Source organism: Ursus americanus, chromosome 5, assembly GCF_024610735.1.
Source record: "Ursus americanus isolate L20-20 chromosome 5, mUrsAme1.1.p, whole genome shotgun sequence".
Taxonomy (NCBI): Eukaryota; Metazoa; Chordata; class Mammalia; order Carnivora; family Ursidae; genus Ursus; species Ursus americanus.
In genome coordinates, this window is record NC_142131.1 from 27,081,188 (window position 1) to 27,224,910 (window position 143,723).

At 44.3% G+C, this 143,723-nt stretch overlaps 1 protein-coding gene across 2 annotated transcripts; it reads left to right on the plus strand.

Moving 5' to 3' along the window:
* Positions 1–16,192: 16,192 nt before the first annotated feature.
* Positions 16,193–117,319, plus strand: SERINC5 (serine incorporator 5). Of its 2 annotated transcripts, XM_087862036.1 has the most exons (13): positions 16,193–16,388; positions 57,600–57,725; positions 63,219–63,386; positions 87,041–87,219; positions 87,709–87,791; positions 89,470–89,563; positions 94,586–94,797; positions 97,128–97,223; positions 100,604–100,730; positions 106,527–106,593; positions 110,178–110,217; positions 110,870–111,014; positions 112,729–117,319. In XM_087862036.1, the coding sequence occupies exons 3-13, from the start codon at positions 63,303–63,305 to the stop codon at positions 112,874–112,876; spliced, it is 1,275 nt and encodes a 424-aa protein (XP_087718162.1). In that variant the 5' UTR covers positions 16,193–16,388; positions 57,600–57,725; positions 63,219–63,302; the 3' UTR covers positions 112,877–117,319. The 2 variants fall into 2 exon arrangements, with proteins under 2 accessions (XP_087718162.1, XP_045652343.2); XM_045796387.2 differs by lacking the exon at positions 57,600–57,725.
* The last annotated feature ends 26,404 nt before the right edge of the window (positions 117,320–143,723 follow it).

Below are 143,723 nucleotides of genomic sequence, written 5' to 3' on the forward strand. Positions count from 1 at the left end.
CTTAAAAATGAATTGTGTAACTTTCCTTCTTTTCTTCTTTGAAATAGTTTGTGTAAGATGAAGATTAGCTGTCCTTTGAAGTTTTATTAAACAAACCTCTAAAAATATCAGAATGAACTCCCACTTGGTCAGGATGGTGTCCAGATACCCGGGACAAACTTCCCAGTGAAACAGCTATGTGGACGTTCAGAGAAAGCAAGAAACCAGATTTCTCCCTCAGGGTATCTCCAAACCCTGGTAAATTTGAATTTCAGTTTTGACGGTTGGGTATAATACAGGAGAAGAGGGGACAAAACCCTCTCAGAATCTAATAGAAGATTTCTCTCTAAAGCTAGGTCTGCAAAATCATAAGCTCTTTATATAAGGGTGAACTAGAAATAATGCACATCACAGAAGGGCACGGTAAGGAAACTTGCTTGTCTTGACTTGTTGCTAACTGGAAGGAGGGGAAATGACTTCCTTGGGAATTTTTTTTTTTAAGATTTTATTTATTTATTTAAGAGAGAGAGAGAGCATGAGCAGGGGGAGGGGAAGGGGCAGAGGGAGAAGCAGAATCCTGGCTGAATGGGGAGCCCGATGCAGGGCCTGATCCCAGACCCCTGGGATCATGACCTGAGCCAAAGGGAGACGCTTAACTGACTGAGCCACCCAGATGCACCAATGAGACAGAATTTTAAAGTCCTTTTCTTGTGTTGGTTTTGTCTGATTTGAGAGCTCTTAGAAAGGATGAAAGTGTCGGGATAGATGACTCGAAGTCTCTGCTGCCTTGGGACAAGAAGTGAAGGAGACATGAAAAGGGGTGTCAGAGAAATAGGGTCCCATGAACAAAAGGGATTCTTATTCTTTTTTTTTTAATATTTTATTTTTAAGTACTCTTTACACCCAACGTGGGGTTTGAACTTGCAACCCCAAGATCTAGGGTCCCATGCTCCACCAACTGAGCCAGCCAGGAGCCCCAAGAGGGATTCTTATTCTTTAAAGAAGAAGATCCCAGCCCTAGGATCCTCTAAGTTTGAGCCAAGATAAGTGCCTTGAAAAATAAGCCATAATTAATGATTGAATGCAGAGGGACATGAAATGAAATATTTTTGTCTTCCTCCCAAAGTAAGCTGGAACATTCTGTGGGCTGAAAGTGGGGAGAGTTTTGGGTTGAATTACTCAGAAAGGAGGAAAAAATTGTGTGTTTGTGTGTGTGTTTATGAGAAAGGTCCAACGCAATTTGAAATATTTCTTGAATTATCTCTTTCCTGCGTGTGCTCGTCAGAGCTCTTATTTCAAATAGGCCTCAATTCAACCTCAACCCAGCCTTCTGCATTCCTCAGTTCCTCCTCTCTTTTGTCCTAAAAGGAGTCTCATGTTACCTGCAGATCAAGGCCTTGCCCTTGAGTGGGCCAGCCTCCCCTATTCACACTCACTCTGGGCTCAAGGGCACAGGGCTGGGCTGAGCCCTAGTTTTAGTGGTTTAAAGAGTTCCTTTATCTTGGAGGTAACTGCTGACTTAGGACTCTATTCCAGTTCCAGTAAAAAAGTAAAAGATAAAATATTCATGGCGCCCTTCCAACACCATGAATTCCACAGTTTCAGATATATGCCCCTTTTTCCTAGCACTGGCTTGAATCCTGTGAACATTTACATGTTTGTACGTGGCCTAGATTAGCAGTCTTCAAATCTTCTTGCTAGTATACTCCACATAGAAGTTTTTGAAAAGTATGTACTCCCTCACACATTCTTTCTTTTTTTTTAAAGATTTTATTTATTTATTTGACAGAGATAGAGACAGCCAGTGAGAGAGGGAACACAAGCAGGGGGAGTGGGAGAGGAAGAAGCAGGCTCATAGCGGAGGAGCCTGATGTGGGGCTCGATCCCATAACGCCAGGATCACGCCCTGAGCCGAAGGCAGACGCTTAACCGCTGTGCCACCCAGGCGCCCCATCCCTCACACATTCTTTGCAACAAAAATGCATATATTTTCATTTTGTTTAACTTCCTATGAACCTAAGGCTTTTAAGTCTTATAAATGACCATTATTAGTAATACAAAATTGAAATGTTATATTTATTGAAGGAGCTTGAAAAAACTTACTGACATAGTTTTTTTTTAACCTTGTAAAATAAATAGGTTAAAGTATTTTTAAACTGTCTCCATTTCAGAGTGACTCATGTGAATCACTCTTCCACTCAATGTCTTTTTTTTTTTTTCCCCATATGTTGTCTCAGGGGCATCATGAGCATTGGTGAAGCAGCATTCCTAAGAAACTGCTTCACTCTGGTCTCAGGAGGATTTTCCTCTAAGTCACCGACATCTATTCAAGTTTTGATGTTGGCGCTTTCTCGTTTTGACCAGAAGGTGCCAGGCAAAGACAACTATGGCAAGACCGCCGCTTGGTGGATATAGATGGTAACATTCATCAATTTCAGAAACAATATTACCATGTGGAGGGGGAAAAGAGCACCTTAGAAGCAATGAGGGATAGTATTGCAAATGGGAGGGTAGGGAAGGAGAGCTGTAGGAAGCTAAGACAGAGTACAGATGGGCATTAGAAATCTAGAAATAGACTCTTAAATTCTCTCTGTACCTTTTTCCTCCCTGGACAGTGCACCTACTTTGAAGACCGTGCCCTGAAGTATCAATTCTCAAACTTTTTGGTCTCAGGATCCTTACACACGCTTACGGATAATTGAGGACACCAAATAACATTTAGTTTATGTGGGTTAAACCTATTTACAGTGAAGGGGTTCAGGGCAGGGCCTCTGTGCTGCGCCAAATGTACCACTTTAGCATGTGGACTATTTTGAGCTGAAGGCACTTGAGAACTTGTGGGCTCGAGAGAAAATTTTGACTTCCCTTAACCACATAGAAGAATCTAAATTAGGGGTCTTTCCCAGAATAAGGATTATTTAGAGATAAATTTCAACTGAACGACCCATCTGTATGGTAGGACAAATATGTAATTACGAAGTATTTGCTCTTCTTACTGTTCTTTGAAGTGCATTCCTTTCCTCTGAAGTCCCAGACCCCTATTCCCTCTCCTTAGTTCTGAATGATTTATGTATTTCATTTTGCCTGACTGTCTTTGGAATTTCCGTGTCTAATAGGCATTCCCTGTATACATGCCTATTAAATTTGATTTTCTCCTATTAATCAGTCTCTTAGTCCACCAAGAAAGGTTCTTGAGGGGATAGGAATTCTTTTTTTTTTTTTTTAAAGATTTTATTTATTTATTTGTCAAAGAAAGAGAGCATGTGAGTACACAACTAGGGGTAGCGGCAGACAGAAGAAGCAGGCTCCCCGCCAAGCAAGGAGCCCGATGCGGGACTTGATCCCAGGACCCTGGGATCATGACCTGAGCCAAAGGCAGATACTTAACCCACTGAGCCACCCAGGTGCCCCAAGGGAATAGGAATTCTTGATAGGAAATAGTATCGGTAATTTAAACTAAAAAAAATTAGGGACGCCTGATTGGTTCAGTCAGTGGAGCATGTGACTCTTGATCTTGGGTTGAAAGTTTGAGCCCCATGTTGGGTGTAGAGATTACTTAAAAATAAGAAAATCTTAAAAAAAAAAAGAACATTTTAAATAGTTTTGCAATTCATTTTTAAGAATAATAAACCTATTGCGTATTAGCAAAAATAATATATTTAAAATTTTTTTATTTAGGTATAGTTGACATACAATGTTACTTCAGATATACAATGTAGTGATTCAACTTATTTGTATGTTACGCTCTGCTCACCCCAAGTGTAACTACTATTAGTCACCATACAATGCTATGATAGTACCATTGACTATTTTCCTGATGCTGTGCCTTTTGTTCCTGTGACTTCTTCATTCCGTAACTGGAAGCCTGTGTCCCTACTCAGCTTCACCCATTTTGCTCAGCTCCCTACCCCTCTCCCCTCTGGCAACCATTAATTTGTTCTCTGCATTTATAGGTCTGATTCTGCTTTTTGTTGTTTATTCATTTGCTTTATTATAATTAACATGTAAACGAAATCATATGGTATTTGTCTTTCTCAGTCTGACTTGTTTTACTTAGCGTAACATCCTCTAGGTCTATCCATGTCGTAATGACATGATCTCATCCTTTTTTATGGTTGTGTTATATACAGATACATAGTGTTATATATATATAACACATCTTCCTTATCCATTCATCTATCAATAGACACTTAGATTTCTTCCATACCTTGGCTTTTGTTTAAAAATATATATTTTCATGTATAATAACTACATTCTACAAAGCAATTACTATTTTTTTAACGATTTTATTCATTTATGTGAAAGAGAGAGAGAGAGAGCATGAGTGGAGGGGCAGAGGGAGAGGGAGCCTGTGCAAGAAGCCTGATGTGGGGCTCAATCCTAGGACCCAGAGACCACGGCCCGAGCTGGAGGCAGATGCTTAACCAACTGAGTGACCCAGGTGCCCCTATTTTATATTTTTAAAGACTTGTTTAATGTTTGCTTAATAGAAGACAGCTAGATTCTCGTATCTCCTTCTGCTTTCAATATGTTGTGAAATACTGTTTTGGTTAAAGGGTATAAAGAAAATTTGGACTCACATAAATATGTATTTGGAAAAGGGAGGATCTCCCAGAAGGACTCCCAGGGGCCCTCAGACCACATTTTAGATCCATTGACCTAGAAAAATATTTGTACATGTGCACCAGAAAATACATACATATCTAATGAACATGAATTTTTATAGCACCATTGTTTTAAACAACAGAAAGCTGGAAGCAAGACACCCAATACTGAAACCATGCCCCATAGGGTAAATGAGGTTAAAACTGTCACCAACAGGACGCCTGGGTGGCTCAGTCGGTTCAGTGTCTGCCTTCGGCTCAGGTCATGATCCCAGCGTCCTGGGATCAAGTCTTGCATTGGGCTCCTTGCTTGATGGGAAGCCTGCTTCTCCCTCTGCCTGCTGCCCCTCCCCCTTGCTTGTGGGCTCACATTCTTTCTCTGTCAAATGAATAAATAAAAATCTTAAAAAAAAAAAAAAAAACAAGCTGTCACCAGCAAGACCTCCACTGACCTCCCACCCCTTTTTCTTCACAGGAATGTTAACCTTATCTTTTAGAGGCAGACAACAGGAAGAGCTCTTGTTTGAGCTGGACCAATGACTCACACCTGCACAGATAGACCTTGAATGTTCAACAGTCACCACCACCTCATTATAGTGTTAAAATCTCTGCCCAAGGAGGAGCTCAAACTTCATTAATACAACCTAGGATACATGTATAGGCGTATTTTCTGAGTAAGCCTGCACAACCGTATGCCAGCCTTTATAAGTGATGACAAAACTCCCTTTTCTGAGTATTCATCCCTAACCCTAAGTAAAAGAAACCCACTCACCTCCATTCGGGGATTCATGGCTTTGGAAGTTGTTCCCCATGAAGTCCTAGATGCTGCAAATAAAGTTTTCTTTGTGTGACAACTCCACCTGGTGTAATCTATCTCTCTGTAACTCACCAAGGTGCAGACTTACATTAGTTCAGTTATAATGTAAGTAGAATAGATAAGCAAATTGTGGTATATTCAAATAATGTAATATACTTTGATGAAAATGAATGAAAACAGCCAGATTTATTAAAATGGATGAATCTGGAGCGCCTGGGTGGCTCAGTCGGTTAAGCGTCTACCTTCAGCTCAGGTTACGATCCTGGGGCCCTGGGATCCAGCCCTGCATCTGGCTCCCTGCTCAGCAGGGAACCTCCTTCTCCCTCTCCCTCTGCCACTCCCGCTGCCTGTGCTCTCTCTCTCTCTCTCCCTCTGTCAAATAAATAAATAAGATCTTTAGAAAGAAAAAACAAAATAAAATGGATGACTCATAAAATGGCAATGACTAGGAAAATATAATACATACAGCATGATGCCATTTGTACAAGGTTCAAAAAGAGGCAAAACAAAACTAGTTGGAGACGCATACATCGGTAGTAGAAGTATAAAGAGAGACAGGAAATGTAATTATCTTCAGGGTAGAGAAAGAAGGATGTGATACAAGTGGAACACAGGGGAGGCTTTTCTAGTATAAGCAAGGTTGTATTTATTCATCTCGATGGAGTTTACATGAGTAATGGCTTTACAATTATTCCTTAAACTGTACGTATATGTTCATGTACTCATTGTGGCTATTTTGTATTTCACAATTAAAAATAAAAATATAGGGGTGCCTGGGTGGCTCAGTCATTTAAGTGTGTGCTTTTGGCTCAGGTCATGATCTCAGGGTCCTGCTCTCTCTCCCTCAAATAAATAAATAAAATCTTTAAAAAAATAAAAATATGTTGCTTGCAATAACAGTAAAAAATAAAAGAACCCACGAATATGTTCAACAAAAACTGTGCAAAACCTATGTAGAAAAAATGATATAATTTTAATGAAAGTTAACGAGAGAGACTGAAATAAATAGAGAAATATATATGGTGTTCTTGGATAAGAAAAGTCATTCTTATAAAGATGTCAAGTCTTCACAATCTATAGATTCAATGAAATTCCAGTAAAAATTCCAACAGGCTTTTTGTGAAGCTTTACAAAGTGATTCTCAAATTTACATGGAAGAGCAAAAGTCCACAAAGAGTTAAGACACTCCTAAAGAAGGTTGTGGGACTTCATCTACCAGAGATCAAGAGTTATTCAAATCTATGCTATAAAATTTAAGAGTACATACAGTGCAGGGATAGACGATTAGATGAATGGAATGTGACAAACAGCCCAGGAAACAGATCCAGGCAGATATAGAAACTTGATTCATGACTTGGTATTGCAGATGAGTGAGGAAGAATATTCACTAACAACAAAATAACTGAAAAAGAAATAAAGGAATCAACTCCATTCACAAAAACATCAGAAACAACTATATACTTAGGAGTAAATTTAACAAAGGAGATAAAAGATTTGTACGCTGAAAGCTATAAAACTTCGATGAAAGAAAATTAAAAGAAGACACAAATAAATGGAAAGGTAATCCGTGTTCAAGGACTGGAATAATTAATATTGTTAAAATGTCCATATTAACCAAAGCCATCTATAGATTTGGTGTGAACCCTATCAAAATTCCAATGGCATTTTTTCACAAAAATAGAAAAAACAATCTTAAATTTCATACGGAACTATAGAAGACCTCGAATAGTCAAAGCAATCCTAAGAAAGAAAAACAAGACTGAAGGCACCATACTTTCTCTTTTCAAACTATATTGCAAGTCTATAGTAATCAAAACAGTATGGTACTGGCATAAAAATAGACACATAGACCAATGGAACAGAATCAAGAGCTCAAAAATAAACCTTCACATATGTAGTTGACTATTATTTGACAAGGGATTCAGAGATACTCACTGGGGGGGAGGATAGTCTCTTCAAGAAATGGTGTTGGGAAAACTGGATAATCACATGCAGAAGAATGAAACTGGACCCCTCTCCTATACTACCCACAAAAATTAACTCCAAACAGATTAAAGACTTAAACATAATACCTGAAGCTATAAGACTCCAAGAAGAAAACAGGGAATAATTCTCCTTGACATTGGTTTTGGTAATGATTTTTAGGATGTGACACCAAAAGCATAAGCAAGACAAGCAAAAATAAACAGTGGAACTACATCAAAGTACAAAGTTCTGTACAGCAAAAGAAATGATTGACATAATGAAAGGCAACCTATGGAATGGGAGAAAATATTTGCAAACCACATATCTAATAAGGGGTCAGTATCTAAAATATACGAGGAACTCATAAAACTCAAGAGGTAAAAATCAAGTAATCCAATAAAAAAAAAATGGGCAAAGGACATGAATAGACATTTTTCCAAAGAAGATGCTCAAGGGGTAGCTGGGTGGCTCAGTCAGTTAAGCATCTGCCTTCGACTCAGGACATGATCCCAGGGTCCTGGGCTCAGGAGGGAGTCTGCTTCTCCCTCTGCCCTGCTCCTTCCCTATGTGCGTGCACGCACACACACATGCGCGCGCTCTCTCTCTCAAATAAATAAATTTTAAAAAAAGAAGAAGATACTCAAATGGCAACAGGTACATGAAAAGGTACGCAACATCACTAACCATGAGGGAAATACATATCAAAACCGTAGTGAATTATCACCTCACATCTGTTAGTACGGCCATTATCAAAAAGACAAGAGATAAGTGCTGGCAAGGACGTGGAAAAGGATGCCCTTGCCCACCGTTGGTAGAAATGTAAATTGGTGCAGCCAAAATGGAAAACAATACAGAAATTCCTCAGTATGGGGAAACCACCATCTGGAAGAGATGCTTGCACTCTCATTTTCATTTTACCATTATTTACAACAGCAAGGCACAGAAACAACTTAAGTGTTTATCAGTGGGAGAATAAAGAAGATGCGGTATATATAAAAAATGGAATATTATTCAGCCATAAAAACAAGGAAACCGTGGCAATTGTGACAATGTGTTTGGACCTTGAAGTCATTTGGCTAAGTGAAATAAGACAGGCAGAGAAAGACAAAGACTGAAGGATCTCACTTATATATGAAATCAAATAAAACTGAACTCATAGAAAAAAATTTACATATTGAGAAAGAGTGGAGATTAATGCAGTCACTCGGTCTGCCATGTTGAGCCCCAAATCTTCTCCCCCTTGTTTTAAAATTATTCCACTAGAACGAAGCATAAGTCAACATTCACTACCTGAGCAGTCCCCATTCTGAGGTACTCTTACGGTCCCTTGTCCCACTTTGAGATTCAGATTGAAATAAGGCAATATATGTAAATTTGGAAATCAGTAGGACACAATGGGGTTGGCTCCCTTGCTCCAGCTTCCTGTCATACAAAAGGTAGTGGTTTTTGACTCAGGCTCTTCCCTGAAATACAGGGTCAACAATACCTATGGTTAAATTAGAGGCCACAGGGGTTCACATCCTAAAATTTTGATCTTATGTGAACTAATAGATATTCAAAGTCCTGTTTTCCTCCAAGGACTCCCTGTGTGAAAGATTGCCAGAGTTAAAGAACTCTGATTAGATGAAGGTATTGTTTCCTCTTAGGGATTCCCACAGAGCAAGGCTTGAGGGAAGACGGAGGCAAACTTTGCACAGACGATGAGGGCCCAAGGTAATCTCTACCTGCATCTGGCTGCAGTCGGCATTTAATTAGAGGCACCATTTGACATTCTTAAAACATAAAAGCTAAGAAGGCTTTACACCTATTGGTATTTCTCCTGCCCAAGCCCTAAACCTCACTTACTCCTATGGTAGAGCTAAGACATCCTACTGTCTCCTGCTTTTCCAAAAGCTTCTGTTTCTTTCTGTTCTTTCTTTCATTCTTTTTTAAGATTTTATTTATTTATTTATTTATTTGTTTGTTTGTTTGCTTATTTATTTGTTTATTTATTTATTTGACAGAGTGAGAGAGTGTACAAGCAGGGGGAGCAGCAGAGGGAGAGAGAGAGGCAGACTCTCCCCTGAGCAGTAAGCCCAATGCAGGGCTCGATCCCAGGACCCTGGGACCATGACCTGAGCTGAAGGCAGACGCTTCACTGACTGAGCCACCCAGGTGCTCCTAGCCTCTGTGTTTCAAAGGAATTTAAAAATAACGGCACCAGGAAAACATGTATTCCTAAAAGAGAAACCTCCCAAAGTAATCTCCTCGATGAAGTCATCACCATTAGCCTTTCAGGAACAAGATGGTGAATCTGCAAGTTGACAACAGCACGAGGCTTTCACAAATTGGTATCTAAGGTTTTATCTGAGGTTTCACAGAAAGAAAGACAGTTCTGTGGGATTTTTCAGTTCAGCCTTTTCTCCACTAAATGACCAATATTTTGCTTCCCTCCTACTTCCCTTGTTTCTCTCCCTCCACCAAGTCTATAACATTGCTTTAACTCTGCATTTTCTACTAATTGGTCCCATGTTCTAGCCAAAAACAAATTGTTGTCTGTGTCCCACCTCAGTTTACCGTGGCTCAGATCACACATCCTCATTTCAGAGTTCATACTTTGGCTGGTGGGTCAGAAACGAAAATGGCTAAGGTTCCATTTGCTTCTTCAGAAAATGTAGTCAGGTTACGGAACAGAACCCCACTGCTTTTTAAAAATAAAACAGGGGCGCCTGGGTGGCTCAGTTGGTTAAGCATGTGCCTTCGGCTCTGGTCATGATCCTGGGGTCTTGAGATCAAGTCCTAGGATCAAGTCCTGGGATCAAGTCCCATGCCCAGGCTCCCTGCTCGGTGGGGAGCCTTCTTCTCCCTCTGCTCCTTACCCTGCTTGTGCTCTCTCACTCTCAAATAAATAAGTGAAATCTTAAAAAATAAAATAAAACAAAAAATAAGAATGTTTAATCTTTCTTTAATCTTGTAGACATGTCATGGAAAAAACACAGAAAGAAAATATTCAAAACGATTGATGTCAGTTCAGTAAATGCATACTTTTTAAAATAAATGCTTACTTTTAAAAATCTTAAAGCAGCTGTTTCTGAACTTCTCATGAGTTTCAGAGTCACTAACTTTCTTCGTTGGATGTGTTCCTCTTTTGTGTTAAAGAGAGAAACAAAAAGATAGTAGTTTTTGAATATTTTCTTACCATTTTTTCTTAGACATTAAAAATTCTACTGTTGAATCTAAAACATTCTTCTCTAACTGAAATGTGATTACAAATAAATAAGCTGCATTGTCTTTCTGTGAAACCTCAGGAAGATCCTTCCACATCTTCACAGAACAATGTAAATATCTTTCAAGTGAAACCCTCAGTGAAAGCCTTTTATTGATTTTCAAGAAACTAGATGGTTTCACAGGAGGTTAGCTCTCTAGCTCTTTTAAAACCAATCACCTCCTAAGGGGCTAGCTTCAAAGGAAGCATCATGTAGAGGGGATTTATAAGAAACCAACAGGAGTAGTCTCTTTAAATACATATTAAAAAGATAACACAACAGGAGGTGCTTTTTTTTGTTTGTTTAGATTTTATTTTTAAGTAACCTCTACACCCAACATGGGACTCAAACTTACAACTCTGAGATCAAGTGTCAAGTATGCTCCACTGACCAAGCGCCAGGAGCCCCCAAAGTACTCTTATTTGAAGAAGTGAGCTCACCTCTTGTTCTTCCCCTCAGGAAATTAATTAGAATGGATTAACCAGGAAAACTGAAAAGGTTCCCTGTCTCTCTTTTGTCTTCCCTTCCTCCCCTCAACCTCAAGCCTCTCTGTGTTTACTTGAAATCGGGATATGGAAAGTTTTTTGGATTGAGTTTTAAAACCAAAGAAGTCAGAATAATTTTCCTTGGTATGCAAAAGCACAGAAATGAGCTGTTTGCAGAAATGTTTTTTAAAGTTCATAGTAAAGTTGAATAGTGACTATAATGTTAATTTTCCTGATTTACACAAATATTTATTTATTTATTAAAGATTTTATGCATTTATTTGATGGAGAGATAGACAGCTAATGAGAGAGGGAACACAGGCAGGGGGAGTGGGAAAGGAAGAAGCAGGCTCCCAGCAAAGCAGGGAGCCTGATGTGGGGCTCGATCCCAGGACTCTGGGATCATGTCCTGGGCCGAAGACAGACGCTTAACGACTGAGCAACCCAGGTGCCCCACAAATATTTTTTTAAGAGACTAAAAAATTTCCTCTGCCCTTCAAGGTCCTTCTAGCTGGGCTAAGAATCAAACTGACATGAGACAGATTAACAGGAAAATCAGATTTAGTGTCCTATGTACTGTATAGTTTCCTACTGGGAAACTATACACATAGACACGACATTCCCTACACGTGCAACTTGAGGCTTATCCTGAGGTAGGGAGAGGGTGAGGGGCCTAAGGATAGGAAAGGGAGGAAGACTACTAGTCAGAAGGTGAGAGGAGATGTTTGGCAATAAAGGTTGCCCTGTTAGGGAGATTTATCCTTAGATAAAGAGATCTCTGTTAGCTCTCTCCTGGTACAGGCTCTCTTTTCCAGTGTAAATTTAGGCAGTGGAAGGGGAGGTAAAGAGCTTTTCTTGAATCTGCAGGGTTTTGATTGTTTTTAAGTCAAAAAAATCTTCATGCCAAATGGTCCATCTTGGGGCAGCCTGTCCTTGGGCCCTATACACAACACAACTCAGAGATGGGTGCAGGAATATATATACATAAATAATACATATATATGTTTTCTCCCCACTGATATTAGGTCTAGGCTATTACCCTGAAGATTTAGAAAAAATTAATTTGTTCCCAGAAGTGTGAAGCAACTTTGAAAAACCTATTGAACAACCCTCTAACCTCTTCATTAATTTCGAATTTAGGTTCCCTGGGAGTATTTTCCTTTTTATAGGTATACTCAAAGGACTTATCAAGCAAATTAGTAATGTAAAATGGGTTTCTGGGAGAATCTTTAAAATACTGAGGCAAAACACTTAAGGCACCATTTGAGTGGTAATCATTAGCTTTCCATACTGACAAAATAACTGATAATTACAAAAGATTTCTTCAGTTCTCTAAAGCATCTAACAGAAAAATCTTGACCAGGCAACATACTGCTAATTTATTTACAGTCATTACTTGAATTTGGAAAAATAAAAAGTACATTTTAAAAAATATCCTCCTAGGGGTGCCTGGGTGCCTGCGTGGCTCCGTCGGTTAAGTGTCTGCCTTCGGCTCAGGTGATGGTCCTGGGATGGAGGCTAGCAGCAGGCTCTGTGCTCAGGGGGGAGTCTGATTGTCCATGCACTCCTCCCCCTTCTTGTGCTCTCTCTCTCTCACTCTCTCAAATAAATAAATAAATAAATAAATAAATAAATAAATAAATAAAATCTTTTTTAAAAATGAAAATATGGAGGTAAATAGGAGAAAACTGCTAACCTAATTGAAAGCGGTAGCCTCTGGAGAGGGGACTGAAAGGTAAGGTGTGGAGAAGGGAGATGTTATTTTTCATTCTACGTTTTGTCATATTTTTGACATTTAAAAAAACATTGTGTACATGTTAATTTAACGGAAATCATGGAGCATGCACTTCCCAGAAGCAGTGGGGTGAGGGTACTACAGGGCTCTGATTAGTTTTTGCTTGGGGTCCTGGATTTATAGTTTTTGCTTTGTTTCTAAATGAATACTTTGTTGTTCATTGTAATTGAAATTAATACAACTTCCACTACTACTTTGAGGTCCCTGGAGAGTTTATAAGTGAAGATTAGAGAAATCTCTTCTTTTATATTTACAAACTAACAGAGGGAGGCACGCCTGGGTGGCTCAGTCGGTGAAGCATCTGCCTTTGGCTCAGGTCATGTTCCCAGGGTCCTGGGATCGAGCCCCAATCAAGGAGCCTGCTTTTCCCTCTGCCCTCCTCCCCTGCTTGTGCTCTCCCTCTCTCTCTGACAAATAAATTAATAAATAAAATCTTCTAAAAAAATTTAAAAAATAAAAATAAAAACTAACAGAGGGAGACAAACCATAAGGGACTCTTAAGCATAGGAAACAAACTGAGGGTTGCTGGAAGGGAGAAGGGTAGGGGGATGGGGTAACTGGGTGATGGACATTAAGGAGGGGACGTGATGTAATGAGCACTGGGTATTATATACGACTGATGAATCACTGACCTCTACCTCTGAAACCAATAATACATTAATTGAATTTAAATAAAAATAAATAAATTTAAAAAATAAAAATAAAAAACCTAAAAACTTCCCCCCAAACTAACAGAATGTACCACTAGGGTTTTTTTTTTTTTCAAAGTTGAGAAAGTTTTAAGGGATTAGAATAATTAATTTTATTTGCTTTTAAGCCATTTTTGAACTGGACATTAAATTTATAATGAAGTTTTGTGGGTGTCTATGACTAGCTTTTTTCTTTAATAATATGTGTATACCATGGTTTTCAGTTCAGTGAGTGGTGTTTTAAAACTCAGCATTGACTTCTACTTCCTAAAAAGGAAAAACCAAAAAAACCACTTCAAATTCAGGAGGAGAAAAAAAGCAAATTATAAGCTGGTTATTTATGTCATATATACATATATAATTATATGGCATAAAAGGAGCTAATTTGGTTAATTTAAGAAAATTTTTGTGGTTGAAATATTTCACATGGTCTGCCAAGAGCTAGTCTTATTAAAGCAGGGCTATTACTGCTTGTTCCTGAAACATCCAAATCAAAAGAGATGGACTGTAAACATATCTACATGTTAGGAACACCATGGACATCTGTCTTCCTCGAAAAAGTCTTCAGAGCACTTAAAATAAAATTAAGGTGCCCCTGTTTTATGTCTGCCGACATTACCTCTATTCTTGTTAACCGAGCACAGATGCAAAGGATGATACCAACCAGACCTTAAATAGTAACCGCACGACCTCAGAGCAAGGAAGGTGGTACAGTTCCACACAAGGCCACCTTCTTGCGAGATCTTCCAGCAGGGAGGGGGGAATCAGCTTGCATAGGTTATTTCTTATCCTTTAAACTTGTTTATTAATACCAGTTGGGGCTGCTATTTAGTCAATGCTTAAGAACGCCAGGCCCTGTTCAGCATGGTCTGTAGGGGTGAATTTATTTAATCCGTGGAGAGTGTATTATTAGTCCTGTTTTGCAGATGATAACACTGAGACTAAGAGGTGGTCCAGCCAGTTCTCCGTAGAGTTAAATGTTGCAACTTCCTGACTGTGGAAGCCCATGCTTCCACTCTGCTTTTCCATACCTTGGGGCAGGGTTGACAAATCCCTGGATTATTAATTCTTGTACTAACTCTCTGGGAGGCTGGCATTGGTATAGTCACAGAACCTTCCCACAGTGGCATCGATTTGGCAAAAAGAGCACAGGATTCAGGGTCAGGAGGCCTGATCCTTCTACCACTTCTGACTCTATCCCAGTGGTTGCTGGTGAGCATTTTCTGCCTTCTTGAGCCTCAGTTTCTCTAACTGCACAAGAGGCCTGGATCCCAGACAGCTCGAACACATGTAAATGTCACACCTCCACTTTCCCAGAAGCTGCCTGGCTCTTCCCACCTGCACAGAAACTCTAGGTGTCCAACTAGTCTCCCCGGGTGAGAAATGGGGCCAAAGTGACCTCGGCTTTGGATGAGTCACAGGCCACCAGGGAGCAGGGTGCCGCGCTGGTCTGCTACTATTTATGCTGTTTAAAATTTTTTTTTGTTTTATTATTATTTCCAAATTTTAGTTAGAGCCAATTCTCATTACTTTCCATAGCTCTGAGTAGGTCCTGCTCTATTACTTTTCTTCCTCTAAGCTCCGGCATTTGAGATTCTAGGAGATCCTGCACAGCTCATAAAACTTTCCTCCCACTCTCCAGCTTGTATTCTGCCCAACAATACGCTTCTTGGCCAAAGGCTCTGTCTTGGAAGTGAGTTCATTTAAGGGCAAGACTTGCATCGAGTGCAAGGAGATCAGGCAAGTGAATTCCAGTCACAATTTTGCTTCTTCAGCTTTGCTGTGAAGCTTTGGGTCAGTTGTTTAACGCGTCTGGGCTTCAGTGCCTCATTTCTAAAATGGGTACTGTCGTGTTTTACATAAAAGGGCTCGGCGCAAAGTGCGTACTAACAAACTCTTCGTGAAGTGGCTCTGAGGAGAGCAGATGTGGGTAGGGAGAACTAGGGGGGACTTGGGGACTCTTTAAAATGAGGTCGGGGTGAAAGAAAGCAGGGATGCAAACTGAGTCCCTGGGCAGGGATGGAGACTGGATAATTTATCAGTATCCAGGGAAGCGCGGAAAGGGCTCTCACCGAATCCCCCAAAGTGCCCATGGATTCAAGGAAGCTTGGGAAGAAGGGACTTTCGCCGAAGTGTTTGGTTTTCTTGGCAGAGAAGGGAGATAAAGGGATTTCAGAAACAGGGATCCAGGGGAGATCTCTGTCGGCGCGAGGCAGAGAGCCGACCAGCACTCGGCGGTCCCCACTGCGTCGGTGGAGCAAGTCACTCAGCAATCGCTGTTAAGGATCTAAGCTTTACTGGAGTTAGCCAGCAGCTCTTTCACCGGAGCCGGGGATCACACGGCCGCTCCCCTCCTCCGCGGGGAACCGAGCGCCGGCGTGCCCGCGAAGGAGCACGAGGACGCCGGGCCCGCCCGACGGTGGGCGGACTTCGGAGCCCAGCGCCGCACAGGGAAGTGATCGCAGCCGCCCCGCCGCCTGACGCCAGCGGAAGTGCGAGCCCCGGGCGAGCCTGCTCAGCTGCGGAGCGCCTGGGAAGGGGCGGGAGCGGGGCGGGGCTGAGGGCGGCCGTGGCTCGAGGGGGCGGGCGGGGCCTGCAGCGGCGGGGCGGAGTTTGGCGGCGGTTGTTTTCACCCAGGCGGCGGTGCCTGGCTTTCGACCGGGGCTGCTCGGCGTGGAAGAGTGAGCTGCTCCTGAAAGGGGCGATCGCGGCTGGAGGTAGCCAGGAGGGCCGGAGCGGAGCGGGCAGCGGGCGAGGAAGCCCGTGGTCGTCGGCCGCCGCGATGTCAGCGCAGTGCTGTGCGGGCCAGGTGAGCGGGGGGAGGGCAAGGGGACGGTGAATCGGGCTACGGGACCCGGAGCCTAGGCACCGCCGGCTGCCCTGCGTGCGCGCCCCAGATCCTCGGCTGTAAGTGGGCCGGGTGGTGGGTCGTCCGGGGCTGACCCTGCGCAGTCTGGGTGAGTGCCTCGGGCCCGAGCGTGGCGGTCGGCCGTCGGGGAAACCCTGTGCCGTGGGCGGGCTGGGAGGGACAAGGGGGAGCCCGAGAGGAGACCCCGAGGTCTTCCCGTCAGGTCTTAGGGACTTCGCTTAGGGCGGGGCAGGCAGGGCTCGGGCGAAGGAATCCGACTGCCCCCGGAGAGTTTCGGCTTCCCCTCCCGGTGCGAGTGTGTGATGCTGAGCTCCTTAGCCCACCGGCTCTGCCTATTCGAAGAGCCCAGAAAAAGACGCGCGTTTGGGCAACGTCTCCTTTCTTATGCCGCGAACAAAACTCGGGTCATATGGCCCCGGCAGCGTGCACTTGGCATCTTGCAAGCCTAGAGCATTGGCTCTGTTTCTTCGAGAACGTCTCGAAACCTTGTTTCCAAACTATGGTGTCAGGGCCGGCGCAGGGAAGACACAACCCTTCTTCCTGAGTTTCCCGACGCAACCCTGGTTGGACGCACCCCGGCTGCCTGCTAAGAGCGCGAGCCTTCCCGTCCCTCCTTTCAACTGAACTTGCCAGTTACACTCATATAATATCTTAAAACATGTATGTCTATTGGCGACTCCTACTGGTTAGTAGCGCATCTGGGCAGAATTAGTAGGTTTTAACTCTTTAATGCTAATTTCACCCCTTCCCGCAGAGTAAGAAACAACGAAATAGGTAAAGCCTTCCGGATGTGGAGCTCCCTCCTCTCTATCCTCCCTATTCTGTACAGCGTTTCTGTACACAATTTTAATGGTGTGTTGTTTCAAATGAATCTAACTCCCGGGGCATTCAGGTACTGGGATGTTTTTGCTTTCTAATGCGTTCAGCCGTACAACAATTAAGGCTGTCCTGTAAGTGATGCAGGAGTTAAACTGTGAGTTTCTGTAACTGGCCGATTATCCGTCCCCCCTCCAGTGGCTCCGTGAAGTTATTCTGGTTTTTGAAGTCTTAATACTGTACTTGGCATGCATTCACATTGGCCTTTTCAGACAGGAGGAAATTGAGGTTTTTGTGGGATTTAAAAATTTTTATTTTTAATCTCCATACCCAACCTGGGGTTCAAACTCACAACCCCGAGACCAAGAGTGGTGTGGTCCACCGACCGAGCCGTCCAGGCACCCCTGAAAATTGAGGTTTTTAACTTGACGTGTAATGACTTGGCTTAAGTCAGGCAAGGAGAGAGAGAGGATGCTTACCACCTTGCCAGGCCTTTTGAGACCAAGGTGGACGGGAAAGGCTATTTTCTGAGTTTTCCCAATCTCAGGAAAGCTTTGCAAATCTTTCATTGTTGTTTCAAATGCTTTCCAATTTGATGCCACACTTCCCATTATTTAGTAATTACAGATATTTAGGAGCATCTGTCCTCTCCTAGTCCCATGAAAGCCCCTTGAGGCCTTCTGTGACTCCAAGCAGCTAATTTAGGGCTTTGAAAATGATTACCACTACTCAAGTGGTCTTGTAAAAGAATTATTGGTATGGTTGATATTTTGGCAGGATTTAATGACTTCTTTCTAAAATCCCCTTCTCAGGACTTTGGAAAGAACCAAATCCTGGCCATTCATCACAGGAAAGTTAACTTCTGCTTTCTCTGGGCTGGTTGAAGCAACACTGCGGGGGGTCTCAAGGCAGTGAGGGGGTGATGACACTGTGATTTCAGACGGATGGGGCTGTTAAGAAGTGTACGTTAAAAGAACCTCATAGCACCATCAGAAGCTAAGTGTTCCAATCTTTTCATTTAAATTTTTTTTTAAAAAATCATTAATTATTCTATTCTACCAATCTTTTTTGTTTAATATGAGCATCTTTCCGGTATCAAATGAGTGGAGTTCCCTCCCCACACCAACCAGTTTCCCAACTCCCCGGATACCAGCTGGACTTAAAACAGTTCAATTCAGTTATGACACCACCTGGATTTAGTATCCCACAGGTTAAGGGCTTAGTCGAATAAGATTGCCTCTCGCCCTACATTTCAGATGCCAGTCACAAGTCTCCTTGTCCTCCCACACCAGGGAGGAAAACCAAATCTCTATTTCTGGTTATATCACAATATCACAGCACCTACTATGTGCCAGGAGCTAGGGATAGGGCAGTGAGCCAGGTAGACATCATCTCTGCCCTCAGTGGTCCCTCTGTTGTTGGTGGGGGCATCCCATAAGCATGTAAGCAATGAAACGGTCAGTACTAGTACTGTAACCAGACCTGGTGGCAGAGTGGCTTTGGGTAGCTTGCTGGGGAAGCCTGTCCGAGAAGATGCTCCTGGAATTGAGACTGATCAGTAAGGAGAGGCATCCATGTCAGGGTCTGGGTGAGGGGCCTTTCAGGGTTTTCGAGGAACAGAAGGGAGTCCGGGGTGGCTGGGGTGTCATCAGGGAAGCAGATGAAGTAGAGAGGCAGGTAGGTCCAAATGTGGCCAGAGACTGTCGGCCAGGGTTGGAGTTTAGGTTTTGTTTCTGTTCCAGTGAGAGCTGTGGTTTGATTTACGCTTATAAGGTCACTTTGGGAGCTGTGAAGACTCAATGGTATTAGGGACTACAGTGGAGGCAGGGAGAGCAGTCAGAGCTGCTCATTCAGTGAATATTTTTATGCTGTCTCCTCTGTGTGCAGGCAGGCTGTAGCAGTGAGGAGAAATGCCTCCTGACGGAGCTTACATCTTGGTGATGTGCTGTTGCCGTAGTCCGAGGAGGAGAGCATGTTTTACCTTAACGTAGGCTGTAGTGTTTACAGCGCGGTTGTTGGCTCGTGGGCTAATTTTAGAGGTAGAATGGGACTTTTGTGTGGATTAGAAGTGGGGTGTGGGAAAGAGAGTGATTCTGGATTTGTCCTGGGCAACTGGATTGGTGATGGTGCCGTTTACTAGGTGAGATAGGAGGCCTGAAGGGAGGAGGACATTTGGGAAGGAAAACCCATCGTTTTCTTTTGGCTTTGTTACATTTGAGATGCCTATTATAAATTAAATGGAAATGGCAAGTCACCAGTTGGATGTTTATTTTATTTATTTTTTTTAAAGGTTTTATGTATTTATTTGAGAGAAAGTGAGTGAGAGAGAGAACACGAGCAGGGGCAGAGGGAGAGGGAGAAGCAGATTCCCCTGCTGAGCAGGGAGCTCAACGGGGGCCCATTCTACCTACCCTCTATTAACCTTGGTTTTCCTCAACTGTAGAATGGGTGTGATAATAGTTCCTGGAGTTATTGTGAGGATTATATGCGATCTAGACATACAGTCTCTAAAACATGGTTTGGCACAGAGTAAGGAACCCCAAAACTCTTAGTTTGTTACTGGCCAATTCCCACCTGCGCCTGGACAGTGTCCAGGTCATGTTAGTTTTGCACAGACTCTGATAGGCACTTAGAGTTTGCGCATGCTGTTGCTAATGGATGCTAGTGGAAGGAGAGATGGCAGGAGAGAGTGGTCACTCCACACTTTGTAGGTACCCAGCGTTGTGGCTGGTCCCTGAAGACCGGCTGATGAACAAAGCTTCCTTGCTCTCCTGGAACTTAAGGGCTAGTTGGGGGTGGAGATGTGGGGTAAGCTAGCTACAGAAAATGGCAGTACACACGATCAGAGGTGAAATGAGTTGTGTAATTGAAAAATCTAGACCGTGCTTTCAGGGCCATTTGAGAATAAAGCTTGACGGGGTTTACTCCCGGCAAGTGTAAGCCTTAGTGATAGTAGTACCAATAGCTGAAGTTTATTTCATGCCCACAACGTGCTGTTTCTGCCGACGTTATAGCGTACATTTTTCACAACAGCCTTAAGGGGCGATTCGTGTTCTGATTGGCTTCCTTTTGCAGGGGAGGCAACTGAAGCACGGAGAAATAAATGAACTTGACTGCTATTACCTGGTGGTGGAACCAGGCCTTGAACAGTGGTCCACCGGACTCAAGTTGGGGCTCTTAGCTACAAGACTGCCATCCCTCATTATTCTGATTGTGTATAAATAATAAGTACCTGGTGCTCCTTATTGTTGCGAGTCATGGCCCTCAGGCAGTTTTGAATACACAGCTACTGGACTGTTGGGATAGATACTGGGAGTTGCCAGCAGTTGTGGGTGGGTAAGGTTTGGCTTCTTCCATACGAAATTCTGCCGCACATGCAGACTTTCATCAGCAGGCAGGTAGAGAACAGTCATGCAGCCTGGTCGGAGGCTTCATTCATTAAGCTGCAGCTCTCTGCCCGTCTTCGTGCACCGACGTGGAACTTGCACGTTCACCCGAGGCAGACGCAGCCGTATTCAAGTGCGCAGGAGCCTACTGAGGCCGCCAGGCCGGCAGGACCACATGGATGGATCGCGGCTATGGTGCCATCCCGGGGTTGCACAGTCACCCTCCAGCGGGGGTCGAGTCAGTTCATGTAAGGGCAGGAATGCCCTGGCCAATGAAAGCCCGTATCTACTGTCTGTTATGTTAGTTAACGGAGTCATGGATGCCACCAGGAACTATCCGTGGTCAAAGACGCACAAAGCTAGATGGTAAAGCAGTGAAAACCTTTTATTCCGAAGCCACTGACAGTGGCTCCATTTGCCTGGAGCTTTAAAGGGGGGAGTGAGGGAGTAGGGAGGAGTGAGTGGGGCCCTAGAGTTAGGGAAGTGAAAAGTTACAGGGGTTGGTTAGTGTACTTGTGATTAGGCCAGCTGCGTCTGCTAGCTGGTAGGTTAAGAGGGTCCTTCTACTGAGACCTGTGGGTCTCAGGAATGACCTATGGGTCCTTGAGAAAGATACTCCAGAGTCATACACATTTCAAAGGGATGGGAAGGATTCACAATTCTAAGCCCTCTTTGGTAAATGCTCTAAAAAAGGGAGGCCGGGGCTTATCTCAGGTGTTGGCTAGGACAGTTAATTTCTTTTGACAGCCCTGAGCTTTTCCAGACCTGAACTGAAAGGCAAAAGGCAGCTGGGTCATCCCAGGGACACAGCCTTAGGCTGCCAGAAGCGCTGTTAAAGTTTGGTCAGGTCTGTCGTGCAGGGGTTTGTGCAGAGTTGTGTTGTGCCAAGGTTTCTTGGGAGTTCTCACCATTTCTCACCGTGACTACGCTGGTTAACAAAACCTGGGTTCATCGGACTTAGAGGTCACCAAAGCCCATGCAGGAGACTTAGAGTGTGGCCTCTGAGAAGGTGTTAGCTGGAGTGGGTGTTCCTCATCAGGGCATCTGGTCACCTCCAGACTGGAGCTTCACACACACACACACACACACACTCACACACACACACACGCACACACACACACACACGCACACGCGCGCAGGCGGTCCATGAAGACTTGTACAATAAGTAAGTAAGCTCAAGAAGCATTTCCTTAGTAATGACCTTCCCTTTGCTGTGAGAGTTCTTCCCGAACGTGTGCTTAGATCTGCCCACACCGCCCACTACTTGGTCATGGGATGGACAGGAATTGTTTCCTGGTTACTGCATGGATGGGCTTCCTCTCTCCCCCTAGACAGAGCTCCTACTGTGACCTTGCTCAACCCCCTGTCGAGTGCTTTTGGTTACAAAACTCTTTCTCCCTACGCTCTTTGTTTATAGTGGTTGGAAATGTTAGGTCCTCGGTACATCATGTGATGCTTCCACCCTTGGAATGGAGCCAGGCACAAAAGTTCATTCTCTCCATGACTGGTGTGTTTTTGAACTTTTGAGGGGTATTTGTGAAACACAGGGGGGAAAAAACATCATACTTATCACCCAGAGAACCATGTTTTGATATTTTAAAGTCCAGCCACCCATATTTAGTATATATGATTTTACTTTGCAAAATTAGGATTATGCTGTAGATGCGGTAGTTGGTCCTACTCTTTTTGTGGAATTATTGGGTGATCAAGGAAGTGTTTGTTTGTTTGAACTAATCTCTACTCCCAATGTAGGGCTCAAACTCACAACCCCAGGGTCACGAATTGAGCCAGGTGCCCCTTGGTCGGGGAAGTTTTTAACAGACACAAGCCACTCCTTTGCAGCCGTTAATGTTTTCTGGGCTGACGTTCAGGTGTAGGTATTCTTTCGCCTTCAAACATGACACATTCTCCAGAGGTGTTAAATAAAGTTGAATGAGTGAAGGTTAGTTAATAAGCATATGTGTTAATAGATTTGTGTGTTTTTCTATTTCTAAAAGACCAAAAATAATGAAGACAATCCGAATTACACCCCCTTTCGATGCCATCATTGACAATATAGTTCAGTCATTTCTAGCATTTTCTTTAGCTTTGATCTTTTTCCTTTCCTTTATTTGTATAGATACTACCTATCTAGATGGTGTTTGAGTCATTATTTTCGCGCCGTTTCAGTTACATTAAGTCTGAGTCCTTATCACTAGTATCAGCACTTTTACTTTTCTGTTCATTTTTGTACAATGCAGGCAGAAGGTACCCAAGTGCCCACAGAGTTGCTCTCCCGCACTGACAAAGGGTGGTGATGGGCTGATGTTGAACTGCTGGCTTAGATACCTCACTGGTGAGCCGATACAGAAAAAGTGTTCAGAGATGTGTAGTTAGGCAAGCTTGGGCTGTTGGGAAGTAAGTCTGTCACTTATCAGTAAAGAGCAGTGAATGAGCAGTAAAGAGAGTGAATGTGGACATGTTGGTTGGAGACTTAGCATGAGGGTTGTTCACTCGGATTTGTTTTCTTGGGCTGCTTTATAGCTGACCTGGGCGAGCTGACAAATAGCTTTGGGCTGCGTGGGATGCCTTGGCTGGGAGGGCTGAAGAGGGCCGACCTGTGGGGAGTGGAAAGCAGCCTCAGACTGTGTCTGCTAATGAGATCCTCTCTTCCCCATTGCTTGATTCTGCTTGGTTTTCTGTATAAATATCACCTATAGGTTTCCCACAGCTATTCAAGATCTGGAAGTGAGTCAAGTGTGAAACTTAGAAGCTTATCTTTCAGTGTCCCATGTGTTTCAATGTGAACACAAGGGTAGAGTGGTAAGGATGGCATTGTCTACTTACATTTCAGTTCATCTATGATAATTTGACCTAAAAAAGGAAGTCCTCGTGACACCTGGGTGGCTCTGTCGGTTAAGCGTCCAACTCTTGATCTCAGCTCATCCACATTGGGTGTGGAACCTACCAAAAAAAAAAAAAAAAAAAGGAAGTCCTCATGTAAGATGATGTGCAGAATAGCCACTGCCACTGTTCCATTTTATCTTTTGAATTGTTTTCAGTACCTGTAATTAAAACTATAACTTAACTATTGTTCAAGAAAAAAATTCAGCTGAGTAAATTCTAAAGATCTAATTGGCTTTATTAACTGATTCATGAACCCAGCAAGGAGATGGTTTTTAAAGGTAAGGAGGGACATCTGGATGGCTCAGTCAGTTAAGCATCTGTCTTCGGCTCAGGTCATGATCCCAGGGTCCTGGAATCGAGTCCTGCGTCATGCCACTCCCTCTGCCTGCCACTCCCCCTGCTTGTGCGTGCACACGTGCTCTCTCTTTTTCTGTCGAATAAATTTAAAAAATCTTTTTAAAAAATTTTAAAAATTAAAAATAAAGGTAGAGGGGGTGGAGAAGGAATGGTTTTTTAAAGGTAGAGAAGGGTGGAAAAAAGGAAATTATTAGCAAAGAATTCATTGTTTTAGGCAAGGTCACCCTCTTAAGGGGAGGGAAATGGATGTATCTGTAAATTTCCTAGTGCTGACCAGGATATTCCCATGTCAGCTGGTTAAAGGTTACATTTTTGAGGAGTTGAAACTGCAGTTAGGTTAGGCATTAGGTCTTGATTTACTAATTTGAGGTCTTAACCTAAGTGACGCCATTTTGGGTGTGTGGTTTTCTTTTTAACACTGTAAAGATCCTGTGTTCTGTGTGTTGAGTCAAGCAGCACTGTTAGTGAAGTTTCGTTACATTTTGTTGTTGCCAATTGAATTTAGGGTTGAGATTGGATCCTGAGAGCAATATTGATCAAGTTACTAATCTGTGATTATCTTTAATGATCAGATTTTCCAAGTAGTCTAAAGTGAACCTTTGCAAGACTTTTGAACATAATGTGGGAGTCAGTGTAGCGTGTATGTAAGGAAATTCAAATAGTGGATTGATTTGATTACATAAAACATCTGCTTGAATTTTAAAAGAAACAGGATTTTACTTTGGCTTTTCTTCTGTAGTTTGCCTTCTGAAATTAAAGCCGAGCTGATGTTTAAGGAAAGCAGCTGTTATGGAAAAAGTTAGAGTGGATTTTTATCACAGATTATATTTTGAAACAACTTGCAGGTTTGAAGTAAGGTTGCAGTATACAGTGATTAAACAGCATTTTTCCCCCTCATGAAAACTGTCTAGTCAAAACAAAAGTAGGAAAAATACATGCATACAACCCCTTAAATCTTATTTATGCAGAGATAACTAGGAGAGCTGGAAAATCAGACTTCTGTTTAAGTATTGTTTTTATAAACTGGCCAACTACACTTTGGAATGAAGCCCACGAGGTCTTCATAGGATTTATTTTCCAGTTTTTTGTTCCTGCATTGTATCTCAGTAATTTCAGAGGGTTGAGTCTCCTAATGCTCTGATCCTTAGTGTGTGTGGTTCACCAAACAAGGAAGAATTCAGTCTTTTGTTGTCAACTCCATGCTCCCTGAACTCCTCCAGTGGTATTCTCAGAAACAATGGCAGTATTTGTAACCATAGTAATGAAAATGTTCTCTGTAATAGGATTCTTTATCAGAATGAATTTTCTTCAGCTCTGGTAGCATTATTCCTATTAAATAACAAAAGATTCAACCAAGTAAACTTTAAAGCCTTAATTGGCTTTACTAATCGATTGATGAATCGGGCAGCATTCCATCTAGTAAGTAGAAGGGAGCTTCAAAGGTCTACAGAAAAGGAAGGGTTTTCTTTTCCTTTTTTTTTTTTTTTAATATATGTTTTAGAGAGAGCACATGCGCATAAGTGGGGGGCAGAGGGAGAGAGATCAGGAGTCTCAAGCAGACTCCATACTGAGCGCTGAGCCCAAGTGGGGCTCAATCCCACGTCCCTGAGACTAGGATCTAAGCAGAAACCAAGGCGCCCCAAAAGGGAAGGGTTTTCAAAGGTAGGAGGGAGAGGGAAAGGAAATTATTGGTCCAGAATCCATTGTTTTAGGCAAGGTTGTCTTCCTAAGGGGAGCAGAAGGGGAAGGAGTCTTTCAGTAAACTTCATAGTGCTGACCAGGAAATTCCATGTTGAGTGGTTAAAAGTTACATTTTCAGGGGTTGAAACTGCGGTTCAGTTCACCTAAGTGACACCATTTTGGGCCTGTGGTTTTCTTTGTAACACTCCTAAGGACACTGGTGACTTCTTTGTTTGGAAACAAAAAGCTTACAACCCCTAAAGCAATATGTCAATTGATAAATATTCAATGGGAACCTAGAATAATATTAGGCCAAGGCATTAATTAGGCCTGCTTTCATGCTTGGGAGCAACTAGTGAATTGATGCTGGATTTTCTTAGTGTAAGATCTCTCCTGAGCAGAACTTCTTCAAAGACCTGGATTGAGGTTGGTGTATCTCAGCTTTGGAGCTTTTATGCTGATGAAAGGGGAGGAAGCAGCGGGTTCACGGCGGGGGGGGGGGGGGGGGGGTCATTTCCTTAGGAGTAAATGAACCAACCCAGGAGAGCATGCACGAAACTGGGTCCTCAGGAATGGGCTCTCGTGGTTTCTGTGTAGCCCTGTGGTTACCCAGTGTTTCCTCGGAGAGGGTTCTTACCATTTTTCAGCTTCTCAAAGGAATCTTATGACCTCAAAAAGACCTAATGTAAAATGATAAGACCAGCAGTGGAGATATCTCCATTTAAAAGGCAGGCTTTCGGAGCGCCTTGCTGGGTCAGTCAATGGAGCCAGCGACTCTTGATCTCGGGGTTGTAAATTTGAGCCCCATGTTGGGTGTGGAGATTACTTTAAAAAAAATTCCGAAAACAAAAGAAGAAATCAAACCCAAAACTTTAAAAGGCAGACATTCCTATAGCAAAAACAGAAAAAGAATAAAGCGATGGAGGGTATACAGTCTGCCTGGAGAGGAAAGAGTGGGGGTTTGGGGTGGGAGATGTTTTGGCTTTTTGTCAGATGACACCCTACACCCTAGAAGTTCGAAAGGAAGAGTCCAAGATTCCTGGGGGTTTTGGCAGTCTTGGTTTCCAAGGAGCAGAAGCTATGGCACTGTGGGTTAGAGAATACTGGGGAGCTAAGGAACTGAAGCCAGGTAGGAGAGGTTATGATCTTTTAAGACCCGTGACGATGGAGGAGAGGTTAGTAGCTAGATGTGGGAGATATGGGATTTCAGTGGAATGTGGTTTGGGGTATTAAAAATCGAAATTCAACTGAGTAAAACTGAAGATCTAATTGGCCTTGTTAAATCATTCATGAATTGGGAGCGCCTGGCTGGCTCAGTCAGTGGAGCATGTGACTCTTGATCTCAGGGTTGTGGGTTCAGGCCCCACGTTCGGTGTAGATTTATTTGTCAGATTGAGAGAGAGCGAGCACAGCAAGGGGAGCAGCAGGCAGAGGGTGAAGCAGGCTCCCTGCTGAGCAAAGAGCCTGACGCAGGACTTGATCTCAGGACCCCGGGATCATGACCTGAGCCAAAGACAGACGCTTAACTGGCTGAGTCACCCAGGCTTCCCGAGCAGGGGGTCTTAACATGCAGGTTTCCTCATATTCCTTTGTGGGGATGGAGAGGGCGCATGTGACAGATGATCTCATTGGTGCTGACTGCGAAATTCTTGACTGGCTGGTTAAGAAGACTATATTTCTTGAGAGGGGTAGAGGGTGGGGTGAACTACCTTTCAGGGAGAGAGGGCAGAGCCACAATTAAGTTAGGTATTAAGCCCTAGTTTGGTTTCTTGGCCTGGCGTCCATGACTCCTTTGTGGGCCTGTGGTTGATTTAAGAGAGAGATCTGAACAGATTGCTCTTGTGAAGGAGGAGCAGGTTACAACCTGAGCAAACCTGGGGCTGGTCCTCGGTGTGCATAGCGAAGAGGCTTGGACTCTTCCTGTCTCCAGATTGCAGGATGCTCAAGTTCATTTACTCTTAAGCTCTGTAAGCTGCCAACATTTAAACATGCCAACATGTTTTTCTGTTTAAATTTGTTTGATCCATTAGGATTTTATTCTTTGGAAAATCCTAGAGTCTAGTTCTGGAAAGATCAGGTTTTGCTGTTGTGGTGATTTTTGGGGCAGATCATGGAAACAGAGAAACTTTTGGAAGTGATGTTAAAAGGCACCTCTTTTAATTCCCCATCTGAAGGTTCGATTTTTTTTTTAAAGATTTTATTTATTTATTTGTCTTGAGAAAGAAAGCGTATAAGCAGGGAGAGTGGCAGGCAGAGGGAGAAGCAAGCTCCCCCCTGAGCAAAGAACCCGATGCAGGGCTCGATCCCTGGACCCCTGGATCATGACCGGAACTGAAGGCAGATACTTAACCGACTGAGCCTCCCAGGTGTCCCAAAAGCTTAGACGTCCTTTTTTAAATGTCCCTCCTAAGTATACATCTGAACCCCTCTGGTGGTTGGGGCCTCACTACTGTTACTAGTTCTTAAGTTTTCTGAGCCTTGATTTCTTTGTTCATCAAATGGAGGAAATTTGTGTCTTGCTTCCCTGCTTCCCTTATATAATTGTTGAAAAGGATCATAACAAGACATCCTTTTCTCCTTGTTTTCTCTGAAGTGGTGATGCCGGGGTGTCATTAAGAAACTAAGATCATTTTAAGCAGAAGGGTAAGACTTACTGTGGGGAATTAGCCGTTTAAGAAATAAAAGAACTAGAGGAGCAAGAATCAGGGACCACCCTTTAAACTCTTGGATTTGAGAACGTACGACTATAGCTGTATTCCAGAAGTCTGGAAGCCGGAGCCGCTGTCACCACCGTGCCTGCTTCTTGACACCCATGAAGCTGGTGGCTTAAACCAGACCTCAGAGTCCAGCCGGTGCAGCTGCCTCTCCTGTCCCGGGACCTTGCTTGGCTGCGGACATCAGGGCAGGAGGGTGGCCCCCGTTTTGTTTTCCTTCCAGTTGTGAGTGTTACCAATTGTCAGGCCCCTCACAGCAAAGGAGTCTGAGAAGTGTGGTTTTACTTCCCAGATTCTTCAGTGCTAGAAGACCCATAAGAGAAGGAAGGAATGGAGGCTGAGTGAGGCAGTTCGTGTGGAGTGTGTGGTGTGAAGAGCTACTATGATAAACTCTACACCAGTGAGCACTATACCTCCCACTCATCGTGGTTTGACCAAGGGCAAACGACAACCTCTGAAGCAAGACCAGGGTGTTGAGGGGGTTGACTTAGAGGCAGGAAGGTGGAAATGTGTATAAACTGGTTTTCCTCCCTGTCGTCCCTTCATTGCATGATCATTTCTTTCACACCACCAGCAGATTGATCCTTCTACTATAGGTGTGATACTGTCATCCCCTGCTTGATTTTTCCAATCCTGATTGGGGTTAATGCAGTAAATTTTCTAAATGTGAGTCCTTTGTAGAAATCTAGGACTTAGAGTATATTAATCTTGATATAACTAACAATCGATATTGCGGACATGAGCAATTTGCATTCTTTTTAATTTTTTAATTTTTATTTTTTACTTTTTAAAAAAGATTTTAGTTATTTATTTGAGAGAGAGCAAAAGTGAGAGAGCACGGAGGGAGAGGAAGAGCGAGAAGCAGACTCCCCGCTGAGCAGGGAGCTGGATGTGGGGCTTGATCCCAGGACCCTGAGATCATGACCGAAGCCAAAGGCAGACTGCTTAACCAACTGACCATCCAGCACCCTCTTTTTTCTTTTTTTAATGACTCCAGCTAGGAGTTTGTCAATTTTATTATTAAGCTTAGGAAAGAGGTTTGCTTGGGTGGCTCGGTCAGCTAAGCATCTGACTCTTGATTTTGGCTCAGGTCATGATCTGTTGTGAGATCGACCCTGCCTTGTCTGCACTGGGTGTGGAGCCTGCTTAAGACTCTCTCTCTGTCTGTCTCCTCTCTCCTTCTCTAAAAAAAACAAAACCAAAACAAAACAGAAAACGCCTTGTGAGAGAAATAATTTTTTTCATTGTCATTTGTTTTCTATTTTATTGATTTCTGCTCTTTATTTCTGTCTTAATAATTACCTTGAGTTTAATCTGCCCTTTTATTGATTTTTTTAAAGCAGAAGCTTAGATCATTATTTTAAAGCTCTCATTTTTCTTGAAAATAAGTATTTAAAGCTATAATTTACATCCCACATATTTTGATGTTTTGTTTTTGTTATTCTGTATAAAGTATTTTCTAACTTCTCTTATGATTTATTCTTTAACCTATGGGTTATTTAGAAGTGTGTTGTTATTTTCCAAATATTTGAGGATATTTCAGGAGTATTTTTGCTATTGATTTCAAATTTACTTTTGTGGTGATCAAAGAACATATTCTGTACATGTTAATTCCTTTTAAAGCTATTGATTTATGGCCAAGAATATGATATATCTTGGTGACTACCCCATGTGCTCTTGAACATATATTCTACAGTTATTGGGTATAGTGTTCAAGCTGTTTGCTGGTGTTGGTCAAATCTCCTTTACTGATTTTTTGGTGGTGGGGGGGGATCATCCAAGTATCAATTACTGGAAGAAGGGTATTTTCTAAAATGATTGTGTTTTTGTCTCTCCCATTAGTTCTTTCATTTTTTGTTTAATATATTTTGAAGCTGTATTTAGATGTAGACACATTTAGGATTGTTATGTTTCCTTAAGGAATTGATCCTTTTTTTAAGATTTATTTAATAATTTTAGAGAGACAGTGTGCCTGCGCAAGTTGGGGAGGGACAGAGGAGAGAGAGAATCTCAAGTAGATTCCCTGCTGAGGGAGGAGTTGGATATGGGGCTCCATCCCAGGACCCTGAGATCATGACCTGATCCAAAATCAAGAGTCAGATGCTTACTGACAGCCACTCAGGCCCCCTGAATGGATCCTTTAATAAAATGATCTCTTTTATCTCTGGAAATGCTCTTTATCTTCAAGTCTTTGTATGATGGCCATACCACCCTTTTAACTTTCAACCCATTTATGTCTTTTGTCTTTTTTTTTTTTTTAAGTAAGCTCTATGCTTAATGTGGGGTTTCAGTTCACTACCCAAAGATCAAGAGTCGCATGCTCTACTGACTTGAGTCAACCAGGTGCCCCATCAACCCATTTGTGTCTTATGTTTAAAAGTGTGTCTCTTATAAACAACGTGTAGTTGGGACTTGGTTTTTGATACAGCCTGACAATCTTTGCCTTTTAATTGGATGTTTAGATCATTTACATTTAATGTAATTATTCATGTTTGAACATAAGGTTATATAAAGCCATTTTCATTTTCCCTTCTTTCTTATTTATCTTTTTTTTCAGGGGGGTATATTAGTTGAATATTTTTAAGCATTCTGTCTTCCTCTATTACCTTTTTATTTTTTATAAAGTTGTCGTAAGGATAACAGTATTGTAGCATCTTGAAGAAGGGATATGAGTCAGAATTTCACTATTGATGGAAACTCTTATCAGTGGGTTAATTTACTAGGTAAACTTCTGAATATTTATAGCAAATGATGAATTAAGTAACACTCATGGAATTTTTTTTTTTAAAGATTTTATTTATTTATGTGACAGAGAGAGAGCCAGCGAGAGAGGGAACACAGCAGGGGAGAGGGAAAGGAAAAAGCAGGCTCCCAGCCCAGGAGCCCGATGTGGGACTCGATCCCGGAATGCCAGGATCACGCCCTGAGCCGAAGGCAGACGCTTAACGACTGCGCTACCCAGGCGCCCCAACGCTCGTGGAATTTTAAAACTATTTTCTGCTTTATAAAAATAATACATAGTTATCATAGAAAATCTGCGAAATACAGAAAAGTATAAAGAAGAAAGTAAATATCATTTATAATTCCAGAGAGAACAATCCCTGTTAGTGTTTTGGGTTTTTTGGTTTCTAGTATTTAAATCAGACCATACTTTATGTACTGTTTTATATCCTAACTTATTATCACATGATACTGTGAACATTTTTACATATCACAGGGATTCTTTTTACATATTGTAGGAACTCTTAAAAGCAAACACTGTAATCACTGTATCACATTTAATTGATCATATCAACATTATTTCACTATTTTCCTTTTATTAGACATTCAGTTTCTTTCTTTCTTTCTTTTTCTTTTTCAGGTTTTATTTTTTTAAGTAATCTATATACCCAGCATGGGGCTTAAACTCACAGCCTTGAGCTCAAGAGTCACATGCTCCACCAACTGAGCCAGCCAGGTACCCCTAGTGTATTTCTTAAAACAACAACAACAACAAACCCCCCCCCCAAAAAAAAACCCTGCAGAACTATTGTAAGTAAGTCTTATGTAATTTTTTTCTATGCCCATGCCTCTTTAGGTTAGAACACTGGAAATAGTCCTACTGTAACATAACGTGAATATACATTTCTAAAAATCACACTATGCAAAATTGCACAATAAAAACCACAGGTCCAGGGCACCTGGGTGGCTCAGTCAGTTAAGCCTCTGCCTTCGGCTTAAGTCATGATCTCAGGGTCCTTCAATCAAGCCTGCATCGGTCTCCCTGCTCAGCAAGGAGTCTGCTTCTTCTTCTCCGTCTGCCTCCACCCCATGCATGCTCTGTCTCTCTCTTTCTCAAGTAAATAAATAAAAATTTTATTTATTTATTTATTTATTTATTTATTTATTTATTTATTTATTTATATTTTTAAATAAATAAAACTTTAAAATACAAACAAGCAAACAAAAAACAAAACCACAGGCCAAGGGAAAGATGAGGTTGGGGCATAGAATTCTAAATGTTGTCAGTGATACACTAAAAAAAAAAAAAAAAAAGAAAAAAACTAGTTAAAATGGTATTACAGTTTTACAAATGTTAAATGGTTAAGAGGGGCACCTGGGTGGCTCAGTCAGGCGTCTGCCTTCAGCTTGCGTCATGATCTCAGGGTCGTGGGATAGAGCCCCTCATCAGGCTCCCTGATCAGTGGGGAGCCTGCTTCTCCTGTAGCTCCCCCTGCTTGTGCTTTCTCTCTCTCTCTCTCAGATGAATAGATAAAATCTTAAAAAAAAAATGAAGAAGAAATACATAAATACTATGAAAAGTTTGACACTTGATTTTGAAAAGGTCTGAAATTTGCTTGTGGAAATGGGTGTTGGAACAGTCGCAGCTTGTGAGTTACTGTGAAGTCACGGCAGGAGGGTTATCTGAAATTGGATGGAAACGGGTAACACCACCTGTGTCTTGGAAGTTCATAAGTGCTGGCTGAACTAACTGTGTGCGTTTCCTGTATTCCTATGTAGCTCAGTATAGCTGAGTGTAGTTTTCTGCCTTCAGTGGGTATCTCTCACAGACAAAATTATATATCCTGCTATGTTCAAATTGTTCCCTAACATGGCAGGGGAGAAAAAAGTTTTCTTTGACCCTCCTGGCATCTCTGGCAGACACAAACAGATTAACAGGAGAAAACCATACACACTTATTTAATGTAAGGTTTATGTGACTTGGGAGCCCTCATAATGAAGACGTAAAGAAATGGTGAAACCTACTTGCTTTTATATTAGGTTGAACAAAGAGAGGCAGTTGTGTGGAAAAGTGATTTAACTTTATGAGGAGACTTACTGGAAAGATAATTATTTTAACGAGGTCTGTTTCTATAGGATTCTCTCCATCTCAGCTTCTGGTCTTTCATGAGAAAGTCTTCCTCCTGGTACAGGGAGGGCACCTTTCTTATGGGAATTTATCTCCTTTTTTCAGGAAAAGGAAGGCCAGAGCACCCTTCTTGCACCTGCTGTTTCTTAAGTGCCTTTAATACAAAATACTCAATATGCCAAAGTGTCATATCTTAGCGTGACATGCTGTCAACTCTCATATCAATCCTGTTGGGGGGCACCTGGGTGGCTCAGTTGGTTGAGTGTCCAACACTTGGTTTCAGCTCAGGTCATGATCTCACAGTTGTGAGATCGAGTCCCATGTCAGGCTCTGTGCTCAATACAGAATCTGCTTCAGATTCTTTCTCCCTCTCCTTCTGCCTTTCCCCACTCACTCGCATGCTCTCTCTCTCTCAAATAAATAAATAAAATCTTAAAAAAATATGTATCAATCCTGTTGGAACAAATTTGCATTTTCAAAGCAAGTATAGCAGGACTGACTATAGGACGAATAGCTCAGAAGCCCTGGATGCTGGAGACCTTCTTCACTAAACCCGATGGACTAATTCACACTACTGTTAGCTGCATGAGGGAGTTGGCTGGCCCCCCTGCCTCCCTTTGGACCAACTCCCAGAAAGTTGGTGCTGGAAGTGGCTGGAAGGGTCTTCTGCTCCGCCTACCCAATTGTTCAGATTTCTTTTACTATAATAAGCAAATAACTACAGAGACAGGAACTTCCTATCTTTGGAAGCAGCTCTCCTTCATTTTGGGGAGCTCTGGTCTAATTCTTCCTGTGGGCCTCCCAAGGCTGAAATGACCCACCAGCTAGAATCTTGGACAGGGAGGCAAGAGTTCTGTATACTAGTCAGAAGAGGCAGGCGGTGTTGAAGGTGGGCATGCGCTGTGGCTCCTGGGCCATAAGAGGACCACGGTGGGGTTGATCCTGCTGGTTATGGGAATCCCCAGCATCCACCCAAACCATAAACTGTACATTGGGACATGCTGACAAAGGGGAATTGGGCCTCTGGGTATGAGAAATCTCAGTCGGAAGCCAAAATATTTGGAACTTTTAGCACACTCAGATAGTTTTTAAGGGTAATGGTCAGGCAGTTTGAAATGAGAACCATCTTGGGAAGTCTTTGGTTGGCAGCAAGCCTCTTGAAGTCTCACTCCTGACTTTCTGGTGAAGTGATAGCTGTCAGTCCTAGTGGTGGGTTACTGTTTTTGGATAGCCTGTGGCCTGTGAGAATCTGGGAAGTCACAGATGACTTCTGGAGCTAGAAGGATCCTGAAGGGAATGACATGCCTACCCTCTCATGTTATTGAAGAGGAGAGAGGCCCCCCAGAGCTCAGGGCCTCTTCCAAGACCAACAGCAAATCGAGACATCGGGGCTGCCACCTTGCTCCCCAGGCCTTGGCCATGCTCAGTGCCCAGTACACAGTTCTTAAATGACAAGAGAGTGAATGGGTGGCTTTTTATTTCTTTATTTTTTTATCTTGAAGACGTCTAGTGTCTTTGCAGAGCAGTTCAACAAAGAGCTCATGGCTATAGATTTTAAAACATCTTATGGTTGATGTCCCATATTGGTTTTTGATACCGTGTTTTGCTATAAGAAAATCATTGTACTACACATTTGGTCTTCTCTCTTCCTTAAACTCCCAAATAATTGTTTAACTTTTTTCCCCAGAAAGTTCTGCTCTGCCGTGGATTATAAGATTTAACAGGAAGCAGTTTTTAAGAATGTGCTTTCCTACCAAGTGATGTCATTTGTGAACGTTGCAGGTTGCTGAATAAGAGGTATTAGACCATTTACAAAGAGCTGGTTAACCAGTGAGCCGCTCTATGCAAATTATTATGCCGAGCAGTAGCTTCTCGTTGCAGGCTTTGGAAAGCATGAAGCAGTAAATTATTTCCTTATGATGGGGGGAGGAGAGCGATGAGGGTTGTCACGGAATTGCCTTTTCTTGGAAGCAAGAGGTCCAGCAGAGCTGCGTCTCTGACGTCTTTTTCCTGCTGTGGTGTGGCGGAAAGAAAGCAGGGCTCGGAGTGCTGGAGAAGAAGGCTAATTAATGTTCATTCCATTTGCCCCTCATTATGGAAAGACTGAGGGTATTCCCAGATTATTTGGGAGATGCCCCTTTTCTCTTCCAGTCAGCATTATCCTTCCATTCCCTCTTCCTGATGTTTGTAAGACTTTGAGAATAATAAAAATTAGTACTATAAAGTCCAGAGCTCTTGATCACAAACGATCTATTCTATAAGGCATTATTAGAAGAGATAAAGAAAAAGTTATGGGCTTGTTAAGTGAGCTGTAGCATTTGGAAGGACTGACGGGAGCTAGTGTGTCCCAGGGCAGCGCTGTTGGTATTTGGGGTGCCACAGTTCTGTCTCTTGAGGGACTCTTCTGCAGAGCCGAGCTATAGCATGCTTGATAAACCCCAGGTGTTAGTAGCACTCGCCAGCCTTTGTGAAGACGCTGCCCCCACCTTTATGACCTATGGCCCACAGAGCCCCAGGGAGATGGGATGCTGCCCAGATAAGAGCCACCGAGTGCTCTGGGCTTGACAATTTTTTCATACAGTTTGGAGTTCTTGCCAAACAGACTGAATCCTACTTCCAGTGTGGCACAGCTGTAGAGGTGAAAAAGGACACAAGCGAAGTAGACGATTCTACCACAGCACCGCCTCGACACATATGAGATACAGTATAGAATATATACAGTATATGAGATACAGTGAAAACTTGACGTAAGGACACTGGTTGTGCTTTGGATGTGGTTACTTTAAAAGTTGCTCAGAAATATTGTATTAAGATTTAGTACTTTACGGGATACCTGAGTGGCTCAGTCAGTTAAGTGTCTGCCTTCAGCTCAGGTCATGATCCCAGGGTCCTGGGATCGAGTCCCACATCGGGCTCTCTGCTCAGCTGGGAGCCTGCCTCTCCCTCTCCCTCTGCCACTCCCCCTGCTTGTGCTCTCTCTCTCTCTGTCAGATAAATAAATAAAATCTTTAAAAAAAAAAAAAAGATTTAGTACTTTACGTAAGCAGTTACATGAACTTATATTTGATAGAAAAAGCATGCGTTCTAGTGCGAGAATTTATCTAGACCTATTTCTGATGTGCATTTTGGGCTTTTTTGTTGATCGTCCAGAGGCGGTATATTTTGGTAGTTAAGAGCCACTTCTGATGATGGGCAGCTTGAATTAGGTGTAGTCTCTGCCCGTTACCGGTGGTGGGCCTCTCCTCTGTCCTTTAGTTTGCTTACCTGTGATACGGGGTAATCACGAGAATCTTCGTAGGATTTTGCACTTGGAACAGTACCTGGCCCAAAATATGAGTTCATAAATGTTCCCTGTTCTGGGACGGACTGGCACTTTCTGTTGGGATAACAGTACCTACATTTTAAGTTGTGAGTAAGTGTCTTTTGAGGTTTGATCCATGCCCTTTACATCAGAATAAATAACGTGTAGCTCTAACACTTAACCATATTAAAATGAGTTAAAAGGGGTCCATAAAAAATGTTAAGAGGAAAGATTAGTGAACTTTTAAAATAATAATCTTGGAATGGCCAAGGTTTTTCTAGTTGTGATGGAAGATTCATAAAACAAATTGATGAATTTGACTATATAAAAATGAGGAACTTGTCCAGAGCAAAACATAAACAATGTCAAACACAAACGATGGCACAATGATTCATAGATTAAAGATCTGTTTTCCATAGTGTACCAGAAGAGTTTTTAGAAATCAATGGAAAAGACACACAAAAGAAAAATGGACAAAGGTTAGGGATAGATACTTCAGGAAAAAAAACAAAAACACAAATTGCTAGTGAATGTGTGAGAAAATGCTCAGTCTTACTCATAATTAAAAAATACAATTAAAAATGGAGATTTTTTTTTTCACTAATCAGATTGGCAGTTAAAAAGTTTATTACCCTTGATCCCTTTTTGTCGTCTGATTGCTGTTGCAAGGACTTCTAGTACTATGTTGAATAATAGTGGCGAGAGTGGGCATCCTTGTCGTGTTCCTGATCTTAAGGGAAAGGCTTCCAGCTTTTCCCCATTGAGAATAATATTTGCAGTAGGCTTTTCATAGATGGCTTTTATGAGATTGAGAAATGTACCCTCTATTCCTACACTCTGAAGGGTTTTAATCAGGAAAGGATGCTGGATTTTGTCAAATGCTTTTTCGGCATCGATTGAGAGGATCATATGGTTCCTGAGTCTTTTCTTGTTGATATGATGTATGACGCTGATTGATTTGCGAATATTGAACCACGCTTGCATCCCAGGTATGAATCCCACTTGATCGTGATGGATAATCCCTTTAATGTACTGTTGGATTCTATTAGCCAGGATCTTGTTGAGGATTTTGGCGTCCATATTCATTAGGGAAATCGGTCTGTAATTCTCCTTTTTGAGGGGGTCTTTGCCTGGTTTGGGGATCAAGGTAATATTGGCCTCATAGAATGAGTTTGGTAGCTTTCCTTCTGTTTCTATTTTTTGAAATAGCTTTAGGAGAATAGGTATTATTTCTTCTTTGACTGTTCGGTAGAATTCCCCAGGAAAACCATCCGGGCCTGGAGTTTTGTTATTTGGAAGGTTGTTTATCACTGACTCAATTTCTTCATAATTAATTGGCCTGTTTAAGAAATCAATTTCTTCCTGTTTCAATCTTGGTAGTTTATAGGTTTCCAGGAAGGATTCCATCTCTTCCAATGGCTAACAGACACATGAAAAAATGTTCAAAATCATTAGCCATCAAGGAAATTCAAATCAAAACCACACTGAGATACCACCTTACGCCAGTTAGAATGGCAAAAATAGACAAGGCAAGAAACAACAATTGTTGGAGAGGATGTGGAGAAAGGGGATCCCTCCTACATTGTTGGTGGGAATGCAAGTTGGTACAGCCACTCTGGAAAACAGTGTGGAGGTCCCTTAAAAAGTTAAAAATTGAGCTACCCTATGATCCAGCCATTGCACTACTGGGTGTTTACCCCAAAGATACAGACGTAGTAAAGAGAAGGGCCATATGCACCCCAATGTTCATACCAGCAATGTCCACAATAGCTAAATCGTGGAAGGAGCCGAGATGCCCTTCAACAGATGACTGGATTAAGAAGTTGTGGTCCATATATACAATGGAATATTACTCAGCTATCAGAAAGAATGAGTTCTCAACATTTGCTACAACATAGACGGCACTGGAGGAGATAATGCTAAGTGAAATAAGTCCAGCAGAGAAAGACAACTATCATATGGTTTCTCTCATCTATGGAACATAAGAACTAGGATGATCGGTAGGGGAAGAAAGGGATAAAGAAAGGGGGGGTAATCAGAAGGGGGAATGAAACATGAGAGACTATGGACTATGAGAAACAAACTGAGGGCCACAGAGGGGAGGGGGGTGGGGGAATGGGATAGGCCGGTGATGGGTAGTAAGGAGGGCACGTATTGCATGGTGCGCTGGGTGTTATACACAACTAATGAATCATCGAGCCTTACATCGGAAACCAGGGATGTACTGTATGGTGACTAACATAATATAATAAAAAATCATTATATAAAAAAAAAAAAAAAGTTTAATACCCGGGGGCTCCTGGGTGGCTCAGTCAGTTAAGTGTCCGCCTTCGGCTCAGGTCATGATCTCAGGGTCCTGGGATCAAGCCCTGCATGGAGCTCCCTGCTCAGCGGGGAGTCTGCTTCTCCTTCGGCCTGCCACTCCCCCTGCTTATGCTTTCTCTCTCGTTCTCTCTCTCTCTCTCTCGCACTCAAAAAAAAAAAAAAAAAGTATAATACCCAAAGTTGACAAGGTGATAGAAAAACCAGCCTTTGTGGTTTCATGTTTATTCACTTCTGAAGGAATAAATTCGACTGTTTTTTGTAAATTGGAAAGTAAATGTGGAACATCCTAATTCATCATTGGTAGTGAAAACTAATTTAAAATAAAATTTTATTAGCCTTCCATACAATGGAATATTACATTGCCATTAAAAAATGAGGTAAATTTGTGCAGAGAGGGAGACCGGTCCAAGATGTGCTGTTAAATAGGGATTAAAGAAAAGTATGTATATGACGAACCCAGTGACTATGGTTTTCAAAAGGAGTAGGCATATAGGTATATATGTATGTCAATGCTTGTGAATGCTTAAAGGTTTCTGAGCGCTTTCGAGATCTATTGTAATACATAGGAGCTGTCATGCATAGTAGACTGTAGACTGTCACATAGAAGATAGGTGTAGAAGCCGTCGTCAGTGGTTACTACATTGGAGTAGAACTAGGAGGTTGGGCGGTAGGGGATAATGCAGGGAGCATTTGTTTCTCATTTAACATCTTGCTGTGCTCTTTGAATTTATCATGAGCATGTGTTGGTTACTTTTAAAATTTTCAGTCTTAGGTTTTAGCAAACCTAAATGTGTGAATTTCAATGTGTGTAATCGCGTGTTCTGACAACTGTTTTCATTCTTGATACTACTCCCGCCCCTCAAGGAGAGGATGGTGGTGGCGCTATGTGTGTTATGTATTTAGGAAATGGGTTTAGACATAATAGATTAAACCCACTTTTGCATTAAGACAGGAAACGGAGATGATTAATTTGGCTGCACGATTCGTACTGGCATGTGGTGTATCTGCATTATTCATCATTTGCATATGCAAATATTGATTTTTCACAACTTAAGTGTATTGAGGTGAATAGAACTGGAAAAAAAAAGAACATGCCACCCATAAAGGTCAGCGCCAAGATGATAGTTAAACCGGCCGTGGATTATTAGGAGACGTTTCAAAGGGCCGCTGTGGTATAAGGCAAGTCTGGTACCAGGATTCGGCCGTCGCCAGTGTGCAGTCTCTGAAGAAAACAATGTAGAAAAATCCATGAAAAACTTGATGTAAACTTTACAAAGCATTTTATAGCTGGCCAATAAGTTAAACACATGAAATGATTTCAGCTTCTAAGTGCTAGGAATTTGTCCTTGGGGACACTTGATTCCTGTTTAAATTAACAGGTGTTCAAAAAAACCTCATAGTTTCCTTTTTGTTCTTAAAGTGGAGTTGGAGAAATGCCTAACCTTTTACTTTTCTGTTGAGGAGAAATACCCAGCTTTTAAAAATTCATGATTTGAGGTTTTTTTTTTTTTTTAACACTTCCCCATTTCTTTAAAAAGGACTTTATTGGGTTATTTTTTAATTAAAGAAATTCTTTATAAAAATTAAAAGAGTTTTATTGAGATACAGTTCACATACCATACAGCTCACGCATTTAAACTGTACGATTCAGTGGTTTTTAGGATATTCCCAGAGTTGTGCGACCATCACTACAGTCTAAGCGTAGGACATTTTGTCACCTTCCATGGCCGTTAGCAGCCATTCCCACTTTCCCCCCAGATGTCTTCAGAGCCCTGGCAACGGCTAACCTACTTGCTGACTCCATGGATTTGGCTCTTCTGCGTGTTTCGTACGAATAGAACCATAGAGTATGTGGTCTTTTGACTGGCTTCTCTCACTGGCCGCGTGTTCAGGGTTCATCCCCGTGGTAGCACGTACCAGTATTTCATTCTTCTTTATGGAATGTCCCGCATCTTACTCAGCTGTGTGTTAGTTGATGGTTGTTTGGGGTTGGTTCTACTTTGCCTTTTAGTAATTCTTTGATCACCATCTGTGTACGAGTTTTTGTGTGCACATGTTTTCATCGCTCTTCACTGTATATCTAGGAGTGGATCTGCTGGATCATATGGTAACTGTGTTTAACATTTCGAGGAGCTGCCAAATCATTTTCCAAAGAGGCTGCTGCATCTTACCGTTCCACCAACACTGTGTGAGGGCTCTTGATTTCTTCACGTCCTCACCGACTCTCGTTACTGTCTTTTTTCTTTTCTTTTAATTACAGCCATCCTAGTGGGTGTGAAGTGGCATCTCATTTTGGTTTTGATTTGCATTTTCCTAATAACTGATAATGTTGAACATCTTTTCAGATGCTTATTAACCATTTCTGTATCTTCTTTGGAGAATGCAGATCCACTGCCCATTTCTTAGATTTTATTTATTTATTTGCGAGAGAGTGTGAGCAGGGGGAGGGGCAGAAGGAGAGAGAGAATTTCAAGCAGACTGCCTGCTGAGTGCGGAGTCCAACACAGGACTCGATCTCATGGCCCTGAGATCATGATCTGAGCCGAAATCAAGAGTTGGCGCTTAACCAACTGTGCCACCCACGCACCCCTATGACTGTATTTTAAAAGTTCTTCATATAGTCTAGATAGTCTGTCACATGTTCTAGATATCCAGGTTCATAGATTCTAGATATCTAGATATTAGGATATCTATCTAGATATTCTAGATATCCTTATCAGATAGGTGATTTGCAGATATTTTCTCTTATTCTTTGAGTTGTCTCTTCACTTTCTTAATGCTATCATTTGAAGCATAAAAGCTTTTAATCTTGATGTATCTAATTTTTCTTTTATTGCTTAGGCTTTTGCCTAAGAAGTTTTTGCCTAACCCAAGGTCGTGAAGATTTAGTGCTGTGTTTTCTTCTAACAGTTTCATAGTTTGGCTCATATATTTAGGTCTTTGATCCATTTTGAGTTAATTTTTTTGTATGGTATAAGAAAGGGTTCCAACTTCATTCTTTTGCATTTGGATATCCTGTTCCAACACCATTTTTTGAAAATACTGCTCTTTCTCCCTTGGCCCACTTGTCAAAAATTCATTGGACCATAAATGTTAGGATTTATTTCTGGGTTCTCAATTCTTAATTTCTAAAAATTGACTATATAGGGGCGCCTGGGTGGCTCAGTCGGATAAGTGTCTGCCATCGGCTCAGGTCGTGATCCCAGGATCCTGGGATCGAGCCCTGCATCGGCTCCCTGCTCAGTGGGTAGTCTGTTTCTCCCTCTCCCTCTGCTCTTCCCCCTGCTTGTGCTTGCTCTCTCTTTCTCTCTCTCTCTCTCTGTCAAGTAAATAAATAAATAAATCTTAAAAAAATAAAAATTGACTATACATTGGATGAATCATTCATCTGGGATATAGACACAGGGGGACAGTCGGTCAGGGGGCTGGAAATTGCAGTTTGGTGACTGGTGACTAGGCATTCTTAGGCAGTTGACTCATCTCTGTGTGATCATGAGATTAAATATTACAGAGGTTTAATTATAAGTAACACAGGGCTGTCATAGATGTTGTTAGAGACACGAGAGATGATTTTGTTTGTACAAATCACAAAATATAAATACTGTGGCAGTAGAAACTGCAGCCACGCATAGATGACAGTGAAGCTGCTCTTTCGTGGTGGGGTTGGCAGGACTGAAGTGCACTTCCTTGCCATATGGAGTGGTATTCAGTTTTTTATTTAATATTTTCATTTATCAAGCAGTAAGTTAATTGGAAAATGAATTTTGATTTAGTTTTCCAAAATTACTTTTTTAAATGCTATTTCCTTTTTATCTTTTTATCTTTTTTCTCTATGCCCAACGTGGGACTCAGAGTCATGACTCATATCAAGAGTTGCAGGCTCCACTGACTGAGCTGGCCAGGGCCCCCCTTTTTATCTTTTCTATATTGGCTTGGTGAGGTGGTTAAGAATGCTAACTTTTTTGTAGTTGAAGCATGCTGCCTTTGAAGTCACACGCCTGGGTTTAGCCCTTATCGTCGCCCCTAATGAGCTGTGACCCTTGGGTGACTTATTTTCTTGAGCCCAAGTGTGTCATTGCTACTGTGGAGATAACAATAAAAGGAACTGCCTCACGGGTTGGCAGAAATTGTCCATATGTGCTAGAGTCCATCTGTGCTGCACAGATGGGTGTGGTTGCCTTTGTTGTTGTAAATTTTTATTAAAGATTTGTTTATTTGAGAGAGAAAGAGAGAGTGAGAGAGAGCAGGGGGGAGGGACAGAGGGAGAGGAAAGAATCCCAAGCAGATTCCACGCTGAGTGCGGAGCCCCACGCAGGGCTCGATCCCATGACCCTGAGATCATAACCTGAGCTGAAACCAAGATTCGGACACTCAACTGACTGTGCCACCCAGGCGCCCCTGTTGTGATTTTTTTTTAGATAGTTATAACTCTACGCTCCCCACCCCCTCTAAGCCCTCTTGGGAAAAAGTTGGCAAACCAGGATGCAAAGGGGAATAGCTTTTTGGTCAGATGTGAGGTTTGGGTGATGGGGCTGAGGAGGGTGTAAGCTGCGAGTTCCTGGAGCAGATGGAGCTGCCAGGATAAGGGAGCCCTCGGGAGTTTCCTTGAGCATTGGGAAGCAAGCTGGCAAGCAGGTTAAGTCTCCCTAAGCATCAGCTCTCAGGTGGAGTTTGAGGAAATGAGGTGATAGCTGCTTTGGAGTAACGAGGTTCACATCCCAGCCCCTGCGAGTCTCTGAGCTTCTTCCTCTCTGAGGGCACTAAGGATAATACTGGTCACTAGCATTGTAAGTGCTAATAATCCCACGATGTGGGAACTACTAGTATTTCTGTTTTGTAGATGAGGCTACCAAGGCGCAGAGTAGTTAAGTGACCTCGTACTGAATGGAACGAGCTTTTGATCCAAGCTGCTGTAGATTTATGTGCCAGCACGTGGGCTGATAAATTATGTGGCTGATCTCCTGTAATCCTCACAGATGTTCATCATCGTCTCTGATATGGGGGAGCTGTACTTTTGTGTTGCTTCACTGGCTGAGATTCCCACCTGCGTTAGGGAGCAAGTTCCTGTTACTCATTCGCTTTCACGCTTTTGTAGTGCGGACTTAAACTATGAATGTTTAATGTGGGGGGGGGGTCAAATTCTTGTGCTGTTGATCATTTTGCAATTATTTGATAACCTCAAAATTGGTCACAAAACTATCTTTTTAAAAGATTTTATTTATTTATTTGAGAAAGAGTGTGAGTGAGAGAGAGAGAGAGAGCACAAGCGAGGGGAGGGAGCGGGGGAAAGCAGGGACGCTGAGCAGGGAGCCTGACGCGGAGCTCAAGCCCAGGACCTCGGGATCATGACCCGAGCCGGAAGGCAGACCCTTAACCGACTGTGCCACCCAGGTGCCCCAAAACTATTTTGTTTTCTACAGCCTGAAAGGGGATGATTCCAAGATGTGAAATTAGCAAACATTCGCTTGTATGTATCTAAAGTATTCAGGTGATACATATATGTGATCTATGATCTTGGAAAGTGGTATTTTGAGGGAAAGGGAATTTTCTGAAGAACTTACCACTAAATTTGCTTTAAGCCTAAGTAAAATTTTTGTTTTCTGTCTTTTGCTTTTGTATCTTCTTGTACTAGTTAACTTTGAAGAGTTTGGAATTATCTTTTTTACGTATCTTAGAAAGAGTGGAAGGAATTCTAATGTTAGCAATGGAAAAAATGAACCATGGTACATTTTAGAAATGGGCATTTTGTGCAGAATCAAAATGAATGAACATGTAAGCAGCTTTACAAATCTCTACTGAATATAATAGTTGAAAGAAGGTAGCTGGTGGTACAAGGAGATTTGGATTCTGGGTAGGATTTTAGACGTGGTACAGGTGCCAAACTCAGTTTCACTCTGTTTTATGCTTAGTGTCTACGTTTTTAACTGGAGCTCCAAATAATTGCTCGAAACTTCCAAACATCCCCTCCCTCTCTGTAGAGATAATCTTATCACGCGTGTATGTCAGCTGCTCTTGACGGTTGCTTCATGTTAAAGGCAGTATCACAGAAGTCTGGGTCAGTTTTAGGGTCTAGCGGACTAAATTACCATCTCAGGACCTTAGGAAAGTTACTTCCCTTTTATCCACTTCAGGTTTCCCATGTGTGAAAAATGGAAACGACCTTCTTTTTCTCTGTGTCTTTTGTTAAATAATACAAATTCAACCGAGTAAATTTTGAAGATTTGGCTTCATTCATGGATTCCTGCGTCTGGGAGTTTCACATGGAGCAAGTAGAGGGGAGCTCTGTTTGGCCATAGAAAAAGAAAGGTTTTTAAGGGGGGGGCAGGAAATTACTAGCAGAGAATCCATTGTGTTAGGCACGGTTGCCTCCAAAGGGGAGTAGAAGGGGTCTGTCAGTACACTTTCCAGTGCTGACCAGGAAATTCCATGTTGACTGGTTAAAGGATACATTTCTGGAGAGTTGACACCGAGTTAGGTTAGGTAGTAAGTCTTGGTTTACTGACTTGGGGTGTTAACCTAAGTGACACCATTTTGGGCCTGTGATTTTCTTTTTAACACTTCATATTTTGTCTTTCCAGCTTTTCAGAGTCCATATAGCTTACAGTTTTTTCTGATTATAAAAGTGGTACATTTTCATGCCAAAAAATTCAGTCATACTTTCTCATTTGTGAACAAATCGCAAAAATACCAATGAAAAAGTGGTATAAATGAGTATTTACCTCATAGGGTTGTGAAGATGAAATGAATCTATGCCCAGAATTTAGGACCCTCCCTGGCACCTAGAAAATACACAACATAATTTTTTGTTATTCAAAAAAATTCGTGTTACTACCACTGCCAGAACTTAAGAGAATGAAGAATGCCCTTCAGAAAGACTCTGGCTGTGTTCTGACTGACAGCAGGCTGTTGTACTGGTGCTCCGTGGGGGCGGGGTGAGGAAGATGCAGATCCAGTGGGCTCTTCTCACTGCCCGCGGGCCTTGCGTGCCCATACCTGCTTTCCAGTGTCTCCATGTTCTGTGTCTCTGTGGGGGCAGGTGGAGGAAGCTTCCAAACAGTGTACTCCAAGTCTCCTGGAGATGAGGTGATATACCAAACAGGTTTTGGAATCCTGATGGTCTTTGCCATCAGAAAGTCAGGTTTGCTCGTGGGTAAAATGGGGATTGCAATACTTACATCGCAGGGCTCTCCTGCAGATTAAATGAAAGAATGTCACAGAAGTACCTCCGTGCAGTGCCTTGATACAGAGGAAGTGTTTAAGAAGTGGTAGGTAACTATTATTTATAATGAGTACTGAGTAGAAGGCTCGCCCTGGTTGCCTAAGACACTCTCATCTTTAATTATCGGTGTTTTGATAGCAGCCCAGCATGGAATTCTCTGCCTTCTTAAACTGTGGACCTTGCTGCAAAGTTTGACACTTGGAAGTAGTGCCAGAGCGCTGGGGCTTTGTTTGTCCTTCTTAGACTCACGTGCATGCGTGCGTGGACACACTTGTCTTTGCGACTGCCTTGTACACCTGCCCGTGGAGTAGCCATGTGCTCTCACGGCAGTATCACGGTATCAAGGGTCGCTCAACTGTCCCTTCCCGTGTGAGCAGTGTCCACTCTCTACCCTTCCCCTTGCCCGGTGCTGTGTTAGAAAGAACAAGGACGCATTCGGAAAGTGCACGTAACTTATCCAGGCTTTACATTCAATTCGGTGATGGGAATAATGCCGCCCTTCCTGCCCATCAGTGGGGTGGTTACCAGGATAGAATGCGAGGAAGTCTGCGAAGTCACGATCCAAGTGTGACACTTTGATGGAACTGTGAGACTGGAAGAGTGTAGCCTCATGAAGGGAAGTACAAGCCTCAGCGAAGAGTTCGGCCCTCGTAAGTGAATGAAGTTGGGATACACGCTCCAGAAACATTGAACTCACACCGTCCTGATCCCATAATGGGCCTACCTACCATTATAATCTTTAAAATGGAAAGAGAGGGGTGCCTGGTGGGCTTAGTCAGTCAAGCATGTGACTCTTGACCTCAGGGTTGTGAGTTCAAGCCCCAAACTGGGCATAGAACTTACTTTGAAAAAAGAAAAATGGAAAGAGAAAAGTTAGGAAACAAATGCCGCCTTTTAGATGGTAGAAGTATTTTTATATTTGACTTTGGTCTGTGCCCGACATTTGGAGCTAATAAAAAATAAACAAGCAGGCAAAATAAAACACCACCTCTGTTGTGAGTGCTCCCGATGACCTCCGCTAGAAGTAACACCCCGTCTTGGGGGCTGCGCTGTTCATATTAGCTCTCTGCCTGCCCCCATGCCACTTACTTCAGTAAGAGTGCTGTCTGTCGCTCCTCGTAGACAGTGAGCTTCCCAAATAGTCAACAGATATTTAGGGAGCACCAGCTTTGCGGCAGGCACCAGGCTAGGCACTGCAGAGAGCCTAGAACAAGATGGATAGTCTTTGCTTTGATGGAATATAGAGGCTAGTGCGGGGGACGGATTTTAAATAAATCATTCCCACGAGACCTAATTCCAGTGAGATGCGTTTTATGAAGTTAAGACAATTTAGAAAAGGAACTTAATCCAGGCAGTAGGATTAGCAGGTCAGGAGGCAGTTTGGGGAAACATTAGCACTAGGACTGCCATATTACGTTGCACAGTTTGTGTACTGCACAAAGGAAACCGGCTGAAAGGGAAAGTGAGAGCTGAGATGCAGTCCCTGCTGGCTTGCTCATGCTGTGCCTTTTTCTAATTTGCAGAAAGGCATTGTGTAGACTACCAAGGAGCAGTGTTTAGTTCCTCTTACCCTCCCCTGCCCCAAAGTGTTATACTGATAATTAAACATTATAAAACAGTGGAAAGAAATGGACTTAGGAGGTGCCCAACTGAAACAGGAAATTCCAGTTCTTTCATTTGCTAGGTGTGTCTTCATTATTTGATCAACTTTCTCAGGCGTCATAGAGATGGATAACAACATAGGGTTATGATGAACTATAATTCTGTAATGTATAAAGAATCGGGTAAAGTATATGATGCATGTAGTAGGTGCTCGATGAACTGTGTTCATAGAAACTTGTAAGTAGCTTCTGTCATTGTTTCTGTTGTCTGTTTTAGCTTATTTTCTCTGTATTTCCCCAGTTTCTTCTTTGCCTTCTTTGGGAAGGCTGGACATTGGCTAGAATATCTGTGCATTAAGCCTTCTCACCTTCTAGTTGGTGAAATGGAAGTTGTATTATCAAAGGCCAAATCTTCAGGTTTCCATTTATGCCCGACAACTGCTTTTTGTTTTGGTTTGTTTTTCTTGCTTCAGAATGCTTCGTTTCATGGCATTCTGGATGCCTGAGGGTAACCAGGAATTTAGTCTGTCAAATGAGTTTTCATTTGATCAGAACGTTGCCTCTCAAACTTGTTCTTTTAGTGGGATATTCTTTGTAAAGCATGGTGTTCCTTACTGAGTACCATGAGAAAGTTAGTGCTATGAACTCGATCAGTTTTGACAGCAGAATGTGGTTATTATCTATGTCTTCTAGAATTCCAAGTTGTTTGTTCATGAAGAAGCAAGCTAAATAATCACCTTCTGATTCCTGGTTTTCCATTAATATTCGTGATGTGTTCTTTCGGTTTGCCACCTGCCTGCATAAGTAGGGTAGGTGAAGTTTCCCCAGGCTCCTCTTCCCACCATCACCAAGTCTGGGTCCAGAGAGGTTTCTCAGTTACTTCTTACTTCATTGCCAGCCTCCCCTGCCCCCGCCAGCTTCCTCTGTGCTGTCAGATTCCTGTGTGCTGTATTCCTGGAGGGTGGGGGTGCCCACTGCAGAGGCACCATCCTTCAGCCCTGCCCCAACCCCGGCCTGTCTCTGCCCGCCTGTTGGGGCTCCCTGAACACCAAGGCCTTGGATTGCCCCAGGGACGGAAGGAGGGGTGAGGCAGATCCAGAAATCTTCAAAAGAGCCCTCTATTTGTTCCATCATCCATGTTACCTAGCAGACTTGAGAAGTTCTAGGTTTGATTCAACAAATAACAGTAATTAAGGTCCATTTCCTGAACTGTCTATCCCTGGGGCCTGTTTACCTTGCAGCTCAGGCACTGTTCGTTTGGTGTGTGTGTCAGCCTGGCTTTGTGGTCCATTGTGTTTGATTTCAATGCTGGGGTACTGTTCCTCACAGTCGAGGACTGATAGAAGAGCTCTGTCTTCACAGTTTTCAAAAAGCAGAGGGAACACCACTCCCAACATGAGTAAGTAACTTGCTTCATTAAAAGAATGCCCCAGGGGAAACCTCTTTTTTAGATTCCCCCCTGCCCCACCTCCCACTTGCTAAAAGAAACCAATGCCCCTGATGAGTAGAAAATAAGGTAAAGGTTGGGGTCCCCTATGGAAGAATATTTTCATTTCTGTTGGTCTTCTGATAGAAAAAAATATGATTCATAGGTTCCTTCGTTTGGCCCTGGTTCCTTTTGCAAATGCATTTTAAGAACATCAACAGGAAGTTTCTCAAGTTGGGGGTTGGCTGCAGGGGGGGGTTGTCTGCGATAACAGTTATCTGCCAGCTGGTACCATCAAGGCAGCCATACTTGAATAAAAGCATCCTCGTAAACGCTGCTGGAGCTTTTGTACCGGCTGGCTTTGTCATGAGGACCAGGTTCACAAGAGTGTAGGGGGTGATGATGAGGTCCACTGGGCATCTGGGCAGCCCTTCAAATGAAAAAGGCAATTATGGGGCGCCTTTGTGGCTCAGTGGGTTAAGTGTCTGTCTTCAGCTCAGGTCATGATCTCAGGGTCCTGGGATGGAGCCCCACGTCAGGCTCCCTGCTCAGCAGAGAGCCTGCTTCTCCCTCTCCCTCTGCTCCCCCTGCTTGTGTGCACTCTCTCTGTGTCAAATAAATAAAATCTTCTAAAAAATGAAATGATACTATATTTTAAAAAAAGATAAAAGAAAAAGGCAGTTAACTGTAGACACTTGCCCGGGGGAAAGGCACACCTATTCATTCCTTCCTCTTTAGACTGGAAGTGGGAGAAGGAGATAAATTTTAAAGATGTAAGGACAGCAGAGCTGATAAGGCTTCCTGAAGTTTCGACTGACTGATGGATGGTGAAATTAAGTGTGAGAACGTTGTTTCTCAGCTGTAGGAAAACAGTGCAGCTGTTACCTGAGCTCCAAGGAAAAGCTGTTAAACCAGGACCTTTCATGTGGCCGCCAGGTTTTCCTCCTGAAAGACTGAGAGGGTTGAGGGTGACCTGTGGGAGGGCATGAGTTTTCCCAAGAGAAACGAGGAGTCCAAGCCAGTGTGAGCCTTTCTTCTGCTCCCCTTCCCACCCCTGCCCCCCACCCAGTGCCAGAGCCATCCAGGTATAGCTGTGCGTCTTCCAAACCAGAGGCCCCGTGTCTGACGTTTTTGTCTCCAATTTACACGTTCATTTATGTGAAAAGAGGTTCAAGATGTCACCCTCTATGGGGCTATTTGTGAATCCTAAAGAATGGGATCCAGTGAAATCCTGACTGTTGGAAAAACTAAGGTGGGTGGTATGTGCAGGATTTTCCTTGCACAGAGCCGCTGGAGCTCGACGGACCTTCCACGAGAGGCCTCTTGCCAGGCGGGCAGAGGGGCAGAGCTGTCTCTTGAGTCATGCCTCCTTTCTGCAGCCTGGAGAGGGAAGCTGGCAGCACTTGACACTGCACACACTTTGTGTGTGGGATGGGGGTGGGAGGAGGGGCTCTCCTGCTGTCTGCCTTCTCAGAACACGGACGGTGGGGGCGGGGAGGTAGCTTGGGGGACTGGGCGGTCACCAGCCCTGCCTTGGCTGGTCAGCAGCATTCAGTTTTTGTGACCACCTCAGGGTTACCTCATCATGTGCCAGCCTTTCATTTTAACCATTGTGTCAGAAACCTTTCAAAGGTACTGGAGACTTAGACACTGCCTTCTCACCGTGGTCCGCAGTGTCCTTTAAACTTATTTACGGTGACTTCATGTAGTTGCTTGGAGTATCTGTTGGTCTGTTGCACTATAGCTATGGAAGTATGGGACCCAAAGGCTGACTCCTCCCGATTTGCTTGTTTAAAGCAGCGTGTTTTTCCTGGTCCACTGAGGTTCATCTCTAAGTCTGTCTTTGAGCCACATCACCAAACATTTCTGGGCCACATCAGGAACGTGAGAGGACTGGACTGGACCAGGGGCTTCCAAATTAAGTGCTAGGTAGAATTTGGGGGATGCTGAGTTTGATGTAAATCCACGAGAATGTTGGGGCGCCTGGGTGGCTCAGTGGCTTAAGCGTCTGGGTCCTGGGATCGAGCCCCACATCGAGCTCCCTGCTCAGTGGGGAGTCTGCTTCTCCCTCTGCCTCTGCTCCTCCCCCTGCTTGTGCTTCTCTCTCTCTCAAATAAATAAATAAATTAAAAAAAAAACCCACTAGCACGCAAGCTGCAGGAGGGCAGCAACTGTACTACCCACTCCTAGCACACTGCCTGGTCACTAGTCAGCATTTGGTAAATTTGTTGCGTGAACATGTAAGCACTGTTGGAGTATTAGAGCGCATCTGTGCGTTTTATACATTGGAGTGGCCCGTTGACTTCCCTTTGACAAGGAGGGGAGCGCCCTGTCCATCCCTCGAAACTGCAGACCCTCCTGAGCTCCGAGGTCATCGCTGCTCCAGCTGTCGCAGCCGGTGAAACAAGCTCATTTCTCTTCTCTTCCTCAGAGCATCCTTGGCTCTGGTTGGCTCCGTGGCCTCCACTGCCGGCCTGTGAAGCGCTCTGTGGCTTGGACTGGTGTGGGGCCTGGGCTGGCAGAAAGCACCCCTGGGCTTGGCAGCCTTTTCCATTGCAGTGTGACCTCCATGACACAATTAGGCGAATTTTGGGTTTTGTGTTTCATTAACTGCCTGTTGATCAGTAGAACGAGCAGGATTTCCCCCATTATTGGGCGGAGAAGATTTAAAACTTTAAAAAATGAGCACTTTTCTTCCCATCCTACCCTACGCCATTTTGAATTTCAAGGGTTCATGTTCTTACACCTTTTTTTTTTTCTCCCTCAAATCTCCTCTTTCTTAGCCCCTTTCTCCTGCAGTCATTTGTGGCTTCCGTGGTGCAAATGAATGTTCTGCTGCCCTGTTTGTTCTTCAGCGGAAACAAAGGACAAAGATCGCTTTAGCTTTGGGCAGGTGAGATGTGCTTCTGCACACACTGGGGAGCTTCTTCCCAGGTTGCTGGAATGCCCTCCTGGGTTCAGATCTCAGGAGGTTTTATTTCTAAAAGTATTTTCCTTCAACAGAGGCATTTATCAGCCCTGTTAAAGCAGGAAATGAAAACATTACTATAGATGAGAGATTAATCCGTTGGTCCCATCGCCCTCCCATCCTTACCTCTTTCCATATGACCCGAAGGACCAAAAACATTGGGCAAATAGGGAGGAGGGAGAGGACTGACAGTGTGTAGATGATAACAGCTGGCTTTTTTTTTTTTTTTCTGAGCACCCTGTGTTAAGAACTTTATCTGAATTGTTTCATTTAATCCTCATAATGGCCCTGTGAGGTCCATGTTTTTATTCCCATTTTACGGTTCTTTACCTAGAGATAAAGAATTGGTGCAAGGCTGCATAACCAGGCAGCCTTCAAGTCTGGGGGTGAACCCAGACGGCCTGACCCTCATAGCTCTTGCTCTTACCCCCCAAAGCAGTGGTTCGCAGTGAAAGGGGAGGAGGGCAGTTTTTGGAGAAATTTCTCATTGACAGGGAGGGTGCTCCTGGCATCTGGTGGGTAGAGGAGAGGCCCAGGACGCTGCTAGCATCCTACAGTGCACAGACCAGCCCCCCAGCAACGACTCCTGCACCCGAATGTCCTAGTGCCGAGTTTGACAGACTACGAGACCTGCCTCCCGGGAATGTTTGTTTCCTGTTGAACTGCCACGAAGTTAACCTTCTAACCTTAAACCTAATAGACTCTCTCCACCCACGTACTAAAATATATCAAGTGTGGTATTTTTTTAGAGGAGGTGGAAGTTGAGGATGGTGTGATGGAGTGAGTCCAACCATCCAACTGCTGCCTAAGGACAGAGAACTTGATCACCTTTTTTTTTTTTTTTTTTTTGGTGGGGTGCTGAAAGTAACCCTGACTTGGTGAGGAAGAGAGTCTCAGCAAGGAGGACGGCTTTGTTCGGGCCCCATTGTAACCCAGAGGCTGGAGCAGGCTTCGTGTGTGTTCACAGCCTGCCTGCCTCAGATCCCGTCCCAAAGTCCCTGGGTGCCCAGTGCCATTTAAGGAAGGACGTTGACCGCTGACAGTGCTTTTCATGGAAGTGCTGTTGAGGGCGGAACCTAGCATGAGGGTGTTGAAACCTGCGAGACAAACTACCTGTCAGAAACTTCTTTCTGGCAGATGCCCAGGGTCTGGTTGCCACGGTTGTGGGGACAATTGTGAAAACCTTGGAGCTCTAAGGGATTCTCTGAACTCAAAAGAGAAAACGTTAAGAATTTTAGATGAAGGAAATATAGGAGCTCATTTCTAGGTTAGGCAAACGTATAGCTTCTTGTTCAACACCTTGAACTTTTAGGTAGCTGTGTAATTTTTCTCATTTCAGTTTTAATTGCTTCAAATTCTACCAAGTGGCAGTTTATTTATATCCATTAAACACTAAAAAAATATTACAAGGGTTAAGGAATTTTCATTTTTTTTATTGCGGTAAGGAGAATAGAAAATTTACCATCTTAACCAATTTTAAAGATGCAGTCCAGTAGGGATTTTTTTATTTTATCCCTCAGTTTCAGTGATCGTTCCCTCTGGTTGTTTTCTCCCAGTCACATAGCTAAAGTAGATTTCATTTACTCATTGGTTGATTCAGTTAACAAATATTTGAAATGCTTACCACCTGGGAGATAGAACGGGCACATTGTTTTGTTTTGTTCCAAAATAGAAACTTGTTATGTTTTTTCTTTTTTTTTTTAAAGATTTTATTTATTTATTCGACAGAGATAGAGACAGCCAGCGAGAGAGGGAACACAAGCAGGGGGAGTGGGAGAGGAAGAAGCAGGCTCACAGCGTAAGAGCCTGACGCGGGGCTCGATCCCAGAACGCCGGGATCACGCCCTGAGCCGAAGGCAGACGCTCAACCGCTGTGCCACCCAGGCGCCCCTGTTATGTTTTTTCTAATTAGAAGCTAAGTGTTTGTTGCAAAGAGTTTAGAAAATACAAAAAACATAGTCACTCCTGATCCTACAAGTTTATTAATTACTGCTGCCAACTTGGTATATCCTTCCAGATTGTTTTTTGTTATTGTTATTGCTGATCTCTGTCTTACTATATTGTTACCCCAAATGCTATCATAACTCTATACTGTTGTGTTAACTATTTTCAGTTACTACACTGCATTTGTCTTTCCATGGCAATACATTTTTCTGTATCATCTGTATAATCATTGTGGTGGGTGTGTTATATTTAATGATGTGACTGTACCAGAATTTTGGTGGTTAGTGTTTCATTGAACATCCAGGTTTCCTTTCTGTCTTCTAAACAGCATGGTCATTCTTACTTGTATCTTTGTATTCGTGCTTAGGGTGGAAAAAGGTCTCTTGCTTTTATTGCTGCATTCCTGGGAATTAACACTGTGCATAGGTGTAGAGTATGATGAATATTAGTGGAGTGAATGAATGGCCTGGTTATTTCCACAGGATTAGGAATAGGGCTTTTCATGTGGGATAGGACTGCATGGTGATGCAGGGAGTTTGGCGATTGGCGTGGTTGGGCTGCTTGGGGGCAGGGCTGTATTGAATAGAGGTCATCCAGATCCACTGGGGCCCGACATTGCCTGGGAGAGAGCAAGGGGCCCAGAGGAGATGCCTTCTTCAGATCATTTTTGAGTCTTACCGTACAGCCAAGGGCAGGCAAGAAAAAGTGTTTCCTCTCCTGCCACCTCCTCCCCACGCAACCGGTTTCCCTTTTGCCGGCAACCCAAGGTTTCAGGCTGGTGTTGTCTGACCTGCTCACCCTCTCTATGCCAGCAGTAAGCAGGGCAGAATGGCAGAGAGCCAACCAGATTGAAATTCTGGCTCTACCACTCCTCAGCCTGCTGACCTGAAGTTGCCTAACGTCTCTGAGCCTCTGTCTCAGCTCTGTAACTTTGGCGTGATAAAATAGCTAATAATAATAGCTATGCCTTGCAGAGACTAAGAGATAATAAGTGTTAGCTATTGTTATCTAATATTGTGGATTAAATACGCTGTAATAAGCTGCGCTCTATTCTTTTGTATGGGAGAAATGCACTGTACGCCCCCAAGCAGTTTACTGACACGTGTCCTCTGTGTTGGGTTTCCTTCCATACGATCACTCTGTGCGCTGGGGACCACCGGCCACTGATATTTGTTGTTTGGTGAGACAGTTCCTTATCGAGCAGATGGAGGTGTGTGTCCTTTCCTCCCAGCTTTCGAGTTTCCTTGTTCCCTTGCACAGCTCCCAGGAAAGGACAGCTTGTGACACCACAGTGGCAAGAGTTGCTATTTCCCGCCACCTCTGCCTTCTTGTAGTAAAAAAAGGTCTCTACAAGCTCGAGGCTGTTTTTGGGCGCAGGGCCAGAACGAGTTGCAAAATGTTGGTTGTGGGCTCTAGAGTTTAAATAAGTATTGCTTGTCTGAGTAGAATCAGTTGTTCCGTACCTCTCCGCGGACCCCCGGTGATTTGTAAGTAACCCTAAAACTTTATTCAAAGGAGGACAAAGCAAAGCGGGCTGTGAGACGGTATTGTATGGTATGTGTGGTCTTGTATATTGCTGAAAAAATGTGGAAATCTACATAGAGTTTGAGAACACTGTTTCCTTGAAAAAAAAATTTGAAGCCAGTTTTATGCTTGAATGTTTTGCCTCTGTTTCGTTGGTGATGTAAACCCGCAGCTTGCCCAGGCCCCTGCGTTCTGCTCTGAACACTTTCAGCGACTTTAGTATTTGAGGAGCTTTGCTGCTGCTGCCGCCTCGTCTCCCCACCCTTTACCGAGGGACAGTGTTACAATTCTTGCAGTTAACAGAAGGCTTTTATGTCTTCCCTCAGCTCTGCTAGGGCTCCTATGTTTCCACGTTGGGAAAAGCACCTGAATTGAAGGGTGGTGTCAAGTTTGGAGATTTCTTCCCTTCCGCAGTTTGGGCTTAGTTTAGACACGCTAAAGCCAACTTGGCTCTCCAGAACTCTCGAGGAATAAGTCTTTCTGAATGCATGCTTTCCACATTGCTGAGGGATGTACTTGTCCCCAAACTAAAGCCCTGAAGGTAAAAATAGTGATCCTCTTTGGCATGGTTCTTGTGGCCAAAGTGTCCTTTGCCTTCCTAAGTGGAGCGAAGGGAACGTGCTGGGTGAGTTAGCACAGTGCCCTGCGTGAGCTGTACCACGAGGGCAGAGGCTGGAAGCAAGCGATGCTCACATTCCCTGGGGGGTGTTTGAAGGGCTCTCAGCTGCTCCACTTTCTAGTTCTTGCTTCTCTTTAGAACTGGTTTTTCTCTTTCTTGCTTTGGAGTTAACTCCGAGTGCTTGCCTCTTACAGTTAATTTTTCCTTTTTTTTTTTTTTAAGATTTTATTCATTTATTTGAGAGAGGGGAGAGAGCATGAGTGGGGGGGAGGAGCAGAGGGAGAAGCAGACTCCCTGCTGAGCAGGGAGCCAGATGGGGGGAGGGGCTCCATCCTAGGACCCCGGGATGACCTGAGCCAAAGGCAAACGCTTAACTGACTGAGCCACCCACGTGTCCCTGCAGTTCATTTTTCAACATCTAAGCATTTATGGATGGTGGGGACGTCTGATAACCTCTTGCAGGGATGACAAGAACATAGTGTGAGTGCCACCCTGCCTCTGGCAGGTGGTACTGATTTTTTCTGGGGAGACATTCAGCCTTGGGGTGCCCCTCAGACAGCATTCCAGGCCAGCGCCACTGTTGGGCTGCGTGATGTGAGCTGAAACCTTCTTACCTACTATCTGTTGTCTACCTAGGCTCCTTCAGTTTTCAAGGGAGGAAGACAAAGCCCCAGAGAGGAACGATGACTTACTCAAAGCCACACAGAATTAGAATCCAGGTCTTCTGGTTCTTGGGCCAGAGAATTCCCACCAGTTTTTCCCTCGGAGCTGCTGTGGGCTTAAGCAAGCCTGTGCTAACTGCGAAAATAAGACTTGAGGGAGGGAGGGAGGGAGGGAGGGAGGGTCATAAATAAAATACACGGTCTGTGTGTGTGCGCCGATTCTGTGACATCTGTTTGGCTTTCTTCCTGATTCTGTGCTATTTCTAATTGGTGTTGCTGCCAGCTGGGAATTCTAAGTAATAAAGGAACTGTGCTTTTTAATTTGACAAAGGGAAGTTAAAACCAGCCCTAGCTCATGTCCTCACATGCCTAAGGTCAGTCCTTTGGAAGAACTATCTGTGCCCAAAGCCAGGGAGGGGGAGGGGAGACTGATATTTATGTATTTGTTGTGGGTGTGTGTGTGTCCTTAGATAGGAGAAGAGTAACTCTAAGCAGGGAGGCCCAGCTCCCAGTAGCAGCAAGTAGCTGGCTTACCCTCTCATTCTGACTCTGCTCTGGCAAGGACAAAGCCCCTTCTGTTTCCAAAAGCCTTTGCTGTTCATACTATTTTTTTTTTTTTTTTTAAGATTTTATTTTTGGGATGCCTGGGTGGCTCAGTCGGTTAAGCGGTTCCCCTTTGGCTCAGTTCATGATCTCAGGGTCCTGGGATTGAGTCCCATATTGGGCTCCCTGCTCAGTGGGGAGCCTCTTTTCCTTCTGCCTGCTCCTCCCCCTGCTATGCTCTCTCTCTTTCTCTGATAAATAAAATCTTTAAAAAATATATATTATGTTTTTATTTTTATTTTAATATTTTATTTATTTATTTATTTGACAGAGAAAGACAGCGAGAGAGGGAACACAAGCGAGGGGAGTGTGAGAGGGAGAAGCAGGCTCCCCGCCGAGCAGGGAGCTGGATGCGGGGCTCAATCCCAGGACCCTGAGATCATGACCTGAGCCAAAGGTAGACGCTTAACGGCTGAGCTCCCCAGGCACCCCCAAAATAAACATTTTATTTTTAAGCAATCTCTGCACCCAACATGGGGCTCAGACTCACACCCCGAGATCTAGAGTCGCACTCTCCACCAGCTGAAGCAGCCAGGTGCCCCCATACTATTGCTATTTTGAACAGTTACATAGAGGGTATAAAGGGCTCCTTGAAGATTTTTCTCTTTTGCTATGTTTGGGGGAGGGGAAGGTTCTTCAGAAAGGAAAAAAAAATCACATAAGTCCATACCATATTTACAAATGCTTCTATATCAATATCTTCAAACTTGACTTTTCTTGGGCAGTTTTCTTTTCTTTTTTTGATTGTAAGAGTGATACGTGAACATGATAAAAACCCAAGCAGGGGAGCATAGTGAGAAGTTGACGTCACCTTTTCCTCCCATACCTAGACCCACTCTACAGATAAATCAGCGTCCATGGTCATTGTGGTCACATGTATGTTAGCGCCCCCCCCCCCAGCTGGGCATGTATATAAAATATCAGGGCATATGGGCTATGCTTGCTGGTGCTGTCATAAAAAAGTACCATGGCCAGAGTGGCTTAAACTACAGAAATTTCACTTCTCACAGCGCTGGAGGCTGGAGTTCCTAGATCAAGGAGTTGGCAGGTTGGTCTCTTTTGAGGCCTGTCTCTTTGGTTTAAGGATGGCAGTCTTCTCCCTGTGTCTTCATATGGTCTTCTTTCTGTGTGTGCCTTTGTCCTGACCTCCTCTTCTTATAAGGACCCTAGTCATGTTGGATTAGCACCCACTCCAGTGACCTTATTTAACTTTAATTACCTCTTTAGGAACCCTATTTCCAAAGATAGCTACATTCTGAGGTAGTGGGGGTTGAGACTGGAATTTTCAGGGGGTGGGGAGGGGAGAAGAGATTCAGTCTACAACACTGACTTACCCTTTTTAACTAAACCCTATTGTATAGATAGCCCGTTATTCATTTTTCCTGTCCCCATGTAGCTAGAGAAAAAGACTGTTTTCATGCTTTTAAGGAACAACCTTATACTAAATCGCTGTACCCTTCTGCAGACATATTAGCAGAATGAATTTACAGAAGAATTACGAGCATTATCTTCTGAAGAGATTTCTTGGGTCTCTCTTGAGTGTATAATAATTTCTTGTGGGAAAGCAGAGTATACAGTATCTGCAAATTAGAGCCCTTAATGCTCTTCATAATATAACGCTGGTGTGAGAGATTCAGAGGGCGTCGCATGACTCGTGAATTTGGCCCTGTGGAGTGGGGTTGCCAGCCATTTTGTTTGAGGATCTTTGCTATTATGACTTTATCATGTATTATTCATTCAACATCTATCTACTGAGTCATTGATGGGGTCCTATTTTGTTCATTTATTTTATTATTATCATTGTTTTTAACACAGACTATTATTTTAGAGCAGTTTTAGGTTCACAAGAAAACTAAGAGGAAGGTACAGAGCTGTCTCCTGCCCCCAGCAGGCATAGCCTCTGTGGTTGTCAACAGCCCCCACAGGGTGGTACACTTGTTACAGTTGATGAACCTACATTGACCAATCATTATCATCTAAAGTCCATCGTTTACACTAGGGTTCACTCTTGTCTTGTACATTCTACATTTATTTGTTTTTTATACCTTAATTTGTTCAGTAAAAGGTTTAGGCTCTCTGGAGCCAGAGGTAACAAGCCTCTGGAACTACCCTCCAGGCTTGTGACAGAGCTGGAAGTTAGGCTGGCCAGGAGTTGATTTTTTCCAGTTTGAAGGTAAAGATCAGTATGAGCGACATGCTCAAAGTAATAAACCTGTAGGTGGCAGGGGCTGGATGTGAACCCATTTTACTCCAAATTATGCTCTTTCTGAAAGAAGCGGTAAGTCAGCAGCACTGTGAGATTTTTTAGATGCTAGCATAACATTTCTTTTAAGAATGCCATTTTGAATATATGCTTGGTATATATCAATATCTAGGTTAAGATAGTGCACTTGTATCGTTGGTTATTGGCATAGTTTGATTTGATGAGTAACTCTTATGCTAGTAGAGAATGGCTATTAGATTCTAATATTAGGTATGGGTATATATGCACACCTATACACACACACACACACACACACACAGATACACACACTTACATGAGCATGTATATTTTTAAAATACCATAGCACTATAAAGAGTGAAAGTGAAAAATAAGGAAAGTTTAAAAAGTTAAATCCATACAATGATATATGGCTTTAATGATAGGAGTATTCTAAGCAGTAGTATGATTTTCTTTTCACATTTTCTATAATCACATTCCTTCTGTTACTACTTCCCTTTAAATAACAACAAATAATAATATATAAAATAATTTATATAAATATATAATATAAATAAAATACATAAAATCTGTTTATTTGTCCCCTCTGTGGAGATAGTTTAAATGTTGATTGTACTATGGAAATATTCTATCATGGGAAGAATTAACTGCTTTAAAAATATTTCTTTTCCCAAATAGAATAAATATTTTATTGCATTTGAGTTTGAAATATAGTAAGACTGGTTATTTAAAACCATAGAACCAAAAAAAGTTAGCAGCCAACAAAGGAGGCAGTTGGGAAAGAATTTGGGAGGTGAGGAGGAGGAAGGCGAGGGCCCAGAGAAAAGATTGTTATGTCAGCATTAGGAGAGAGGGGGAGAGAAGGGGTGGGGGGAGTTTGGGCCTATGGATGGAAAGAGGTCAGTAAAGTGGGGGACAGAGGATGTGAGTGAGTGAATTATAAAGGAAGGTGACCTATCAGAACCCCACACATGCAGCAGTGTTGGGCTCTCTCTTGGGGGAATCTGTTAGCCCAGCCCAAGCAGAGTGACTTATCTTACAAGGCAGTGGCCTAGCCTTATGAGGCCAGAAGAGTCTTTTGAGGAAGACAGTTTGGAAAATTGAACGTAAGATGGAAAGAGTGCATTAGCAAACATGCGAAGTGATGAAATAGTACACAGAGTTGCTCAAACAATGAATGGTGTTACTGGACAGAGAACCAGTTCTGAACTCAGGCTTGGCTGCTTCAAAAATCAATACTTGGGAGACAAGTGATGGTGGGAAATGAAAGGTTGCTTTATTCAGGAAGCTGGCAGCCTGGGAGGATGGTGGACTGACGTTGCAAAGATCGTCTTCCCTGTCCAGGTGAAGCCAGAGGGTTTTAAAGAAGAAGGTGTGGGACATTGGGGGCTGGGCGTGGGCTACCTGCAGGAGACGGTGTGGCCCGGGTGGATAGTCATAGACATGACCCTGAACAGACCTGCTGGCGGCAGCAGCAGCTGTGTTCCAGTGTGGTCAGGACTTCTGCTCTGGGGAAGTCTCGTCCTTTCCTCCTTAAGACCAGTGGTCTGCAGATCTCAAGGAAGTAAGTTTGCCTACAGACCAAGGGGAGTACATAAGCTTGAGGCAGGTTAAGGCTTGAGACCTACTGCTGTGGTGTTACAGTGGTGGTTTCCTGAAGTAAATGAGGGAAGATGTGAAAACAGTTAGGATTACAGCCTGTTACACCTGTATACCTGTGATCTCTTCTCATTGTAAGTGATGTTTACAGTGTGGTATTCGAACTGATGCTTGTTTTCAAACCACGCAGCACCACAAACTTCCTTCCAAATCATCACGAAGAGATTGAATTTTTAGGTTTTAGACTTTATATTGACTGTAGTATTTTTGTTTTGTTTTGTTTTTAAGATTTTTATTTATTTATCTGAAAGAGTGAGCATGCGAGAGAGAGCATGAGCAGGGGGAAAAGCAGACTCCCTGCTGAGTAGGGAGCCTGATGTGGGGCTTGATTCCAGGACCCTGAGATCATGACCCGAGCCAAAGGCAGACGCTCAACCAACTGAGCCACCCAGGCGCCCTGACTGCAGTATTAACATATGTAGGTATAGTTGTTATTTGCAGGTTACGGTAACCTCTTTTGTAAAATTCCCTGTTTGCTTAAGAGAAATCTATTCCTAATACCAGGTGTGTTAGATCAGGTCACCTTTGAGACCATAGCACAAGCATAAATACTGTTCCTATGCCAATTTTATAAATTAGGAAGCTGCGTCTTAAAAGGGTAAGTAACTTGCTCACGGTACACAGCTTATAGATGGCAGACCCAGGATCCAAACCCTGGCAGGCTGACTTTGAGCCTGAACCTTTTTTTTTTTTTTTTAAAGATTTATTTATTTATTAGAGAGAAAGGGGGCAGAGAGGCAGAGCAAGAGAGAATCTCAAGCAGACCCCGTGCTAAGCGGAGAGCCTGACACCGGGCTCGATCTCACAAAGGGGAGACCATGACCTAAGGGGAGACCATGACCTAAGGCGAAACTAAGAGGCAGAGGCTTAACCGACTGAGCCACCCAGGTGTCCCTTGAGCCTGAACTTTTAACAACACTGCCCACATCGCCCTATGCTTTCCTGAAGATCTAGTTTCTTTTTAGTGCAGTGAAAATACTCTGTATGGTGTTATGATGTTGGATCATTATACATTCTCCAAACTCACTGAACGTACAACACCAAGAGTGAACCCTTAGGTAACCTGTAGACTTTGGGTGATGATGATATGCAAGCGTAGGTTCATCCTTAGTAAAAAAAGTACCATTTTGGTGAGTGGTATTGCTAGTGGGGGAGGCCATGCATGTGTGGGAGTAGGGGTGTATGGCACATCTCTGTGTCGTCCTCTCAATTTTATTGTAAACCTAAGAATGGTCTAAAAGAATGGTCTTTAAAAAGAAAAATAACACCAGTCTCAAACTTGAAAACGTAATCCCTATTTTACTTAATATTCCCAAATTATGGTCTGGTTGCATTGACCAAAGAAGCCCCATCAGAGATGGGAAAAAAGCAAAACGCCGTTACCCCAATAAAAGGTGCGTGTGCTGTTCGTCATAGATAGAGAGGGATCTCTGTGCTCCTCGCTGCCCGTGCCTGCTCATTGGCCTAAAAGCTCACCATTAGGGGCACGAGCCTGGCAAATAGTGCCTGGGTGAGACGCGCCTCTTACGTCGGCGCTTCAGGCTGCAAGGAGGTTGCGTACTCGCCCACGTGGCCTTTCCCCTCCAACCCATCCCGAGGTGTTTATACAACTCATTCTGGGCCCCACGGGTTTTTGGCAAGTCCCTGTCTTGGGCCAGCTTCTCGTTCTTCACGTTCCTCCCGTTCCTCCCACCTCACTTTGTCCTTTTTCTCGTCCTTGGCTTCTTCTCTTACTCCTTAGCTGGTCTCGGGAATCTATGTTTTATCTCAGCGTCCCGATCACGGTGCTCCGGGTGAACCGTGACTTCTCCGCTCGCGCGCCTTCCTTCCCCGAAAGACACGAGCGGACCGACCGTGGCGCAGGCGTCGTTCCCGCGCTGCCGTGGCCGCGCGTGCTGGGGGCGGGGCGGGGCGGCCCGGAAGCACCACGCCCAGACGCTGGGCCTGCGGCCATCGGCGTGCGTGGGTCTGTAGCCCGAGGCTCTAAGAGGCTGTGTTGTGTCCCCCCAGCTGGCCTGCTGCTGCGGCTCTGCCGGCTGCTCGCTGTGCTGCGACTGCTGCCCCAAGATCCGACAGTCCCGGAGCACGCGCTTCATGTACGCGCTGTACTTCATCCTCGTCGTGCTGCTCTGCTGCGTCATGATGTCGAGAACCGTGGCTACCGAGATGAAAGAGCACGTAAGTCCGCCTCTTTCCAGCCCCGCCCGTTTCCGCAGGCTGAGGAGGGTGTGTGGGAAGCTTTCAGGGCAGAGGACGGGGCCCTGCCTCCGTGGTGCGGTCTGCGGTCCACTCGTGTTCTCTGAACCTTCCAGAAGCCTCTAGGGTGCTTTCCTGCCAAGCAGGGGAGCCAGTCGACGTCTTGCAGGTTAGCGGTGGTACAGATACAATCCGATGCTTTGGGTGTAGAGTGTTTTGTCCCAGCCTTGTTCATAGCTGTTCCTCCTCAGTCGTTTCTTGCAGACTTCTGTACTTTTCCCTTGTCGCGAGGTGGCTGCCGGTGTCTCAAGTAGCCGCTGTTGTAAACTCAGTTTGGCCTACATGGGAAGTACGATGAAGCTTAGAAAACCCCACAGATAATGAGGAGTGGGCCGTAGGGCGATTTGTACTTTGCTGACATGTCATTTGTAGATTGGGGGTCTCTGAGGGTGAGGGATGGATTTCTAGCCATCTTTGCAGCGGTGGGCCTGGTGATGTGCTGCTGCGGAAGACGCGGAGGTCCTTTCCGGGGACTTCCCCCACGGAAGGCCTTTTAATCAGCCAGACGACAGGCGGACATGTTGGGGTTTTTGAGAGAGCCCAAGAAGTAACATTTCCCTTCTAGGTTCTTTTTTTTTTTTTTTTTTAAAGATTTTATTTATTCATTTGACAGAGAGAGAGACAGCCAGAGAGAGAGGGAACACAAGCAGGGGGAGTGGGAGAGGAAGAAGCAGGCTCCCAGGAGAGAGCAGGGAGCCCGATGTGGGGCTTGATCCCAGGACTCTGGGATCACGCCCTGAGCTGAAGGCAGATGCTTAACGACTGAGCCATCCAGGCGCCCCTCCCTTCTAGGTTCTAAACAAATTGACAAAAAAGACTACAGCGTCAGCAGATAGATGCCAGACATCACCTTTATCCGTCATAAAGCTGATGGGAGACAGTGTGGCTTGGATCTGCAGAGAAGTGGGCTTCCTACTACTGAACCCCAAAATGAGTTAGACTTTTTCACTGGGGAACCCCACCCAGGCAGCAGTCTCACTGGGTGGGGCCAGACTTGCCCTACAGAGGTACACAGTTTACCGGAAAGAGCGGCAGGCGTGTTGCAGCTCTTATCCAAGGGAAAGGGGCAAAGGAAAGGCTGGCTGTCCAAACCCTGTTTTCCGGGGCGCCTGGGTGGTGCAGTCGTTAAGCGTCTGCCTTCAGCTCAGGGCGTGATCCCGGCGTTCTGGGATTGAGCCCCGCATCAGGCTCCTCTGCTGGGAGCCTGCTTCTTCCTCTCCCACTCCCCCTGCCTGTGTTCCCTCTCTCGCTGGCTGTCTCTCTCTGTCAAATAAATAAATAAAGTCTTAAACAAACAAACAAACAAAACAAAAAAACAAACCCTGTTTTCCTGGGGCCCAATGGAGTGAGGAGGGGGAGGAGGCCAGGGACAGCACTCTAATGGACCCCGTCCACAGTGAGGGTGACAGCACCAGGAGCAACTCCAGAGCAAGAGTCTGTTCTCCCCAACCTCATGCAGATTGTTCGGACTATCTTAAATACACTCTCAAGTGCTTCAAAACAACCATTTCCTTAAAAGCACTTGATATATTCTTATCCATTAGGCCCTTTGAAGAGTTCTGTTGGGCAATGCTTTGGTAATTGTGGATGTATGGTCTGGAATTTAGTGGAACTACTGTGAAAGCTTGTGAAATTGCAATTCTCTGCGGACTGCTTTAAACGTTGGCTCTCTTCTCAGTAAGGCACTGCAGTGGGAGCTCTGGGGCATTCAAACTTGTGAGAGATGGAGCTTCTCCAGCAGAAGACAGGGTGTGAAGTGTTCTGAGGCATGAAACAAGGTAGAAATTATTAAGTGTCATATGAGGGAATGCATGAAGTGCTTTGGAAATTTGGAGGCAGGGAGGCCCGGAGCGAAGGCTGCCTCGTTAGGCCATACCAGGCTCTACTCCATGTTGGTGGCAGTTAGCGCCCATTCTCTTCATCACACCGTGGCTTGATCTTGTATGCTGGTGGCAGGAAGTTTGAGAGGAAGAATACTGAAAGGGCATTTGATCTCCCATTTATCACCTTTGTTTTTCGGGTAGGTTCATGTTCTCTTTCTACATGCAGCAGGGGTTGCTTTGAGGATCCACTGTGGCGGTGGTAGGAACTCTGAGTGGGTATCAGGTGGCTCTGGTGCAATTCCAGCCCTGCAGAAATTTTCAGTTTCCATAGAATTAGGCTTTGGATCCAAGAAAGAAAACCCGAGACTCTACAAACATATAGTGATGAACCCATCAGAAACATTGTTACTCGGGGGGGGTTCCTTTGGGAGCCACAGGTATACATTTTAGAATATGACTTTAATAATAATAATTTTAACATTTGATGACCATCCAAGTAACCTGCCTCCATGACACAGTCCTTAACAACTTCAGCCAGTGTTTATGATTTCCAAGTCTATGTAGAACATTTAAGAAATAGAATATGTTGGGGCGCCTGGGTGGCACAGCGGTTAAGCTTCTGCCTTTGGCTCAGGGCGTGATCCCGGTGTTGTAGGATCGAGCCCCACATCAGGCTCCTCCGCTATGAGCCTGCTTCTTCCTCTCTCACTCCCCCTGCTTGTGTTCCCTCTCTCACTGGCTGTCTCTATCTCTGTCAAATAAATAAATAAAATCTTAAAAAAAAAAAAAAAGAAATAGAATATGTTGAATGGTATCACTAAGGGATTCATGGAAATGACTTGTGTAATAATAATGACTATTTTAATTGCTAATATTTATTGGGTGATACCACATGCCAGGTTTTCTTCTGAGCATTTTACCTGAATCCTCTGGGTTCCTCACTGCTGCACTCAGCTGGGCAGTCGGTGCTGTGGTTGTTCTTGCCTCACGGATGAGGACGCTGAGGCATTGGATCATTTCAGTACCTTGCCGGAGGGCTCCAGCTCTAAGTGGTACAGTTGGGATTTGAACCCAGGCAGAAAGTGTTCTTAGTGACTAGGCTGTGTAGGTGGACAGGAGGGCAAAGAACAAAGACCAGGCATGTGTAGAAGGTCAGAGATGAGACACGGGGTAGGTAAAATGGCCTTGCAGGAATTTTAGTGCCAAGGTTAGGCGTTTGACCATGGTCTGAGGGCGAATTGGAAGCCGTTATGGATTCTTGAGTAGGAGCGTGTCCTTATAGAAACAGACAGATATGTAGGGAGGTGAGCCCGGCAGTGGTGTGTGTGTACAGTGTGATTTGGGGTCAGAGCAGAGAAAGGGAGGGAGGAAGGGTGGGGGGACAACCCTGACTCCTCACATCGGCTCTCCTAAGTGTTTCTATGCCTGTGTCCTGTATGTACTTATTTAAAAATGGTTTGGCTGGGCTTTCTGCATAGGGAATGAGGTCCCTGTGGGCGAAACCAATCCTTTTCCACTTTTAGGGCCTCGTAGGGAGCAGGCCAGCTGGTCACAAAGTCAGCTTGTTTGCAGCCTATAGAATGGAGGCTGACCTCATCCTCCTGTGATGCTTGCGGGTGGGTGTTGAAAGGTCCCCTTGTGGGGACACACACGGGGCTTCTGCTTCAGTCCTCGCCCCCGCTTTGTTGGACTGTGGAAAGCTTGAGGATGTGATGGGAAGAGGAGAAAGCATGTATGCTTGTGACCGCCCGGATGGGGGTGTGTAATTGCCTCCCACCCAGCATTCTCACTTCGGTGTGCGGAGGACGGGACTCTGTCCAGAGCCACACGGGCCTTTGGTGCGCGGCTGAGGAACACGAGGGCAGCCCTCTTTTCATTTGTTGCCTTGGTTTCAAAATGTGGCCCAAGTTTAAATTTGAGCAGGAGGGAACCGCAAGGAGCTGCGGAGCCAAACTTCATCCTGCCTCTTTCACTCGGGGAAACTCCTCTTTCCTATGAGAACTTTGGCTCAGAGCAAACTCTGCCAGTGCTGGTGATGCGGGGCGTGAGTTCTGTCTTCTCCTGGGGCCCGTTTCCCCTCCTAAAATGCAGGAGCCGTATTAATGCCAGTCATTCATGTCATCAGTCAGGTAATTCAAGCAGGTATAGTCTCTCTCTCTCTCTCTCTCTCTCTCTCTCTTTTTAAAGATTTATTTATTTGAGAGAGAGAGGAGAAGGAGAGAAAAAAATCTTCCACAAACTCCCCACTGAGCTCCAAGCCTAATGCTGGGCTCGATCTCATGACCCCAGGATCATGACCTGAGCCGGTCAAGCGATGGAGGCTTAACCTGCTGAGCCACCCAGGCGCCCCAAGCGGGGTTAGTCTTGATGTGGTTTTGGAAGGTTGGTGAGGTCCGAGCGGAAGGCCAAGGAAGAATTGTTCAGATGTCTTTGGCGCAAGAAGGTGATTTTATTAAAGCACTGGGGCAGGACCCGTGGGCAGAAAGAGCTGCAGCTCCGGGGCTGTGAGGGGTAGCTGGTTACATACTTGGGAGCTGGGGGAGGTAAGGACAAAGGAAGGTCTCCAAAAGCTCTTTCATATGCTAAAGAAGACTCTGAGGATGCTGGAGGCCTGGCTGTTGTCAGGTTAAGGTTGTTTTTTGCTTCTACTAAGGTACTGAGACACTTGGAGTATCCTGAAGGAACATTATACTTTGCCTGCCTCAAGTATTTGTCAATGGGCTGCAGGTTATAAGGACATTTTTTTAATTTACATTCCCTTCTGCCTTTGTTTCCCATATCACTATGGAGGGGAGGGTGCTGTTAAAGTTCCAGGAAATTGAGTCTGCGGGTTTCTGAAAGTTAGGCTGTTGGTTAGAATGCTTTTTGCTTGTAAATCACTAAGACATTCGTAAACTGGTGGAGACTCCTGTCCTGCAGGACTGTGATCTCTAGCAGCTGTTTTTCCCTTCTCTTAGTTTCAGGGCAGCCTCGAGTGACTGAGGATTGTCACATACATCCCACCTGGGCGGGGTCTGGTTTGTGGGTGTCAGCTTGTGCTTCGTCATCAGCTTGCCTTCTGCTCCCTCATCAGTCTTGAGATATTTGATGCTAGGGGACTAAAAGTCATAAAAGTCATTTCAGAATGTAGGATGACCAGAAAACCCCACAAAACCCCAAAATGGGGGGGGGCTGTTTTGAGAGATTTAAGCCTCCTGACCTCAAGATATAACTTGTACACTTGGAAGCAAATGATGACACTTTGAAGTTTCTGTCCCCTTGGAATGTGCCCTGGCTTTTTAAGCGGGAGGAGAAAGGAAGGTTCTTGTTTCCTGTGGAGGAGGACAGGCCTCTAAAACCAAACCTGCCTTGGAGAGGGAAGGACAGGTGATTTACGTGGCCTTCAGGTCTTCCTCCCTGTGAGCTCAGGGTGCCAGGCCAGCGTAGGAAGAGCCTTAAATGTGCCTAACCTGAACCGTCTTAGATCCGTTTTCTTCACTCGGATCCCACGTTGTCCCCAGGGTGCTCTCATTCATTGAGATGGGTGCTATGTTAGTGCCTGAACTGGCTGAATCTTTGCATTTTATTTTCTTCGGAACCCAAACACACGTTTCACGTTGTGGAAGGCTGGTTTTTGTGTTGTTATATGTTTGCTTTAAACTTAAATTTTGTTTTTTCAAAGATTTTATTTATTTGACAGAAAGAGAGAGCACAAGCAGGGGGAGATGGACAGAGGCAGAGGGAGAAGCAGACTTCCCGCTCAGCAGGGAGCCCGACGGCAGGGCTCCATCCCGGGACCCTGGGGTCATGACCTGAGCTGGAGGTAGATGCTTAATCAGCTGAGCGACCCAGGCACCCCTAAACTTAAATTTTGCAGACTTATTCCTTGTATTGAGAGGAGAGGCTACTAAGGTCTTTGTTTTTGATAGCAACCTTTTTTTGTTCCTTCATTTTTTATTTGTTAATTAATTAGTTAAAGTAAACTCTGTGCCCAATGTGGGGCTCGAACTCATGACCCTGATGAGATCAAGAGCACATCCTCTTCCGACTGAGTCAGCCAGGTGTGTCCCTTCGTTTGCTTTAGAAGACATTCTGCTTCATTTGTAGTCTTATTTGGTCTCTTTTGGAAGCATGTTTTACTTTATACAGTCTTTTTTCCTCATGGATTTAGGTCTGTTTTCCTTTGAGTAAGTGCGAATGCAGACTGCCGTCCTCCTGTGATTGGTGCTTCTTGCTGCGGCTGAAATGAGCTTTGTGGTTATTCTCAGCACAGGGTGATAACGCTGCAGGGCAGAGTGGGTTTTAAGGACCCATGGGCAAGGTCTATAGGGTGTGCGCAGGAGCAGGACTCAGAGCAGGACTCACGGCTGCAGTGTCTTTTTTTTTTTTTTTTTTTTTTTTGGTTAAGATTTTATCTATTCATTTGAGATAGAGAGCCATGAGCTGGGGGCAGGGGGCAGAGGGAGAGGGAGGTTCTCTGCTGAGCAGGGAGCCTGACGTGGGGCTCCATCCCAGGACCCTGGCGTCATGACCTGAGCGAATGCAGACGCTTAACCAGCTGAGCCACCAGGCGCCCCCTCTTCAGTGTCTGAAAAGCAGCCCTTAAATTCCATTCCCTCCTGGGACTTACTGCAAGTCGGCCCGCCTGACGTTAGAATCCCGGCCCCCAGCCGGCAGCCAGTGCCACACCCAGAGATTGCCAGTGAGCCCAGGACTCGTGCATTGGCCCACAGGCTCTTTTGTTTGGCCAGTGGTTTTTATTATCATTAGTTTAAAATTTAAACTTGGCTCCTTTAGGAGGGGTGAGCATGCCGTGGCTCCTCAGAGGCCCCATTCCAGGATGTTTACTTACACCGTGTCTCACCCATTTACCTTTACTTCTTGCCCCCGAAGAAAGGCATATGGATTTGCCACTCCTGAAGCAGCTTAAACTCTTTGCATTCACACATGTCTGACAAAGCTATCAATATAAAATTGGACTTGAAACTTCCCTTACCCCACCTGTTAGAGTGAGCACTGGGGGAGTTGCTGAGTGGAATGTGCTAGAGTGCTGTGCAAATGTACGCCCATAGCCCCAGGCTGAGATCCAAGAAGCCCTTCTCTACCATAAGTAGTCTACCCTCTCGCTCAAGGGGAATCAGGCATTTTTATCCAAGTAACTATTTACAAATTGTCTTGATCACTTTGGTCCACTGGACTCAATGGACCTCTCAGTTTCAGGACTAATGTGGGGTGGAGGTGGGACACTGAATTGGATCTAAACCAGGCCTCTCCTTCCCCAAGTAACATTCATCACCCCCCCTTTGTTTGTTTATTAATTAAATATTTATTTTGAGGGGGTGGAGAGGGGCAGAGGGGGAGAGAGTTTTGAGCAGACTCCCTGCTGAGCTCTGGACAGGAAAGTTGGTGGGGGGGGGGCGCTCAGTCTCAGGACCCTGAGATCATGACCGGAGCTGAAATCAAGAGTCGGACGCTCAACTGACTGAGCCACCCAGGCTCCCCACACCCCCACTTTAAAAATCTTAAGTACAGAGTGTAATCACAATTTCTACATTTATTTGAAGTCCAAAATTTGCCAGGGAGCAGGAGAGGAGGTGGATGTTAAGGCTGCTAACTGTGGATTTAGACCCTTTGAACAAAGGGAACAAGATAGGCTTAAAGAATTTTTCTGTATTTATTCAAAAAATCCCATCTCTCACAACACATTCCCTGGAGGTGTGATATTTAAATTTTTTTGATCTGTATTTCTCAGTCATTTTCACTGTTTATTATTGTCTTCATCAGGAGGAGAAAGGAGAAGGAGATATGGTAGAGGGGAAGTTCATGTATATTACCAGCATTAGTATAAGAGTATGAGGAAGTAGATGAAAGTGAAATAGTTAAAGAATTGTTTGTAGCCAGTCTGGTGCCAAGGCCACACCTAAATCTTGTAGTATCCCCATCACCCAGAACAAAGTGGTCATCCCCGCCTTGCCTGAGCCTGAAACACACACTGCCCTCTGACCCTTCTCATTCCCTTCCCTTCTCCTTTCCCTGGGGCAGCTCATTCATATCTAGCTTTGGTTATTTCCGTATGTATATTTGCTGATCAGGGCATGCTTTGCTTTTCTTTTTTAAATATCTTTTTATCTGAGAGAGAGAGAGAGAGCTTGAGAGAGCTCGAGAGAGACAGCACGAGTAGGGGTCAGAAGCAGAAGGAGAAACAGACTCTGCCCACTGAGCAGGGACCCCGATGTGGGACTTGATCCCAGGACCCTGGGATCATGACCTGAGCCGAAGGCAGACACCCAACAGACCGACCCACCCAGGCGCCTCCCCGCATGCTTTTCTCAGGACAGTGCTTGGTACCCCAGCAGATGCCTTCCCTCTCTTTTTTCTAGATCCAGTGCCGACCACATACTTTACCCAGACAGGTCATAAAAGTATCTATTGGGTTTCCACTGTGCACTCCAGTCAGTTCTGATTTACCCCCACCAGGCTCCTTGATGTCACATTCCAGTTGTGTTATTTGGATTTGGATTGTTCCTGAACAATTAGTTCATTGACATTTAGCAACACTTTGGTGGTTCCTAGTGTTGACAGAGCTTTGATCCAGTATGTTTGAGGGTCTGAAATTTGGCAAATGAGCTACCTTTTTAGTTTTAATCTGTAGTATTAAGAGGAATATGAAGGCGGGGCGCCTGGGTGGCACAGCGGTTAAGCGTGTCTGCCTTTGGCTCAGGGCGTGATCCCGGCGTTATGGGATCGAGCCCCACATCAGGCTCCTCCGCTATGAGCCTGCTTCTTCCTCTCCCACTCCCCCTGCTTGTGTTCCCTCTCTCGCTGGCTGTCTCTATCTCTGTCGAATAAATAAAACCTTAAAAAAAAAAAAAGAGGAATATGAAGGCATTAGAAGTCAGTATTGTTTGTGGGAAAAGCCGCCTCCGTGCTAGTCACAGCGGATTAAAAAAAAAAGTAAAACAAAGTTTCTAGTTAAAGTATCTAGTTAAACAGATAAGAAATGGAAAAAAGATACAGTTTACATTTATGATGTGTTCTGCCCTGTGAAGAGACAGCAAATATCATATGGTGTTAAGGGTTATGCAGAGAAAATAATTATGTCTTTTAGGGTATGATTTAAATAGAAAGTTAGAACTTTTTTTTTCTTCAAAGATTTTGTTATTTTTTAAAGATTTTATTTATTTGTTTATTAGAGAGAGCAAGTCCAAGAGAGAGAAATCATGGGGGGAGGGAGGGAAGGAGGAGCAGAGGGAGAGGGACAAGGAGACTCCGAGCTGAGCGTAGAGCCTGACGCAGGGCTGGGTCTCACCACCCTGAGACCATCACCTGAGCCGAGATCCGCAGTCGTCAGCTTAACCAACTTAGCCACACAGGGGCCCCCAAAGATGTTATTTTTAAGTAATCTCTACGCCCTATGTGGGGCTTGAACCCACCACCCCAAGATCAAGATCAAGTTGGCTTCAAGCCCACTAGATGCCCCAAAGGTTAGAAGTTTTAAAAGTGGGACAATCTTAAGTCAGAATCCTATTGAGAGTCCTCCTTTGACAGGTGAGAGTGTGGGGCTCAGGGACGTGGCTTGTCCATGGCTGTGACCCCAGGTGGAACTGAGACTGGAACCCCAGGAGAGCTGGCCTCCTGGCTGCCTGGCCGGTGCTTTTCCTGCCCGCACCCCTAGGTTTGGTCGTCCCTCGGATATTCACAGTAGTGTAATGGGGAAGGCCTTAGCAAACTTATCTTTCCTCCTGAATGCTATCTTTCTTCTGGAGCCAGTGGTGAAGGAGAAGTATTCCTTCTGGAAGCAGCACCGCCTCGGGCCTGTAGCAGCTTTCTTAGCTTATCTTCCCTACCTGCTGCTTTCCTGTGGTGAGGACCACAGGCTGGGCTCCAGGAATGACGGTTGGTCTGACACAGAAAATGAGAGCAACCACAGATCTAGTCTTTATTTATTTGGTGGCTTTGCATGTAAAACAGAAACTGCCTTCAGGTTGTGTTTGGTGTCATTATATTTTAAAAGCAAACAAATAGCAGTGAAAAATATTCTTTGATCCAAAACACTGAGGAGTCTGTCCCAGCTTAGAATGACAGGCATTCACGCTGAAGCTGGAAAGTCTGGCTCTTGTTTTGATGTTTACCAGCTGAATGTTAGGAAACCTGTGCACCTGAGACCTAGTATCAGGTGTTAGTGTGAAGCATTAAAGCTCTGTAGAGTACAGCTCCCCATTCTTAGCTGGCATTTTATGTTTTTGTGTTAGAACAAGTGTCAAATTAGCTAAATAAATAAATAGATAAAATAAAATAAAATAAATAATGAAATGAAATGAAATGAAATGAAATGAAATGAAATTGCTGACCTGACCAGTTCTTTGATTCTGGAGTTTTTTGTTTTGTTTTCTTTTGTTTTGTTTAATCCAGCTGGAATAGAATGCTTTCCAGAAGTTCTCTTTCTGAGCAGCAGCTGAGCTCGTTGTACTGTCGTACCTTGCATGTGTCAAGTGTATCAATGGGTATGTTTCTGAGGTTAGAGGTGGGTTTGGGCCCTCCAACCTCAAGTACTTGATAGGACACCAAGGGACTATTTTTACTATGGTCTAATGAGAATTTTCCTGTGGGGACCTGGCAGTGAGGTTCCACCTCTTAATGCTCTAGGTCCCCTCCCCTGCAAGTGGTTGTGACTTTGGGAGCACATGTTTCCAAACAACTTTACCTTTGATCTAAATTCCATCCAGACCTAACACCATGTGGGAGAAAACAGAGTCCCCGTAACCCTCCCATCCCTCACTCCTCCCCTTGCTTGGGCCTCACCCTCCTGTTCATAAGTGAACTCTGGGAGAATGATGGTGGGAAATAGTTCTGTACTACAAGCAGTGATTTGAACTAATGGATACCCTGCTGAGAGTCTTTTTAAAAAAAATCTGAACCAAGGGTAGAGAACTTTGATCCTTGTCCAGGAATAATGAGCTTGCCAGGAGCCAGAGAACAAGAAACAATAGTTATTGTCTTTGGACTGGAGGATCCATTACCTAGAAACTTTTGGGGGGCATCAGGTGTTAAAGGGGATCTGTGTTTCAGGATGGATCTGGCTGTGGGGAGGGGAGAGTGAACCCCCTTTTCTGTCATCTTCAAAAGCATATCTTCATCGACTGTCTGCTGACGGGACCTTGGAGCATTCTGCAGCTAAACAGCTGACAAGAGCTTACAGTTGGAAACGAACAGTTCTGTCATCTGAAAAACAGGCCTGAGGGAGCAGACAAATGGCACAACACAGAATGAATAGAGAGTCGGTAGCCTCAAAACGGAGGGAGCAGGAAACATAAATATTGTGAATAGTTGAGTCTTGATGCTCTTCAGAATTTAAAAGGGTGATCGTGTTACTTGGTTAAACTGTAATCCGAGTTTGTGCTTGAAGAAGTCCTTTAAGTCAAATAATTCCTTCCTTCCTCCTGTCTTTCCTTCTTTCCTGTGTAAGTGCCAAGCACTGGGCGAGGTGCAGGGGATATGAGTAGTAATACAGCCATTGTCCTAGAACCAGAGCCCAGGTAGGGGAAGAAGAGAATGGTTTGGTCATTGTATGCAGAAGGAGCCCCTTGATGTTGGACTGCCTGTAGGCACGCGGGTGTGTTTGAAAGCTACAAGTACTTGAACTCCATTAGAGACTCGGAGACAGTGCTGTCAGCTTAGCCATCACTGCGGTTAACCTTTGGGGTCACATGAGCGCTCAGGAGCGTTTTCTCTGTGTCCTTGTCTGGAGACAGGGGAGCTGAGGTGAGGGAGGAGGTTTGTAAGGGAATGGCGTGTGTAGCCCTCCCTCTAAAGCAGCCTTGAGCTTAGTCACTAGGGGGTCAGGCATTTTGGGGGTGTGGTTTTTAAATTTCAGTGATGACTGTTTCTACAGTCTTCAAATAAGTCTAAAATTATCTTTCGAAATGCCGGCTTTCATCAGAGTGGGTTTTATTTTTGGTTGCACAGGGTGTGTTTGCATAACAGATGTGAGGACTTTTTTCTGTTGGAGCTCTTGAGGGCTTCTGGCCCACAGAGAGGAGCACTGGGACTCCCAGGCCTGTCCTCCCCCTTCTCCTCCTGCAGATAAACTAAAATACTGAAATTGCTGCTCTAAAAATGGCAGATGGGAGATGTACAGTTGGATTCATTTAAAGCGCAAGTTCCATTCTGGGACAGCAGCGCTCTAATGGAGGGAAAGTGTCTCCGTGGAGGTGAGAAGGCGGGGCAGAGTCCTGGGACACTCAGAAGACAGTCCAAATGGACCTCTCTGCTCCTCCTTTGGTTTTTTATTTATTTATTTTTTAAGATTTTATTTATTTATTTGACAGAGAGAGAGAGAAAGAGAGCACCAGCAGGGGGAGCAGCAGGCAGAGGGAGAAGCAGGCTCCCCGCGGAGCAGGGAGTCTGATGAGGGACTTGATCCCAGGACTCATGACCTGAGCCAGAGGCAGATGCTTAAGCTTAATCAGCTTAGCCACCCAGGTGTCCCCTTCTTTGGCTTTGATCTGTAGAGTAAGTTATCACCACTTGTCATTTGCCTTTGAGATGTTAATTTATATTGGCCAGTTGTACACTACTCCCTAGCTGTTGTTCCTGGTGGTCTAGGCTGGTGAACTTTTCCTGTAGAGAGCCAGCTAGAAAACATTCTCTGGGCTGGGGGCCGTGTGGTCTCTAGCAACTACTCACATTCTGCCGTTGTAGGGCAAAAGCAACCAAAACAGTGTGCCAACAAATGAGTGTGGCTGTGTTCCAGTAAAGCTTTATTTTCATAAATAGAAGCTAGCAGGATTTGACCCACAGGCTGTGAGTTTTTGATTCTTGTGTTCAATCATCAGTGGCCCTATGCATGTCATAAGCAGTCAATCTCTCCTCCCTGGGGGGAGAACTTCAGTGGTTAAAAGTTATGTCGAGGGCACCAGAGTCCTTGCTTAAGTTGTAGATAATTGGGATGTGTCATCCACAGGCTAGGTCACCAAGACAAGAATAATGCAAGAATACATTTAGTGTGACAGGTTTAACACCGTATTTGTCTTAGTCTGCGTGGCCTTTTGAAATAAATGGTAAATTATTCACAGATACAAATAATTTGTATTCTCTTTATGTAGCCAGACAAAGTGTTTTGGTGATCAGGAAAAAGTGGGGAGGTAGAAAATGAGTGTGTGGGTACCTTGGTTCCCCTGATGCTGAGGACTCCCCATCCCAAGTCCCGTAAATGGGAAAATGGGAAAGATACTGGGCCAGAAACCTAAATGTCCGCCATGCCATGATCCTCAGTACGAGGACTGGGGACTAAGGGCTCTCAGAAACTTGAAGTTAGAGGTGTGGTAGATTCCAGTCTTTGGGGGGATATTAGATTCTCATAGCCTACCTAAGGCAAAAATCATGAACAGTCAAAATTAACCATGAAAATGCTTGAAATATCCATAAAGTAGAGCACACATGGTTCTGTGTGTAGAGCCTTTCACCAGAAAGTTAGCTTCTTGTCAGCATGGATTTTTTTAAACCCATTTTATTCACTGCTTCTATTCCCCTAACCTAGAACAATACTTGGACATAGATGTGAATGAATGAGCGAATGACTAACTTTGGACTGTAATGTATATCTAATTGTATGACGTAATGTATAGTATGGAAAAAAGATTTCACATGCAAACTCTAGTTTTACTGGGTCTAAAAAAATTTTTATAGAAGACAGTCAAGCACACAGCTGAATTTGTGTGTAATACATCGCCACTGTATTCCAAGTCCACATATTCACAAAGACAGCTGATTTGGGGCTCACTTAGGTTCTAAACATGTCTTCATCTGCTAAGGGATCCGAATAGAAAGTTCTGCCTGTTGAGATGTTTAGTCCTCTTGTTGGAGAAACCCCAGCATCTCTGGGTTCACGAGTGATTCTTCACTGTCCTTGTTTCTCTGGAGACGGGTACAAACTCCTTCAGACCCTGTGTTCTGTGGGAGGGGCAGAGGGGACTATAACTTATTTGCCAGTAAAACAAAGTGCGGTCCTTTAGTGAGTTTTAAGTTGTCCCTGGGGTTAGGTGTAGATTTTTTTCTTGGACCCAGAGGGCTCCATTCCCACCGTCCCCCCCCCTTGCAGTGCTTGTGAGCAAAGACCCCCCAGAAAGAGGACTGAGATGCTGACCCTGAGAGGGCCAGTGGGGGATTTCCTGGCTCGGAAAGTTGGATCTGTGGCTCTTCTGCCTTCCTTCTACTCTCCCTGCTGCTCCAAACCTAGAGTTCTCAGAAACCCCTGGGGAGAGCTTGGCAGTATCTGGTAAAATTTCAAACGTACTAACTTTATGACCCCCAAATTACCTTCTCGGTATCTGTCCTCCTTGATGTTTTATATGTGTAGAGAGAAATATGAATAATGGGGAAAATATCCAGTACGCATTATTTATGAATTATTGATGAAATAATTATGAAAAATCGGAAACAGTCTAAACGTCTGCCATTTGGGGAATAGAAACGGAATTATGGTTGGTACAGACATGTGACCATCTGCAAGACACAGGGAGTGTATAGCAGCCCAGCTAAGTGTCCAGAAGGTACACAGAGCTCTGGAAAGCAATCAAATTAGAGTTGGGGGAATAATTGGCAAGAGGATTGTATTTTGTCTATATTTTATTTTATTATTTATTTATCTATTCATCTATTTATTTATTTTGAAAAAGAGAGAGAGGGAGAGGGTAGGGTACGCGTGCTTGAGCGTGAGGTGGGGGAGGGGGGCAGAGGGAGAGAGAGAATCTTGAGCAGGCTGGTGCCCAGTGTGGAGCTGAAGTGGGGTCCATCTCACAATCCCTGAGACTGTGACCTGAGCTGAAGTCAAGAGTCAGCCGCTTAACCGACTGAGCCACCCAGGCGCCCCTTGTATCTTCTGTCTTTATGGTAATTTACATTTTCCTTGGCAACAGGCATATAATTATGTATTGCTGTGTAATCACAAATTAATAAAATTTAGGAATGATCCTTGGACCCCTGCATTTGCCATTAGGTTTCCTGAAAGAGAGCATGGGTAAAAAACCCACTGGCTTCACTTCCTGATGTGTACACAGACCCTGGCTCTCTCCTCAGCCGTTTGCATTCTGGCTTCTGCTCCCACTGGCTCTAGAGAATATTCTGATTCAGTGTCCCAAATGACTGTAGGCTGCCAAACCCAGTGTTACTTCTCAGTCCTCTTCGCATTGGCGGTATTTGACACTGCTGACCGCGCTCTGCTTCTGGAAAGCCTCTCCTTCCAATTCTTGTCTTCAGTTCTGTACCTTTTCAGTTTCTTCCTTGAGTTTTTTCCTTCTTCCCAGCCCCTCAATATTTGTATTCCCCAGGGTTCTGGGCCGTGTCCACCTCCATCCACCTCCATCCCCCTGCCCTCCTTCCCCAAATTCCTCTTGGAGTTTACTTCCTGCCCTTGAATGCTCCTCTGCCGTTTCTGCAGGTCTACCAAACTTTATGTCTGGTCCGGCTCCCTTCCTGGAGTGCCGCGCGCTTGCTTAGCCACCTGCTCACGCTTCCCCTCCACACAGGCACCTCCAGTGCAGTTTTTTAAAAAAAGATTTTTATTTATTCATTTGTCAGAGAGCGCGCGTAGGTGCACACACAAGCAAGGGGAGTGGCAGGCAGAGCCGAGTAGGGAGCCCAACCTGGGGCTCAGTCCCACGACCTGGGATCATGAGCTGAGTTGAAGGCAGACACTTAACTGACTGAGCCACCCAGGCGCCCCTGCAGTTTGCTTTTAAATGAAGTATTGCCCCACCACTTTGAAACTGCTCTTTTATGATTCCTGTTTCCCACTGGTCATCCATTGGATCAGCTTTTCAAGCTAGAAACCAGGATTCCTACACCTGAGTTCCTCTGCCTCTCTTTGTAGGCTTACCCCAACTCAGCAAACGGGACCTACCCATTCCCTGGCCCCAAATGCTTTGCCTGACTGAAGAGTTACATAAGTTTTCGCTGGGATTGACTGACTTCTCATTCAAGACCGGTTACTGGCATGGTTTAGTTTGTACATTGCACCTTTGATGTTAACCAATTCTCTTACAGAGATTGACATCAGTTGGTCGTTGTGCCCCTTGTGTGGAAGATCCCTTCATTCCATCAAAATTAGTCAGCCCTCTGGGAATTGTCTTGTTTGGATTGAAAGCTTTTTGTTTACAGTTGGATCAGAGTTGTCTTCCGTCTAATCAAATTTGTGGCTGCTCGATCCTGATGAAATGCTTGTGGTGAAGGAGTTGTGAGCACTCATGCTTGTCTCGTCTCATGCTTCTGAGATTCAGCAGAGTTACCGTTGGGAGCATTGGGTTCCTGATTTCAGAGGTGACGGGGTCAGATGAAACTAGACTGTGTAAATTTAGTTCTTCTTGTGGCTTTTAATAATGAGAGTTGTAGACTTGCCTCTTAAAAGTACTTAGAAACCCGCACAAAAGAGAAGCAGGCATTGGTTGTTGGTACTGATTTTAAATCGCCCCCTCCCATCCCAAAAAGGGCCTCAGAGGAATGAGCCTATAGGTGGTCCCCAGTCCCCAGGAGCACGGAAGCTGGCCTCAGGATTCCCCGTTTCATAGATCCTCTCCCTCGGTGGGTAGCAGACAGTTGTCACTGGCACGGACCTGTTGTTCCACAGAGAACAACAAATCGTCTTAGGAAGTTTGAAGATAAGTACAATTCCAGAAAGAGGAGGGGCAGACAGAAAGAGGCTCTGGTTCTGAAATTCAAGTTCAAGTAAGGGATTGTCAACAGAAGTTGCAGATCCAGTTCTTCTAGTTTTCATGCTGTTACCCTAGCCAACCTGCCCAAAGCTCTCTTGGCACCTTGGATTCCTATAGCCTTCTAAAAATCTGACAGAATGTAAGAATGTACCATTTTCTTATCTCTCCCAAATAACACTTCCCATTGGAGGGGTACCACTCTCATCCTCCTCCTCTCCGTTTCTGTAAGAACCCTCCTGAAGTCTCTACTTGTAGGTTTGCTGCATCTGGGTCCCTGGCCAGCCGGAGCGTTATGTGGGCCTTTCTGTGGCTCTTCGGTGGTTTTTTTATATTTATTCATCTGAGGTAGAAATTATTTGGGGAGCATAGCTAGCATCTCTCCCGTATAGGAAAAATTATGTGGATTTTCTTCCAGCTTCCATCTCTTTGCACTTAATACTTATGCGGATGTTTTGAAAATATCTCCCCTGATTTGGGAGTTCAGATATATATATTTTTTTGAGTGGTGACTATTGCAGTATGAATCCTTGGTAGTGAATAGAACATCTGCTGATTTCTAAGATGCTTATTCCCCCCATGTCTAAATCAGAATGCAGGAACCCGTCAGACATTCATATAATGTGCTGATTCCCTCCCCCAAAAGTTGTTTTTATAAATAGATAGCACCTTAGAATTTAAGGAAATTTACTGTGAGGGGGGGTTTGTTTTTAAGTAGGCCCCTTGCCCAGCGTGGGGCTTGAAGACCGAGAGTCACATGCTTTCCCAGGCACTTCAGGAAGTTTACTTAATAGCTATTAAGGATTAGAAACCATGGCAAGCACTTTATAAGGATTGACTGATTTAATTCTCAGGACAACTTCATAAGGTGGTGGCAATATTATTTTGTTGTACAAATAGGGAAATTGAGACTCAGAGAGATTGTGGAATTTGCTCAGGTTAGTAGTGGAGTTAGGTTGGAAGTCCACTGAGTCCTTGTTTATTCTTACTGATAATTTGATGGCTTTGAGTTTGGCTGTCTTGAGGGTTGAAAGGAAACCTCTTGCCCACAGGTCCCTACAGAACCAACATAGATGTAGTGTCCTTGGATGCCCAGAGCCAGACTTAAAGAGGCAACACCCTGAGCAGGCCCGTCGTCTTCACCCAACAGTGTGGAGTCTGTGTGTGATGTGTGTTTTCTTTTTCTAAAACTGGGATGGAGCTTGGAGCAGCAAATATTTAACCAGAGCAAATTCCCCTTGGTAAATTCTATTGGCTTGCTCAGCATAGAGGTTCTTTGCCTAAAAATACCACTTACTGAGAACTAAATGACTAAGTCACCCACAGAACATAAGGCAGGTCTTAGTACACGGAGCAAGGATTGTTTGGCTACTTTTATTTTGGATGAAATAGTCAGTGCCACATACTCACCCTTTGATGAGCCTGAGAGCCTCTGGGAGTAAACAAGGGAGGGGATTTTGGGGGGATGGTAGAATGGAAGTTTAGGCTCTGCTGGCATTAGCATTCTCATTGAAATGGGTATGAGGAGGGTTGGGGGGAGGGGGGAACGAAGGTAAAATATGGGCTGGTAGAGATGAAAGGGGTACTGACTTGCATGTATTATAGTTGGGGGGAGAGGAAGACGTCAGGAATTCGTTTTGCTGATTGAGTAGAAGAGAGAAGGGAGGGAGGAAAAGAGTCGAATGAATATTGTAGAGCAATAAATCCCATATAAATAAAACAGCCTGATAAGTGAGGTGGTGTCATACCTCCATCAAGATAGCTTTTACAGATTTAAAGCGATAATACCTATTTGTTACCATATTACTTAATATGGGTATAGCTTTTGTTTCTCGCTAAAGGTTCTGAAACATTCACTTTCTGTGGGATCTCCCATTATGTCACTCTCTGAAGAATTTATTATTTTCTATCTATCAATTTATTTTTTTAAGATTTGCATATTTATTTGAGAGAGAGAGAGAGAATGCATGCGTGCTAGCAGAGGGAGAGGGAGAAGCCCACTGTGGAGCAGGGAGCCTGCCATTGGGCTCAATCGCAGGACCCTGAGATCATGACCTGAGCAGAAATCAAGATGCTTAACTAACAGAGCCACCCAGGAGCCTCTATTATTTATTTATTTTTGAAAATATTTTTTAAATTAAGTTTTTATTTTAATTGCAGCTAGTTACGATACAGTGTTATATTAATTTCAGGTGTATAATACAGTGATTCAACACTTCCATACATCACCCTGCACTCATTTCATGACAACTGCACTCTTTAATCCCCATCACCTATTTAACGCAACCCCCCCCCTCTGGAAACCATCAGTTTGTTCTCTGTAGTTCAGGGTCTGTTTCTTGGTTTGTCTCTCTCTCCTTTTTTTTTTTTTTTCCCCCTTTGCTCATTTGCTTTGTTTCTTAAATTCCTGACTGACTGATTCTGCTTAGCATGATGCTCTCTAGCTCCATCCATGTCATTGCAGCTGACAGGGTTTCATTCTTTTTTATGGCTGAATAATAATCTGTTGTGCATATATGTATGTGTGTACATATGTGTATATGCACGCACGTATATATATGTATACATATATTCATACCACCTCTTCTTTATGCATTCATCTATTGACGGACACTTGGGCTGCATCCATAATTTGGCTGTTGTAGATAATGCTGCTCTAAACATAGAGATGCACGTATCCCTTTGGATTAGTATTTTTGTATTCTTTGGGAAAACACCCAGGACTGTGATTGCTGGATCATAGGGTGGTTCTATTTTTAACTTTTTGAGGAACCTCTGTACTGTTTTCCAGAGTGTCTGCACCAGTTTGCATTCCTACCAATAGTGCACAAGGGTTCTTTTTTCTCCACATCCTCACCAACACCTGTTTTTCTTGTGGTGTTGATTTTAGCTATTCTGACAGGTGTGAGGTGATAGCTCATTGTGGTTTTGATTTGTAGTTTCCCTGATGGTAAGTGATGATGAGCATCTTTTCATCTGTCTGTCTTCCTTGGAGAAATGTCTATTCTTGTCTTCTGCCCAGTTTTTAATTGGATTATTTGGTTTTGGATGTTGAATATCTGAAGATTTTAACCCTGTGAGTTTGCTCACTCATGGTAAAACACAGCTAAAAACTCAGACTCCTTCAGAAAGCACTTGCTGACTTCTCTCATTACCTGCATGGGGCTCCTTCCTGTGTCCTCATGTCTAGTTCTTTTTTTTTTTTTTTTAAAGATTTTATTTATTTATTTGACAGAGATAGAGACAGCCAGCGAGAGAGGGAACACAAGCAGGGGGAGTGGGAGAGGAAGAAGCAGGCTCATAGCGGAGGAGCCTGATGTGGGGCTCGATCCCGGAACGCCGGGATCACGCCCTGAGCCGAAGGCAGGCGCTTAACTGCTGTGCCACCCAGGCGCCCCCTCATGTCTAGTTCTTATTGTTGTCCTGAAGCAATTTCCAGACCAGACATTCTCACTGGGATGCCCCAGGGTGCTTCCAACCCTATATGTTAACACAAATTCCTGATCTGTTCTTCTAGTTCCACTTTTTGTCCTCTGCCAGCCCTACTCCCCACCAAATAGCACCTGCTCCCCTCCTTCTCTTCATTCTTGTCTTCTGTATAGCCCTACCAACTATGACCTCTACCTACAGAATTTCTGGTCTCCCTGCCAGTGGTTTACCTTCTTCATCCATTACCTGGACTATTAAACCAGTGGCCCTTCAACTTATCCTCCTGCCTGAAACTGGTCACCTTCCCAATCTGTCCTCCACATTGTAGCTTAAATCGTTGTTTTCTCTTGCCTAAGGATGGGGGCCAGACTTCTTAGCATAGCGTATACCTGGCCCCTTGCAACGAGACCCTGAATTTTTTTGAGCTTTGTCTTGTGCCCGGGAATGGTTTTTTTAGTGTAAGTATGTCTCATGCAATATTTAGTATCAGTTGTCCCAAATATTGTATGGGGCATTGTTAGAAGGTAGGAGAGGAACAGTAAAGTATTCCCCAAACTAAGAAGGCAATTTTGAGACTGGAAAATGAACCAAGCAACTAGGTATCTTATTGACAGTGGGGGCAAGGCAGGAATGGGGGGCAGATCTGGCAGGGGATAGATCCACAGCAGCTGCACAGTTATTCTCTGCAAAGTCCAGACCTTAGTCCAGATTTTACGGTGTGAGGGGACATGCAGAAGGGTACTATAGTGAGATCAGAAGGTTTGCGTGCACCTAATTGACAGCCAGCATTTAATTAGATCTTGTGGCACCACCTGTGCCTCAGGAAGGGAAAAACCATGTTATATCGAACAGATTCACAGGAGGCCAAAACAAGCCTTCCCCCCAACCCCTATCCTAGGCTTGGCAGACATTTCTAAGGTATGTATATTAATCTTCAAGGGACCCCAAGAGAGATCATCAAGTGAGGAGTCATTACTGTCAGCACTCCTGCAGACATACTTATACTAAGCAATTAGTCATTGTTTATTCAAAATTCAAATTTAACTACATATTTTGTATTTTATCTGGCAATCCTACATGTCTGCTACTTTGTTTTGTAGCCTGTTCAGAAATACAGTAGTGTCTCTCTCTATGCATTTACATCTTGATTGGATCTAAAAAAAAAAAATTGCAGTTGCAGAAACTTTGTGACTATACAAAATATTTGACATTTTTTTAAATAAAATCTTTCATATCTATCTCTTCACAAACGAGGAGCTATACTTAATTGGGTCTCAGCAGCAACGCGTTTTTGCCTGAGGCACTAACTCGAAAAAACATGTTTTAGAAAAACATGTTTCAGATTAGGGTGTAGTAATGACTATGGACCTTTTCTGAGGGGAGGGAATCCTCATTCAAGAAAATGAACTCTGGTTAAATGTAGTCTTTTTGCTTATGGAAATCTGAATAGCCTCAGTTACTGTTGGTTAAGATCTTTTCTGAGGATAAAACTAAATGGTCATGGTTCAATTTTACTTCCACCTTGTGTCATTTTTTTCCTCTGCAATATTTTTTGTCTTCTGAATAACAGTTACGGTGTGATTTTCAACTTATTTTTTGTTCTGAAGAATGTTCAAATTTAATGTTAATAAGAATGTTATTAACAATGTTAATAAGAATGTTATTAACAATGTTAATAAGAAACAAGGTTTTTTTTTTAACCACTGACTAAATCTTTATTTTCCAACATTAGTAGAAATATCCTGCTTATTCTCATTATGTAAGATTTCTATTATTCTGATAATATGCATAGATTTTACATTGAAACCTTTTAGTTGGACTAGAATAAACCATTGTCAACCTTTATCAGAAGATTAAGACTCATAAAGAATGCCGGTGAATAAAAAAATAAAAGCCCAGTTAACATCCAGTTCACAGAGAAAAATACAGATAGCCATAAATTTAACAGAAGTTGTGAACCTTACTTGTAATGAGGAAGATGGACATTGAAACAAGTAGTGTTTTTTATTGTTGGGAAGGAAAATTTTTCTCTACCCTCTAAGAATCTTCTGGCTGGTCTAAAAATTAAATTGACATGGCAGATTAATCTGGGAAAGTCAAACTTAATTTCGTACTTTTGTGGAATCCATATAATCTCATAAACATGAGATTCCAGAGATGGACAAAATGAGGTAGATGTGTCATCCTGAACTCTAAGGAGAAGGGGGAAGGGAAGAAAAGCAATTCCCAGGAAGATGAAGAGGAATAAATGTTTGGTAAACAAATGTTTGCTGGGCCATGTAGAAGCAAGGGACAGAGAGAGGAATTTTTATAAACAGACCTTGCTCAATTCCTACTTGTCTACCACACTGAGTTCCTAGTATGCTGTACTTCTCTATGGCAGTAGCTCTCTTCCTGGAGCGGGTCCTCTATGAAATTCTTCTCCCCCCCCATCTAAATTTTTTTTAGGCAATTAGCAGGAAAGGTCAAAGTTTTTTTTGAGTCTCAATTCACATACCAAAGTGCCTTATCTTGGGGCCATTTGTTCTGAACCTTTATATTATCTTTAAATTGGATGTTCAACTTGGAAATATGAGCAGTCTCAGATATTACTGATGAGATATAAATTGGTGCAGTCTTTGAAAGCATGGTTTGATTTTACCACTTGAAACTTTAAAATTTGATTCCATTTCTGTGTCGGCAGTCTATCCCATATAAATAATGGTACGTGTACAAGGAAGCATGCGTAACAGTGTTTATTGAGTCAGTGTGTGTAATAGCAAAAAAACACAAATAACAGAAAATAAAAAATCCTCCCCAGCATGTTCACTGTGGGAATGCTTATCAATTTTGATCTATTCTTACTATAAAATATTAAATAATGGTTAAAAAGTAGACCGGAATTTTATGTATAATTAATAGAGAAAGATCTCCACGGCTTATTGTTAATTGGGAAAAAACCTACTGTAGAACAATATGTAGAGTCTTTCATTTAACCAAGTTGTTTGCTTATTTACTGTATATATGGCACCATACAAGTGTATGTGTATGTATGTGGGTGTATTATGAATGAGTATTGGGGATGGGGACACACTTGTAAACTAATAAAAATACCCACCAAATTGTTAACTCTTGAGGAGAGAAGTGATATTTTGGGGTGGGAGTGAAGGAAGACTTTCACTTTTTATTCTATATATGCATTTCAAGAAAAATATATCCATGTATTTACAAGTATAATTTTTTAAAATTCTAATGCTAGATTTCAGAATTCATTTAGCTAAGTAAAGGTAAAGTGGTACATTATAGCACTATGTCTTTAAAAAAGATTCAAAGAAAATTAAGAATAAGCCTTTGGAAGCGGGACTTTTTTCTCAGCCTGCATTTCTCTGCACAAAGTGCATTTCCACGTTGGATTTTGACTTGTAGGCTGAACAAACACTTCATGACAGCCTGTCTTTACCTGGCTTTATTTTATTATTATTTTTTAGAAGTCTGTTTGTTTGTTTCTTTGTTTGTTTATTTATGATGTAATCTCTACACCCAGCATGGGTCTCAACCCCGCCACCCCAAGATCAAGAGTCACATGCTCTTCCGACTGAGCCAGCCAGGTGCCCCGTCTTTACCCAGTTTTAAAATGGACAACTTTTTTCTCTTTCCTCAGATTCCATTTTACGAAGATATTTGTAAAGGCATTAAAGCTGGCGACACTTGTGAGAAGCTGGTGGGGTATTCTGCGGTGTATAGAGTCTGCTTTGGAATGGCCTGTTTCTTCTTCATCTTCTGCCTCCTGACCTTGAATATCAACAGCAGCAAGGGTTGTAGAGCTCATATTCATAACGGGTAAGTCTTTAGTCTTCAGGGGCAGGGCTGGGTAGTTTGCCCTTTCCTGATACTTAGGACACTGTTCCTCGATGTCTAGTACTCATCAGACCATCTAACTGCTCTTTCTCTACTGGAAATTATTGACACTGACTTTAGGGAAGGTGGGACTTGTCACCCCTCAGTGGCCTAAGAACTCGAATCCTATTTGTAACACTTAGTACCACAATGGGAGTTGCGGCAGAGACAGGAGTTTTTATTTCTTGTGTCCTGTCCCTACACCCCCCCTCCACACACAAAGTGGTGTTTCACACAATCAGAGGCCACACTGAGTTGGTCTAATTATGGGAAAAGGCAGTCTCCAGTCACTTAATTACTTCCCCTCGATTTGGAAGGAACAGTACCAACCGCAGAAACATGGGCTGCCGTGCTTACCTTCTAAGAGCTCTTTTGTCCTTCCATGAATATCATTTAAATACATTTCCTCTTTTTTTTACCCCCCCCTTCCAGCTTTTGGTTCTTTAAACTTCTGCTGCTGGCGGCCATGTGCTCGGGAGCTTTCTTCATTCCAGATCAGGAGACCTTTCTGAATGGTACAGTTGGGGTATTTGGGGTACCTGTTTATTTTGTTCTTACCATTTTGTAAAATCATTGCAAACTGAGTCCAGGGTGCCTTTGGTATTTTGAATTCGTGATTTTCTTGTGGTTTAATAAAAAATTCCCTCCTTACCTGCCCATACTTCTTCCACCCTCTTCTCTTCCTATTCCCGCCTCTCCCCCCACTCCCTCTTGATTGCCCCCCTATTCCCTCCCTTTCTGGCAGGGTCTTACTCTGCAGCCTGGAGAATTCAAATGATAATTTTAAGGGTGTTGGCCTGAAGGGAAAATGGGGCACTTCAAATTTGTTTGAAAACCAGTTTAGCATGTCAGCGTGACACCATCAGCCCTGTTTGAATAGGCCCAGGGAGGCCTCGTTCTTTCTGAGCACTGCCCAGGAAATCCGCCTACACCCAACACCAGGATTCTTAACAGCTTCAGATCTGCCGCAGCTATGATGGGATCAGATCAGAGAGGCTTCCTCCACTCCTACTTCTAAACTTACCTTACGTGAAACTGTATAACATTGAATTATGTCTCTTTCACAGAATTTACCAAAATTAATTTAATTTGAAGCCTTTACTCATACCTGAAACAGGGGCCTTTTTTCATAAGAGTCAGGGAGGGGGAAAAGCCTGAATTTCAGTGGTTCAAAGCATTGTTTTAACCCAAAGAATTCATTTTTCAGTTCAGGTAGTAAAAACATTCATGCTGTGTCAGTCCATAAGGAACAGCCCACAGTCCCTCAGATGGTCACTAGGATCCGGCTAGTTTTTAGGGTCATACTAGTTTTTGTTTTTAAGGATTTTATTTATTCCTTTGAGAGAGAGAGAGCATACACTCATGAGCTGGGTGGGGAGGGGCAGAAGCAGAGGGAGAAGCCGGCTCCTCACTTAGCAGGGAGCACCATGTCTCCATCCCAGGACCCTGGGATCATGCCCTAAGCTGAAGGCAGACGCTTCACTGACCGAGCCACCCAGGTGCCCCTAGGGTCATACTAGTTTTATGTAGTGCTTAAGAAGTTGTATCTAAGTCTTGTTTTTTCCTAAAATGCTGTTAGCAAGTTTTCTGTTCCCCACGGGTACACTTTTAGGTATGAAAACGGTAGATTTAGGATGGGAAGGGGGCCTAGCAGTCCTCTAGTGCAGCTTGGGCATTTTTATAGATAAGCTGTGACCCAGAGGAGTGACCTGGCTCATTCAAGGTTAGAGCGTCCTTGTCGCAGAGAAGTGCATCTGAGTCCCTTTTGAACCTCATTTCCCTACTAGTCTGTGGTGGCTCCCTAGGCAATACAATCTGAAGCCTTTTTACCTCATAATGTATGTGTTTCTACTTTTAAATTGTGGGTCATTGTTGATTTTATGAATGGCTGCCTCTGTTAGGCTATCTGGAGATTGCAGTGTGGAGGTTAAGCTCAGGTGCTGCCCAGCCACACTGCTTGTGTTCACAGTCCAGCTCTGTCCCTTACTGGCCCTGGGGGCTTGTCGATTTACATAGACTCTCGATTTGTCTCATCTGTCTAGTGGGTATAATAGTGGCACCCATCTTACGTGATTGCCTGGAAATTAAAGGTGCAGTGAGAACACAGTAAAGATGGACTATAGTCGTTACTCTCCTTTGAGCTCAACACTGGAACAATCACCTCATCTCTTTTTGGACGGTCTTCTTTTGCAGCCTGGCGCTATGTGGGAGCCATCGGAGGCTTCATCTTTATAGGCATCCAACTCATCCTGCTCGTGGAGTTTGCACATAAATGGAACAAGAACTGGTATGTGCATGTGGGGAAGGTTTCCACGTGAACTCACCCGTTGCTCAGAGAAACGCCCGCGGGACGGTGTCGATGGAGGCTCGACTCTGAGTAGCGCTGGCTGGGTCAGCACCCGCTCACGCTTCAGACGGCTTGCCGGCACTTCCCCTTCACACCTGCCCTTGGGACCTTTTCGTTCACTCCTCTCCCATGCGGTTTTTCTCTCCTTTCTACCTCTCCTTCTTCCATTTCGTTTCTTTCCACTTCTTGGCTTTTTCCCGCGCCCTCTCGCTTCAGCTCTGAGCCGGCCGCTGTTGTGATTCAGCCGCAGGCAGACCCATTGCTGGCGCTTCTCAGCCCTGGCTCCCCGGTTGGAATGGTATGTGCCCGAAAACTTGGGCACACTTAATCGTGGGATTCCACCCTTAGGAGATTAAAAAAAAAAAAAAAAAGTACTTTGGAGCTGAAAATACACTTTCTGCAAAGTATATGTAATGGAATAGTTGTTTACTTAAATTTTTATTGGTTCCTTCTCTACCTGCCTAAGAGTATAAGGACCCTTTCGTTAGGAAGGTCTGTTGTGCTACCTTAGAGAGCCGTCCTGAATTTAAAAATACAGAGTCTTCCTAACTGCCTTGAACATGGAAGTCACATCCTAGGATAAGTGGGAAATGCCAAACTATTCATAGCTAGCTTTATCTCTTGCTGAGCCACATGGAGGGAAGGACAACTAGAGTTGCCCAACTAAAGGGTCAGCCCCTTGAGTGCTAAGGCCGGTGGGCTCTCTGTGACTCCAGACAAGGCACTTTACTGCACTGCTCACTGTCTTACTTTACTTGTAAAATATGAATGAAGGGGCACCTGGGTGGCTCAGTCGGTTAAGCATCTGACTTTGGCTTAGGTCGTGATCTCAGGGCCCTGGGATGGAGTGTGTGAGCCTCAAATTCCCTGCCCAGGAGGGAGTCTGCTTCTCCTTCTCCCCCTGCCCTGTGTGCCCTCCCCTCCACTCATGCTCGCTCTCAAATAAATAAATGAAATCTTTTAAAAATATATGAATGAAAATACCTATTTTACCTAGTAAGACTTTTGTTATTTTGTAGATTTTATTCGTATCATATTATTTTATACTGTTTTGGAAAAAATTCAGAAAGTAATGTATGAATTTGAAATTTAATTTTTATTGTGGACAAAACAAAATATATGGTCCAAATTCTTTGAAAATACTTTTCTTTCTTTCTTTTTTTTTTTTTTTTAAAGATTTTATTTATTTATTTGACAGAGATAGAGACAGCCAGCGAGAGAGGGAACACAAGCAGGGGGAGTGGGAGAGGAAGAAGCAGGCTCCTAGCGGAGGAGCCTGATGTGGGGCTCGATCCCAGAACGCCAGGATCACTCCCTGAGCCGAAGGCAGACGCTTAACCGCTGTGCCACCCAGGCGCCCCTCTTTCTTTTTTTTAAAGATTTTATTTATTTATTTGACAGAGAGAGAGCACAAGCAGAGGGAGCAGGCTCCCTGCTGGGAGGACCCTGGGATCATGACCTGAGTCAAAGGCAGATGCTTAACCGACTGAGTCACCCATGCGCCCCTGAAAATACTTTTCATTCTTTTCATTCTGATTACATTCCTCAGCTTGGTAGTAGTAGTAGTTTTATTTTGGTTTTGGTTTTGTTTCTTTAGAGAACAAATCAAGAGGTGCGTGAGTGAAAGGCTAGTGTTATCATTGTATAATTTGGTAAATATTGGAGTAGGTTCCCAAATACTTAGTCAGTTTTTAAAATGATTACAGCACATCCTAAATTTTGCCTAAAATTTTCAAATGTATACTTCAAAATAGGGAACTTTTAAAATAATAACATCTTCAATAGTGAGTGCCTGATTTGCCCATTAAGTAGTATGTTCTCTTGAGAATACTTGTGCTTCTTCAGTTCTTATTTTACTGTTTTGATTGATTTTGAAGCCATTTGCTGGGACTAATTATTGATGCCAAGTTTTAACAGGCATTTTGGAAGAGTTTGGCTGCTATGAAATCCTTCCAGAAACCACTCAATAAGAGTGGCTTAAGAGCTTTGTAACAAGTGATGTTGCTGTTGTCTCAGTGTTGAGGCTAATACCCCAGCAAAATCCCTTTTGTCAACATATTCATAGTTGATTTGTCTGCCTAAAATTAGGATTAAGCTAGAAAGATCACTAATAATGTATTTTCAGGTAAATTAATCTAACTTACTAGTTGGGGGGGGTATGTTTTTTAACAAAGACTGTTGTTTACAAGGTTAGTCTAGAAAATATAATACATCACTCCTAATGGAACAACCAAAGTGCTTTTTCTTCCCTTTTCTTCTCTGTTTTCTCTTCGCAATAAATTTCTTGAGAAGGAAAAGATCACAGTGGTAGTAGGACCGAGGCCCTGGGCCCAGAAACCAGGAGGCTCCAGGTGTTCGTGCCCCCATTCCTCCAGTTCACTGTTTCCTCGTAGGCATATTACTCGGCCTCTCTGACCTCAGTTTCCACACCTGCAAAATAATATGGTTGCATTAGATGTTTAACATGTTTTCTTTCTTTCTACCTCAAATTTTGCGATTTGAAGTGACAATTCTTTATCAAAAATGAAATAGCAAAAAGTAGAAGGTACATTCAGGTGTTTCTCACAAAGATCCAACTTCTGCGTGTGCTAGATTGGTAATTTCCATTGTGGTGGGTGTTACCGAGTCCTGAGCCCAAGTGCAGCCAACTCGCCCACCCTGGCGCCCGTGCGCTGGCGTGTTGGCGCACTGTGCCCGTTGTCTGATCCTTTTCTCATCTCCTTCCAGGTGCTTCTTCCCATTTAGTGTTTATTCACATTTCTGGGGAGTAGTTAAGCGTGTGCCAGAGTATAAAGATAAGTAAGTCATGGCACCTATTTGGGATGTCTGCAAAAATGAGCTGTTTTTGCCAGGCACTCAGCAGCAGGAGAAGAGCAGTGAACACAGTGAGGTCCTGCTCTATGGAGCTTACCTTCTCCTGTTGGGGAGGGCAGGAGGCAGGGGTAGATCATGTTTATAGAGAGAGAGAGAGAGAGAGCAGGCTTTGGGGAGAGCAGGGCAGGGAAAGGCTTCATGATCAGGTGTGAGGGAGATAACCACAAGCAGAAGGAAGCAGGGGAGATGGAGGCAGGACTTTGCTGGGCCCATGCCCAGCTTGTTGAGGGGCAGACGGGCATCTTCTGTGCTGCACCCCAGTGCTGAGGGGTGGGCCCCAGAGGTGAGATAGGAGAGGGCATTGGGTCAGATCATGTTGGGCTTCCGGGGTCGTTGTGTGAGATGAAAGGGCATCACGGGAGTTTGAAACAGAGAACATGATACAATGTATATTTTAATTCCAGAAAAGATTAGAGAGGGATAGAGTTGCAAGTAAGGAGGCCTGTGGGAGATAATCCAGGTAAAAGATGACTGTAGCTGCAACAATGATAGCAGTTAGGATCTGGTATGTTCCCAAGTTGGAACTCGTAGACTTTGCTGATGGTGATGAGGACATGGTGGGGGAGGAGGGAGCCAGGAGAGAAATATTGCAGTCAGGAGTTGTTTTCTTTTTGTAAAAAAAAAATTCCTCTTCTCAGGGCGCCTGGGTGGCTTAATTGGTTAAGTGTCTGACTCATGGTTTCGGCTCAGGTCATGATCTCAGGGTCGTGGGATCAAGCCCCACCTCCGGCTCTGCGCCCCGAGGAGGGCTCTGCTTGTCTCTCCCTCTGCTCCTCCCCCTGCTTGTGTGTGCTCTTTCTCTCTTTCTCAAATAAATAAATAAATAAAATCTTAAAAAAGAGAGAGAAAGAAAGAAAGTCGTTCATATGCCAACAACAGCCCAGAAGACCAGGGGAGAAACAGTCCCACCTCACCCACACACTGGTCAGCCATGTTCACTTTTTCTAAACGAAGCGTTCTGTTTCTGTGTCATTGATTACCATTTGGCTTTTAGCATTTTTTTCTTTCATTTCTCAAGTCTCATTTTTTGTCATTTCCTTTGTGTGCCTTTTATGTTAGACTAACTCTGTGGTCATTGAGCGCCTGGCTTGGTTTCAGGAATATGATGGTCATTATCATTTCTGTCTTTCCTCCCTGTTTGTCTCTGGCTGCAATAACTTTTTCATAATTAAAACATTTTAGCTGAGTTGCCTGAATACTTCCCAGTTTTGTGAAAACATTAAGCAAGCTGCTTTCTCTGTGAAGGTTTGTTAGCGTGTGGTTACAATGGGGCCGTTTAATCATAAGGCAGATGACAGTGATTCACTCCATGCTCCCTCTTGTCCGTCCTTAGTGGTTTTGAACGCTCTTTTTTGTTGTTGTTCTAATTTCTATAGGTTGTTAAACCACCACTTATTTCTCCCGTCCCTTTTTTAATATTTATATAAACTAGAAAGCAAATTAATCTCTCTTCTTTAAGTTTCTTATTGTAAATCCCATGAGAATTTCTCCTCCTTTCCTAGCGGCTTTTATCCTCCTCCCAGTGTCCCTTCATGTGCGTGGCATGGTTTTGGGGAGGCAGTACCACTGTAGGTGCCCCTGTGCCGCAGAGCGCTGAAGGGGCCGAGGCCAGCCAGGGTTTCTGTGAGTGAGGGTCGCTTGCTGCTTCTCTCCCTGAGGAGAGGCGGCGGCACGTGCGGGCTCCGTGTGCAGTGGGAACACGTGAGGAGAACGCCGTCTACGAGCCACTGTTTTTTAAGACCTGCCGAAGCCGACCCCAGGGTACTTCCTATTCAGAATGGGGGGGGGGGGTCCGGTCTGTGGGTGTGCATTTTCTGGTTGCTGAACACACATAAAACCAGAATGCTTTAGTGCTTGGAAAACGTTCTGAGCCTGACCCGAGACTGGTCTGCGTGTTTTACCTGCACCTCCTGCCTTGGCTGGTGTGTCACTGTGGTGAGAGGGTCGGTGTTCGGGACGACCGGGTGTGTGACGGCCTGGGCCTGAGAGCGCCCTGAAAGCCTGCGGGCCGGTGAGTGTGGTCGGAGAGCGGGGGCTTCATGGACTTGTCTTCTCTCCCCCCCCCCCTCCCCGCTCGTGGAGAAACAGGACTGCAGGCACGGCTACCAACAAGCTGTGGTACGCCGCTCTGGCGTTCGTGACACTCGTCATGTACTCCGTGGCCGCCGGGGGCTTGATTTTGATGGCGGTGTTTTATACCCAGAAAGAAGGCTGCCTGGAAAACAAAATTCTCCTGGGGCTGAACGGGGGCCTGTGTCTGCTCATTTCAGTGGTAGCCATCTTGCCCTGCGTCCAAAATCGTAAGCACAGTTTTTTTCCCTTCCTCCTTATTTATATGTTGTTGTGTGTAAATTTGAGCAAAACCTCATGTTTTTAGTTGTGTTTTTAAATTATGGTCTTTTCCTTAATTTACCGTGGACAGGTCGGCCAGAGGAAGGGTGGGACTGCAGTCTCCTCTTCATGTCGCACACTTGGGCTGAATGTGATAGTTGGCACGCCCCCTGTCAAGAGAGATGTGAACATAGTGAAGTCAATAAATAGGAAGATAGATGCTACCATTATTAAATAATGTATTACAAGGAGCCGTTAAATGGAAGATGGCTTGAATATATATTCAGTTCTTCCCTATAATCCCTGTGTAAAACTTGAATGAGAAGGCTCCAGAAGGAGCTCTTTCTGGACTCATCTTTCACCCAAGGCCTCTGGGTCAGAAGTCAGGGACCGTGTGGTCTAGGAGTCAGGAAGCAGGAAATCCAGTCTAGCTGAGCCAGCAGCTGGCCCCACGAGCTAACCTTCCTCAGGCCCAAGTCCTTTCTCAGCAAAGCCAACAGAAATCTGTAAACCTTCCTGGCTCAAGGTTGTTTCAAAGACAAATGGAGGAGGGGCGCCTGTCTCAGTCAGTAGAGCATGTGACTCTTGATCTCGGGGTCATGAGTTCGAGCCCCACGTTGGGCATAGAGCTTACTTAAAAACAAACAAAAAACCCACAAAGGCGAAAAGAAAGAAATAATGGGATTTGAAAGTGCTTTAGAAAGTACAGGCTTGAGTTCTCTTTTATAAACAATTTCTGATGTCTTAAGCCAGAATACCACCTTTGCTTATAGAAAGAAGTATTCATGGTCTAATTTTCTTGAAGGTATCTTACTCTACAGGTGATGAAATGCAAATGATATCCAGGTTTCTAATAGGAAAAGGAAAAGGTGGCCAGTAATTTGTAGCCCCTCAAATCATTTCTAAAATGGTGATTTAAAAAGTGAACCAGTCTTTGGGTGCCTGGCTGACTCCATCCCAATTAGAACAGTGTGTGACTCTCGATCTCGGGGTCATGAGTTCAGGTCTCATGTTGGGTATAGAGATTACAAAATTAAGTAAATAAACTTTAAAAAAAGTGAACTAGTATTGAGTAATTTAAAGGTTTTCTGGTACTGAAAATTTCAAGTACATTACTGAAATTGAGAGTCCTAATCTCCTAGTCCCTTTAACTGATCAGTTAAGAATTTCCTAAAACATACTAGTATTCAGATTAAACTGCCATTTGGGTTAAATCCTATTTTTTAAAATAGTTATAATATTTTGAAATATTTGGTTTAATGCCATTAGTTGCTAAAGTTAATCTTATTCCCATGCCAAAGAGCAACATTATAAAAGACTATTTCTAAAGCTTTATTGGTTAGTACAATTTATTTTATTTTTATTTATTTATTTTTTAAAGATTTTATTTATTTTGGGGGGGGCAAGCATGAGTGGGAGGCAGAGGGAGAAGGAGAAGCAGACTTCCAGATCAGCAGGGAGCCTGATGTGAGGCTCAATCCCAGAACCCTGGGATCATGACCCAAGCTGAAGGCAGACGCTTAACTGGCTGAACCACCCAGGCTCCCTGGTAGTACAATTTAGTAATTAAAACTCGAAACAAATTTAATCAGAAGGAAGACTGGATGAACAAAATCCTTTCGTGTAGGCAGGTGGTTGAAAATTCCACCAACAAATGATAAATCCTTTTTGTCATATCCTGGTTACTCTGAATGATTGAAGCAGTTTAATTTAAATACTATAACATATGAAAGCTCTTCCCTCAATGAATGCTGAGCCCTAGTGCCTTCTTCTTTGACCTGAACTGGTATTCCCAAAGGTTTTTGGGTTTTCTTTTTTTGGTGTATTGATAGATCGAGCTTTTTTCCACTATCATGGCCTTTAAGTGTCTGATGGCTTTGGAAAATCTGGAATCCATGCCCTATGAAATCTGTCTCCCATTTTCTTCACTAAGCCACGTGGTCTCACAAATAATGATGGTGAATTTTCTTCTGAGGTCTGAAGATTTAAGAGCTAGTGTTCACGAACCTCAGGACTAGGCAGTATGTTTAAGTACAGCTCTTTTTAAAATAACGTGGTGGTGGAGAACTCGGCAGAACCTGGCTTCTCTAAAATAACACAGTTAAGCTCAGTGTATAATTCCATCCCCTTCCCTGTCTTTTTAGTGTTGTTTGGAAAATGTTATTGACCTCTTCTTTCCTTTAAAGATGGGGGCCCAAGTTTGAGGAGTATCATTTGGGGATGGGCACCTATTTTTTTAGGCTTTCATATTTTTGAAATTTAAAACACTGTGTTAAAATCTGTCACTTTGATTTTCCAGGACAGCCCCATTCGGGGTTACTACAGTCAGGGCTCATAAGCTGCTACGTGACGTATCTCACTTTCTCGGCTCTGTCCAGCAAACCTGTAGAAGTAGGTAAGCCAGCCTGCCTTCTTAGGGAGTGCGTGTTTGCTGTGTGAGTATTTCATTGTGGAGGAAGGAATATGTCTTTACTGAGCTGTTGTTTAGAATGTCAAAGATGCAATAAATCAGAAGAGATGATCTAGATTTTTCACTAAATAAAGTCCTTAACGTCTGATATGAAAATGAAAATTTCTTCTTCTGAGTCTTCTCAGACAGGAACAAAGATGGGCTGTTGAGTTTGCTTTGGGGCCTAATCTGCATTTTCCTGCTCTGTGTTTTCAAGGAACATTATTGTGTTTTGCTTATTTTGCATTGTCTTTTTCGTTGGTTATTAATTTACTTTTGTTTAGGTGGTCATCTCTCTGACTGTAAGAGAGAGTGGGAAGAACGTGGGAGTGGGAAGCAGGAGACAGGATTTGAGCCCAGCTCTAACACTGGCTGACTGTGTGACCTTGAATTCCGCTTCTTAAATAATGTTTATTTCTAGAGACAACAGAACATGCATGAGCTTGGGAGTCAGACCTCCTGGGTTTATAGCTTGGTTCTGCCATTTCAATAACTTGTAGAAGGTTATTTACCTCTCTCTGCCTAGATACCTTGTCTTTAAGGATTCTAATTATTATTTTAACAAGGTAATTAAATAAGATTCCTATTTTATAGGGTGGTTTTTAAAGAATTCAATGAGTGTGTATGTGTGTATGAACATATATGTTCCTGGCGGGTCGTGGGTACGCTATAAGGGTTAGCTATTATTATTGTAGAGTGGTTGTAATGATTATTTGAGAACTGTAAGAGCCCTATTATATTATGAATTGTTGTTATCTGAGCCCCTTGCCAGTAAAAGACCAAAAGACCATTTCTTATTTTGATTTCTGAACTCATTATATTTCCCCGTCTGTATCACTTTTGTGATATATAAATGTGTATATAAATGTATAATGTATATACACATAAGTATATATAAATGTGTGTATGTTTGGGTACATTTGATCATGTATAAATCAAGTTAAATAAATGTGCTATCTTTTCTCTGGAATAGGAAATTAAAGGTGTTTTCCTTTTTTAAATGTAGAAAGTAAATGCAAAGATAATTCTGAAAGTTTTGTATACATGCTATTATGTGTATGAGTCTTGTCTTTTAACTATTTATTGTGCAAAGTGATACAGTTTTAGGTCATATTAAGTATAGTCTATCCTGGATTTAATTTTTTTTTTTTTTTAAATAGCCCTATCTTGACTCTGTGTTTGCTTAGGTCTAGTTTCTTTAAGGCTTTCTTTTACAACTATTAATTTCGGTTTTAACGTAATGAGGTTTTTGGCTAGAGTGTTTTTCTCTTAAATGGCAGGTATCACTTATAATTAACAGAAAATTTACTTTTAATTTTAGGTGGTACTACTTAAATAGAAAAGTTCATATTTTGGTCAGTTAAAAAATTTTTTTTCATTGGCCTAAGAATAAAGATTCCTTACACCACAGCACACACAGTTATTTTTGTTGTCTCAAATGTGGGTGCCAGTAATAATTGTAGTCTGTCTTCTAATACTTAGAATGTGCGTGTTTGTAAAAGGGGTTTTATTTTATTTGTTTATTTAGGGAGGGGGGAGAGGGTGAGGGAGAGAGAGAATCCCAAGCAAGCTCCATGCCCAGCGTGAAGCCTGATGTGGGGCTTGATCTCACAACCCGGAGATCATGACCTGAGCCAAAATCAAGAGTTGGACGCCTAACCACCTGAGCCACCCAGGCACCCCAGCTCTTGAAATTTTTAAGAAATCAGAAAACATCAGGGTGTTCCCAGGTCACACACTATTTTTTTTAAACCTTTTTTTTTTTTTTAAGAGATTTTATTTTTAAGTAGTCTCTACACCCAGTGTGGGGCTTGAACTCACAACTCTGAGATCAAGAGTTGCATGTGTTTGTGTTTAGCCCTTATTTTTATTATTCATTTTTTTAAAAGTAGGCTCCATGCCCAACGTGGGGCTTGACCTCATGACCCTGAGATCAGGAGTCACATGTTCTACCGACTGAGCCTGCCAGGCGACCCACACACGCTATTTTTCCCCCCACCTTTGCCTGGGTAGTTTTATTCTCTTCTGTGGGTGTCAGCAATGTCCTTAGACTGTAATTTGAAACTCTCAGAAAGCACATACCTGAATATTGTCACATTTCTTTACATCGTGATTCAGTAACTATTAACCAGTTACACCTATTAAATACAGTGAACAAAATGATATGTTTGTATTGTTCCCTTGTAAACAGAGCTTTTGTGCACGATAGTAACAAATGGACTTAATACATACTACAGTATCATTGAGAATGGAACTTCTCCTTAAGTAATTCCCCTGTTTATAAATAAACTGACTTTTTTATTAGCACTGTAGATTTAGTACATTTACAGACCAGATCAATAAAAAGAAACAAAAAAGAAACAAGACATATATATTTTTTAAAACAAAATTTAGAGGGGTAGTGCCTGGCTGGCTCAGTTGGTAGAGTATGTGACTCTTGATCTTGGGGTTGTGAGTTCAAGCCCTTTGTTGGGTATAGAGATTACTTAAAAATAAAATCTTCTTTCGTTTTTTGGGTTTTTTTGAGATTTTTGTTTACGTGTTTGAGAGAGAGAGTGAGGAGAGAGAACACAAGCTGTTGCGGGGGGAAGGTAGGGAGAGAGAGAAGCAGACTTCCCACTGAGCAGGGAACCTGACGTGGGGCTCAGGCTTGGAACTCCAGGATCATGACCTGAGCCCAAGGCAGGCACTTAACCGACTGAGCCACCCAGACGTCCCCTTAAAAATAAAAACTTAAAGAAAAAAAGAAAGTGTAGAGAAAGGGACCATAATGGGAGACCCTTCCTGGGACAGGAGGTAAGAAGTAAGCAAAGGATAATGGCATCACGACCATCCTCTTCCTGACAGTAAAGGGACTTCGCATCCGGGTAGAGGCTTTGGACCAGGCGGCAATCGTGCCGCCATACGTATTTGGTTGTTGCGTAGCCTCGACACGCTTCCAGAGAGGACAGACACGGCGGAAACTCAAGAATGTCTGCATACTACCTCTGTTCAGAGCCTGCCCAGTCAACTGAAAAATGGGTCTCGTTTTACTTTTCACACGTGTTTGAAGAGTACTGAAAAGAGCGAGACCCTACGGCACGGAGGAACCGTGTGGCACTCAGCTGGAATCTGAGGGTCTTGTTCGAAGAGGCTGCGTGGGTGGGGGGGGGTGCTTTGAAATAGCAGCAATCTAGTCTGAGTTCAGTGGGACCGTAGATATAGAGAAGTTTCCAACGATAAGCCTTCACTCTTCTAAGCTACCCGAATTTTCCCCAAGTGAATGCGTCCGTGAGCTACAACAGGCTTTTCCAATTAACTGTGATTACTTTGTTTTTCCTTGTAAGCGCTAGATGAGCACGGCAAGAATGTGACGATCTGCGTGCCAGACTTTGGTCAGGACCTGTACAGAGACGAAAACCTGGTTACTGGACTGGGCACCACTCTCTTGTTCGTGTGCATCTTATATTCATGGTAAGTCTTAGCAGATACTTACAGAGAAAAATGTAAGTAAGCTTTAGCAACGGCGAAAACAAATCCCATCTGAGGAAGAGGGAAAGTAGCTTGAAGTAAAAAGCGCGTGTCACAGCCTCCGACTTCAGTGTTCGGACTTCATTCTCCTTACTCGTATTTATACGGGTAACTATACTAGGTCTGCAGCACATCGCCACCCTTGAGGAAAGGGTTGCACACTAGTCGCTAAAGCAGTATTGGAGGGCGAGGGAGTACAAAGTGGGGGAGAAATGGTATGTGCCAGTGCGTTTGGCAGCTTTCTGATCCACGGGAAATACCACTTGTTCTGCTGCTGATGGATAGAGTACAAAGCAGTACATACACGGTCATTTTGTGCTTGGCCCAAGAAAGACAGGAAACGTCCCTTTTCTTTTATGCTGAAACCCACAGTGCTGTTAAAGCTGTATTTCACATGCTCGTTCGTGGTGGGGTTGGTGCCACCTTTATTTGGAATGTTTAAGAGATTGCCCGAGGAAGAAAAGTAACGGGTAGAAATGCTTAGTTACTGATTCTGAGTACATATTTCACTGATAATTAAGCTTCTCTTTGGCGATGACCTTTCCATGGATAGGTTTTACTTTGGGGTTTTATGTTTTATTTGTTATGTTTCAATGTATAAAAATTTCGACTTGTCATAGGTGTATTACGGCCTTCCTGTGGCGGAAACGGAAGAACCCTGGGCGTTTAGCTTATGTAAATACGATGTCTTTCTGTGCAGGCTGGTGTTGTCTCGTATACCTCTCACACTCCCTCCTGTTAGAGGGGGACCTGTAGGCAGACGTTTTGGAGACGCAGGAACTGGGTACTTTCTCAGTCACGTGTCAGGCCACGAAGTGCTTGCTTGGTTGCCGGTGGTTGTCCCAGTGAGGGTTCCATAACATTGGTTCTCACACTGTCCCCGACCCAGTGGCAGATCCTCCTTGCAGCGGAAAGGACCTCGGTGACCACGTCTGGCCTTTCCTTTTTGTTAATTCCATAGTTGTTCGCTGCATACCAACTAGACCCAAAGCAGTGGGTGGGATTTGGGCCCAAGTCAGTGAATGTTGTCAGGAAAACCATGAAGCCGCCCAAATTGTGAATGCTGATTCTCAGCTCTTCTTTTTCTGAGTAAGCTTTTCCTTCCTGAGTCTGTTTTTATTGGGCTTCAGGGGGAAATGGCAGCAGCATGGCTAATTCCATCATTTATCCCTCAGTTTTTTTCTCTATTGGCATGTAAAAAATATTGTGAATTATGTGAGGAGAAAGTAGATGACTAATGAGGCCCCGTATCACACAAGCGCCCCCGGAGCTTCCAGGTTCGTGCAGGGCCCCCCTTGTGTGGATGCTGCTTTCCGTCCCCCGCTTCCAGCAGCACCACGGTGTCGCAGCCTAATGACTAGCATTCAGCAACACCGGTTATTGGCACTTAAACAGATTTCAAGGAGCTACGGTCAGTTTTGAAAATTGTTCTCCTTTGGGAATATCAAACCAGTTACACCAGCCTCCACTGGAGCCCCTGAATTCCAAAAGAGGTGAGGTTTTCTTATCTCTCACTCATGAGTGGCAGTGAAAATCTGACGGGGTGAAAATTCCATGCTGCCAGGTAGCCCCAAGTGGTAGGTCTGTCCACATACTGAGTAGCAAATCTCAGCCCTGTTTTATCTAAGCAGCAAACACTTTTTCTCATGTGTGATCAGGCATTCAGCAACCCACAAAAACAGATGATTTTATTCTGTCAAATATCTGTGTGGGTTTTTTAGTGATACAAAAACAAACAAATGGTACCTCACTATAAGACAGCGGTGATTTTTTTCTGTATATATAAACACAACTGTATTTTATTTTTATTATTTTTTAAAAGATTTTATTCATTTGAGAGAGGGAGAGAGCGTGCACGAGCAGGGGGGAGCAGCAGAGGCAGAGGGAGAAGCAGACTCCCCTGCTGAGCAGGGAGCCCGACGCAGGGTTCGATCCCAGGACCCTGGGATCATGACCTGAGCCGAAGGCAGATGCTGAACCAACTGAGCCACCCAGGAGCCCCATCCTTTTTTTTTTTTAAAGTTATATCTGGAATTCTTTTATTTATTTTTTTTTTTATTTTTATTTTTAGGTAATCTCTACACCCAATATGGGGCTTGAACTCACAACCCCCAGATGAAGAGTTGCATGCTCTTCTGACTGAGTCAGCTGGGTGCCCAGGAATATCTAGAATTCTTGATAGAAATTGTAGGAAGCCTGAAGATGGCGTAGTGTGAACGTTACATGTTTTCACTGAAAGTCCCAAGATTGCTTGGGTTTGGGGTTAACTTCTTTGTAAGGTCCTAGAAGGCTTACTGCGCTATCTCCTCACCTGGAGCCAGCCAACCCCACCCTCCTTGAGTTTCCTTTTAGAGTGCTGGGAGAGGCAGGTTCGTAGTCATTTTTCCCCTGGGATTATTTGGAGTAAGGTGCTTCACTGAGGTACAAGGATAAGCTGGATGACTTGCCTCATTTTATTATTAGGAGGTACTTGTGCTATAGTGGTCCTGGCCGTTTCAGTTTTAACTATGCTTATGAGGCAAATAATTATTATCTAAATGTTTAGGAATTTGAATATAAAATTGGAAAAACTAGGACTCTTTATTAAATGTCAAACAACTTGCTAATTCAAAATGAAACATTCATGGCAATAGGGTAGACCGTGTACAAATGAGTACAAGGTTGGTAAGACAGAATTGGAGAGAAGATTGGCTTAAACTAAGAAGAGTTGGCAAATCATGGTATCTATTCTTTTGGTGTGTTCTGTGTCTGCTACCTTTATTTAAGAAAGGAGGACAAGTTAAGAGAAAAAAAAAACATGGAGGAGGAGTATACAAGCTTTATTTTGAGAATCCTGCTGCTCCCTCACCTACCATCTAGAAATCTTCCTGGCTGTGCATTAGGGGGCATGTCAAGGCCTCCCCCCAGTTCACATAGGACTGTGGTCTCCTTTGGGAGCTGTGAGTCACCAGTTACACTGTGCATCGGGAACATGATGAAGTGAACTTCACACAAAGGGTGGGAATCGTCATGAGATCTCCCAAGGGCCCTGTAAGTTTGTCAGGGAGCAGAATCTGTGTTCCCCAACAGAAAAGTCTGGATGTGCTCTCTAGAGATTTTCTTTAGGGAAGTTTGGCAGGTCCCAAAGCAGCTGAAGCAGGTGCAGAGAGCCACCTGCATTTTTGAATCATTCTGCCAATATGGAAGAGGCCCTGGGCATGGCGGGGGGTGGGGGGAACGACAGTTTTTTGTTTGTCACAATAACTGCAAGGAACTGCTGGTTTCTTGTGAGTGGGGGCTAAAGATAGTCAACGGGCTATGACTTGTGGGTACGGTGAAGCCCTGTCCCAACCAAATGCGGTCAGTCCTCTTCACACCCCACAAGAAGCAGTAGGTGAAAGTTGCTCCTGCCTTAGCCCTGGAAGGGAAGAGGTTCTGCGTAATCCGGGAATTGTTGTTTAGCAACATGTCTTGCACTCACCAAACAGAGGGATCTGAGTGATAGAATGCAGACACTAAGAATGTCCTAGGCTTTTAAGGCATTTGTAAAAACAATATTTCCTTGGTAATTGCAAGAAGAGTATTTTGTGGGTGGAGGCCATGACTGAATTATAATATTTTATAGTGGCATCTACTTGTAGAAGTCCTCTGTCATTAATGATGAACTGAATACAGGTATTTATTTATGTATTTTCAAAATTAAATTCAATTAATATATAATGCATTATTAGTTTCAGAGGTAGAGGTCAGTGATTCATCAGTCGTATATAACACTCAGTGCTCATTATATCACACGGCCTCCTTGATGCCCATCACCCAGTTAGTCACCCCATCCCCCACTCCCTCCCCTCCAGCAACCCTCAGTTTGTTTCCTATAGTTTCCTATATGTTTCTTATGGTTTGCCTTCCTCCCTGACTTCATCCTGTTTTATTTTTCCTTCCCTTCCCCTATGATCCTCTGTCTTGTTTCTTAAATGCCACATATGAGTGAGATCATATGATAATTGTCTTTCTCTGACTGATTTATTTCGCTTAGCATAATACCCTCTAGTTCATTCACGACATTACAAATGGTGAGATTCTGGTTTTTTTGATGGCTGAGTAATTGAATACAGGTATTTGGAAATAAGACCAAAAGCTTCCCTATTTAATGCTCTCTGATGATGGAAGGAAGGTGACAGAGGTGCCACAATCAAAAGCTTGTTTTTCTTAAAACCATTTTTTTCCAAAGAATTTACAAAAGTGCAGTATTTGGGCACCTGGGTGGCTCAGTTGGTTAAGCAGCTGCCTTTGGCTCAGGTCATGATCCTGGAATCCCAGGGTAGAGTCCGCATCGGGCTCCCTGCTTAGCAGGGAGTCTGCTTCTCCCTCTGACCCTCTCGCAGCTCATGCTCTCTCTCTCTCATTCTCTCTCAAATAAATAAATAAAATCTTTAAAAAGTGCAGTATTTTTTCTAACCTTTTTAAAGAAGGAATATCATCTTTTAGGTGCAAATCACAGATAATCGATCTTTTTCTAAAAAGTTACATTTTCCTTCACGGAAATGATGTGCTATATTAAATCATAATTCACACGTGGAAAATACAGCACGCTCTTACATGCAGGGGCGAGGTGTATGTGTTTCTTGGGTGCACCGCCATTGGGAAGTATCTCTAAAATTCCTCTGATGAGGCTCGAAGTCAGGAATCAGGAGCGGTTGGGCCTCGGTCAGCATCCATCCGTTCCGAGCAGAAGTGAAAGTGATGCTATTGGACTTGAGTGGCCCATGAAAGAAGCGATGTGCTTGGATCCCAGAGGACCTTTTTGTGAGGAAGGCTTTTTATCGTTTATTTGCATTTCATTGATCTCTTCTCTCTTCGAGAAAGGATGAGAAGGAGCAGAGAAGGCAGTGTTGCCTCGTGGGGTTTATTTGGTTGAAATGAGTCTACTAATTCCACTTCTCCCATGGCCACGCCCCCACCCGCCCCCAGGCTGGCACAGAGGATGCTTGCGTGCTAGAGGTTAGGGATTGTTGTCTTTTTCACTGAGTCCCCAGGACTTAGAACAGGTCCTGACATAGGCCCTCAGTAAATATTTGCTAAATGAATTAATAGAGTTACCTGGAACCCTGAGGAGTGTATATATTTCCATTTGCTTAAAATGTTCCCTTTTTCTCCCCAGAAGAAATGCCTTTTTTACCCCTATAAGCCAGATTTTATAAGCTCTCTGGGTATAGGGAGAATGGTGGGAAGAATTTTTTTTTTTTTTTAATCACACTGACAGCCACTCTGTTGAATTTCCAAACAGAAAACCTTGTTCCGTGAGAGGCTGGTTATCACAGTAAATAGCTGTGATCTTTGCTTTCCATGCCCTTGCTTTTTTTTTTTTTTTAATGCTGTCTCTGGGTTCTTTCCTTGGTTTTGATCCCTTCTAAGTGAGACTACTCAAAAGTTGGGGAAAGATAAAAGGAAAATCAGAAAATCCTTTTGGCTTGGTGTTGGAGGGAGGAGAGTGAAAACCAAGATAATAGGACCGAAAGATATCTTACTTCTTTATCGACAAACTTCTCTTTGCTTAAAATGATCTAATGCAGTCTATGTAAAAAGACATCAACTGTAGAATTGGTCAGTCGGTTTTGGGGTAAAGTGGGATATTGAAACAGGCGACTTCTTTGTAAGGAGCCGGAACTGGAGGGTGCCGTGAGCCTCTCCTGAGAGCTCTGGCCAGGCGGCTCTGCCCTTCCTCTGATGGGATGTAACGTGTGTTTGTTTGTTTCTTAGCTTGACATCAACGACAAGGTCAAGTTCTGATGCCCTGCAGGGGCGATACGCAGCTCCTGAACTAGAAGTAAGTTCATTTCCTTCCCTTGTCCTGCTTCATCTCAGAAGACCCATTTTTCAAGAGGGCTCTTTCTGTCTGTTTGCATCTTTATTGATCTGCATTCCATGATCCCATTTTTCTCAGGAAAGAATCCAGTTTTTGTACAGAAAAAAACAATGTCTTTTAGATGCGACGGGATTAAACTGAATCTTTGATTTTCCTCCAGCAAAATTAGCCTCCAGTGTGGCATTGCTGCCCATCACCCACCCAAGGCCTGGTTAGCTTTGTCGGGCTGCTCGCTGCGGTTTCCTTCCGTGTGTGTGTGTTTTAACTTCCAGTCCCTTCTTCTGTGTTACACCTGTCTGTGTCCTTCATACATAGTGTGACCATGAGGTTATGGGTAATAGCTGTTCTGAAGGAGGAAAAAAGATGGCGAAGGGACGGGGCAAGCATCTGCTCCATGCCGCACTGCTGAGCATTGCCTACACGTGAGCTTATTTAGCTGCCTCAGTTCCCCCAGGTGGGCACTTCACTGGGTAAGGAGCTGGGAACAGTAGGGGTCCGGAGAATCAGGGTGGTTAGCAGATGCCCAGTGGTCAGCAGAATGTCTGTTATTTCCTTACTTGTGCAAAAGTCTTTTGCTGGGGCCCTCAGTGGAACATCCACCAAGGTGAGAAAAGGGCTAATCCCATGGAGGCAGCCAGGAAAAGACTCAGCCCTGACCCCAAGAACGGAAGGAACACGGGATTCCAATGATGGCTGAGACTTAACAGCACTTGCTACGTGCCCGGCTCTGTGCTAAGCATTATATTTGTGATTGCATTTCATCCTCATAAAAACCCAGCGAGCGCTTTATCTCCGTTTTTACAGAGGGGAGAGACAGAAAAGTTACTTAAACTTCTGATTTGCTGGCATGTGACCTGTGTACTCTGGCTCCAGAGTCCATGTTCCTGAGCACTGCTACCCGAGAGCTCAGCTGCCAGCTCCTGGCCCTGCTGCCGCCCCCAGCCCCAGACCGTGTCCTCGTAGCTTTCCCTGGATGGAGGAGCCCTGGTGTCTGTCCAAACATGGACACTCTTCTCTGCAGCTGGGTCGCTGGGGACGGTCTTTCCTGCACCTGACCTGGAGATAGTGAACATTATGAAGGGTTGTCAGTCTGCCAGAGGCATTCAACAGCTCTTTCTGTCCCTTAAAAAAGGAGAAAGCTGGGCTGAGTCTGAATAGGTTACTGCTTCTTACACAGAAGAGAATGGTCTCTAGAAGGCAGGCGTTTGTTCTCACCACGGCCGGGTGACCACCTGTGGAGCGGGTGCGCTCCGGCTTCAATATTCCTATTGTGTAGCGTGCAAACGCACAGAACAGCACGTCTCTGCATTAGATTTAAGAGGATGTTTTCCTTCTCATTCTACGGAAAATGTCCCAGTGTTTTTTTCTGAACTGGGGAGCATGCAAAACGGAAGTTGGTTTGCTGTCCTTGCATCACGTTTCACAGGATATACCTTTGAAGGAGAGAGTTAGTAGTTTCTTATGCTAAGTTATGCTTCAGAAGAACCAGGACCCCAGGGTACCATGTCTTGAGCCCTCTGAATGATCAGTGAATCTTAGACTGTGTCAACTTGATCCAAGATTCTGATCCAAGGAGTGTCCCTGATGTAGTAGGGAAACCGGGGCTTGGCCTGGAGGTGCATAAATGAGATGAAGGCTCGAGCTCTTATGTCCTTATCCCTGGCTCTGTGTTCTTTCTAGTAAAAATACTGTCAGCCAGAAAGTGCCAGGGACCCAGGACTTCCCAGCTGGTCTTGCTATGTATAATGTTTCTTTCTTTCTTTTTTTTTTTTTTTTGAAGATTTTGTTTATTTATTTGAGAGTGAAAGAGAGAAAGCACAAGCAGGGGGAATGGCAGAGGGAGAAGCAGGGATCCTGATTCCCCGCTGAGCCAAGAGCCCAATGCGGGACTCGATCCCAGGACCCCGGGATCATGACCTGAGCCGAAGTCAGATGCCCAACCGACGGAGCCACCCAGGTGCTCCAATATGTAATGTTTCTTACTCTGTTTACCAGAGTCTTTATGAAATCATGTATTAATTTTTCATAATCCAATTTTTTTATTAGTTTATTGTTTTGAGTAGGTCAGAAACATGGTACAAAATTTAAAATGTGCCAAAGACTCTTCAAAGGAAAGCATCCCATCCATCTATCCCGGTCCCCAGCACCCCTGCCTCCGTAGAGGCAGACAGTTCAGCAGCCTGATTTCATAGGAAATGTAGGTGGGCCTCCTGCTTCCAGAGCTCTTAGCTTTACCATTTCTTTTTTTTTTTCTTTTTTTTTTTTAAGATTTTATTTATTTATTCGACAGAGATAGAGACAGCCAGCGAGAGAGGGAACACAAGCAGGGGGAGTGGGAGAGGAAGAAGCAGGCTCATAGCGGAAGAGCCTGATGTGGGGCTCGATCCCAGAACGCCGGGATCACGCCCTGAGCCGAAGGCAGACGCTTAACCGCTGTGCCACCCAGGCGCCCCAGCTTTACCATTTCTGATTCTGCCAGCTCCACTGCCTTCTAGACCTCCCATGCCTAGATCTTTTTTTTTTTTAAAGATTTTATTTATTTGACAGAGAGAGAGAGACAGCCAGCGAGAGAGGGAACACAAGCAGAGGGAGTGGGAGAGGAGGAAGCAGGCTCCCAGCAGAAGAGCCTGACGTGGGGCTCGATCCCAGATCTCCGGCATCATGCCCTGAGCCAAAGGCAGACGCTTAACAACTGCACTACCCAGGCGCCCCCATGCCTAGACCTATTGCCCCTTGTGAATCGCGGACCTTGGAGTTCCCATCCTGCATTGATGTTCCAGCTCTGTCACTAAACTTGTCTTGAACTTCAGCCCTGTTATTTATCCTGCCTGACCTCAGTTTCCTCAACTGCAAACATGATAATAACCCCAGCAAGTAGAGCAAATCATCACCAGGAGTGAGCTCCATGGGAGTGGGGACCTGTCTCGTTCACCTTGTGTTTCAGGTTGAGTTTTCCAGGAGCCGCTGCTGAGGCAGAGTTGAGGTGCAGGGTATCTATTAGGGATCAACACAGGTGGAAGGGAAGGAAGGGGAAGGAGGCAAAATTGGGCCGAATTGAGGGGCACACCATAGGCTGGACAAAGCCTCTGTTGACCCCTTGGGTGCCCCAGAGCAGGTAGGACCCGTCAGAGCTGTCGCCAGGGGTCTGTGGTGCACCTGTACACCCCTGCCGGGGGCAGTCATCCAACGTGGGTTGCCCAGGAAGGCTGGCTCTCGGGCAGGGCAGCTCTGTGGCTGGGGGAAAGCCTGGGAGCTGCCGTCCAGAGGCTGCTCACAGCGCTGCAAGTAGCTGAGCCAGCACTAAGTGAGCACCGTTGGAGGGGCTGTAGGTGGCTCACCTCCATGTCTGTTTCCTGTCACCAGCACCAGAGCGCTCGGGAAGAACAGATCCTTAGTCAGATCCTTTGGAAGGGGTCATGTGAGCACAGTTCCGAGCCTGGCCTCGGTTCACACGGAAGGCTTGGCACATCACACGGATGGCCCTTAGTGCTTTCCTGACGTGGAGGTAGAAAAGCTGCCTGACCTTGTTGGGTTTGCTCTTCCAGGTAGCCCGGTGTTGTTTCTGCTTCGGCCCCGATGGAGAGGGTAAGTAGACAACCTCGCTTCTGTGCAGCCTGTGGCACTGCAGGCCCCTAGCTCTAGTCTGTAGGTGCTGGGGGTTCATACCCAGATAACTTGAATGCTAAGAGGAAAGTTTTCTTCCCAAGCTGGTGTACTGTTGGTCTACTTTTCACGTCCTTCCTGAGTGACTGCTGGCCAGTTTTCTTTGTGTTGCTCTTCTGGCCGGCAAGAATCCGTTTCTGTTTCGGCTCATATGTAAGTTAAATTCTACAGTGAGATTTAGAGAAGGAGGAAGTACATTTTTCAGAGGAATGAAATTTCAGAAAATTTCTTTCCTACCACTTCCTTTTCTTCTTGGATCGGAGCATCCCAGGGGCTTGAGAACACATGGCATGGTCTCTCCCTTCCATCTGAGCTTATCCTAGGTTTTCTGTTTATAAGGGCTCTCTTCTGCTCCGTTCCAACGAACGTGATATTAGGAAACTCGTCCTGTGGAGACGGTTCTGGGGTTGGGTGGGGGTTTTGCGCGGAGGGTGTGGATGAAATTGCCTGAGGGTACAATCGGCTTTTGCTGTCTTTCCTACTCACCAGCCCCTAGGATTGACATGAGTGAGTGTGGCTCTGCTAGAGTGCGTGTGTCCACTCACCGAGCCTGCGCTCACCCTGTGCTTTACAGACACCGAAGAGCAGCAGAATGTGAAGGAGGGGCCGCGGGTCATTTATGATGAGAAGAGAGGCACCGTCTATAGCTACTCCTATTTCCACTTCGTGTTCTTCTTGGCTTCCCTCTATGTGATGATGACCGTCACCAGCTGGTTCAAGTGAGTGGCCCATCGTCTTAGACATTTTAGAAGGGACAGTCTTTAGACAATCAAGTTAAGTCCCATTCTTTTTTTTTTTTTTTTTTTTTTTTGAGATTTATTTATTTTTGACAGAGAGAAAGCACAAGCAGGGGGAGGGGCAGAGGGAGAAGCAGACTCTCTGCTGGGCAGGGAGCGCGATGTGGAGCTGGATCCCAGGACCCCGGGATCATGACCTGAGCTGAAGGCAGACTCTTAACCTGCTGAGCCACCCAGGTGCTCGAGTCCTATTTTTTAAGTGCTGAGACCCACTGAGTCACAGATCCAATCTCCTGGAGTCAGCTAAACTCTTCTGCAAGTCCTGCTGTGGTCACCTACACAGAAACAGTCCTGGGGTCTCAGCAGTCTGTGGGCGTGCTTTTAATCCTGGGAATTGCTGTTGCCCACGCCCCACAACCGGCACTAAGGTAGCAAGTATCCCTTCATTCCTTTTCCGTGCATTTACAAGCCTGTGCAATTTTTAAGATGTAGATACAATTATATGTGTTTCCCCTTGAGATTTTTTTTGCTTTGTTTTGTTTGTTAAAGTTGGCACTACATGATGGATCTAACTTTCCCTGTCACTACATAGAAATTCTTTTTAATTCTTTTTGGATCATTTTTCACTGATCCAGAAGTTTTGGTTGGATCATAATTGGTTATAACTCAGAATATACATGGGATAGACATTTAGGCTCATTGTGGTTTGTTTTATCCATTCATGCAGCAACTGAGTGGCTCCTATGTGCTGCACTGTTATAAACCGCAGGCTTATAATCCAGCGGACACAGAGCATGATCCATGCAGTGTGGCAGGTAGTGCTATTAGGGAGGAAAATGAGGAAGAGGAATGAGGAGTACCAGATGGGGTTTGGGGATGGCGGGGCCAGCAGAAGGCTTCACTGGGGAGATTTTTCCAGAACATCCTAAGGGAGAAGAGAGGAGAGAGTTTCTAATATGTCCCCAGTGCATCTAATGCTTTGGTAATTCCTGGAAAGTTTTGACGTGGGAAGCTTAAAGGATGGAGGGAGCTATAATTAATAAGGCAGAAAATAACAGTTGTTGTCAAGTATGTGGGAAAGATGAGAACCCTTTTACAAAAACTCCTGCTAGGGTCGTAAACGTGGTGCCGCCACTTTGGAAAATCTTCGGCAGTTCCTCAAAATGTTAAACACAGAGTTACGGTATGATCTGGCTGTTCTAATCCTAGGTGTGTATATCCAGCAGGAAGAAAAAGTAGTCCACACAAAAACGTCTACACACATGTTGATAGCAGCATCACTCATCACAGCCAAAAAGGGAGAAACAAAATGCGCTATCTCCATACAGTGAACTATCCCTCAGCAATAACAAGGAATCAGGTCTTGATATCAAGTACTGATCCATGCTATGACAAGAATAGACCTTAAAAACCAGTCACAAGAGGCCACATGATTCCATTTATATGAAATGTCCAGAATAGGCAAATGCAGAGAGATGGAAAGTAGACTAGCGAATGCCAGGGGCTGGGAGGAGGTGGGGGTAATGGCGTACGTGGTGTGAGTTGTATCTGAATCAGCTATTGGGCGGGGGGGGGGGGGGGGGACGACCAACCAGAAAGGCTGGAGGGATAGGAGCAGGGAGACCCCTTCTGGAAGAGACCTTCTCCCTGCCTGTTCTTTTCCTGCTCTGACCACAGTTGGCTCTCGTTTCCACAGTTATGAAAGTGCCAACATTGAAACCTTCTTCAGCGGAAGCTGGTCCATCTTTTGGGTCAAGATGGCCTCCTGCTGGATGTGTGTGCTGTTGTACCTGGGAACCCTGGTCGCTCCCCTCTGCTGTCCCTCTCGGCAGTTCTCTGTGTGAGGAGGATCTGAGCAGGCCTGCAGGTTGGAAGTGACGTCCTTTGAACAGTGTCCCCGGGGTCTGAGCCGTGACTGGTGCTTGGTGAAAAACTGGCATCCTCTGACTGGTTTGAGTGGGTCTGAAAAAGGCTTTCAGAAAAAAAAAAATCACCCGATTGGCTTTTTAATTCAGAAAATCAAAAAGAAATAGCCATTTTATTCTAAAAGAATTGAAATGTTCAACCAAGCTGATCCTGAGTGATAATATATTTTGTGTGTGTCTAAACCCTAAAAACTGGAATAGAAATTAGGCTAGTATTTTCCTTCTGTACGTTTTTTTACCGAAACAGAGTTTGGGGCATGACAGGGATAAATCTTACCTTGTCATTCTTACCTTGGACTAGAAAAACTTGCCAAAGTCTTGAGCCCTCAGGCCCTGACGGAATGCAGACCTCTGTCACGCCCCCCCGACCACAGCCTCATCGCGGACCGCGCTCATCCTGCAGGCTCCTTGCTCCCAGCTTCTTGGTATTTATAGGGTACAAGAGGAAGCACCTGCTTTTAACTCCACCCTTGGGCTGTTTCCTCCTGGCCCCCAGACGTTTCCCTTTGAAGCTGTGATGCTGGGAGTCACAACTTTACTCTGTGCCCTTGCCGTTCCCAGAGGTCCCCTCATCCTTTCTGGGCTCAACGTCTTTGCTATAATGTGAAAAAGCACAATTTGCCGTCACTACCATGTGGTTCCCCCACTGTACTATTCCTTCCTGATCCAAGTTCCTGCAATAATTATGACTCCTATTTGTGGTGTTATTCACGTGATTATAGAACAATATCCATGTTGTTTTCTTTGTCTGAACGATGGAGCGCTGTCGTTCTTACTTGTTTGTACTAGTAATAATAATACTGTAGGACCTTACCCAAAAAGTCGCTTCTTGACTGAAGCCTGCTGTCCCCCTCTTTCAGTTGTGAAAGTCAGCCGGTTTCTCTTCCACCTTGAGGCCTTTGAAATTGTACAAGCAAAAGGGCTCTTGTTTCCTGGATCTGGAATGTGAATGATCATATTCACTATGGTTTTTTGGAGTAAATTTGCTGAGGTGAGGAGTCCAGGCAGCACGTCAAACTGGGCTGACCAGATAAGGCCTATCGTACAAGTTGTAGAAGTGGCCAAATATACTTAAAAGAAATGGGGGGGGGCGGTGAGGAGGAGGGTGTTTAGTTAAGCCATAAGCAGCATCCACGGAGATTTCCAAAAATATGTACTTGTAAAGTAATACTCATAAGAGATTTGACTTTAGGCAGCTGCCCAAGAAGATATCCATGTTCAGTGTTGATGTCCGTCCTCAGTCAGGGAAGAGTTTTCTCAGCAGAAAGTCTGTTAGGAACCCCAGTGGAGACGCGGTGGCGATGCCCCCGTGAGTGTCTCATGTGGGTGGAAAGGGTCCGCTCGAGCTCTCTGGCACAGAGGGTCTGAGAGTGGAGACACTTGACCTGTACTTTGTGTGTCCTGCCGAGTTGGGCAGAAGTGGGTCCCAGTGTGCCAAAATGTTGGTGTGGGGAATTAGGCAAATTCTTCATTTCTGCTCCTTTGCCCTCCTCCCAGGAACACAAGCAGGGGAACAAATTCACTGGACGAATTCCTCTAGAATCTTGCCTTATTTATGATGTTTGAGATTCCGTTTTTAAAGGCACTCGTGTATGGGTGAGAGCCTTGTTTTGCAAACTTTATCCAATTTCTTATTTTAGGCCAGAAGCTCTTTGAGCTTGGCAGTTGAAAGGTCCTCTGGCATCACAACATGGATAGCCGCCACGTGCAGGCCCTGCTAAGCCAGTGGGCCTGGGAGCTCTGTGGGTCGGGGACAGGTTGAGGGAATGGGTTGTGGGTGGGACAGCCCCCTGGCAGGAGCTGCACAGCGGCTGGTGCGGTGACACAGGGCTCTGGGTAAGCTGAGGTTGGCTTTAGGAAAGACCGTGAGAAGAGCCCCATCAAGAGCTGGGATGCTAGTTTCATTGTGTTTTCTTCCTGCTAGGGTCTACCTGGTTTGGGCAGCCAGCGGTGTGACTTCAGAACTGGCCTTAGGGCAGGGCACAGTCCAGCTGACAAGGCTCCTGTTCCTTGGCTGGTCTTTGCTGGCGGGCTTCCCCTGCAGAAGGAAGCACAGGGAAACAGAAAGGAAAGGACATTCCTTGCCAGTGGCAGGGCCCTCAGAGCTCTCTTCTTTAGCTGGCCAGCCAACCCATGTTTGCCAGCTGCTTACAACTTGGTTTGTGGCCCAAAGTTGTTCTTGAAGTTTGGTCTGACACAAGAGGCACTGTTGCAGTCGTTCTGATTTTTATTCTCGACTGAGAATCGGAGCAAGTTTATCTGAATGATGGGAGAGATGTGGATGTACCCTAAGGACTGAGGGCATATAAATAAGTTGACTTTAATGATTATTAATTGTCATAAACAATACTCAGGTGATGAGTCAACGTTTGTGGGTGTAAAGAACCTACATTCTTGTGCTATTGTGATTTAAGAAACTGGAAAAATTGTGCCAATTGCTTTGAGTTGCTGTAATGATGGTGTTCGTTGGATAAATTCACTGATCTCTTTTTAAAATAATTTTGCTTCCTACAACTTTTTGTACGTGATTTTAAAAAAAGTACATTCCCAGTAGCTGCTGGTCAGACTCCTTTAGCGATGCAAGTGGGAGAAGTTTTTTAAAAAACTCTGTGTGTATGTTTCTTCTGTGCTATTCCTTCAATGTGGAAATTTTTTCCCTTCTCATTTTCATTAATAAAAACACTAAGTAGGGGAAGGGATTCTCCTGGGAATGTTGCTGTATACCTAGATGGGTTATCTGACTGAACGCCGGAGATTTTTCTGTCAAAAGCATTTGGAAACCTGACTTGGTCGTTACTGGGTTGAGTTTTTGTAATACTGGTTAGCTAGTTTTGCTTTTGTCTTCTCTGTTTCTTGGGAAATGGCTTGAAAGAATTGTTCCCCAGAGGTGTTTGGGGTTCTTTCGTGGAGTAGAAGGACTGTGTGCATGTGGGCTGTTGGAAGGTGGGGTTACTGGAGATTTGGGGTTCTGGTGCCCATCAGGAATGGCCAGCAGTTGGGCCCCAACACCTCATTTTTTTTATTTCCAGTTCCTCAGAGGATCCTTCATTCTGGATGACCTTTGTGTAGTGCTAATCCTCCCCCTCACCCCCATATTGCCCCCCTCTGTCTATTTAAGATTATATACTTATTTAATTTCAGCCAGAAGTTTGTCACCATTGGTGCTTTATGTTACCCTGCAAAGGGAATTCCAGAGCCTTTGTTTAAGCCTCCTTGTCTTTTTTTCTCCTTTGACTGCCTTTTCCAAATAGCATTTCATTTTGGCTTATATGTGTATTCTACTCCTCTTGGAAATGAAAGCAGTTTTAATCTAGAAGGGTGTGACCTTGGGCTAGGACCCTGCCTGTCTAGAGAGACCACTGGGTCCTCCTTAACCAGGGCAGTGCAGTAGTCACTCCGCTCATGGAATTCTCTCTAGGATACTCTCCTAATAGAACTAACTGCCTCTGCTTTGTTCTTAAGACCGCCATGTTTCCCGCCATCTTTAAAATGCTTGTAAAGCCTCAGACACGTTCATCTAGTGTTGCATTTCAGGCAGAGATGGGCTCTCTCATGTTGGACCTTCGTTACAGAGCTAGAGAGCTGTTTACGTAGATCTTTCAAACTAATGCTGGTCATTCTAAAGATCTTTATCTTTTTAAAATTTTTAAATTTTCTTCCTCAGTAAATCACTTACAGAGGCATTCAATTTGAAAGGGGGAAATGTTTGGCTTTTACCAAAGAGGGTTTTTTGTTTGTTTTTAAGCAAAATTCCTTCAGAAAAACATAATTGGGTAAGGATAGACAGAAATCCACTTCTGTAGGAGTTTAATCATATCATGTGAGTAAAATGATGGAAGAACTCTTTAAGGTAATTCTCTGGGTGAAGGATCCTGGGAAATTCTCTCAGGTAAAGAAAGCATGCAACAGATCTGTAATATATGTCTTGAGAGTTATTTATAAGAAATTTAAGAGGATTGTTTTGCTTTCCTATATTAAAGATTTAAGTTCCTTTTTTACTTTGCAAAAAAAATTCTATGAAAGTTTTATAATTGTAACATTGTTAATTTTTAAAACTTTTCCAAAACAATTAGCTGTAGCCAAATTATGTGGTTATGTTTTGCTCTATTTAGAATTTGAAATGTAAAATGTATGGTAAATTTACTGTTTGAAATTTATAATAGTCTTGGATATGATTAGAGTTTGGTAACTTTTTAAAAATTATTTTCTTCCCTCTAGTCACAAAGGCAACTGTGGGTTTATATTTGTTTTTTCGAATGCTCATTTTTCTATGAAGCATCTGAAGTTGACCAGTCCTTTCCTATGTAGAAAACTCAAAACTTGTTAACTCTGTACTTTAATAAAATTTAAAATGGAAAACTACGTTGCTGTTGTTGTGGTAGTTATTGTTTTGGTTTTGGGGTTTTTTTATAATTAGAAGTCCTCCAGGTGGTGTTTCCTGAAGACGTTGCCTTCAGATGGTAATCACCTTTCTTTCAAGCTTATAGAACCTTTTCTGATTCTTGATAATGAAAATATAAACATGAAAACCGAGTTTTTTGTTACCTTCACCACCACCTCCCCAAAGCTTTTGTGGACTGCTTCCTTTTTCCTATTCTTAGGCTAGTGCCACACTATCTTAAATATGTGAATTAGAGTGAGTCTCTAAGGAAGGTAGTAGAAGTCTTCCAACATAGGCCTTCTTTTTCAAGATTTGGCTTTTCTAGGCCTTTCATATTTTCCTTGAAAATTTAGGCTTGAGTGGGATGGCATTGTGTCATTAGACTAATTTGGGGACTAATTATAACAACATTAAGTCTTCTGATCTAGGGTTATTTTTCATTCACGTAGGTTTTTAAAAATTTCTTTAGTAGCTATGGTATAGTATTGCTATTTTTATTAAAATCTCTTTGTGTGAAATTTAATCTTTTTTCTTAAATATTTTATTTATTTATCAGAGGGAGAGAATACAAGTGGGGAGAACAGGGTGGCAGGCAGAGGGAGAAGCAGGCTCCCCACTGAGCAGGGAGCCTGATACAAGACTTGATCCTAGGACCCCAAATCATGACCTCTTTGAAGGCTGACACTTAACCGACTGAGCCACCCAGGCATCCCATAAATTTCATCTTGATTCTTCTAGTCCTTTTTCTAATGTGAGATTAGTTTCCTGAATGTTTAAATTATGCATATCATGTAATATAAAATTGACCACCATAACCATTTCAAAGTATGTGGTCAGTAGTGTTAAGGACATCCATACTGTTGTGCAACCGATCTCCAGAACTCTTCTCATCTTGCAAAACTGAAGTTCTGTACCCATTAAACAGCAACTTCCCACCAGCCCCTGACTTTCCACCACTGTTCTTTCTGTCTCTCTGAATTTGTCATTTGCTTCATTAGCCCCCCTCTGTGTCTTCCCACATACACGCTGATCCTGTTCCGGTCTTCTGGCTCACTTGTGCTTTGGGGTGCACCACTTTTCGTTGCAAATGTTGTCCACATATTTTTGGTTATGCTAATTACTCTGTTTTTGGGTGGGAATTCAGGAATATCCAAAATCTCTGCTTCTATCATTGCCATCATTTCTTCCATTCACGCCTGAATTGAACTCGTTGCAACAGGGTTTTACACACACCTTTTCCCGGAAACTGCTTGTTCGGGTCACGGGTAACTTCATGTTGCTGAAGCCATTGTCCTCATCTTACTTGGTTTACCAGAAGCATTTGAAAATATCAACTTAATTACCTTACATTGCGCTGATATTTATATATACACCCTGGTTTGAAAGGGATTGTCCATTATAGTTACTTTGTCCCTGTTAACATTGTACTTAAGATCAGAAGAGGCAGATAACTTTACTCAGGTCCCAAGTCTCTGCACCCACAGAACCACACCCAAGGAACCACCCCTGGGAACATGGTCCAAGTGGATGTGACTTCATTCTTAGCACCATCTTCTGGACCCTCCTTGCTTTTTCCATAAGGCCTGATTTGCAGCTAAATAGTTTGCTCAGTCTGCTTCTAGCCCGTGGCTGGGAGTCAGTGGCTTTAGTTTGAATGGTTTCTGTCTCGCTGTAAGCTGGTGGTGCTTTTGCTCAGTTCTCTTAAAAACGTTGTGTTCTCTGTGGGGGCGCCTGGGTGGCACAGCGGTTAAGCGTCTGCCTTCGGCTCAGGGCATGATCCCGGCGTTATGGGATCGAGCCCCACATCAGGCTCCTCTGCTGGGAGCCTGCTTCTTCCTCTCCCACTCCCCCTGCTTGTGTTCCCTCTCTTGCTGGCTGTCTCTATCTCTGTCGAATGAATAAATAAATAAAACCTTTAAAAAAAACACAAAAAAACGTTGTGTTCTCTGTGAATCTTAATGGGATTCATTAGGTCAGATAAAAGCCGTCTCCACCAGTCTTTTCTAGACAGACCTCTACTTTTGGCTGCAGGTCAGAGTGCTGTGTGAAAGAAAGTACTCCTATTCTTGTAGAAGCGCTTTTGTCTAGCCAGGAGGGTCTGAGAATCACTCCCTCAAATCTTTCTGAGGTCTTAGCTGAGAGGGCTTTATCTTGACCCTGAGGTCACATTTTACTTGTGGCATCTGAGAAATGGTAAGTAGCTAATAAAATAGTGCTGTTGAAAATATTTCATTGAATGTGTTCAGATGTGTTGTTAAATGAAAAATAGTTGAGAAAACTGTTGCAGTGCAACCCAAGTCCTGGGTGTGTGTATTCACTGTCAAAGAAGAAAATTATTCTGACACTTGTTAAAACAGGAAGGAAAATTTTATCTGGGACTGTTGTCCTTGGGGTTTTACAACAGGACAGAGATCAGGCTGTTAAAAACAAGACAGCAGGCCCAAAATGGAGTTGCTTATGCTAAGCTCCATGTCACCAAATGGAGACTTAGTTTTGGTTCTCTCAGAGTTTGGGTTCTCTCTCAGAAATCATACACCAGTTAATCAGGAATCAATCATAAGCCAGTTCCTCAGGAATCGCTCGATGAGCAGTAGTTAGGTAATCTGCCTCACTGATGCCTGCCATTCCCAAAGGAAAATGACCTTGCAGTAACCAATCCAAGTCTTTGCCTAGTATAACTTCCTTGTTTCCACTCCCTTTTGCCTATGTCTTCCATTTTGTACAGCTACTTGGCACTCCTTTCTATCTGCTAGATTGGATGCTGCTCAATTTGAATTGATTTTTGCTCAAACTCTTAAATTTTTAAATATGCCTCAGTTTATCTTTTAATAGACTGAACTCTGAATACAACAAGGACAAGTGGGAATGTATAGCCAAAAACTGGGGGGGGGGGGGGGGTTAGAGGAGGGACATTCCAAGAGGAGACATCAAGGGTAGCAAGATTCTTGCTAAACCGACCCAACCAGACTCTTGCTAAAGGCAGACCAAGGATTGATACATCAAAGGTGAGGGATATCGGGGAGCAAGGGTGGCTCAGTCGGTTGAATGTCTGTCTTTGGCTCTGGTCATGATCCCAGGGTCCTGGGATCGAGCCCCATGTCAGGCTCCCTGCTCAGTGGGGAGCCTGCTTTTCCCTCTCCCTCTCCCACTGCTTGTGTTCTGTCTCTCTCTCTGTCAAATAAATAAAATCTTAAAAAGGGGGGGGGAGGTGAGGGGTGAAGAACGTGAGCTGATATCAAAGGTGGGGGATTCTTGCTAAGACTGGGCTCTGCAGCCCTGGTGAGGACAGGTGGACATGGATGGTCCAGGCCTAGGCAAGAAGAGAGCCCAGAGGAGCCTGACTAAAGTTTGGTCAAGGAGAGGAGAAGGTCTTTGTCAGAACGTGCATACAAGCATGCACAGCCAGAAAATGTACCCATATGCTCATCTCTTCATAGAAGCACCGCTCTGGAAATTTGGGCTTGGAACTGAAAATACAGCTGTAGAGTGGCTGCTGTCTTGAAACGAGGAGGTGGGAAATCTTTTTATTTTATTTTTATTTTATTTTATTAGATTTTATTTTTTTTTAGAGAGAGAGCGAGAGCGGGTGGGGTTAGGGGCAGAGGGACAGGGAGAATCTCAGGCAGGCTCCCCAGTAAGCACAGAGCCCCATGTGGGACTTAACTTTATGACTGTGAGAACATGACCGGAGTAGGAATCAAAAGTCGGACACCTAACCGACAGCCACCCAGGCGCCCCGAGGAGGTGGGAAACAAAAAATGTTGTTAGTGACTCTTTTAGGCATTATGGACACAGGAAAGAAACCAGTTTGCAGGAAAGCTACAGGATTGAAGCAGACATGCAGAGGAGCAGTTGTAAAAGAGGAGAGGGAGGCAGAGAGGGAATGGGCTTCTGCAATTCCTGCAGTGTCCAGTCCCCAGCTCTAACCCATTCTGGAATTCCAGTTTAAAACAATAATGGTAGTTCATGTTTATGGGGCCCTTGATGTGTGCCTGGCATAATCCTCACAAAGATCCCACGGCCCTTACTGTTCTAACCCTCATTTTACACAGGGGGAAAAGGGCAGACTTTTCTTAAAATTCTTACTAAATGCAATTGTTTGGTTACCAAATCTCCCCTCTCCCCACTTCTTCTCCCTCTTTTCTTTACCGCACCCTCCCCAACCCAAACTACCCTTTCAGGTCAATTTTTTCCTCTTTATATGTAGAGCTTTCTCTCGGCTTTTCTACATGTATAGCAATTACCTTGGTGAGGAATTGCATTGGAGTAGTCTACTGGACCTCAGTGTCTTAAACACCTGAGTTTTTGGTTCAGTGTCTCAAGGACTTCAGGCCAAAGGTTACTGTGAATTTCTGGCTTTTCCTTTGTGGCCCCCACGGGCTACTAAGTAGATCCGTCTTCTCTACGATCTAGGCAGAAGACCATGGTAGGGCTCAGGGCTCCCTGGAGAGAAGCACATTGCATATTCTAAGGCAGGAAATACGAGGGTCTGGAATATTCTGTTATTGCCAGTAAGCAAAAATACTTACAAAGACTCTGATGACAAGGTAAGTTATGTCTAGTAATGAATTTTATCTAGAAATAAGTTTTGTAATCATTATAGCATGTGGTGTTTTTTTCTGCCTTTTAGGGTGACAAGGCGAGTAAAGAAACTGATCAATTAGACTTATAAAATCAATAATTCATAAGAACATAGAGGTAATGAAGTTTGAAGTCACTGTTTAAATGTTTAAGTTATAAATTATTACATTTGTATGGTTAAACTGTTTATATTTAGTGTGTTTTAAATGTTTAGAAAGATTTAGTCTATAGAAATGTGAATACTTTTTTGGGATTTTGAAGAACTTGAGAAAATCAAATATATTAGATTGTAATTTGAATTTTCTAAAGCTTAATTTTAAAAATTGGATAAATATCGGGGTGTACTTTATCAAATTTATAAGCCTAATTTGCCAGTTAAGCAAATTTATTGATCAAACCCAAATAAAATCGGATAATAAAATATTAACACAAAATTCATCACTTTGTAAATAAAATTACATGAGTTTAAAGGCTTAGAAAATAAGTTTTAAAATACATTATTTAAATATATAAAATGTAAGTTGAAACTCAACTTATTTATCTCAGTGCCTGAAAGTTCTCTTCAGATATAAAAACTCAATTGACACTCTGGGTGTATCAGTCAGTGTAGGCTATGTTATGTCGTGGTAACAAGCAACTCCAAAAGTCTCAGTGGTTCATAGTGAGTAAAGTTCTGTTCTTCGTGTTACATGTCAGCTGTGGGCTGTCTGTAGTTTTGTTTAGTTCTTTTCACTTTGGGAGGCAGGTTGATATAGCAGCCTCTATTTCGGACTTTGGTAATGAAGGGTAGCAGAATATGTCACACCAAAATGTCACTTTGCATAAGGATTATTTTGAGCTGAAGGTAATTGAGAAGAAACAGAAGAAAAGCTCTGCTCTCTCCCTATTTACCTGAAAGCAGGGCATAAATTTATAGTTATCCCCAGTCCTCTCTGTAGCAGAAAGGAGAAATGTTAATCCCTGGAGACAACTTTGGACCCTTATCAATGGAGGAGGCAACTGACTTAAGTCTGCGTAACAACTTACTCTTGTTTACCATGCTCTTTCTGGTTACCTGCCTGTAACTGGACTTCTCCACGCTTTTCTTTCTTTTGTCTTCAGCTGAAGATGTTATTTAAGCCTGAGTTGTAACCCGTTTCTGAGAGTTATTTTATCTTGGGTATCTCCCATGTATACACAAGGTATGGAATGATGGGTAACAAACATGCCACTTGGGCATATTGATTATTTTGAGCTGTAGGTACTTAAAAAACAGGAAGTGCAGGGAGAAGCTTTCTCTGAACTCCCCTTGTTTGCCTAAAGACACACCCTCCAAATGAACTGAGTTATTATAAATCCACTCCCTGGGATTTTCATCAATTGAGGAGGATTGACTTTCATCACAGGAGAGACTAGAAGTTGACATCACACCCAGATGAACTGTTCCAAACTATCATACCTCCCATCCATTCTCCTAAGGGCCCATTCATCTTTTCTAAAAATCATTTACTCTCCCTAAGAAGCCTACATCCCCCCCACCTGTCCCTACAGACACCTTTTCCTATTAAGACAGTATTTATTTATTTATTTTTTTAAAAGATTTTATTTATTTATTTGACAGAGATAGAGACAGCCAGCGAGAGAGGGAACACAAGCAGGGGGAGTGGGAGAGGAAGAAGCAGGCTCATAGCGGAGGAGCCTGATGTGGGGCTCGATCCCATAACGCCAGGATCACGCCCTGAGCCGAAGGCAGCCACTTAACCGCTGTGCCACCCAGGCGCCCCTCTTTCTTTTTTTTAAAGATTTTATTTATTTACTTGACAGAGAGAGAGACAGCCAGCGAGAGAGGGAACACAAGCAGGGGAGTAGGAGAGGAAGAAGCAGGCTCATAGCAGAGGAGCCTGATGTGGGGCTCGATCCCATAACGCCAGGATCACGCCCTGAGCCGAAGGCAGACGCCCAACCGCTGTGCCACCCAGGCGCCCCAAGACAGTATTTAAGCCTGAATTCTAAGCCACCTCAGAGAGTCATTTTCCCCTGGGTTATATCCCACGTGTACATGAGATGTACATATTAATAAACTGTTCGTTTTTCTCTTGCTAATCTATTATTAATACAGGAGTCTCAGCCAAGAACTCAAGGGTAGAGTGAAAATTCTTTTTCCTTTCCTAGAACATGTCATTAAACTTCTCTTTGTTCTGTTTTTCTCTTTTGTTGTAGGGGCCCCAGCCTAGAATTTAGAAGCGTAGAAGGAAAATTATTTTTTCTCCCCTACACTGGTCTCATGTGTTACAGGATTTTTTTCTCCATTGGGCCCATGGTTCTTGGTCACGCCACTTCAAAGAATGAAGTGGTAGATCAGACAGAGTGGTGGGCAGGAAAGCAAGGGGTTTTTTTGTTTTTGTTTTAAAGATTTTATTTATTCATTTGAGAGAGAGACAGCACAAGCCAGGGGGAGAGGCAGGGGGAGAGGGAGAAGCCGACTCCCTGCTGAGCTGGGAGTTTAGGTTTATTGAGCGATAGCAAAGTGATAATACAAGCTGCCAAGGAGGGAGAGGACCCGAAGGGGTTGCCACTGGAGTCTCCAAGTCTAGGGGTTTTTATGAGCTTGTTGGTGGGCTGTTTTAATCTGATTAACCCTCCCTGTGCCTGTCATCCAGTCAGGTTTTTGTCACATGGAAAAGGGTGGAGGGCTCCTTCCAGGGTGATGTAAAATTCTTTGAAGGGCGGTTTCCTCTTAGGGCTGGGGAGGGGGATATAGTTGTCCGTGCCTGCCTGCCTTCTAATTATCCTTCATCATATGGAAGAAAGAGAGAAGATGGAAAAGCACATGGTGATTCCTAAATCTTCTGTTTAAAGGTGGTGCACATTTCTGTTACCATTGCATTGCTCAAAGCAAGTCCTATGGCCACTCTTGAGGTCAACAGGGTGGGGATATATAATCCTCCCACACTGGGGGCCACACAAGTCACACACCCAGGGCTGATGCAGTCAGACAGGGAAGTATTAACTCCCCCAAGGGTGGGGCAGCAAATATTTAGAATAATAATACAATAATAATATGGAATAAGGAGATTTTAAAATTTCTCTTACAGTTTCCTTTTTTTCTCTGTCACCTATGCTGTCAATATATCCTAATTTATAGAATTGATAGCTTCTGAGTGTTAGAATTATATGCTTTTAATATCCCTCTTTGGAAATTTCTGCAATGAATATAGCGAGATACTGTGGCCAGGTTAAACATTTTAAATTAAAGTTTTTAATTAAAAATTTCTTTAGTAGCCAGATTAAAATTTATAAAATTTATTTGGACAAAAAAGGCAGTAGATAACTAATTTGTTGTTTTTAATACAGAAAGGTGGAATGTGTACAACTGTTTTAGAAAGATATATGTCACAACATTGAAGGAAACAATGTCTGTTGGAAAGCTTATGTTTTAGGTAGATCTCTATTCAACCTGTCAGCATAATAAGAACAGGGCTATGAAATGGAATGTGTTTGTTAAATAAATAAGTCAGTAAATGATGAATGTTGGTTAGTTAGTGGGGAGAGCATAGTCTCATGATGGCTTACAGACATCTGGTATTACAAGATACATTCTTTCGTGGTTATCTGGCTGATGTCATGAGATTCTGACTTTTGCCACCAGGGAAGATTGTATTTCTCCTTGGCAGGGAATTTCATATTTAGTGCAGTTTGGATCTTCCTGCATAACATCACAGCAAAACTTTTGCACTTAATTGACTCTTCATTTGCTTCTGATTTTATAGTCAGTACTGATCTTACTGATGAACTAGCTTTTTATAACCCAAATTGGGTCTCTGCCTCGTTGGTCATTTTTGTCCCAGTTCTACTTGGAGGTTGAGACTCCATCAAATTTTCAGTTCTCCTCCCACCCCCACCATTTGGGCATTGCGTTATATTTAACTGAATTTTCGTAACGATGATCCTGAAGTGTTTTCTTCCTCTTTGTCCTGTGGAGACAAGAAAACCCAGGCACCCACATTGACAGGTAACCCATAAGCTCCTCCTTGCTCAGGTAGTCTCAAACTTTATAGACTAGGTTTGCAGGAATGTTCGTGGTTCAGCTTTGTGGGTCTGCTGAATAAGTGCTGGTAGAATCGATCTCAGTCTTTTTCCCACTATTTCAAGTAATAACTTTATTTATGTATCTTTGTCTCACCACCCCTCCTACTGTATGGCCTTTCCTCGACCCATGCATGACATCTCTTGAATCTCTTTGTTCTCCATCTCCAAAGCTTAGTTCACCTTGGCCACCCCAAGATTATTGGAACAACCGCCCACCTGTGTATTTCCATCTTCGGATATTCCCAGTCCATTAGAAGCCATGGTGACCTTTCAAGAAAGTAACTCAATTTACCTAGGTCATGCCTGTGTAGGAAGCCCATTGCCATCATCATGTGCTTATGGTTTCCAGGTCCCTTCAGATCCAGTCTCTGTCCGCCTTTCTAGTCTATCTCCCAATACTTTCACCCCAATACACCTCATGTCAACTTCTGTACTGCTTTTTGGTTTCTCCTAATGCTCTTCCTTGTGATGAAACTTGCTGTTGCCTGGAACACTCTTCCCCTATTTCTCCGAATCTCGCTAATTTTCAAGATTCCTTTCAGGTATCATGTTCTTTAGGAAGCATTTCTTGACAACCTCCTCAGCCCAGCCCTTGATCTGCTTTGGGTTTTAGACTAAGTACAATATTTATTTACAGTACTGTAATTTTCCATTTATGTGGCAGTATTGCCCCTCCAAGGGGGCAAAGTATGATCTTTTTTGCCATTATGTACCAAGTACCTACCATAATGCTGGGATGTACAGTTGCTGTTTATTAAATGAATGGTGGGTGAATGGCTTCACAAGGAAATACGACTATACCATGTTGGTTAGTGATACTGAGATAGTGGGAGGCACAGAGTCTAGCACCATATAACTACTATCTCACCATGGTATCAGGAATGGGGTGAACCCTTTTTGCCTTGTCTGCCCCTCTACATTTTCTCTAGGAATTGTCCCCTCCGCGGCCCTTCCTTCCACAGCTTTATAGGGTGGGCTGATTGCCACATTCATAAATAAGACTGCCCACAGCCACTCACCACCTGGGTTTGGGGGTTGGCAATGTAGTTGGTGTTGGGGGTTGGCAATGTAGTTGGTGAGTTAATCTAGAATGGGACTTGAACCAAGGTAGTCCAGTCTGTGTCCCTTCCCCTGGAATTTGGAATTAGAATAGGGGAGTGGCAGGGAGAGAGAGTTATTTCTCTGCCAGTGGCAAGATAATCACCATTAAACAAAGGCCATGTTCACAGTCACATTTTTTTTTTTTTTGGTCATCTGGACCAGGGAAGCAGAGAGAAGCCTATTTGCAGTAAGATAAGATAAAAAAAGATTTCTGAGACAAGATACAAGATAGTGAGAGAGCTCTGGCTGCTTTTCCAGATTCTGGTTCTAGGATCTTCCTGTGGCCCACATGCTTTCCTGACCTTGAGGTCCCACAAAGCACTCCTATAGTCTGCTTATATGAAATTACCCTTTTATTATTGGAATCAGTGTGAATAATTCACATTACTAAAAACACCTAATATGTCACTTATCTCAGAGCCCTAAATCTACTTGAAAAATAAGCGTGGTGGAAATAGATGAAGACCACCTAAGTGAGAACAGGCAAAGGCTACCCGGAACTCGCCCCATAGTAGGGCCCTCAGGCACCATTACTCGAAGGTGAGCACACTGGGCTTTGAAATCGCTTTGCTCAACTTTTTTTTCTTGTCAGAAGTGCCACTTCTAAGTTTGGGATCTAGGGGCTCGTGAAGTAGGGAGTGGACTGTCTCTGCTCCTACAACTGCAGCTAACATCCAGACTGTGCTCCCACCAGATTACAAGAGCCATAGGGCGGGGAGCTCGGAGTAGACAACCAAGCACCAGGAACTGAGCGAGTGGAAATCTGAAAAGGTACTTGCATATCAACTAGTCTAACTTCCCATGTCTGCATTTAGAGAATATATTATTTTGTTGTTGTTGTAACAAATTACCACAAACTTAGCAGCTTAAAACAACACAAATTAGTTCACCCTTCTGACTCTCTGGGTGGGCTTGGGTAAGTTCTAGGCTCAGGGTATCACAACGTTGGAAATCAAGATGTTGGCTAGACAGAGCTCTTATCTTGGGCTCTGGGAAGAATCTTTTTTCAAGTAATTGGCAGAATCCACTTCTTTGTGGCTGTAGGTCTGAAGGCCTTGTTTCCTTGCTGGCTGCCAGCCAGGGGCTGCCCCCAGGTCCTTCTCACATAGCCCTCTGCCTTCAAAGCAGCAAGGGCGTGTGGATCCTTCTCACAGTTGAATCTCTCTGACTTGCCCTTCTTTCTTTGTTTTGTTTTTAAGATTTATGTTCGAGCACACGAGTGGGGGGTGATGTGAGGGGAGGAGCAGGCAGGGACAGAAGGAGAGAGAGTCTCAAGCAGACTCTGTGCTGAGCGCAGAGCCCAGCCTGGAGCTCGATCTCACAACCCTGAGATCACGACCTGAGCCAAAACCAAGAGTAGGACGCTTAACTGACTGAGCCACCCAGGTGCCACTGTTTGTTTTGTTTTTTTAAATATTTCTTTATTTTAGAGACAGAGAAAGCTGGGAGGAGCAGAGGGAGAGGGAGAAAGAGAAAGAGAAACTTAAGCAGACTCTCCACTGAGGAGGGAGCCTGAGGCAGGGCTTGATCTCAAGACCCTGAGATCATGACCTTGAGATCAGGAACTGAGCTGGGGTCCTAACCAACTGCCCCACACAGGTGCCCCTCCCCTTCTGTCTTTTAAAGGGCTTATGTGACTGAATCAGTCCCATTGATATAATCTCATTTTTAGGTCACTTGTCTTGGACCTTTAATTACATCTGAAGAATTCCGTCATAAAAGTACCTAGATTTGTGTTCAGTTGATTGAATAAGCAGTGGACAGGAATCTCAGAGAGGCCATCTTTGAGTTCAGCCTACCACAGAGAGCTCGTGTTTTATCCTATAAAGATATTTTGAGTAGAATAAAACTCTTGTACCAGTTCTAGGTAATGTATAATTATTATTTGGAGGTGCAGAAAGAAGACGAACATTTCCTGGGCACTTGGTTTTGGCTCAGGTTATGATGTCAGGACCATGAAATCGAGCCCCACATTGGGCTCCACGCTCAGCATGGAGTCTCCTTGGGAGTCTTTCTCTCCCTCTGCCTCTGCCCAATGCCCCAAGCTTATGCACTTGCTCTCTCTCTTGAATAAATAAATCTTTAAAAAGAAAAATAGATTCTCAAAGTATACAGGCTTAGTCTCATTTGCAAAAAAATTCCAAGGCAGGTTTTCTTGGTGTTGGAGGCCTTTCTCTGTCCAGCAGTTCAGAGACCCAGGTTCCTCCCGTAACTGTTGCTCCCTTCTTCCCTGGAACCTGCCATCTGCATCCAGTTGGTACAAGATGAAAGAAAACATGGAGTAGGTGCACTGTTCCTTAAGCCTTTGTCCAGCACAAGCACACAACACAGTCATTTACTCGGTGAGCACCAGTCACACGGTCACACCTAATTATCGGGGTGTTTGGAAATGCAGCCTAGCTGTGTATCAGTGAAGAAGAGGGACTGAATCGGTGAACAGTGGCAGTCTCTGCCTCAACCTACTGCTGGCATTCTGTGTAATCGTCATTTAATTAACACTGCAACCCTGAGAGATGTATTATTCCCACTCTACGGAACTCGAAGCTGAGATCCAGAGAAGTCAAGTATTTTGCCCAAGGTCCCACAGCTATTATGTGGAGGACCTCGGTTTGGATCTCAATCCTGTTTGGCTCCCAACTTCTTACTCTTTCCAGTCTGACATATGGGCTCTTAGAAAGTTTGGGGAGGGGCGCCTGGGTGGCACAGCGGTTAAGCGCCTGCCTTCGGCTCAGGGCGTGATCGCGGCGTTACGGGATCGAGCCCCACATCAGGCTCCTCCGCTGTGAGCCTGCTTCTTCCTCTCCCATTCCCCCTGCTTGTGTTCCCTCTCTCGCTGGCTGTCTCTATCTCTGTCGAATAAATAAAATCTTTAAAAAAAAAAAAAAAAAAAAGAAAGTTTGGGGAATGAGCCCGCAGCTATGGGTGGGTTGGTTGGGTTATAATTTCATTATCATGGCTGGTTTTTCTCCAAGTGAGTCAATTACCTGAGGCCCTTGTTTGAAATGGTTAGTTCTTATCTCCACACCACTAAAGCTTCCTGCAGCCAGTCTGGCGGGTGGGGGCAAGAACCTGCATTAGCAAGCTCCCTGGGTTATTCAGATGTATTGTCATGTTTGTAACATGCCAGTGCTGCTGGCCCTTTTGGAATGGGGGAAATGATGAGGTGAATTCCCATTTGAGGCCTGGAAAAGTGTCCCACTCTGGGAATTGGGGTTCATGAAATTCTGGGGCTTCTCCAGAGTGGATTCCCCTGCCCCACTCCAACGAAGGACGTCACCAGGGAGGGATTCCAGAGAATGGTAACAGGGCCAACTGAGTACAGTTCTGTGCCTGTCGTAGTGGCCCTATTCTCTGCCCAAGGCCCTCCTGCTGGGCCCTCTAGTGGCCTCTTTCGGATCTCTGGAGAACTTGGCCCCAACTGTCCTGTCACCTGCGGAATCTCACGTACTCTGCGATGCTTGCTGCCTCGGTCACTGTTCAGCCAGGTTTTCAGCCCGTCTGCGCTGAGCGTGGATTGCTTGCAGAGTTGCGCTACACAGACCTGTGAAGCAAGCAGAGAGAGCTGGCAGCCTAGTAGGGTCAACCCACCATGAATGCAAGCTAGTATTTACTGAGGACTCACAAACAACCTTGAGCAATTGGCATTGTTGGCTCTTTTCCAAGAACTGAGGCTCGAAGACGTGAAGTAATTCAGTCAAAGTGATCTCTTCAGTTTGTGGTGGTGGAGTTGGTATTTGAGACCAGGTTAGAGTGATTCTGAAGTCCATGTTCTTAGGTACCCTGAGTAGTGGACTGAAAGGCCACTCCCCTCAGATATGCCCACATCCTAATGCCCAGAACCTGTGAGTGTTACCCTTGCAGATGTGATGAAGTTAGGGAACCGGAGATGAAATAATCCTGGAGTATCCAGGTGGGTGACGAGTGTCCTTCTAGGAGACACCCAGAGCAGAAAACAGACACAGGAAAGAAGGCAGGGTGCCCACTGGGCAGGGATTGGAGGGAGGCGGCTATGAGCCAAGGAGTGCCAAGGAATGCCGACAGTCAGAAGCTGGAAGAGGCGAGGGGTGACGACCCAGAGCACTGAGGTAGTGCGACACCTTGACTTCAGACTTCTGGCTCCCAGAATGTGAGAGAATAATATTTGTGTTGTAAGACACCGGTTTGCAGCATTTTTTCCCCTGCAACCACACTAAACTAATACAGCCTGTTTGCTTTAAGCAAAAACATCAGTGAGCATTCAGGGCTGATGGAATGTCGTGGGCTGACAGATTGAAAAAAAAAAATCACTGAAAATCAGAGAAGGAGATTGCCGAAACCAGGGAGTCAGGGTGCCCACTGTAATCCTCAGTCAGCATCTGCCCCCTCCTCTTGGTTGTGTCACACTTACGGCATCGTCGTCATTGCCTTCATTGTTTCTAATATTGTTGACTGCTTCGTCCGTGCTAGGCCCCATGCACAGCGCCGGAGTGGCACATCTCACTTAAGCCCCCCCGCCAGTTCCCAGGGAGGTACCAGTAGGGTACAAATGAGGAAACTGAGGCTCAGAGGGGTCACATCTGCTCGGTGGTGGTATGGCAAGTCAGGGCAGAGTGATACCTGGAATTCAGGTCTGTCTTACCCCCACATCTTGGATTAAGCAGTCCCCTCCACCATTTTCCCTGTGAGTTATTTCTCTGGCACATGCTTGGTCACTGTTGTTCCAAGGTTCCCTGACTTCTGGGGGCCAGAGCCAGGGGGCGGAAAGAAAATTGGTCTCCTCGAGCCTATGTCTTCCAGTATACGGCCTCCCCTCCAGGCCAGGCCAGGTCCGGCTCGGCGGAGGGCTGCTAATGAGTGCATGGGTTGGGATGGGTTGGGGTGCCCGCTGAGCTCTGGCTGCTTCGGGGCCACTGGAGGAGTGTATGACATCCTCTTGGAGGTAAACCACCAGTTTCTGAGCTTCTGCCCACAGTGGGGGAGAAAGCAGGTGAGCCCTCCCTGCCACGCCCCACCTCAGCCGCAGGGCAAGGAGATAAGGCCACGCACGTCCCAGAGAAGGAAGTAGGGATTGTGCACTGACGTTTCCTGTAAGGTTCATAGTGACCTGGACTGACTCAGCCTCTCCCATCCTGTTCAGTGAGAGGAGGGGACACAAGGCTAGATTTTTGTTTCTATTTCATTCCCAGAAACCACCGATGTTCTAGGACTTAAGGCCCAGGTAAAATATTCCCAGGGCAGGAGGAGGTGGAAAGTCTCTGGCCCTGACTCTAACAGGAAAGCCTGGTTTTAGAATCTGTAAAGGAGATTGACTATAGCTTGCTTGTCCAGGGAGGGGAGAGACAAGGTGGAATGCCAGAGGGGCCACAGGTAAGGGGCCTGATTTTGCACTGCAGCAGCCAACCGGAGGCTTTCCGCTCTGCCCCACACTAGCCCAGCCGCCCCACTCTTCCCCAGCATGGGTTTCCCAGGTGAGACCAGACTGTTGATTTCTTTTACATTTGTTGGAATTGACGTCTTCTAACCATTTCAGTGTTGAATTAACTTTGTGACCAATCTATTAAGCACCCCAATCAAGGATTTCCTTCCTTTCTAGAATTTTCCCCATTTGTCAGCAGAGGCAGTAGTCCCACTGAAGGTTTGTTAAAGGGCCACAGAAGTTCTAGATGGCCTTGCTTGTTGCGGGTAACTGCACTCGACCTCTATATATAGTTTTTGTAATACATCGCCTTCAGAGATTCAGCTGGGACTGAAATTAGCAAAAATGGATCATCTTTTATGCAGTAAACAGTGAACTCGGGAAATTTTCATTTATTCACCAAAATTCTGTTGAGCACCTACGGTGTGTCAGATTCTAGCAATATGAAAAGGAACAAGTCCTAGCCTCAAGTGGCTCAGAGTCTGTTTGGGGAAAGTATTATGCGGCTACTGAAAATCCTGCTGTCAAAGAATCTGGGGAGCCCAGCGTGGAACTGTGTGCCGATCACACTTGAACACGTACAAGATTTGAAGGACATTTTTCAAAATGTTAACACGGATTATTTTTGAGTTCTAGAATTGCAGGAGCATTTCCTTCTTTAAACTTTTCAACATTTTCTACATTTGCTGAAGTGCGTCGCATGATTTTGATAATTAGGGGGAAGAAGGTGCCATTAAAAAATGATTACACCCGATTAGCTGCAGCCCGCGCTCTTTGTTGCCAGCTGATCCTCTGCCTTTGGCAAGAGACGAATTTCATGAGCCTGGAAACGCTGCCAGGAAAGTGCAATTAACCAGCACGAATCTTCCCTGGGGCCTGGGCCAGCCCTCACCGGAGGGAGGGAAGGCGCAGAGAGGCCCTTCGGAGAGGGGCTGCGTTGTTTCTCAGGGACACTCCAAAACTGAGCTGTGCCCACCTATGGATTTCAGGGCCCTAATTTACAAATTAATTGCTGGTGCGGGATGGAAAGCCAGCTAAACACTGCCCAACTCTGGGGCTGCGTGCGCATCTTGAGCTGTGGGGCAACGTGGCCCGGCAAAAGCTCGGACGGATCCGCACCCCCTCGGAGCCTCCAGGGAGAGCAGCGCACTTTCCTCCAAACGGTCACCAGGCTGCTTGACTGCGAGTCCGGGTTTCTGCAGGAATGCGTTCGAGACTCCAGTTCCCTCCTGCCCTACCGTCTAGCTCTTCCCCACTCTGAGAGGTAACACGTGCATCACCAGGGCGAAAGGCAGAAGCTGGGAGTCTGCAGTCTCACAAATGCCCAGGTGCCGGGAGTTGGCCTCACACGCCCCGGCCCCGGGAGTGGGAGGAGTGGACCCCGCGGAGGGGCTGGCGCCTGTGCGCAGCCTCGCCTGCAGTCACGTGGGCTGGAGGCCGCGGGGCTCCTGAGGCCAGGGCAGTTGGAGAGAGCTCTGCCGAGCGCCTTGTGCTTTTAGGGTCACGAAGGCTAGACAACCGGCCTGTTCCAGGACAGGCTTCTCTAGGAATGTGGGGGCTTAGTGGGTAATCTCTCCCGTCCCTCACGGAGTCCCTGCAGCCTGGCAGGAAGCAGAAGGTATGATTTTCATTTTCCAGATGGTTGTGTGGGGGTTGGGAGGAGGGGGCTGGGCTGTTGCCAGCCCACCGAGCGAGCTCAGCCCAGCGGTGCCAGCTGGCTCCCGGGCCAGATCGGCCGGCTGCGTGCAGGCACACCGCGGCTCCCCAGCGCCGGAGAGCCGACAGCGGGCAGCTCGACTGTCTCGTCACAGCCCCGACACCGCACGGGGGCTCCTCGGGCGCACGCAGAGACGCCAGCCACTTTGATTTTTATGGCTGGTGGTGGCTTCCAGTATATTCAAAGTGCAGCAGTGCCGGGGCACTGGGGTGGCTCATTCGGTTAGGTGTCTGCCTCTTGATCTCAGCTCAGGTCTTGATCTCAGGGTCGTGAGTTCAAGCCCCTTGTTGGGCTTCACACCAGGTGTGGGTCTCCTTAAAAAAAACAGAAATGTCGGAACAGATTAAAATATTACAGTCTTCGAATATTTACGTTTAAAAACTAGCGTTTAAAAAACACATAGAATGTGAGTATTGATTTAACGTCGTATTAGTTTGCTGGAACTACATTAACGAAGTACCACAGACTTGGAGGCTTAAACAACAGAAATCATCTCCCAGGTCTGGCGGCTGGAAGTCTGCAGTCAAGCTGTCTCCATGGTTGGCTTCTTCTGAGGCCTCTCTCCTCGGCCTGTAGATTTCTGTCTGTTTCGCATGTCATTCCGTGGTCTTCTCTGTGTGTCTGTGTCCAGTTGTCCTGTTGTAAGGAGACCAATCGTGTTGGATCAGGGCTAACCCGGTGACCTCACTTTAACGTAATTACTTCTTTAAAAACCCTATCTCCAGCTCCAGTTACGTTCTGAAGTCCTGGGGTTAGGAACTTCAACTTTTGATTTTGGACGACACAACTCAGTTCATAACAAACACATTTGGAAATAACACCACAAGTAAAACAAAGCCATTTCGTGAATGTTGGGTCTGGCTCAGAGGCCCTCCTTCCTCGACCTGTCTGTCCTGGAGCCATAAGCCATCCAAGCAGGCAGGGGGAGGGGTTTTTCCTATGTTTGCATGTGCGACGGGGACTCGGAGAAAGGTCCTCCCGCCCTCTTAGCCCACTTTGGCTGCCTCCTGCCCTCTGAACCAGGCTCCACTAAAGTCCTCATGTGGACCTGAGCAGATTTCCCCTTTGGTGGGAAAACTTGGGGACTCAGCTTTAGCCAATGCCTATGGCTGGGCACAGTCTCTTCAGGGACCAGGATTCTGTTGTTCCCATATGTGGGGCATGCCTATAGAAGGCCTGTGCAACATTGTATCTTTTGGCCCTGAAGATATTCCTGTAGTTCCGAATCCTAGAATTAACTCAATAATCACAAAGTGCAAGACCGCCCAGTTCCTGTCTGTGCCTGGGAACCTGCCCCTTCAAATGGGCAAATTTCAAGTCTTTCAAGTCTTCCTTCCTCACTGATGCTATCTGTTATGAGTTGAATTATGTCCCCTAAAAAAGATATGTTGGAGTCCTAACCTCCAGGACATCAGAATATGACCTTATTGGAAATAGGGTCTTTATAAAGGTCACCAAGTTAAAGTGACATCATTGGGCTAGGCCCTGATCCAATATGACTGGTGTTCTGGTAAAAACAGGACATGTGGACACAGATAGGCACAGAGGGACAGCGATGTGAAGACACACAGGGAGAAGATGGCTACCAACAAGCTGAGGAGAGAGGCCTGGGCAGATCCTTCCCTCCTGGCCCTCAGAAGCAACCTTAATTTCCAAGACCAGTTCTCTGGAACCGTGAGACAATAAATATCCGTTGTGTAAACCGCGCAGTTTGCAGAACTTTGTTCCAGCAGCCCCAGCAAATTAACATACCGCCTGTGGCAATTCCTGCCTCTCCCCCACCCCCCACCCCCGCCACCCCCCCTTCCAGTTTGCCCAGCTTGCTTTTTACTACACAGACTTGGCTTGTGTGAGAACTTGTTCTGTCCCCCATGGTGTCTGGTCTCATTCGCTTGCTTTTTGTTTTTATTTTGTTAAAGATTGTATTTATTTATTTGAGAGAGAGTGAAGGAGAGAGTGGGAGGGGAGGGTCAGAGGGAGAAGCAGACTCCCCACTGAGCAGGGAGCCCCCCCCGCAGGACTCAATCCCAGGACCCTGGCATCATGACCTGAGCCACCCGGGCAACCTGGTCTCATTCACTTCTGTGAGAATCTTAGTTCTCCTCAATGATCCTAAGCTTCCTGAGAACAAGGATCAAGATTATATTCCTTTAAAGATTCCACTGGTCCTTGCCCAGGGCTGGCCAGAAGGTCAATGAAATTATTGACCTTCATAGGTCAATCCTTCATAACATGAAGGATTTTCCTCCCTCCCTCTGTTCCCCTTCTGCTTGTTGACCTTCTGGCACGGTTAGGGTGGGAGGCTGAGCCTAATATGATCCTTCTAGGTGGGCCCAGGGCACAGGAGTGTGTTCATTCATCCAGGGGGCAGGCTCTTGTGACTTGCTGTCTCTCTTTGACCTTGCAGTCTGATCCTGAGAACAAGCCCTCCCAGTAGTGGAGTGTATCACCACCTCCTTGAAAGAACCTCAAATAGCAATCGTGAGAATCCCCAAGAAGGGAAGGAGAGGCCACATGGAGAGGTGAGTTCTGAATTGGGTCCTGAACACAGAACAAAGAAGACTCACTAGTCGGGTGCAGGCCTCAAAGCTGCCCACAGCCCCTCTGCCCAGTGCTTGAAGGAGCAGCCTGTGGTAGGGGAGGTGCTGGCTCCAACTTTGTGTCCCAGGATGGACGCCTGTGGTGGACTGAGTGCCAAGGGCACTTTAAATCAGGAGAGTGGCAGGAAAACACGTTTGCTTTACTTTGTCCCTCCCACTCCCCACCCCAACACACAAACTTGAACCTGAAAGCCTCGGATTTCCAGGCCCTTTGCCTCAGGTGAGGAATGTGACAGACAGGAAAACGGGACCAGACCTCAGAGTGTAAAAGCCTAAAGCCACTCCAGAACAGACAGGACTCTGGATCTAGCCAAAGTACCTGGGGTATGGTATTTGTTGTAATTTGACGAGAGGGTGATTTGCTCTGTAATGAGAAAAGATCCCTGTGGGGTGGCGGAAGGGAAGAAGAGGAAAAGCAATGGCGGACAGGAAAGGCGATTCCTAGATGGGGGTCTGGGGGATGTCCTGCGCCCTGCAAACTAGAATGAGCCCTGGGGGCCCTCAGAGAGGAAGTGGCTTGCGTGGTGTGTTCAGGCAGAGGTGACACCATGGCCTCGAGAGGTCCCAGCCCAGTGTGGTTCAGAGCAGAGCAAGGGCCTTCCCAAGACAGCCAGAGTCAGAACAGTGAGGCTTCGGCCTTAAGAAGACCATGACCTTGAAAGGATGTCTCATGTGCAGTGACTGGGCTGAAGGGGCAAGTGATGTCTTAGCAGTTTGCAGGGCTGTTGCAGGCACACGTCGCGGATGCCTTCCCACGCCCGTGTGTGTGGTCGTTGATATTCAGCAACCCCTCCCCCTCCCCCACACCATTCTCCCACCTCTGTTACTCAGATCAAATACCAATGTAGCACAGCTGGGGAGGGACTTTGCCGGTGGAATTAAGGTTAGTAGTCAGCTGACTTAACATAGGGATAGTAGGGATTATCCAGGTGGGCCCGATGGAATCAAGCGGAAGAGGAAGGAGGAAGAGTCCCTCAGAAACATGGAGCCGGAGGCCAGGTCAGAGGTCCACGAATGAGGATTTGCTGCCGAGGGGCCGGTAAGCAAGGCCTGGCGGAGAGACCTCTAAAAGTTAGGGGTGACTCTGGCTGACAGCCAGCAGGGAAATGAGGACCTTGGGCCCTCAAATACCAAGAACTGAATTGTAGGGTCCCTGGCCAGGTCACTCAGAAAAGCATGTGACTCTTGATCTCAGGGTCATGAGTTCGAGCCCCATGTTGGGTGGAGACATTTCTTAATTAAATAAGCTTTTTAAAAAAAGAAAAAAGAAAACTGAAGAACTGAATTGGGCCAAAAACCTGAACCCGCTTGGAAGATGCCTCTAAGGTTTCTAAGAGAAGCCCTGCTGAGCCAGCACCTCAGTGAACTACAGAAACCTTGAGATGATAGATATTATGTTGTTTTAAGATGATACGTTTGTGGTAACTTGTTACAGCAGCAATAGAAAATTTGTGGGTGGTACAGCTGCAGTTGTGTAGGGCTCAAAGTAAATGACAATATGTGACACCCTCCAGACATTGAAGACCCCCATCCCTCATAGCTTAGGGGAACTTTGACAAGATCTGAGGTTCGGGGGTAAGTTCCAACTTGACAGTACGTTCCTGCCATGTCAGTGAGACAGGGATCAAAACAAATGGAATGATAGGAAAAGTTTGTTTTCTGCACACCCGAATGTGTGACCTGCGATTGGAACCCACTTCAAGAATTTCTATAGAGATCTCACATTTGATGGAGTTAGAATTAATGTTTGCTAAACGCTGACAGCTTCTCTGTTCGGGTCAGCATTTTAAGGAAATGAGCAGAGGAGAGAGAGGCAGAAAAAGATAGAGGAAGGTCCTCCAAGGCGAGTCTCCACCCAGCCCATAGCCTGTGCCCACCGAAACTTCTAGTCCAGACGCTCTTGATGAAGTTGCTCTCATGCTGGTAAAGCACTGGGGGCCTTGTCCATTGCTGCTGCAGAAGCAGGGTCAGCTGTCTGGAGGACTCAAAACCACCCAAGCTTCTGCTTTGTCTGGCTTCCCAGCAGGGAGAGAGTGGAGGTTGCTGTTCTGTATTGTGAGCAAACCCCCGGCAGCCCCTGAATGAGATGTAGGAAGGGGAGGGATGGGATTGGTGGTTGCCAAGGGTAGGTGGTGGGCAAAATGGGTGAGGGGGGTCAAAAGGTACACACTTCCAGTTATAAAATGAGTCCTGGGCACATTATGTACACCGTTGTGACAATAGTTAATAATACTGTCTTGTGTATTTGCAAGTTGCTAAGAGTCAATCTTAAAAATTCTCATTACAAAAAAAAATTTCCAACTGGTGACAGATGGTAACTAGACTTAGTATGGTGATCATTTTGCAACATGCACAAATATCGAATCATTATGTTGTGCACCTGAAATTAATGTCAGGTTACATGTCAATTTAAAAAAGTGATGGGGAGGGGACGTCCTTCGGCCCTCCTGTGGGTGACCGGGGTTGCCAGGGGCTCCCTAAGCTGAGGTGCTGAACTATGTGCTCCTGGTGGGGCTCTGGTAAGGTTGTCACGCCCTTTAATGACCCACCAGCAATCCCCGTTGGGGTCCTGAATACGGTGGGACATTGGGATCTCAGCACTGAGAAGAGGCAAATAAAGTCCTAAGCATGGGTAAGAGGGGTCAGCTCCATGGTCAGACGAACTTGGTCCAAATCCTGGCTTTTGTCATTAGCTGGGTGAACTTGCTTCCTTTTTTTTTTTTTTTTAATTTAATTAAAAAATTTTTAAAAGTAGGCTCCATGCTCAATGTGGGGCTTGAACTCACGACCCTGAGATCAAGAGTCTCATGCTGCACTGACTGAGCCAGCCAGACGCCCCAAGGGTGAACTTGCTTCCTAACCTTTCTGGACAGTAGTTCCCTCATTTGTAAAATGGGGATGTTACGAATATATACAGCTGCTCTGTTGTAAAGCTTTCATGAGAGCCCATGTGAAGCAACCGGCAGGTAGGACATACGCGCTAGATCTTACCTATCTCTGATGATACGCAGAAGGTCTGGGGGAGGGGTAGATCCCACATTTGATCAGATTCTAAGATCCTATTTAAGGTGTTCTGTGAGTAATTAGAGAAGAATGCTTGCTCGCTAGGAATAGCTTGTATTCCTGGGCAGTGGCATTTGTAGTTTCTGGCCCTCCTTCAGCTCCCCCTCACTTGTAACAGCACCTACTACTTTCCCTTTTGGGAAAAGGACTACCCACTCCTGTGTGTAGTCATCCTTGAGGCAGCGCCCTTGTCCTCTAGAACCCCCCGGGGCCAGCTCCTCACCTCCCTTCCCAGCTGCGGGCGGACCACATGCCTTCGGCTTAGCCACTGAAACTCTCAGTCCTGGAGGCCGTCTCTGATCTTCGGGACTCCTGTTAGGCAGATACTGAGCCTTCTAGATTGGTCATCTTTTCCCTTCCATTTTCTACCTCTTTATTTGGTTGCCTTGACTGGATGGTTCCTCTTTTTATCTTTCAAAGTTTTGTTGAATTTATTATTTTAGTTCTCATCATTCTAACTTGCAAGAGTTCTTTTCTGTTTCCTGGTTATTCCTTTTCTTCCCTAGATACAGCATTCTGTTTTCGTTTCGTGGATGCAGATTGCCTTCGTCCTTTCAGGCTGCTGTAACAAAGCACCACTGACTGGGAAGCTAATAAGTCACAGAAATGATCCCAGCACCATTTATTGAAGACACAGTCTTTACTCTGTGGAGTATTCTTAGCTCCCATGTCCAGTATTAATTGACTGTATATGCTTGGGTTTATTTTTCAGCTCTGGATTTTGTTCCATTGGTCTCTTTTTATGCCAACGCCACACTGTTTTGATGGCTACAGCTGTAGAATATAGCTCTTAATTAGGAAGCGTGATGCCTCCTGCTTTGTTCTTCTTTTTCAGGAGTTCTTTGGCTATTTGGGGTTTTCTCTGGTTTTACATGAATTTTAGAAGTGGTTTCTCTGCTTCTGTGAAAAATGCTATTGGAATCTTGATAGGGATTTGGGAGAAGCTTTTAACCTGGGTGTCATGAGATGGAGTGGGCTGATTCCCTGAAATCATATGCAAAACTTTATGTCCATATGCACATTACCAAGGGGAGGGTCCTTGGCTTGCATCACCGTCTTACAGGGTTCTGGACCTAAAAAAACTAAGTTATATGATGAAAGATTTCTGCCCCCAAATAAGGAAAAGGCAATACAGGAAGACTCTGGAATCAGACTTTCTTGGTTTGAAATCTCATTCGGCCACTTGTCAGCTCGGTCATCTTGGGCAAGCTCTTACCTTCTCTGTGCTGTGATAGGGGATGATGAATAGCAGCTATTTCATGGGATGGTTGAGATGAAGTGCGTTCGCACATAAAGCACTTAGAATAGTGCCTGGCACATAGTAAATGTTTCATAAATGTCTATTCTTAAGAACTGTTAATAATTAGAACCTTCCAACCATAGGATTGGCAACGTCATGTAATAGTGGGCTCCCTGTTATTTGGAGTGTTCATGAAATAGTTAGGTGACAGCTGTCAGGGAGGCTTTTGAGAGGATCTTTTGATTGGAAGGGAGGTTGAATTAGGCACTCTTAAGTCTTTGTGAATTCAATTTTCCCTTTGGGCAGGTGGCAAGGGTGAGACTGCCGGCCTCAACAAGCCAGCAGGCCTCCAGCAGGAGTGACAGCTGCGCTTGCTAAAATGGAAATGTATTTGTGAACAAGCAGGCTGTCTGAGGAGCCTATTTCTGGCATGCTCTCCTGAAGATGCAGAAGAATAGATTGAAAGACCAAGTGCAGATTCTGCACCATTATGTACAGAGAGAGTAGGGTGGGGGAATCATCCTTGGTGCCCAGAAAGGTCATACAGTAGGGGACTAGGAGTGGAGCTTTGTGGAGCAGAGGCTGCCTGCTCCAGCTGCTTGTCTCATTAACAGATACCTAATGAGCGCTTATCAAGGTCTGCAGGCTGGGTGTCCTGGTGGATGGTGTGTGGATGGCGGGAAGGGTTATAAAGATGGAGATCTCCAGTACCGCTATTGCTTCATTGTTCTGGTGTTCATTTCACTTACTGGTCTTCTGGGTTGTTCATGGAAGTGCGGTAAAGCCCAGCCAAGTGGCTGAGAAATTGCGATGGTTGGCTCAGAGAGAAGTTGTGTGTGTGCGTGTGTGTGTGCGCGTGTTTCTGCTCATGAGCGCAGGGATCCACGCAAGCCTCCCGAACTCTGGATGAAGTGAAGTCTGAAGGGGCTAGTGCCGAGGGAAGTTTACTTCTTGTTGCTTACCTAGAAGCGCACCCTGAGATAAGGATTAGAGTACAACTTGTTCATTTGGGAAGTGAAGGAACCCTAGGAAGGGAAGGACAGAGAGAGGCAGTAGCAAGAAGCTATTATTATTATTTTTTGGCTTATATGCTATTGGCCAGAACTTAGTCACGTGACCATACCCCACTACAAGGAAATCTGGGAGATGTAGTCTTATTCTGGGCATCTATGTCTTAGATGAAATTGTGGGCTCTGTGACTCTGAAAGAAGGGTAGGGAAGACATTGCCCCGACCTTAAATTTCTGCAGGTGCAGGACTAGCCAAATAAGCCACTCCACGTGCTCCTTGTTGGCTACACGTGTCCATTCTCACGGTCTACATTTTGAGTCTGCTCTCTGGCTCAACAGGCAATTTGCAGTTATTAGCCTTAACTTTTGGGTCCCTGTTTCCCTTTTTGTCCTGATTAGTGATGCAGAACTAGCACTTTGTTTAGTCTGCACTTGACAAGCTCTGAGGCCTCTTTCAGCTGCTGGATAGAGGCGAAGATGTTGCAGGGGTGCCCAAGACCACACCCAGGTTCAGTGACTTGCTGGGAATCAGCATATCGCTGAGCTCATGGTAATGAGTCATTACAGCAAAGGATACAAAGCAGAATTAGCAAAAGAAAAAGGTGCATGGGGCAGAATCTTGAGGAAACCAGGTGCGAGCTTCCATGATTACTCTCAGAGGAATGAGTTTAATTACCACCCCTCCCACCTACACTCTCTGCCCCACCCCCCCCCCCCCACCAAGGAGCTGAAACAATGTGTGTGGAAAATCCACCAGGGAAGCACATTAGAGACTCCACACCCAGGTTTTTACGAGCTCCTGGACTTGTAAGCACACTCTCCTAGCACATAGCAAAGTTCCAGACTCCCGGAAGGAAAGCAGGTGTCCAGCATCAACCACATTGTACACTCCAGGCCCAGTATGCCACATTGATCAGTCCTGGGAATGGCAGGTGCCCTCCTGAAATTCAAGGTCTCCTACCCCAGCCAAAGGTCCACTTTGTAAGCAGGCTTCCTAAAAATCTCAGGCCTGCTACGTTAACTCTTTCCTGCACGACCGATGAGTATTTTCTGTAACTATAGAATAACTTCAGGTTTTGGAGCTAGTGATACTGAATCTTGCCCCTACCATTTATAAAGTAGGTGTTCTTTGCCAGGTCCTTACCATCCTGTGCCTCGCTTTCTTCATTTACAGAAATAAATTCCTTCCCCCTCCCCCTTGTAGGGTTGTTGTCAGGATTAGAGGTGATGTGTGCAAAGTGTCTGGAATGCTAAGCCTCGCTATTCCTGTTGTTAGCCTTTTCTCCTCCCGATCTGTTGGCAATATGATGTTTTGGCCTGAAGCCTGGGCAGAGGGCGGTGTGGTGGGCCTAAATTAAGGTGGAGTAGGACTATGTTGAGGTCTTTTTTTCTCCTGGAGCAAAAGTCGGGCCCACTCCCCACCTGCTTCCACTCTGACTTCGCTCTGAAGGGGCTGGCATGAACGTTTCGCATTACTGCACCCCCTTGCACACCTGAGGGCTGAGTCTGAGTAATTGGGAAGAGGGACAAGATTGAGGTTGGGCTACTCCTTTCCTTGGCTCCTCCTCTCGAGGGTTCTGCAAGATTGCTGTGCCCCTCTATCCAAGGCCA

Bases quoted from the DNA above. Each gene is read 5' to 3' on its own strand.
- SERINC5 (XM_045796387.2), top strand. From the start codon at position 16,362: ATGTCAGCGCAGTGCTGTGCGGGCCAG. The intron at 110,218-110,869 runs GTAAGTAGACAA...TGTGCTTTACAG, and splicing joins CTTCGGCCCCGATGGAGAGG to ACACCGAAGAGCAGCAGAAT. The intron at 111,015-112,728 runs GTGAGTGGCCCA...TCGTTTCCACAG, and splicing joins ACCGTCACCAGCTGGTTCAA to TTATGAAAGTGCCAACATTG.